General features: G+C 43.5%; 5 protein-coding genes and 3 long non-coding RNA genes across 15 annotated transcripts in view; 3 read left to right on the top strand and 5 right to left on the bottom strand.

The window, feature by feature from the left end:
* The window catches only part of LOC124081486 (butyrophilin-like protein 1), a 12,570-nt gene extending 2,123 nt beyond the window's left edge, over nt 1-10,447 (bottom strand). Inside the window, exons 1-10 of one of the 4 annotated variants that reach the window (XM_058573704.1) lie at nt 10,225-10,447; nt 10,080-10,142; nt 7,910-7,992; nt 5,843-5,930; nt 2,768-3,049; nt 2,460-2,660; nt 2,167-2,187; nt 2,052-2,078; nt 838-864; nt 1-461 (exon numbers count right to left, since the gene is read on the bottom strand). The exon at nt 1-461 is cut by the window's left edge and continues 2,123 nt beyond it. In XM_058573704.1, the coding sequence (XP_058429687.1) occupies nt 409-461; nt 838-864; nt 2,052-2,078; nt 2,167-2,187; nt 2,460-2,660; nt 2,768-3,049; nt 5,843-5,930; nt 7,910-7,992; nt 10,080-10,142; nt 10,225-10,276 (897 nt within the window). In that variant the 5' untranslated portion in view covers nt 10,277-10,447 and the 3' untranslated portion in view covers nt 1-408. Of the gene's footprint in view, nt 462-837; nt 865-2,051; nt 2,079-2,166; nt 2,188-2,459; nt 2,661-2,767; nt 3,050-5,842; nt 6,191-6,827; nt 7,000-7,372; nt 7,459-7,909; nt 7,993-10,079 lie in introns of those variants that run through there. The other 3 variants (XM_058573705.1, XM_058573702.1, XM_058573703.1) reach the window with 3 other exon arrangements.
* Nucleotides 10,448-23,885: 13,438 nt separating this feature from the next.
* Nucleotides 23,886-104,017, bottom strand: LOC124081457 (uncharacterized). The gene is made up of 6 exons (XR_009225252.1): nt 103,925-104,017; nt 55,969-56,105; nt 50,570-50,907; nt 49,601-50,160; nt 34,515-34,652; nt 23,886-24,342 (listed from the first exon to the last, which is right to left on the bottom strand). It is a non-coding gene; the product is annotated as an uncharacterized LOC124081457 (long non-coding RNA).
* Nucleotides 33,092-62,654, top strand: LOC124081456 (neurogenic locus notch homolog protein 4). Of its 3 annotated transcripts, XR_006848046.2 has the most exons (15): nt 33,092-33,199; nt 39,663-39,908; nt 40,688-40,769; nt 40,949-41,244; nt 41,860-42,207; nt 42,311-42,433; nt 42,544-42,780; nt 42,888-43,043; nt 43,455-43,649; nt 45,145-45,258; nt 46,083-46,196; nt 46,280-46,402; nt 47,310-47,469; nt 48,308-48,374; nt 48,827-50,145. XR_006848046.2 is itself a non-coding variant. In XM_058573695.1 (14 exons), the coding sequence occupies exons 2-14, from the start codon at nt 39,836-39,838 to the stop codon at nt 62,409-62,411; spliced, it is 2,271 nt and encodes a 756-aa protein (XP_058429678.1). In that variant the 5' UTR covers nt 33,092-33,199; nt 39,663-39,835; the 3' UTR covers nt 62,412-62,654. The 3 variants fall into 3 exon arrangements, 2 of the variants coding, with proteins under 2 accessions (XP_058429678.1, XP_046283595.1); XM_058573695.1 differs by lacking the exons at nt 48,308-48,374; nt 48,827-50,145 and adding an exon at nt 62,162-62,654; XM_046427639.2 differs by lacking the exon at nt 48,308-48,374.
* On the bottom strand, nt 75,043-83,637 carry LOC124081458 (uncharacterized). The gene is made up of 3 exons (XR_006848048.2): nt 83,206-83,637; nt 77,914-78,010; nt 75,043-76,060 (listed from the first exon to the last, which is right to left on the bottom strand). It is a non-coding gene; the product is annotated as an uncharacterized LOC124081458 (long non-coding RNA).
* A 14,704-nt stretch (nt 104,018-118,721) lies between the features above and the next one.
* Nucleotides 118,722-120,022, top strand: Ier3 (immediate early response 3). The gene is made up of 2 exons (XM_046427674.2): nt 118,722-118,983; nt 119,094-120,022. Exons 1-2 carry the CDS (start codon nt 118,771-118,773, stop codon nt 119,352-119,354), a joined length of 474 nt encoding a protein of 157 aa, XP_046283630.1. The 5' UTR covers nt 118,722-118,770; the 3' UTR covers nt 119,355-120,022.
* Nucleotides 119,661-120,415, bottom strand: LOC124081485 (uncharacterized). Its single transcript, XR_006848053.2, has 2 exons — nt 120,154-120,415; nt 119,661-119,991 (listed from the first exon to the last, which is right to left on the bottom strand). It is a non-coding gene; the product is annotated as an uncharacterized LOC124081485 (long non-coding RNA).
* A 56-nt stretch (nt 120,416-120,471) lies between these two features.
* Nucleotides 120,472-134,364, top strand: Flot1 (flotillin 1). Of its 3 annotated transcripts, XM_046427631.2 has the most exons (13): nt 120,473-120,637; nt 120,940-120,996; nt 121,271-121,346; nt 121,432-121,522; nt 121,807-121,950; nt 122,074-122,193; nt 122,281-122,376; nt 122,758-122,910; nt 131,921-132,102; nt 132,376-132,421; nt 132,548-132,685; nt 132,914-133,078; nt 134,077-134,364. In XM_046427631.2, exons 2-13 carry the CDS (start codon nt 120,954-120,956, stop codon nt 134,104-134,106), a joined length of 1,284 nt encoding a protein of 427 aa, XP_046283587.1. In that variant the 5' UTR covers nt 120,473-120,637; nt 120,940-120,953; the 3' UTR covers nt 134,107-134,364. The 3 variants fall into 3 exon arrangements, with proteins under 3 accessions (XP_058429689.1, XP_046283587.1, XP_046283588.1); XM_058573706.1 differs by lacking the exon at nt 121,807-121,950 and having other exon boundaries at nt 120,472-120,637; XM_046427632.2 differs by lacking the exon at nt 120,473-120,637 and having other exon boundaries at nt 120,924-120,996.
* A 1,620-nt stretch (nt 134,365-135,984) lies between these two features.
* Nucleotides 135,985-140,744, bottom strand: Tubb (tubulin beta class I). The gene is made up of 4 exons (XM_046427630.2): nt 140,508-140,744; nt 138,976-139,084; nt 138,282-138,392; nt 135,985-138,016 (listed from the first exon to the last, which is right to left on the bottom strand). The coding sequence occupies exons 1-4, from the start codon at nt 140,562-140,564 to the stop codon at nt 136,959-136,961; spliced, it is 1,335 nt and encodes a 444-aa protein (XP_046283586.1). The 5' UTR covers nt 140,565-140,744; the 3' UTR covers nt 135,985-136,958.
* Between the last annotated feature and the right edge of the window lie 1,013 nt (nt 140,745-141,757).

The following is a 141,757-nucleotide window of genomic DNA, read 5'->3' as shown; positions in this document are numbered from 1 at the left end:
CCCAAACGATAAAAATCCAGGGTAAAGGGAATAGAGAATCAAGGCCCCACATTAGGAAGATGTAAGTCCTAAGCTGTCAAATATGATTTCTGAAATTTCATGGAGACCAGCAATTCCTATCCACAGTTCCAACCTGCTCCATCCAGGCTCTGCCCACAACTGAACTCTCCAGTGTCACTGCACCAACAACAAATACCAGTCAAACACAATGTTTTCAGAGGGTGCATTTAACCCTAACCTGCAGGGGAGGATGAGCCTAGAACAGGTTCACTCCTCACACCACAACATGAAAAAACAAAATTAAAATTAAATAAGACATTAGGGAAATTACCAAAAATGAAGAATAATTTAGGGCTGAAGTTGTGGCTCAGAAGTAGAGTGCTCCCCTACCTGCGTGAGGCACTAGGTTCAATTCTCAGCACCACATAAAAATAAAATAAAGGTATTGAGTCCACCTACAACTAAAAAAAAAATTGTTTTAATGAAGAATGATTAAAAGACAGGAATGTGATATGAGTTCTGTGATCCAATCCAGGGAGAAGTCCCTGTGGTCTTCCAATGCAATTATCTTTTACAATTATCTTTTCTCCTTTTAGGAGAATTTTGCTTTCCTATTGTACTTGGCTTTGGTTAGATTGGACATGGGGCAGATTAATGTGTAAGGATTATAGGGAAAAAAAAAACAAGAGAAGTTAATAGTATTTACTGGGAAGGTGAAAAACAGATTAGACAAGAGAGCAGGAAACCTAATCCCATCCTGGGTAGAGGCCACTGACACAGAAGGGCAGAGGAGGATCCTGGAGGAGGGAAGGCCAAGGACACATCAGAGTCACTTACCTGCATACAGGGGGGCCTTCCTCCAGGCTGAAAGGGAACACACAGTGGTGAGACCACAGCTAAAACAAGCCTGCTCAGCATGAATGTACCTGCCCTGGCCTCCTCTCCATTCTAAAGATGGGACTACCCACAGGAGGAGAGAGCCAGAAAGTAGATGGGCTCTTGCAGTATCAGAGTCCACAGGGTATTGTGGGAAATCCCCTGGACCACAGATCAAGACGGCTGCTTTACAGGCCAACTACTACCACTGTCCCACTGCTTTCTCTCTGTCAGAAAACTGTCTGCCTCAAAACTCATAAAAATCCATATTCTATCTGTCTTTATTCAGTTTTGCCACTAAGGATCAAAATTACACTATGTGTGAAAATATTTGAGAGAATAAATATAATTCATTCCACAATTGTGAGGGGTATTATTATATCCAGGTTTTCTCAAGAAAAGATACATTTGAGGAAGGGGTGGGGATGTACATCATGGTAGAGGGATGGCCTAGCATGCACGAGGTTCCAGGTTCATGCCTCCGCACCACAAAATGAAAAAATAAAATTAAAAAAGACACTTGGGAAATTGCCAAAAATGAAGAATGATTTAAAGACAGGAATGAGTTCTTCAGTAAAACTGCCCAACTTTTCACATGTGAAATATTTCCAGAGAATAAGAACCACTTTTTAGGAAGTACTTGGTTCACTCCATCACTTTCCCACCTGTGGTGAGCAGCCTTCTTGGATTAGCACCTTCGGGAGCTGGAGAAAATATAATCCCTCACTGATGATTTGTTGGGAGATGAACAGAAGGCCATACTCCTAAACTTAATGACTCCATTTACTTATATAGATCATTTAATGATCTTAATATCTGCCTTTAATCTTCTAGGTGCAATCCAACTGCTAGATGCATTGAAGACTGATATATATATATATATATATATATATATATATATATATATATATATATATATATATGGCAATCCAGGGTTGAAATAAGATGCAGAATACATGACAGACCACAGGTCACCATCAAACTCAGGTTTCCACATGCTAGATAGGAAATAGTAGACCAGATCAAGGAAAGGCCAGGGACCAGTGTACTGGCATCCACTAGCTTCCCAGGGATAAGGCCCCACATGTCTGTGCCTAGACAGAAACAAGGAGAAGGGACACCATAACACAGGTTGGATAAGGAAACAAGGAATAAATGGAGGGAGAGTCACTTACCAGAGAGATAAGCAGCTTTCCTCTGATCTGAAAAACAACAAGAAATAGGGGAGCTAGGAACTAGAACATCTGCTACCAAGGAAACAGAAAATTCAGAAGGGAAAGCAGAACTTACTGAGATCTGCCTTGAGTTCATCTGAAAGAAAATGAAAAACAGTGTGAACGCCCATCCCCAAGAAAAGGAAAGACTGAGTGCCTGAAAAACCTAAGGAAAACATTTCTGTTCACTAGAATTTCTAACTACAAACCCACTCAACCCCACCAGTCTCTAGCTGTCCTCTCTGATCTCCTCAGTCACCTCCTCTGAGTCCAGGACCCTGGATCTCCCTAGAGAGCTGGACTCGGACTCTGGCCCCCGTCAGCTGTCCCACTCACCACCAGGTCTGCACTTGCCCTTTGTGGTCTTACCAATGGTCTTCAGCACCTCTTCCTTTGCCTGCTGTTCCTGCTTCTTAAGCCGCTGCTGATGCTCCTTTTCCTGCCTCACCTGCATCCTTCTGGAATGTGCTTTTCTGATAAAATAGCAAGCCCCCAAGAGTAGGAGCCCCAGCATGGTCAGGATCACAGCAAATGCTGGCTTCCAGGGAGAAGCCTGAGGGAAGAAGGGCTCTGTGGCCCAGGCAGACAGCAGGTCAGGGACACACCCAGGAGAGCCAGCTCACTCAGAGAGGCCAGCCCTCCCCACAGCTCTGCTGGGAGTGGGAAGCAGCACTGACCTGGGATGTAAATAGCCATGGCCTTCTCCTGGCCCAGGACAGGGTTGAGGACAGAGCAGGTCACATTCCCCACAGAACTGTCTCTCACCACCAGAGTGGCCTCCACACTAAACAGCTCCTCAGTGTCTTGGGAGTGGGTTTCAGAAAGCGCTGGGAACTTGTTTCCACTGAGGTCTCTCCACTGCACCTGGGGCTTTGGGAACCATCCTGAGGCTTTGCACACCAAGCGCACTCCATCCTCTTCTGGCCCTTCTATGTGCACTTGGGGGTCAGAGCCCATACCTGTGGGAAGGAAGCTGTGTAGCCCCAGGAGGCCACCTTGGGCTCTGAGACCCCAGAGTTGCCAAGACATTACATAACTTCAGGGGGAAGGTTTTCATGTTCAATTCTGGGAATTCTACGGAAAGACGGAATAAATGGAAGGAGCACAGGGACCCACACAGGGCAGTAGGCTCTTGTCCCCAGCTGTGATGCCCAAAGAAAAAAACAGGAAGAATTTTGTCCCAGGGCTCCCTCCTTGGATCTCAGTCTTCTCACCTCACACACTCTCCTGGGACATCACCCTCTCTGTGTATATCATGTCCAAAATCGTATTCAGTGACCACCTTGACTCCTGAATTATCTTACCCTCCACCCATGTCCCTATGAGTTATCTTTACCAGGTTTCCTCACATACACTTCAAACTCAAATTCAGAACTGAATTCATTAATTTGCACCACTTGTGATAAAATGATTATTAAAATAATCCAATACTTCACCCTTCTTTATAGTCAGTTCTAGAAATTCCACTTAATTTTTTACTGCCTTTACCTTCTGCCCCTGGGCCCAGTAATGGATTCAATTTGGCAATGAAAAATTAGCAAAAATGACTAATGAACCATGGTTTATTCCCTCTGCCATTTCCACAGGAGGACAATCCTGGTCTACCCAGTTGAGGATGGACTCATGTAACATTGCCTGGTCAACCTGCTACTGCTGCCCTAGGTCAGCCACATGACCACCTGAAACATCAGCACACCCAACCAAGGTGCACCTGGTGAACTTTTCTGCTAACTTAAGAACAAATAAAAATTACAAGTAAAAAGTTTAATTCTCCCTGTTAATAAAATAAGATTCTCTTCCTTTTTCTTATACCATTTGCTTTAGGAAATTGCAATTACAAATAGATACTTCCTTCTCTTTTGAAATTTTTATACATGATTTTGAAAACTAGTTAGGTTTTTTGCCAGCTTTGTGGCTCAGGAATGACTTTCTCAAGAACCTGGGAACCATTTCTTTGAAATGTAAACATCAGGGAAGATAGCAACCCTTTGCCCCCTTTTCTGTGGAAAGGTAGGAGCCTAACTTATGTGGGCATCTTGATCCAAGTTGTAAAACTGCTTCCTGTCATAAAGCTGGAGGAGTTCATTTTGCTTCCAGATAAAGCCTAATAGATTACACAGATGATCTCCCAAACTACCATGTAAATTTAGGATGAGTTATGTGGAACAATAGTTCTTTGAGCCCTCTTAATTGAGGATTAGTTATTCTTCGTTTTCAAAATAAGTATACAGGAGATTATATATGCTTCACTCTAAAAACAAAGATGAAATTCCTTTCAAGTTGTGTGATCCATTCACAGATCACCATAATATGTATCACAATCTGGTTTGTTGCTTATTCAGTAATAAAAGTGTTTTCTCCTAGCATGGAAGATTTTGTTTTTAATTCCATTTCTGAAACATGACCAAAGATGTATGAGTAAACCCAGGTGAGATTAGCCAAGTTCAGCCCCAATTAGTTGAACTCCCTTAGTGCCTGAATTAAATACATTTTTATTGCCAAATCACCTGAGATTGTGGCTGTTTGTTACACAGCATTATTACAGCAGTAGAACTGACACATAATTATCAATAGTCCTGCCATGAAACAACAATGGTTCAAATAAAACACTGGAAGTCTCTGAACACTTCTCTTCCCCTTCCAAACTTTGTGCCCACAAATCTGTTTAGTTGAATCTGGTTTCTAAACCTGTCTGACTCCTCCTCTCCCACCCCACTACCATGCCTCAGGTCAGGCAATCATTCTCTCCACATCACAAATGCACTCCAAGCCTCCTTCTTGCTCACCTCCCATTCATCCATTCAAACTGCCAACATGAGCATTCCCAGCTTGGCTCTGTTTAGGATTCCCCCTACTCTGCAACCAAACTCCATAACACAGCACAGAAAGCCTTTACTGATCCAGTAACTGTCTTCCTCTCTGAACACTTGTCCCCAAACTCCACCATCTGAGATCCTCAGAGCCCTTACACTCAACCCCAAGAACTATTTAGTCAAATGCAAGTAGCCACAATCACCATATTGTATGCCCTCTGCCATTTTACATTCCAGCCCATCAACATCCAGGGCTCTTGTGCCAGCCCAGGTGTCTACTCCTAATGACCTCATCCTGACACCTGACAGTGGTGTTAATACAGGACCATCTCTTTATTCCAGTATTGCCACTTCTTACCATCCTCTCTTCACTCCTCCTACCAACCATGATGGCCTCATTATACCCAGAATAATCAACCAAACTCCTACTTCAAAGGTTTCATAGCAGGTGCTCCCTCTGCATTAAACTCTGGCCCCACAGATATCCACCTGGCTAAATACCTACTTCCTTTGAGCCTTGTTTAGACTGTCAATAAGACTCTGCCCAATTCCCTATGTAACACTATGGATTGTCCTAAATTCCCAGCCCACATCCTGAGCCCCTTTCTTAAATCTACTTGGTCTTTTGTCTTAAGTACTTATCATCTTATGCCATCTTGTACTGAATTATTTCTTATAATTTTTCTTCCTTTGTCTCTAGAATGTAAACTCCTCATGGCTGGGATCTCTATTACACTGATATATCTCTGGTGCACAGGACAAGTCCCAAAATATTTTAGATGCTCCCTATACAGTGTTTGTATTGAATCAATTAATAAAAGATGAGCCACTTTTTTCTCCACTTCACCTATAAAATGTTAGGTTAAATTAGATGATCCTTGATATTCCCATCAAACCCAATATTCCCAAGGTCTCCAGAATAGACATCAAGTAACTAACCTGCCACCTTCACTTCCAAATCAGCCTCTTCATAGAAGCCTCCATGTCTGAAGAAGCAGGTGTACATTCCATTGTCAGAAACCCGGACCTGGCGGAGGTGCATGGCAGCATGCCCCTCAGTAAGGCAGCCCCTCACCAATGAAGTCCGCCCTCTGTACTCAGCCATCTGCTCCTCAGTCTGTTCCCAATGGTTCCAGTAGATGAACACTGTTTGTGAGAATGTGGTGCGGAACCACCCAAGTTCCATGTTCTCTGCATTCATGGCTGGAACTAGGGTGCAGGGAAGTATGACATCCTCACCCAGCACTGCCAAAATGGGGTGTCGAGGGCCAATGACCTGGAATTGCTCTGTGGGCACAGACATAGTGGGGAGAAAGCTAGAGAGACACAGACCAAAAAACGAGAACATACAACATCAGGTGGGAAGGCCAGGAAAGCCGGGGCAGGGGCCACATGAGATGACCCTAGAAGTCTGATGGATTTGGAAGAGGTCTTCTGATCATTATCATGTGGCCAGAAATAATGCCAAAGACACTCCCTCATTGTCTTCTGCTCCTGGTCCCAGGCCATCCCATGAAGAAATCTCTAATTCAGTGATTCTCAAACTTTCATGCACCAGAACCATAAGGCTGCCTTATAGAGCACACATCACTGGACTCCACTCCAGAGTGTCTCATCCACTAGATCTGGGGTGTGTGGGGGGGCAATGAATGTGCATTTGCAAGGAGTTCCAAGGGTGGTCTGAGGAGCACACATTGGGACCTGGGAACCCCAGGTCTAACAAACCCCTGTCTCAGGACAAACATGAAAACTGACAAAGAGCTCACATGCGGCCTGGGTCAGCACTCTTTGGTCATTCAGTCACACCCAGGAAATTCCCCTCTTCCTATTCTAAATTATTTACTTCAGTCTATATTTTTCTCCTCCACTGAGGGAGGAGAGAAATACATATGCACTTTAAAACACAGAGTCAAATGTTACTTACTGCTATGAAAATCCTGCTCTCATAATTCACGGAAACCCCCATCAATGCATGTTCAAGAAGCAGTTCAGGGCTGGGATGTGGCTCAAGCGGTAGCGCGCTCACCTGGCATGCGTGCGGCCCGGGTTCGATCCTCAGCACCACATACAAACAAAGATGTTGTGTCCGCCAAATACTAAAAAATAAATATTAAAAAATTCTCTATCTCTCTCACTCTCTCTTAAAAAAAAAAAAAAAAAAAAAGAAGCAGTTCACCTCACTCTCCACTCTTGGGACTCTTGGGCTTCTGAGGCTACCACATGACTCCTCTGCAGGACACGCTGCAATGGGCCTCCAAAGAGCTACTCTCAAATCCTGTACCTCTCCACTCTGGTCTCAGCCACCATTAAATCTCAACTGGAGAATGACTAGGATTCCTGACCTCAGTGATCCTTTTAACACGTGAGCTGATCCATGATGCTGCTCTGCTCAAAGCCTCCACATGGCTCCCCACTTCTCCCCAGGCCTGTCTAGTTTGACCCTCCTTCCCAAGACCCCTCTGAACTCACCTGCTGCTTCTCTCTCCATGGGCTCTAGTCCAGCAACACTGGCCTCTGAGCTTCCTCACACCTCAGCACACTGCCAGCTCTGTACAGGCTCCTCCCCCTGCAGGAACCCTCCTTCCAAATGGTCCTACAGCTCACTTCTCCTTCTCCAGGGTTATGTTCCCATCTACACACCACCTCACTGAACAGTGCTGCCTGCCCACACCTGCCTCCCATGCCCCGGACTGTCCACACCCTGCCCTGCTGCATTTCCCATAGTTTTCCAACACTCTTAGGCCTCTCTGCCTAGTTGCAGTTATTACTCACTCTCTCCTGCTAGAAGACAAACTGTATGACAGAATTTGTGTCTGATTCTTTCATAGAATAGCACCTACCAATCAACATTTCATTAATATTTCAGGAATAAAATGAATGAATGAAAGCTCGCAGCACCAAAAAAAAAGCCAAGAAAACAAAAAAAAAAATGAGGAAAATGTATTTTCAAATGTTTTTCTATCTTGATTTTTAAAACCACAAAGGAAAACAGATGGGGACACTCACCTGTGGACAGCTGGACAAGGAGAAGCAGGGAAGCGAGACAGCAGAGCAAGGAGCGACTGCAGTGCCCTTCCATATCTTTAGAGCTGGGGAGAGAGATGGGGATGAGGGCCGAGACCTGCAGGCAGGAGGCAGGTCCAGCCCAGAGCTCCAGCACCTCAGCATAGAGAGCAGGGCTCAGGGCTGGACAGCAGTCCCCTGCTGGAGCAAAGCATTTCCTATTGGTTCATCATACTAACAGGGTGGTGGGCCCCCCACTACCCTGACACTATCAAATAGCTGAGCCTGGGCTCCTTCCAGCTCTTGTGGGAAGACTGTGGTATCAGGAAACCATAGAATTACCTGGTAAGAAACTGTTCCTATTAGTACAAGCATGAGTGTTCACATGTGTACACACACACACACACACATACACACATACACACACACAGAGAGAGAGAGAGAGAGAGAGAGAGAGAGAGAGAGAGAGAGAGAAAGGGGTAGAAACTTAAATAAATGCAGGTATGGATGCATATAGGTGAGTCAGCCTACCACATGTTTCTAGCTTGGAAAAACAAGTAGTTCCAGAAAAAATGACACTCTAGTAGCCACAAGCATACGGAGCATTAATGTAGTTGTTTTTAAATATCCTTTTCCAATTAAAAAAATACTGGGATCTCTGAAAAACAGCCTGATGATAGGACTGAAGCAAGATAAACATAAATTACATTTGGAGCATATCATAGTAGCAGATTGGGAGAAAGTGCTCAGACATATAGTTAAGCAAATATATCACCAAAGGTGTGTGTGTGTGGGGGGGGGGGGGTTGAAAATCAAAGAAAAGGAAGAAAAAGAGAATGGGACCTAGTCACTAGGAAAGACTCACCAACCAGAAAGAGCTTCTAATAGCCAAGGCTTGAGCCATCAAATAAAAAAGCCATAATAAAAAGAATAAAATTACTAAGAAAATACTTTTTATATTTTATTTGGATTGTAGTTCCTCAAATAAAATCTGAGTTTGTATTATTATAAATAAATGGATAATTAAATTAATGGGAGCATTTTTTTCTTTACACAAGACTTCTAATAAGGAGAATGAAAACCCACCAGTTCAATATTTAGAAAAAAATTACTGCAGGAAAGATCAATGAAGAAATGCAAAAGGAGGAGCAACTTCAAAGAAAAACAGGATATTAAAAAAAAGAAAAGAAAGAAAGAAACCGTTCCTTCCTTTCCCACCCCAACCACAGCTTACTTGACCCAGAACACCAGGCTCTTTCTCTATATATACCTGGAGCTCTGTGGTGGAAGGCATTCCTCTATCTCTCTGTTATTCACATACCACTCATGACCCCCCAGAAAGGAGGGCCCAGACCCAGGGTTCCCATTATGAAAATCATGCAAACTCCTGCTTGCCTCTTCTCCTGCCCCATAATTATGCCCAGGTTTGGCCTGGGCAGTGTCAGAGACAGACATGCCCTCAAGGAGGCTGTGGTGCCCATCACAGGAGCCCAGAACCCTGTCCTGCTTTCTTAGATGTGGAGTTCCCCTAAACCTGAATCTCAGCCCAGTCCCTTCCGCTGCGGGCTCAGATATGGCGCTTCATTTAGAAGGTGCCAAGCACTTCCCCCACCAACAGGTTTGTCCTTGCCTTCTTTTTCTTTGAGAGGTTAGGGACCCTTCCTGAGAGGTTAGGGACCCTTCCTGGAGACAAAGCATAGAGATAATGAGCCCTGGTCAGAGAAAAGACCCCAAATCACCTACAATTTGGAAGGACCAGGGAGAAGACAGTCTGTGGTATTGGGAAGAACAAATTCTGGGAGCCGACTTCAAGGCTGCCCTCCAGGCTCAGCCACTCTCACCGTGACCTTCTTGGCCTCAGTTTCCTTGACTGTCTGATGGACATAGTCACAACATCTACCTCCCAAGTTTGTAATGAAAATTATGTGATTTATAGTCACTACATGTAATTAAAACAGGGCCTGGTCCAAGAAAATGTTAAAGAAATGTCATTATAGCAAATGAATAAAGGAACAACCCTCATTAAGCTTCTCCTGGGTCTTCCTAGAACAAGACTGTTCCACCTACTCCCCCACACTGCCTCTCACACCACCTCATCCTCTGCTCCTTCCTGCCACCAGCTTCTCCCTAGATTCCTCCTCTTAGGTCACAGGTGTCTTCAAAGCCAACTTACCTTCTTCTCTGTTCTCCCACCTATGAAAGGCTGTGACTTCCTGGAGCATCTCTAAACACAGAGCTGGAGAAATTTCAGAGTCAAAAGGACCCCAGAAGACCACAAATAATGCCCTCAGAATTTACACCTGCCCCAAGCTGCTCACATAACCCAGTCCTCTGCCTCTGAGTCCAATGCTGGGGCCACAAATTCCTCATCTCCTAGAGGCAGTTGGTTCCCAGGAAAGGGACAAAGCAGAGCCGGACATAAGTTGCAGTGATCTCTGCAGAGTCTCTGACACCGGGGTCCCCACTAAGCCCTCCCAGTCAGAGGAGCAACCACTCACTCACTCCTTTCCACCATCTAAAGCGAAAGCTTGCAAAAGGAGCCTGGGCAGAGTGTACCCTGCCCTCTGGACATTGCACCCTTTACCAGGAAGAAGGAAGCAGAGTAGAGCAGCAAAAAGAGAGTGCCCACCATTTTCCTGGAACACTGCAGAACAAGCTCAGAATGCCACCACCAATCCCTGCCCAAAGGTCAGACTCCCTAAAACCTAGAGATGTTAGGGACATGTTACAAAAAGAAGAAAACAAAATTATACTGAATCCCTATCAAGAATTGTGCTACATAAATTTTACTAATGCCATCTCATTATCACAACTGCAGAGATAAAGCCATGAGCCCCGCCATCTGGTAACATCAATCTAGTAACTTCCTAGATGAAGGAGAGCCTAGATGTGCCAGGAGACTGCCTCCCACCACCACATCTCCAGCCCAGCTCAGCCCCCTGCCCCAGGTAACTCAAGTGAGCAAGATCCTGAAAGAGACCTTGGACTCTCAGTTGCCTCAATTACATGACCAGAAAGCTTATCTCACCCAGACCTGAGCATTCTCCCTCCCAAAGTTGCCCTTTGCCCTTCCATTTGGGGAGGAAGGGATGGAAGTAGTGACAAAGAGCAGGTCAGGTCTCCTTAAAGAACACTGGCAGAATCCTTGAACAGCACTGGCAGGGGACACAGAACCTCAGCACTATCCTCTCCCAGCTCATCAGGATCACTGTTCAGCTGCTTCGACAAGAATCACCATTCACTGAACCACAAATAATTTTTCTTGTATAAACATAAATTATCCTACTATTAATGAGGTTAATATGTACTGTCTTTTATAACCAAAATGTAGTCTTATCTTTTACCTGTAGCAAGTACTTTCTAAATAGCTTCAGATAAATGCCTAAACCACAAACAACAGTTAATGTAAAATGTATGAAATGCATTGGAATTCTAAAAATGTGAGAGTTGATGTAAAGTACTTCACTCACCCAACCCCCCACCCCATTCTGTTCATACTGGGGATTGAACTCATGTTAGGAAAGCCCCCTGCCTCTGAACCATATCCCTAGCCCTTTAACCCCTTTTCTTAGAATACAGGACCATCTCTTTATCTTGACACTGCTAAGATGAGTTCACTAGGTTACCTTCTACTGTAGGAAAAGGTTTAAAGAACTGTTTTCTGGCTACTTATTTCTAGAAAAAAAAATGAAAAGGAAAAAGACACACAAGTTGGTGAATTTTGTTTCAGTTCCAAAATATCCCTCCAATCTCTATCCAGCATAAACCTGGCTGATGGGCTGCCCTGTGACCTGGCAGCCCACTGAGTAGAATCCCAGTGGTGTGGCTGTGCAAGCCCCTTCTTCTGAGTCTGCCCATCTGCCTCTCCGGTGGGGAGACCCCTCCCAGGTGAGGCTGTCACCTCCGAAACTGAATATCCAATTAGAAGTGGCTGAGAGACCTCCTTATTCCTCTCACTCTCTTAGTGGAGCCAGGCCTTGGCCCAGCCCCACGCTGAATTCACCAATGAGCCCTCCTGGCTGGGGCACCTGCCCCACCACTCTGCATGAGCAATCCACCCCCTTCCTCATCTGAGATTCCAGGGAGGTAAAGTATCCCTCCCACTCAAGCCCTGAGATAGAAAAGGATAAAGGAGTGAGGCCAGAGAAACAAAAATTGTACATTCCTATAGAAAATTTAATGAATTATATTAACTAATAAAAAATAAATAAATAAATAAAAATTTACAAGTAAAGACAGCAGATTGAGAGAAAGCTGGCATAAAAAGGAAGGAGCAGGGCTGTGGGTGTGGCTCAGTGGTAGAGCTCTTGCCCAGCACATGTGAGGCACTGGGTTCGATCCTCTGCACCATCCAAAAATAAATAAAATGCAGATATTGTTTCTATCTACAACTAAGAATTTTTTTAAAAAAGGACAAAAAGTGAAGCCAGGAAAGAGGGATAAGGCCTTCTTGGCATTCGGTCCCAACCTATAAGAAGATGAGACACCAGAATGGGCCCAGAGTATCTGAAACATGTTCCCCAGTTACTGCAATGTCAGATCAGTTGCAGAGAGCCAGCACAGGCACTGACCATATGTGTGACCCATCAGTGACCTGGGAAGAATTTACTGACCCTCCCAATCCCAGGTAGGTCAGGCCCATGTATGGTCAAAGGTGAACCAGGTGAGTCCCAGTGGAAGGGATTTCAAAACTGGGTCATGGGAAAAGGCCTAGAGTTCTCAAAGGTTGACCTCCGCCCCTCAGAGAAGTAGAGGGGGGCCTAGGGCAGGAGAGGCCCTGTCCAGCTCCAAGAGGCACATTCTAACAGTCCCTAGGATGCTGCACACCTTGTTCCTCTCCTGTCACAGAGAATCCTCCCCCCAGGCACAGCCAGGGCCTCTGCTCTCTAATAACCACCAAGAAATATTTAGGCACACCATTCACTGAGGGTCATTTTACCTGAACATTTTATACTTCATTCCCATGATGATTCCCATGAGGTGGTTCTCACTGTCCTCATTCTAGAGCTGAAGGATGGATCCTGTACAATATGTGTAAGCTATCCAAGGTCATAGGGTCACGTGGACAAACACTGACAGGGGCAGGTCTGCCCCAAGGCACAGTCTAAATCCAAAAGAGTTGGGGAAATCAGCACTTATGGTGCTCCAGGGACCTGGGGGGCAAAAGGGGAGGCAAAAACACATTAGAACTTCTATTATAAAAGCTTTAATCTTACTTCTCCTGATGTGATATTTGTTTTTATAAGCCAAATAACTCTTGTACATATTTGTTAGCTGCATGTTCAAAATTCATAACTTTAAAAGGAGGGCATGTCCGGAACTGTTTGGAAACTCCCTCTCAGAGAGGAAGGAACAACATGCACCCAGCCAGAGGGTGCTTCATGGATGCCAGATCATTCTTGGGCCAATGAAAAAGCCACACAGGCATCCTCAACCAGTTTCCTTGGCCTCTGCTGCCCCCTTGTGGCTAAAATGTGGCAGAGAGAAAGGGCAGTTCCCCCAAGAAAGAGAGAGAATATGAAGTCAGATAAGAAATCTTAAAAATGTTGGGGGCTGGGGATGTGACTTAGTGGTTAAGTTTCTGTGAGCTCAATTCCTGGTGCCAAAAAAAAAGGAAGAAAAATTTAAAGTCAACAGGATAGGGCTGGGGATACAGCTCAGTTGGTAAAGTGCTTGCCTTGCATGCACAAGGCCCTGGGTTCAATCCCCAGCACCACAAAAAAAAAAAAAAAAAAAAAGAAAGAAAGAAAAGAAAAGAAACAAACAAACAAACAAAGTCATCAGGCTAGAGGTGAAAAGACCTGAGCAGAATCCTACTTCTCACTGGATAGACCTGGGACATTCTGGCCTGCTGTAGGCCTCTGGTCCTACCTGTGAAATACAAGTAATCTGAGTGTCAATCCCTTATGGTTATTTTATATAGATAGATAGATAGATAGATAGATAGATAGATTACACGGCTTAATGCATGAAATTATTCACTTTTCTGAAGTACTAGCTCAGATTCAGATTCATTCCACAAGAGAACTGACTCACCACAGAGGGCAATACAGGGAACAAGGTCAACATTTCTGCCCCAAGTCTCCCCTCAAATTAGTCTACCCACATTACCCCACTCCCACTGCTCCCCTGAGAACAGGGAGGATGAAGATCTCCCCTCTTCCTGGATAGCCCCAAACACACAACTGCAAAAGGCCCCAGCCAGACCTGGTTCTGCCCTTTCCCCAAACCAAAAGCTTTTCCTCTTCTCCCCTCCCCTTTGGTCCTCACATTCCCCTACTGATAGGCTGTAGGACACAATCTCTACACAAACTTGTTCAGAGAGCATTTATTAACAGCCAGCTGCATGTATCTGGAACAACAACAGAAAGAAAAACAAAGTCCTTTGCCTTGAGCAGTTATGATCTAGTTAACTAACAGGACCCGTGGTAAAGTGGAGAAAATTACACAGCAACATAGATAAGAAATGCAGGCTCCCAGATACACCTAAGACAGGATACACCTAAGATAAGGTACACCTAAGGTAAGCCCAGGTCAGAGGAGCTGGAGAAGCACCCTCAGTTTTCTGGCTCTGACCCTGGGGAAATCGAATTCTCTGGGAATGGGAACAAAGCTGAAAATGTCACCAGGAAAACACCCTTTTGAACCCTGAGAAACAATCCTTTTTAATAACTAGTCCTCTCTTCCAAACCAAATTATACACCTAGCCAACCATGCTGACATCTGGGACCTCCTTGGCCACTACTGTGAAACTAGATACAGACTGGAACTGAACAAAATTGGTTTTAGGCCTAAAGGATGCCATGTAGACCTGTTATTCACCCCAGACTCATTTCCACTTCATTGTAATTATCTTGCTTGGTCTGGTCCCCTTATGACCCAGATTGAAATCAGCTCAAAAAGAAAGGATCAAACAAAAGCAGCCCAGATGGGACACGGTGCTTTGAACCTGTATAATCCCAGCTACTCAGGAAGTTGAGACAGGAGGATGGTGGGTTCAAGCCAGCATTGGCAAAATAAAGAAAATAAAATAAAAGGGCTGGAAGTGTAGCTCAGTGTTAGAGCACTTGCCTAGCATGCTGAAAACTCTAGGTATGATCCTCATTACGAAAGAAAGAAAGAAAGGTCCTTATCTCCAGAATGAACCTAACCCTCTCCCCAGAAGAAGTCATGAATCATCCTCCTTCTCCTTAAATCCCAACTTTCCCTCCATATTCTTAAAAGGACTCTCTCATCTTTTGTTTGGATGGGAAGCTCATCGGAGAGTTATCTCTAGGCTTCTCTTTATTCTCCAGCCAAAGAATAAACTTTCCTTCATTTATAATCAACTCTCAGATTTGTTATTGGTTTCATAACTCAGAGAGTGAGAAAGAACCCAGTGTGGGTCAGAAATTGGAAAAAAAGGCTGCTCAGCTCCTGCCCTCTCTGAGAGACCATCTTCCTCTCTACAGAGACACTGACTCTGAAAATTGGAATCAGAGGTTCAAAGGCTGAGTGTAAGGAGGGTAGAGAGGAGAACCCTGCTGAGGACTCTGCCCTGCAGTTTCTGCTGAGAAGAACGCTGTCCTCAGTGAGATGAGAGCTTCCCCACCTCACAGGAAATTCAGCCCTCACCCCTGTGGGCTGGGCGCCAGGGTGAGAGGAAAAAGAAAAATGGAGGGGGGCCAGTGGGAAGCGAGTGCCGCTGAGAAGTTCAGCTACACAATTGTAATGAAGGGGCTGTACACTGGCCAAGGGCCAGTGAAGGGGACAGCAAGGAGCCATTACCCTCATACACACACACCCCAGGCATGAAGGGGTGAGAAGCAGAGAAGCCCCGCAAAAAAGGAAGCCTGACACTGACAGCAGTATGGGTGAAATGCCCACCCCCTCTCCTTCCATGCAGGGCTCCCCCTAGAGCTTCCTATTGGACAAAACCAACAAGAAACTGCCCGCAAGGGGGCCCCAGAGTGATCTGTCCATCAAATGTGAATATGGAGTCAGTTTCCAGGGTCACAAAGCAGAGAGGGGAAGGATGGAGGATGGATGGGGGGAGGGAACAGACAGAGATTATGGAAAACATGAAGGACAAAGTCCAGGCCATGGGGCAACAGGTAGGGCGGTTAATAAGAGAATCCTCATCCTGATCCCTCTCCACCTCAGACACCTTCCCAGGTTACTGCCAGATAATGACCCTCCCTCCATAGAGAAGAAAACACCAATAACCAACTCACTGACAAGGAGAATCCAGGTGCACATGGAAGTGGAAGAGGTAAAACATCAGTCCAGGTGGCTCAGGGGTAGGACAGGATGAAGGGAAGAACTGGGTTCTGTCCACTGATCAGAGCCCTTGATGTTTGCAGACCCAAAGTCACGACCCAGCCCATCCTGACACTTCTGTTCCTCCCCTCTTCCTCCTGCCTCTGCTGCTGGCTGAACCTCCAAGAAACAGGGGCAGTTCCTTGGATGGAAGGGTAGTAGCCTCCCAACAGGAGCTACAACAGCCCTGAGGTGTGGATTCTAGACATACTCACCCCTGGGAGCCTCTACCATTCTCCAGGATTGCAGGAAGAATGGCTCCCTGTGTCCACTCAGTTTAGCTTTTGGTGTTTGTTTTAAACCACTTTGTTAGGGAGCAAATAACTTCTCCTGCTTTTCGACCAGCAAAAAGCTGCACATACTTCATGTATACAACTAGATGAGTTTGGAGACAAGTATATATCCCAGGAACCATCACCACAATCTATGTCATAAATTATCATTTTCAAATCTTTCCTATGATAAAAGAAAAATTCTAAGGTATTCTAAAGTTAATTACAAAGGTCAGAGCATGGTGAACTGTTCTGGTTTGGATACAAAGTGTCCACCAATGTTGAAGGCTTGGTCCCTAATGCAGCAATGTTCAGAGGGGCTTTTGGGGGGAGTGATTAAATCATAAGGGCTCTGACCTCATCAGTGGATTAATCCATTAATAGCTGAATGGACTACTGAGAGGTGGTGGAGTCTATAGGTGGTGGGACCTAGTTGAAGGAGTGGGTCCTTGGGGGGCATACTCTTGGGTACTACATCTTGTCCCCAGCCTCTTTCTCTCTCTATTTCTCTCTCGGCAGCTTCCTAGGTACCATGAGCTGACAGCTTTCCTGCCGTGACCTTCCACCAGGACATTCTGCCTTGCCCCAGTCCTGGAGCAATGGAAGCAGCCAAACATGGACTGAAATCTTTGGGGTTTTTTTTTGTTTTTGTTTTTGTTTTTAAGAGAGAGAGAGAGAGAGTTTTTTTTTTTTTAATATTTATTTTTTAGTTTTCGGCGGACACAACATCTTTGTTTGTATGTGGTGCTGAGGATCGAACCCAGGCCACACGCATGCCAGGCGAGCGCGCTACCGCTTGAGCCACATCCCCAGCCCCTGGACTGAAATCTTTGAAACTTTGAGCCCAAAATAAATCTTTCCTTCTCTAAGTTGTTTTTATCAGATATTTGTCACAGCAATAAAAAGCCAATACAAGGAAGGAAGGGGGGGAGTTAAAAGTTAAGCTAAGACTGAAACCAACAAAAGACTGTTCCACATTCCTAAATATATGTTAGAACTCACTTAAAACCCCTGGAGACTGACCATTAGGTGCCAACACCTCCTGCTTAAGTATAAGCCTCCCTTGGGGAATGAAAATGACTAAATGATATTGTTCTATTGTATGTATGTACAGATATGTAACAATGAATCCCACTATTATATACAATTATAATGCACCAATTAAAAAAAAAAGTTCAACCCTTCCTAAAAGCTATTAACCCCGACCAATCCAGAAGCAACAAATAACTTCTGCTTTGTCCTCCTGTTCCAAAACCTTCCCTTCACATTTTCCTTTTCTTTCACCTAAATGCAGTGTAGGTTCATTGTGAATAATTTATGCTTTCCTTCTCCAAATTTTCATTATAAAAATGTTCTTCACTCTCAGGTCCCGAGAACATGTTCCAAGTTCTTTCTAGCCTTGCTGCGGGGAATTGTAGAAATTGTCCCAGGACTTGTTTCTTTTCTTGCTAGCACCGATTGGGTTATTTGTTCATTTGTTTGTTTTATTTTGTTTTGTTTTGTAGTACTGGGAATTGAACCTAGGGGTACTCTACCACTGAGCTACACCCCTATCCCTACATCCCTTTAACTTTATTAATTTTTTATTTTGAGACAGTCTCACTACATTGCCCAGGCTGGCCTCAAACTTGTGAGGCCAGCCTGGGCAAGACTCTCAATTTGGAATTCCAGTTGTGTGCAACCACACCTGGCTCTTGCTAGCACTTACCAGTTCAATAAGCCTTTTTATTTCAATGAACTCTCAGTCTCAAGAGTTTAAGTTTAATGCCTTCAGCCCTTTGTTTAGTGTGTGTGTGTCAAGAACTGACTTTTGCCATAATGTGCCTCTTGGCAACTTTTAAGTGTACAATGCACTATTATTAACTATAGGCATTCTGTGAACAATAGAGGTAGATTTTCTTTTTAAAGAAATTCTATACAAAAAATAAAAGGTAAAAAATGCAACAAGGACTCCTGAAGAGTTTTCAGTGCACAGGGCTCTGAGCTCTCTGCCCTGCATCTGAAAGCCAGTGGCCTGGCTGTCCAGCACTATGGCTGTCTGGGATTGGCCTCAAGCCACTGGACTCAGTCCTCCTTTTCCAAATCTTTCACTGTGGTGAACTTAGGGCCTTCCCATGGCTCCAAATCATGCAGCCTTTCATTCTGCAGTTGCCCCCCTTCTCCCTGTGAACTTCCCACGCCACCCGCCTGCTAACAGAAGGTCAGGGCCTCACCCCTGTCTCCAGCTCTCCCCTTACCTGTCTGCCCTGACCTGCCCCCACCTGTGCATTCCCATGCATTGCTCCCGCCCCTCACTACTCTTACTGGTTAGGGGTTTTTTTTTTGCTGTCAGAAGAATCAGATTAAAGGCACAGACAACAAGAGCAAGACCCTTTATTGGGACTGGAACATAAGGGAGACACAGCACTGACCAAGTGAGTGTCAAGCTGGCTCCCAGGACAAAAAGAGAGAGCTAGTTTTATTCATGTGAAAAGGTGATGGGGTGGCCTCGAAATTAGAAATAATTGGCTTTAAGTAGATTTTTAAAGATGTTTTTCTTCTCCTGGGCCAGTGCTTTGACCTTGAGGAAGTGGTAGCCGTCTCCCATAGTGATGCTGAGTCCTGCATAAACATCTTTGCCCAGGATGAGGATGAGTTGCTGCTGCTGTTAAGAGAACTCACAGATGGGGAGTGGAAGGAAACACCAACCATGACAGTAACAAGCTACGGGTCCTGGAAATATGTCATTTCAGTGACTTCTCAGCAGTTTTATCCTACATGTTTTTTTTTTGTCCTTAGAGACCCATAACCCAGGCATCCTGGCTTTAATGGCACCCAGTTTCTGAGGCCAATGAGACTGAGAGGGAGCAAGTGAGGGGCCAGAGGAAAACAGAGCTAACGTGCCATGAGTTCAAGTTCCTCAAGTGCATTAATCCTTTTCAGGGGACAGGGGCTGACTGTCTCTTTCCCCCTAAAGCCTTTACTCTCTTAATGTTAAGGGGTGCTGTTTTTCATGGGGGGTTCCTGGATAGCTCACTGCCACCCACAGAAGCTAGCCTCTGTGGACAAGAAGCATCCTGTTTCCCTTTGACCAGCACTATCCCCACCCCTAGTGATCTTGCTCAGTTCTGCTCAGTCCTTCCTGCTCTGCTCACTGCCATTGGGTGTCAAATAGGGAACCCAAAGAGATCCCAAAAAAAACCTCTAGTACATAGCTAGTACACAAAAAGAAAGAATGGGGTGGGTGGGATGGATGAAACACAGAGGAAAGGGGATGGTATGTGAGGTAGCGCTCAAATGGCCCAGGGACAGCTGTGCTAAAAGTGACATCATCTTGACAACCTCTGCCCATTCCAAAGATGCCTTTGAGGAAGAAGGGGCGGGGTCTCTCTGACACCCCTACATCCTCTAAGGAAGGGTCAGTAGCCCAGACATAAGTGGTCTCTGTGGCAAAGGCTTATTCATCTAAAACAAAGAGCAACTGGCAAGCCTCCTGTCTCAGCCTCCTGAGCCACTGGGATTAGAGGCATGCACCACCGTGCCCAGCCCTTTTTACTTTTTGAAACAGGTTCTCATTAAGTTGCTAAGGCTGGCCTTGAATTGGTGAACATCCTGCCTCAGCCTCCTGAGTTGCTGGGATTACAGGCATGTACCACCGCACCCAGTTTGGACTTTATTTTTAAATTCAGTTTTGCCACCAACCCAGTAACTTACTTGGTTCTACATAAATGCACAGAAGATGGTGTTCTCAGCAAGCTCTCAACCATAGTCACCTGTTGGAGAATACAGTACAGGTATAGTGCACACCTGAAATCCCAGTGATCAGGAAGGCTTCTCAGTGGTAGACTGTCCCTGGGTTCAATCCCTAGGGAAGGAAGGAAGGGAGGGGAGGAGAGGAGAGGGGAAGAGAGGAAGGAGATGGTAGCTCAAGTGGTAGAGCACGTTCCTAGAATGTACCAGACCCTGGGATCGATCCCATTACTAAGGAAGAAATATTTTTTTAATTAAACAGAGGAAAAGAAAAAAGACATGCTGGCATAAGCTGGGGGACAACATCTGGGAAACATTTAGGAGAGGAAGAACTGTGGAAGGGCCAGAGATGAGAAGGAAGAAAGAATCTCAGGCCCTGCCATGGCCTGGGTAATTGTCCCCAAAAAGGTTCATATGTTAAAGGGTTTGTCCCCAGCATGGCAGTATTAGGAGGTAGGGCCTAGTGGGAGGTTCCCAGGTCACTACAGGCATATCTTTGGAAGGAGATTGTGAGACCTCAGATTCTTCCTATTTCTTTTTCGCTCCTAGCTGAGGAACTAAGTGATTTTCTTCTGCGTTATACTTCTGCCACAGGCCCAAACCAATGGAGTCAATCAATCATGAACTGAAACCCATGAAACAAACCCACGCTTCAAAACCATGCAGCAAAATAAAACTTCCCTCTGTATAAGTTTATTATCTCAGGTATTTTAGCACAGTAAAGAAAAGCTGAATAATATAGGCCCTGACAGGTGGGCTAGAGAGAACAGAGGACCTAGGGAGTAGGGGGCATTGCAGAAGAGACTCAGGCAAAGCCTAGAAGGGATGCATTACCATCTTGGCGATTTCTTATGTCCTACATCAGAAGAATCAGATAAAGACACAACTGCAAGGAGAATGAGACTCTTTATTGGGACTTCTGCTTGAAACAGAAGGGAGACACAGCACTGACCAAGAGAGTGTCAAGCTGGTTGCTTGAACAAACAAGAGAGCTAGTTTTTATTTCCATGTAAGGATTACAAAGGTGGGCTGGAGTCTAGAAATTTTAATTGGCTTTGGGTACATTTTCTAAGGTATTTTCTTTGTGGGTCCTGTGTGAGCACTTCAACCTTGAGGGAGGAGCAGTCTATTGGTCAGCCTAGTACCAAATATTCCATCTCCCATATTGATGTTGCATCCTGCATAAACATCTGTGCCCTGTGATAAGGATAAGCTACTACAGCTGTTAAGGGAAAAAATACTTGTGAAGTGGAAGAGAACACAAATCATGTAACAAGTTAAGAGTCCTGGGAATTTGCAGTTTCCATGACACCTCAACAGCTTTATCCAGAACTATTTATCCTTAGAGAGTCAGAGTGAGGGTATCCTGACTTTAATGATACACCTGGTTTCTGAGATCAATAAGACTGTTTGAGAGTGCAGCGAGTGACAAGATAGGGAAAGGCTCTTAATAAATAGCAAGCCCTGAGTTAAGATGGGACATCAAGGAAAAGTACACTCCATAATTTTAACAGCTAATAAGCTATGAATTGAGGTCTCTGGAGTACATTCCCCCTTTTCCGGTGGGGGTGGGGGACAGACTGACTGTCCTATTCTTTGCTCAGAGTTTTTATTCCCTTAATCTTAAGAGAACACTGCTTGGGGGTGTTCGGGGGAGGTCCCTGACTGTCTCAGATGGAGCCCTGTCCTGTCTGGGCCCCACGGCTTAAATCTAGATGTTCATGGTAGGATGAGGAGTCAGCTTGGGGATTATGATGAAGGCAGAGGTGACCAGATTAGCTGGCAAATGGAGTGTTACCTAGGTTTCCAGCCTAAGTAATAGGATAATGACTTTGCCGAGGGGAGGTAAGAAGAGGGAGGAGATGTTGGAGCAGGGAATCAGAGTTTAAATTTGGATGCATTTCTGGGAACACTCCGCTGGGGAGTTAAGGAAGCGAAACATATGGGTCTGAGGTCTAAGGAGAGGTCTGAGCTAAAGACCTACATTGTGTAGCTATAGCTTTTTCCCAGAGCTTCCAGAGGGGTGTTCACAAAACTTCCCTTCACACCCCATTTGTATCTGTCTGTCTTTCCCACCTTTATTAGGAACTTCTGAGGGAAGGGGCTTGGAGGCAAAATATCCTTCCTAGAAGACAGATTTTCCTTCTACCTAAAGCTGGGCCAAGTTCAGAGACCCCATGAGGAAGACAGGCCAGGGGAGGGAAGCCCTGGATCCATAACTGTGCCCAGCTAGAGACCTGGGGCCATGAGAGGTGCTCCCAAACTCATCACTAATACAGGCCAGGGGTTGGAGATCTGACCTCCTCTGGTGATAACCAAACACTGGGGGAGAATGGACTATGAGTAGATCACAGAAACCCAGTCAGGTGACCATTGAACATTGCACCATCTCAGACTGCCACCATGGCACACCATACCCTGATCCCACACCCAAACCATTCATCTCAGGATCCTCTAACCCCTCGGAATCTGCTCCATCAGCTACCCCTGGACATCAGCTCCTGGGCAGGTTCTGAAGCCCCAGACAACCACCTGCCGCCCCACCACAGTGTCACACCTTGTCCTTATTACCTCTCTACCTCCAATCCTCCCATCTTCTAGTCCTCCCAATCCCCATGCCCACAAAGCCCTTGAGTCCCAGCTGCACCTGCCTAAGGGCTTCTTCCTGATAAGGAGAAAACATTATGATTTCACCGAAAACACATCCAACAAGCCTCTATCTTCAGTAAGTATTTGGTAAAATTTGGCAAGAGAGGCAGAAAAACAGAGAAACTGTGCAGATTCACATGCCCTTTGGATCTCTGGGGCTTGGAGCTTGGGGACAATTACTAAAGGCCAAGAAGTTGTTTCACTAATTCTATTTATCTATCAATCAGAATGAATTTCTTATGCTTATAAAATTTTTATACATTTTGATTGTTTCCTTAATTCAAGACCCCCAGCCCATGATTGTTCTTCTCTTTAAAAAAAAAAAAGGCAGATAATTCATTTGTGAGGTTTTTAATTTTTTTCTATTTATGTGATTGTTTCTAAATTTAAAATGGAGGATTGTCATAATCGATGATCCTGTGTATCCAGTAAAAATTTTAAAGTCTATTTTCAGGATTAATTGCCAGTCTTCCTGGGAAAGAGATGGCCCAGAAAGCTCCCCAGCGCATGGTCTCCTGGGACAGTAGCTGACACCATTTTACAACCCCTAATAGAAAAACAGAGCTGGGCAATGGTCATCAACAACTGTCAACTAGAATTATACACTTCCTGATGAAAAAACACAACACAACACTACTTATGACATATCCTGTCATAAAATAGACCCTGAGTCATTTCAAGTCTTTAAAATCTAACAGAAAGAACAGGGGAGGCAGAGGAGCATGATAAATGATAATGGATGCAATTAGCAAAATTTAGAATGTGGAAAATCCTATAATACGACATTTCTTCAACAAATATATGTGGGGGGATTAAGAGAGACTTAAGCTCCAAGCTCTAATTTTCCGGGGGGAAATGGCCAGCATCTCATTGAGGGGGTTCTTCTGCCCAGAGGATTCCAAGCCACCCTAAATCTTAATATGTCAAGTAATTAACAAATAATAAAACACAAACACTCAGAAATATATTTACAAACAGCGAAGTCCCTGATAGATCTAGTCCACATGAGTTCTTGAAGTAGACAAAGAGAAAATGGCTCTGGTGGTTTATTTAAGGGGGTACATCAAAGGCAGGGATAAGTTTTCAAGGGTGAGTCTTGCTTCAGTGATGTCTTGCAGTCAGCAGGTTGATTGACATCTCGGCAAGTCACACTCATCTCAGGTGTTGTGTAGAATCTTAGGCAGAGCTTGAAGGGGAAGTTCACCTGCTTCAGGCAGTCAATGCCTATGGGGGTTGCTCAGGAAGGTCCCAGGGCCAGACTTATCTCCTCAGGAGGATACTAGCAACATAGTCCACACACAGCCCACAGATGGCTAATCACTAGGAAAACACCAAATTCCAAAAGAGGACATCCTATAAAGTGTTTGACCAGTACTCCTCTAAATTATCAAGGTCAGAAAAATCAAGGAAACTTTGTAAAACTGTCACAGGCAAGAAGAATCCAAAGACACTGGACAAATATACATAATGTGGTACCTTGGATGAATCCTGGAACAGATAAAGGACATTAGGTAAAGACTAAGACAATCCAAATAAAATATTGACTTTAATGATAATTATCAACATTGATTTATTAAGTATAGCAAATATACCAAATTCATGTGAGATGTTAGTAACAGGGGACACTGGACGCAGAGTACACAGAAACACTGTATTATCTTCTCATTTTTTTCTACAAATTGAAAACTATTCTAAAAAATAAAATATATTTAAAAGAAGAGAGACAGAGCTCAGTGACTCAAAAAGCTAAGGCAGGAGATCATAAGTTTGAGGCCAGCCCCAGCAACTTATGAGACCCTGTATCAAAATTTTTTAAAAAGTAAATATTTTAAAAAGGACTGGGGATGTAGCTCAGTGTTAAAGCGTCCCTGGATTCAATCCCTAGTACCAAAAGAAAAAAAGAACAGAGACTCAAGAGACATATCAGCTTAATACAATGTATGATTCTTTCTTTGATCCTGATTCAAACAAACAGTGGTGTATGTGTATATGTATGTCTATTAGACAATTTGGGAAATTTGAACTTTGCTTATTTTGAGATAAGAAGGAATTATTGCAAATTCTAGGAGCAATAATAATATTGTGGTTGTATTTATAAAGAGTTCTTACGTTGTTGTTGTTGTTGTTGTTGTTGTTGTTTTGTTTTGGGTACTGGGGATTGAACTCAGGGGCATATGACCACTGAGCCACATCCCAAGCCCTACTTCTAATTTAGAGACAGGGTCTCACTGAGTTGCTTAGCACCTCACTTTTTGCTGAGGCTGGCTTTGAACTCATCAGCCTCCTGTCTCAGTTTCATGAGCCACTGGGATTATAGACATATGCCACCACACCCCTCTGACTCCTTACCTTTTAGAGATACTGAAATACTAACATTAGAAATTATATGTCTAGGGGCTGGGCACTGTGGCGCAGGCCTGTAATCCCAGCAGCTCAGGAAGCTGAGGCAGGAGGATCAAAAAGGCAGTCTCAGCAATGGCGATGCAGTAAGCAACTCAGTGAGACCCTGTCTCTAAATAAAATACAAAATATGGCTGGGGATGTGGCTCAGTGGTCAAGTGCCCCTGAGTTCAATTCCCAATAGCAAAACCAGAAAAAAAAAAAGAAATGAAATATCTAGAATTTGTTCTAATAATCTAGGATGGAGTGTGAGAGTAGAGATGGAACCAGAGGGGGCTGGGGATGTGGCTCAAGCCTGGGTTCGATCCTCAGCACCACATACAAATAAAGATATTGTGTCTGCCGAAAACTAAAAAAAAAAAATTAAAATTCTCCCCCCCCTCTCTCCTTAAAAAAAAAAAAAGAGAGAGAGAGAGATGGAACCAGAGTATTCCTGAAATAATAATTTATTACATCTGGATGATGGGTATGTGAGAGTTCTTTGTTTAATTGTCTCAGCTTATGTGTATGTTTGAGTTTTCTGTGATAAAATTTTTAAAAGCCTCATATGCTCTCCTGCCATATATCTTTCCTCAACTCTCCATAACAAAATTCTTGAAGATATTTCAAAATATAAAATGTCTGTACACCTATCCTCTTACAGATTTATTGAGGCACAATTTATATCTCACAAAATTTAACCATTTTAAGTACACAATTCAATGAATTTAGTATATTCATAGTGTTGTGAAACTATCACCATAACCTAATTTTAGATTATATCACCTCCAAAAGAAACCTTACGTTGGAGCAGGGAGTATAGCTCAGTGATAGAACACTTATCTAAGATGCATGAGGCCCTGAATTCCATGTTCCATACCAAGCACTGAAAAAGAAGGAAAAACCTTGTGCTCATTTGCACTCATGCCCCATTCCAACCCCCATAGCTAGGCAATAGTTAATCTTTCTGTCTTTGTAGTTTTGTCTATTATGATCATTTAGTGTAAGTGGAATCATACAATATGTGATCTTTTTACTCAGAACTCTTTCACTTGGCATGTTTTTTAGGCACATTTACATATCAGTACCTCATTCCTTTTTATTGCTAGTTTCATTGTATGGATGTACCATATGCTGTTCACCAGTTCACCAACTGATGGATATTTGGGCTGTTTCCATTTTATGGATGTTGTAAATAATACTGCAATGAACATTATTATACATGTACCTATGTGGACATATACTTTCATTTTTCTTGGACAATATGGAATTTGTGGGCCTTGTGGGAAATCTACAACGAACATTTTAAGGATTTGCGAAGCTGGTTTTCAGTTCCAGGACAAGATGGGATAAATGCACTTCTGATTCTTCCTAATAAATGCAACCACAATCCTGAATTTTATATATAAAACAAATAAAAATAAAATTGAGATGAGAAAACAGACTGGCTAAGAATCTCAAGCTCCAAAGAATATGATGGTGAGGGGCTGGGGATGTGGCTCAAGTGGTAGCGCGCTCGCCTGGCATGCATGCGGCCCAGGTTCGATCCTCAGCACCACATACAAAAAGATGTTGTGTCCGCTGAAAACTAAAAAATAAATATTAAAAAATCTCTCTCAAAAAAAATTAAAAAAGAATATGATGGTGAGTTTTCTGAGTTTTGTTTTTACCTCACATATATGGAACTGGGTACTGGAAAAGCCAGCAACCAGGAAATTTCAACAGGCACAGGAAAAAAAAGAAAAAAAAAAAAACTTTAACCAAATAATCAAGAAACAGACATCCTGACAATATAGAAAACTTGTAGAAAATTGCTGTCTACCTGAGGTAAACACCATAGTGGTAGGGGAGATCTTCACCTCACCTTCCAGGAAGGCTGAATGGGAAGTTTAGACATGACAATTTAGATGTTGACCCTCACCCAGCTGAAGTACCCCTCCCCACTGCTGGCATGGCATCAGAGAAGACCAAGTGGAAAGCCAGGATTATCAGCCCTGCCTGATGGCACCAGACTTCTCTCCATCATGTTTCTAGGGACTAATTGGGAAGCTGAAATAAGGGACCTTACACTTTCTCAGTCAATGTATGTCAGCAGAAGCCTACCCCTCCTGACTGCAATGCATCAGAACTCTCTTTCCTACACTGGCACGATGTCAGAAGACACCTGCTAAAACAGTTTTAAGTAGATCCAGAGTCTCATAATATCCAAAATGTCCAGGACACAAGTGAAACTCATTTATCATACCAAGAATGAGAAAGATCTCAAATAAAATAGGAAACAACAATTGACCTAAAATTCAAGATGACCTAAAAGATGAAATTATCTGATACATCTAAAGCCGACAGGTACTTTGAGGAGAGAGGGGAGATTGAACTCAGGGTCACTTAACCACTGAGCCACATCCCCAGCCCGTTTTAAATTTTTTATTTTGAGACAGGGTCTCTCTACATTGCTGAGACTGTCTTTGAACTCATGATCCTCCTGCTCTAGCCTCCAGCTGCTGGGACTACAGGCATTCACATCCAGGCTCGGCACAGACTAGTATTTTAAAGCAAGTATTAAAAGTGCTTCTCCAAGAATTGTGGCATATGCCTGTAAACCCCGCTTCTCTTGAGGCTAAGGCAGGAAGATTGCAAGTTCAAGCCCAACCTGAGCAATTTAGCAAGATCCTATCTCAAAATAAAAAAGGGCTGAGGATGTAGCTCTATGGTGAAGTGTCCCTGGATTCAAGCCCCAGTACAAGAAAGGAAGGAAGGAAAGAGAGAAAAGAAAAATACTTCAATAAAGCCAGGTTAAGTGGCCCATGCCTATAATCCAGATACTCAGGAGGCTGAGGCAGGAGGATCATAAGTTCCAGGTAGCCTTCACAATTTAGAAGCCCTGTCTCAAAATAAAAACAAAAAGGGTTGCATCTGGATTTAGTAGTAGAATACTCCTGAGTTCAATCCCCAGTACCAGAAAGAAAAAATAAAATAAAATGCCTCAACAAGTACTTATAAACTCTCTTTAAATGAAAAACATAAATAATATTGGCAAGGCTGGGGATGTGGCTCAAGTGGTAGCGCGCTCGCCTGCCATGCGTGCGGCCCGGGTTCGATCCTCAGCACCACATACAAACAAAGATGTTGTGTCCGCCAATAACTAAAAAATAAAATAAAAAAAATAATAATAATAATATTGGCAAAGAAATAAGATATAAAGGATAACTAAATAGAAATTTTAGAACTTAAAAATTCAGTAATCAAAATTAAAAACTCAGCAGAATGGAAAGTATAAAGGAAAAATAAAGTGAACTTAAAGATGGAAGGTATACAGGGCTAGTGTTGTGGCTCAGTGGTAGAGCGTTTACCTGGCACCTGTGAATGTTCTATCCTCAGCACCACATAAAAATAAATAAATAAAATAAAACTATTTTTAAAATGGAAGATATAAATTAATCTGGACTGAAAGAGAGAAAATAGACTGAAAAAATGAACAGAGGTTCAGAGATTTGTTGGACTAACAAAAAAGTAAACATTCACATCATAAGAATCTCAGAAGGAACTGGACACAGTGGTTAGATACCTGTAATCTCAGCTATTCTGGAGTCTGAGGCAGGAGGGTTCAAAGTTGAAGCCAACTTAGACAACTTAGTAAAAACCCATCTCAAAACAATTTTTTTTAAAAAAAAGTCGGGGGCACGCTCAGTGGTAAAGTGCTTGCTTAGCATTTGCAAGGTGCAGGGTTCAACTCCTGGTACCGCAAAAAAAAAAAAAAAAAAAAAAAAAAATCACTGAAGGAGAAGAAAATAATGGAACTCTTGTTCCATTAAAATAAATAATGGCTGAAAAGCTCCAAGATTAGATAAAAGGTAAGAGTTGGGGATATAGCTCAGTGGCAGAATACCTTGTCTAGCACAAATGAGGCCCTGAGTTCAATCTCCCTTCTGAAAAACAAAACAAAACCAAATTAGGCAAAAGATATAAACCTATGGATTTAAGTGGTGGAGACCCTGACAAGCTAAATTTTATGTGTTTATTGGTCATTTGTATATCTTTTGGGGGAAATGCCTATTCAAATCTCATGCCTTTTTTGTTTGTTTGTTTTTTGTTTGTTTGTTTGTTTGTTTTTGAGACAGGGCCTTGCTAAGTTGCTGAGGCTGGCTTTGAATTTACAATCCTCCTGCCTCAGCCTCCAGAACCACTGGAAACAGGTTTTTGCCACTGCACCTAGCTTCTTGCCCATTTTTAAATGATCATTATTGAGTTATAAGAGTTCTTTTTATATTCTGGATAAAAGTCCCTTAGCCAATATATGATTTGCAAATATTTGTTTCCCATTTTGTTGTTTATCTTTTCATTTTCTTTATGGTGCCTTTCAGAGCATCAAAGTTTCCAATATTAAAAAAAATGTATTTTTAAAATTGTATTTATTTGTTTGCTTGTTTATTTATTTTTACTGGAGATTAAACCCAGGGACACTGAATTAGATCCCCAATTGTTTTTATTTTTTATTTTGAGACAGAGTCTCACTAAATTGCCCAAGGTGACCTCGAACTTGTGATCCTCCTGCCTTAGCCTCCAGAGCCACTGGGATTATAAGTGTATGCCACTGAGCCCAAAGTTTCTAAGTTCAATGAAACCCAATTATAAATATTCTATTTGATTGCTGTACATTTTCTATCATGTGCAAGAAATCATTTTCGTAATAACCCAAGATCATGAATATTTACTCTCAGACTTTCTTCTAATAGTTTTATAGTTTTAGCTCCTTCATTTAGGTTTATGGTCAACTTTGAGTTAATTTTTAGATATGGTATGAGGTTAGAGTCCAAATTTATTCTTTTGCATGTGGAGACACAACGGTTCCAGTACTATTTGTTGAAAAGACTTCACCACCTTGAGATACCTGGGTACCTTTTTAAAATTAATTAGTCATAAATCAATTCTGTTGCATTTATCTATGTGTCTAACCTACCAATATCATGCTGATTTCCATAGTCTTATAGTAACTTTCAAAATTGAGAAGTGCAAGTTTTCTGTTGTTCTTTTTAAAACTGTTTGGCTATTCTAGATCCTTAACATTTTCATATGAACTTTGTTATCAACTTGCCAATTTCTGAAAAAAAAAATTAAATCAGCTGGACTTTTGATAGGAAACACATTGAATCTTTAGATCAATTTGTTTAGTATTAATAATAGTAATAATAGTAAGTCCTCTTACCTAGGAAAATGGAATGCTCATTATTTCAGTATTTTAATTATTTTCAGCAATGTTGTATAGTATTCAGTGAATGAATCCTGCCATCTTCTATTAAATTTATTCCAGAGAAATTTATTCTTTTGATAATATTGGAATGGAATTGTTTTCTTAATTTCTTGGTTTTTACTGCTGTTTTTTGTACTGGACACTTTACCACTAAACTACATTCCCAGCCCTTTATATTTTTTATTTTGAGACAGAGTCTCACTAAGTTGATTAGGGTCTCACTAAATTACTGAGGCTGGCCTCAAACTTGCAATCCTGCCTCATCCTTTCGAGTCCCTTGGATTATAGGTATAAGCCACCATGACTGGCCTTAATTTCATTGTTAAATTGCTAGAACATGGAAATATACTTGGACTTTGAGTATTGATGTTGTATCCTGAGAACTTGCTAGACTTTTTCATTAGTACTAAGAGTATTTGGAGGGATTTGTTAGAATTTTCTGCATGTAATATCATGTCATGTGCAAAGAAATATAGTTTTACTTCTTCCATAGCCTTCCTTTTCATTTTCTCCATTCCAATCTGAATGCTTACACTGTCTGGTGTACACTCCCCTACAATATTAAAGAGATCTTTGTTCCCAAGTATAGGGGTAAAACATTTGGTCTTTCACCTTTAGGTATGTGATATTAATATTTTCATAAACACACTTTCCCAAGTTGAGTAAGTTCCCTTCTATTTGTAATTTTTCAGGTTTTTATCATGAACAGGTATTGGGTTTTATCAAATGCTTTTTCTGTACTTACTGAGATGATTATGTTATTTTTGTCCTTTATTCTAACAAATTTGGTATATTACTTGATTATTGGATGTTAATTACTAATTTGATATATTTACTTCTTTTTTATTAGTTGTTCATGATAATACAATGATCTTGACATATTATACATTTGAATCAAATGGGGTATAATTTCTCATTTTTCTAAGTGTACAGGTTGCAGAAACACATTGGTTATACAGCCACGTACATACATACAGCAATACTAGTGTCTATTTTATTCTGATGCCCTTCCTATCCCCCTTTCCCCTCCCCTCCCCTACAATATATTTACTTCTTATAGGTCTATTCAGATTTTCTTTTTTCCCCTTGAATCAATGTTAGCAACATGTGTTATTCTAGGAAATTGTCTATTACATCACTTCTAATATGTTAACAAATAATAGTTGATGATTTTCTCATGTTACATCAGTATTGATGTCCCCCCTTTCATTCCTGATTTTAGTAATTTATGTCTTCTCTTTTTATTCATCAAGCTAACTAAGGAATTATCAAAATTGTTAACCTTGACAAAAAGACAGCTTTGGGACTCATTAATTTTCTCTATTATTTTTTATTTTCTCTTTTATTTATTTTCACTTTAATACTTATTATTTCCTTCCCATGGCTTGCTTTGGGTTTACTATGTGTTCTTTTTCCAGTTGTGTGTGTGTGTGTGTGTGTGTAGGTATGTGTATATGTATATAAATATATATATAAAATACCTTTATTTTATTTATTTATTTTTATGTGGTGCTGAGGATCGAACACAGGGCTGCATATGTGCTAGACGAATGCTCTACCTCTGAGCTACAACCCTAGCCCTTTTTCTAGTTTCTTAAGGTAGAATTTTATATTATTATAATCTTTATTCTTTATTTTTTTTCTAACAGGTATTACCAACTATAAAAAGTTTCTATAAACAGTTTTATCTGTATCTTGAGAATTCTGGTGTGTTTTTTTTTCATTCAGCTCAAAATATTTTCTAATTTGCCTGTGATTGCTTCTTTGATTTGTTGGTTGTTTAGAAGTGTGTGTGTAATTTTTGCATATTAGAATTTTCCCAAATTTGCTTTCATTGTTTATTTCTAATTCTATTGTGATCAGAGTACATATTTTGCATGATTTCAATCCCTTTAAAATCATTGAGACTTGTTTTATGACTTAGCATATGGTCTAGCTTGGAGAATGTTCCATGTGCACCTAAAAAAAAATGTTATACTCTGCTCTTTTTTGGTAGAGTGTTTCAGAGTTCTCCATTAGAGAATTTAATTGATGTGTTGTCCAGTCCTTAGCTCTCAGCCCTCTTTGTAGACTGAAGATAACTGCCTCCCCAAAGTCACACTCTTTTCAGAGTCAAACCACCTCACAGCTGAATAATGTGTGGATGTAAAGGCCTGGCTACCTCATCCCAACTCCAGATTAAATCTCAATGTCTGCTTCCCAGAGACCCAACCTGCATATCCCTAATTCAGTCAAACCATGACAACCCCGGTTTCAAAACATATTTTGTATCAGACCTCTTCTCACCTTGCCACCATCATTTTTCATAGGTCACCATGTAGGGAATGGCTTGGGCTAGGGGTTGGGGGAAACATGGAAGCAAGGAAACCAGGTGGGATACTATTGCAATATATCCAGTAGGATTTGGTGGTGGTGTGGTGAGTAGCTGTCTGATTTAGAATTTATTTTGAAACTAAAGTGGACATCTCTTATTGACCTCCCAATTTAAAATAACCCCAAAGTCATTCTTTCTTACCCTTCTTTATATTACCTCATACTCCTTATAACTATCTAATACTATATTTTACATTTACTTGCTGTCTGTCGTTTTGTTCACTACTGAAAATTCAGAGCATAAAACAGTGCCTGGCATACAGCAAGTGCTCAACAAAGAATTTTTGGATGAATAAATGAGCCAATCACATGCAACAGTACTTCTTGAAAGTGGCATTGAATGTGGTAAGTAAAGGCATACAGGAATGTCTGGATGTGTGGTTTCTGGTGCAATCCCAAGTAGAAACTTATTTTCCAGTCATTCTCACATTATTTTTTAAATGACAAAAAATATAATTCCCACTAAGATAGATGGTGCTTCCAGGTAGAAAGAACATGGGTTTGGAAGTAAATACCCTCTGTCTGAAACTCAGTAGCTACATGACCTTGGGCAAGTGACTCAACTGCTTTGAGCCCCACATATCACTGTAAATGGAAGTAATAATATTCTGCTCCTGAAGGTTTTTAGGTTTTTATTTGCAGTATTAACGATTGAACCCAGGGTCTTGTGCTTCTGGGGGTATTTTAAATGCGATAGTACATGGTCAATTGAGGTTCCGCTTCACACAAGCCTAAAATAAGTAAATAAAACATAAAAATATCTCTGCCTTTGGGGAACTGCCAGTCATTAAATAAGAAAAATAAATGAAATATATAACATGCTAGTTAGATGGTTAAAAAAAAAAGTAGCAATAAAAAGAAGAACCAAAAGGGATGGGAAACATGGGAGAGAACTTCCAATTTGGGAATAGGATAGACAAGGAAGACCTCCAAGAAAAAGTGTCTTTTGTGGAGGAAGGAGTAATGCAGATAGGTGGGGGAGGAGAAGATCCAAGCAGCAAGAAGAGCAAATGTAAAAGCCCTGGGATGTGCATGAACCTGTTTAAAGAACAGTGAGGAGGCCAGTGTGGCACAATGAATAAGAGGAATAACTACAGTTAGCTCAGAAAAGTAAATGGGGCAAGGAGTGATAGGGTGGATGTGTAGGGCCTTGAAGGCCCTGAAAGGAAGTTAGCTTTACTCTGAGTAATTAAAGAATTTTGAGCAGAGAAGTTACATGATCTAACTCACATTTTAACAGATTCATTCTGGCTGCGGTGTAGATAAATGGCCAAAAAAAGCAAGGGCAGCAGTAGGGGGAAAGGAGATGCAAGAGATGAATCTGGATACATTTTGAAGGTAGAAACAATGGGATTTAAGACAGATTGGAAGCCAGATGCAATGGCACATGCCTTTAATTCCAGCAACTTGAAAGGCTGAGGCAGGAGGATCACGAGTTCAAAGCAAGCCTGGGTAACTTAGTGAGGTTCTAAGAAGCTTAGTGAGACTCGATTTCTCAATAAAAAGGGCTGGGGATATGGCTCAGTGGTTATGTGCCCCCTGCATTCAATCCCCAGTACCAAAAAAAAAAATCGCAAGAACCATTTCTATCAGTAGGAAGGAGAAGGTTTATAATGGAAAATCAGATCAATTTTGAGCAAATTGGGTTTAAAGTACTCACCAGACATTGGAAGTACAAGTCTGGAATTCCAGGGAGTGGTCTGATCTAGAAATAGTAATTTGAAGTTGTCAACACAAACATGGTCTTTGAAGAAACTATTTAAATCTGGTGGGGAACCATGAAACTGTATGAGATCACCTAGGGACAGAAAAAGAAAAGATCCAGGAATTGAGGCATGAACACTACCACGTAAGAAGTCTGGGAGACCCAGCAGCTCAGGAGGCTGAGGCAGGAGAATCACGATTTCAAAGCCAGCCTCAACAAAAGCAGGGCGCTAAGCAACTCTAAATAAAATACAAAATAAGGCTTGGGATGTGGCTCGGTGGTTGAGTGCCCTGAGTTCAATCTCTGGTACTGCCCCTGTAATGCCAGATTCATGGGACCCCAATAGACCTCCAGGAGCCGAATCCGATGCAATCACACAAGAGTCTCTATTGCAAGCCTGGACTCAACAACCGTTCCCGACACAGCGGTCCTGAGGAGTGAGTCCCGGTCCTTTGTTCAATGAGATTTTATAGGTTTTGGGGGATACTCTATGTGTCATAACATCATATAGAAAATCATTTCACACCGAGGGAAAGTCAAACAACAATTAACATTGATTAGCACATTCACTGGGGGGAACAAGTTGAGTAGGAGTGTTTGGTTAGTAAAAGAGGAGGATTCCTTTGAACTGATTGTTTTAAGCCATGAGGGGTGTTTGTGCTAAACTACATGGTTTCCCAACATGTTATCAACCACCATAAACTACTGGGGGGGTCATCTGGCATCCCAGGTATTTTCCCTGTCTCATGCTGATTGGTGGCTGCTAGAGGGTTGCTATGGGTCCTCACCTAGCCTGACTGAATCAGGGACACCTGGCTCTGCAGATCTCTCCTGTTATTTTCAGACAAACAACTCAGCAGGGTGGATATGTGCCTAGGAGCTCTCTGTGGGTTTTTCCAAGGACAAGGGTCACACCCCCTTCGTTGGACAGGCTTTGAGGTAGAAGCTGTTTTCAAAACTGGAGTCACATCAGTTTCTCACCCCCCCACACACACACCAAAAAAAGAAAAAGAAGAAGAAGTCAGGGAGAGGAGGCCAGAGTGGTGGTACATGTAAAATATTCAGGAGGCTAAAGCAGGAAGATCTTGATTTTGAGGCCAGCCTTGGCAACTTTGTGAAATCCTGTCTCAAAATAAAAATTTAAAAGGACTGGGGATATAGCTCAGTGGTAGAATGTCCCTGGGTTTGATCCTCAGTATGAAAGAAGGAGAGAGAGAGACAGAGGAAGGAAGGAAGAAGGGAGGAAAGAAGGAAAGATTGATTTATCAGCATGGGGTCAATTTTGCTTATTTTTATATCTATGGTGGGCTGTTGTCTTCTTTGTGTTTAGTCACATTATCAGGGCCTAGCTCAAAGACTGATCCTCTGAAGGTCAGAACCTGAAGTATGCATGATTGACAGGTTATCCCACTCAGGAAATATACACTGAAAGAGAAGTCAGTTGAGCAAAATGAACCTCTCTTTGAAGGGATATTATAAGGAAAGGGGTCATTTTCACCAGAGAGAACTTTGTGCCCCTGCCATGCTGTAGATCACTTTAATGACCATACCATCATGGTTAGCATCAACCTCTGGGAAGCCTTTATGAAGGAAAAGCAAGCTCTTAGGCAAGTCTCCATATTCTTTGGGGATGTAAGGTCCTAGAAGACAGTGAGTGTGTCTGAGACCCAGGAACAGCAGGTTCATACTGCCTGACCTCAAGCAGGATAAGCAAAGAATGAACCAAGCACCTTCCTGACACTATCCTTAAACAGTTTCTGCCTTACACCACTCCTGGTTCCCCTTCCACCTAACAATGTCTCTGTCTCCATTGCCAATTCTTCTTTTTCCCAAGCTCTAGCCGAGTGCCCCAGCCTCCTTCTCTAAAATGCTATGAGGTCAGCAACACAGCAGAAATGGCAAGTTCAGTTCTTTCCACCCAGGTTTTTTCTTTGTGGTTCCATGAGAAGCCTAATGTTTCTTCCTATTTTCCTTTTGCTACTCATCAACACCAAATCCCCCAATCAGAAAATCAAAGAGGGCAAAAGGAGGGGTTTTTCACACCAGGTTTCCCCTTCCCAGATCCCTATACCCTTGGCTCCTCAGCTGCTGCCTCAACTAAGGAGGTGATACAAAAATGGCTTTACCAATAACACAATGGGCCTAAAGCACAGACAGGAAACTCACAAAAGAAGAATCATGAATCATCATTACCTAGATGAAAATGTTAACCCTAACAACAAAATACTTCTTTTTTTTTTTTTTTTTTTTTTTGTACTAGGAATTGAATCCAGGGACACTCTATCACTGAGCTACATTCCAAACCCTTTTTATATTTTATTTGAGACAGAGTCTCACTAAGCTGCTCAGGCAGGGCTTGAACTTGGGATCCTCCTGCCTCAGCCCCTCAAGTAGCTGAGATTCTGGGCATGCACTATCATGCCCAGCAACAAGATATAAATTTAAAGCAATAATGATATGCCATTTTGCCTAATACCTAGGGTTGAAAAGAGTAAGGACATATATATAGACCTTGCTGACTGGAATATAAAGTCCTGCACTGATCTTTGGAGAATGATATTGGCCACACTTAAGGACCAAGAGTTTTGACCCAGGAAACAGACAACCACACAAATTATGTAGATTCAAGAATACTTACTGCAAAATAGTTTATATATTTTTAAAAATTGACACCCACCTAAATGTGTTACAATAGGAAATTGGTTTAAATGAATGAGGGGGTTCATCAAATAGTGGTATACTAGGCAACTATTAAGAATGATGGCGGGCTGGACATATTGCTCATTAGTAGTGCACATGCTCACCATGCCTGAGGCTCTGGGTTCAATACCAAGCATCAAAAAATGAAAAAATAATAAAATTCAGACTTACTCAAGCTATCTACAAAATAACTGACCTATATTCTTTTTTAAATTGATACATTATAGTTATATATAATAGAATTTTTGATGGCATATTTGTACATGCACATCACATAATTTGATCAATCTCATTTCCATTACTTTCCCTCTCTCTCCTCTCTTCCTTCCCATTGATCTGCTTGCTCTACTTTACTGATCAATCTTCCATCTATTATTAATTATTATTATTACATTATAATTATAAGTGGGATTCATTATAGCATATTCATAAATTAACATATAATAATTTGGTAGATTTCATTCCCTAGTACTTCCCCAGTCCCTCCCCCGACCCTTGATCCCTTTTCTCTACTCTGTTGGTCTCCTTTCTGACCTGTATTCTTTTAAATGTCAACATCATGAAAGGCAAAGTGAGTCTAAAGAAACATACCTACATTAAAGGAATGTAAAAAGACAAATACTAGCCGGGTGCGGTGGTCCCTCCTATAATGCCAATGGCTCGGGAAGATTGCGAATGGTTGAGTGCCCCTGAATTCAATCCCAGGTACCCAAAACAAAAAGACTTAAATACTAAATACAATATAATGAGTGATTCTACATTAGATCCTGGGCCTAGAAATAAAATTTTTATAAAGGGTGTTATTGGGCAATTAGCAAAATTTGAATATGGATTGCAGATTAGAACACTGTATTATATCAATCTAAGTTTCTTAAGGTCACTTCATCTTTTGCCCACCAGTATTAGTGATTGAACCCAGGTACACTCTATCACTGAGCTATATCTCAAGCTCTTTTTATTTTTTATTTTGAGACAGGGTCTTGCTAAGTTTCTGAGGCTGGCCTCCAACTTGAAATCCTCCTGCCTCAGTCTCCTGACTAGCTGGAATTATGGGCATATACGACCCAGCCTGGCTAAATTTCCTTATTTTGATAATTGTAGTGTATTATATAAAAAGATGTTCTTGTCCTTAAGAAATTCATGCTGATGGGTTTAGAGGTACTGGCCTTGTGTGTGACTTAACTCTCAAAGGATTCAAGAAAAAAATGCTACTAATGTGCATTTATAGAGAAATAATGATAAAGCATATGTGGTCAAATGATATCCATTGGTGAATCCAAGGGTAGGGTATCCAGGAATTCTTTTTAGTATTTTTGCTGCTTTTATATAAGCTTTAAATTATTTCAAATAAAAAGTTTAAAAAGAAAAAAAGAAAGGGAGGGAGGGAGGAAGAAAAGAAGGAAGGGAGGGAGGGAGGGAAGGAGGGAAGGAGAAAGGGCGAGGGAGAGACAAATGGCACCGATGATGTATATTCCTTGGCAAGAGAGGTGTTCAGAACACTCCAGAATGCAGCCCAGGTCAACACTGGGTGTGTGCGGCTGCCGAGACACCTCCACAACCCTGGACTCTTGCTCTCTGTGCTACTAGAGGAACTGAGCATGCAGTTGACCTCAAAGCTCTCCTGGGCTGACTTAAGAAGATGGAATGAGACTTCAAGGCAACAAATTTCCTTTTGTAGTTTTATTTACTCCAATTTTATATTATACATCCCAGAGATCTCCACAGTAGAGGGAAGCAGAGATGGAAGGAGTAAAAGCTACCCAAATTCAGTATTTGCTACAAATAATTCAGAATGAAAAAGTTAGAATTTTAAATTTAGAATAGATGATAGAATATACTAGAATTTAGGAAACACTATGTTCATTTATCATTGATGATGACAAATATGAAGGCCAAGATTTCCTCCTAAAACCAGCTGAGTATCTTGCCCATTCCCCAGAAGGAGGGGAAAAAAAGAGTCCCCACAAGGACCAAGGTGAGGTCCAGAGGTCCCTGGGTCTTTTCTGCAAGGTAAATGGTTTCAAATCATGACAAGTTGCAGGTCCTCTGAGAAGCATCTGTACTCATGAGGCAAGTTAAGCATCATCTCTTGGGAAGAGGAACAGGGAGATCCCTCACTACCCCACACCTCTGCTTCCAGATCCTTCCCCTCTGGAGGCTCAGGGGTAGCCACCTTGCAATTCTCTTCTCTAGAAAGGAGAAACCAGATTCACAAACAGAAGAACTGAGACTACCCCCCACCAGGGGCCTCAGAAACCAAGCCAGTTCTCCCCTCCTATCTTCACCTGCCATTCATTCATACCGTCCTACTTCTCCCACTTCCCCAGGGGTTGTCAGGGACAGAAGGCCCCTCCTTCATCCCCCTCAATGTTCCTCCAACCCCCCCACACCACCATTCACTAGGGTGTCCAGGACATTGTGTGACTCAGGAAACAGCTCAGACATTAGGCTTGCAGCAGGCTGAAGAGGACAAGGAAAGGGCAGTGTGAGCCAAGGAGGTGGCCCTGCCACAGTGAGGGCTCTGAAAGTCCCTGCCTGAAAAGGGAGAGGAGATCTGGGCTTGGGGATGCTCTGGAATGCAGCCCCCTTCCCTGCTGCTGCTTCTGCTGCTGCCGCCACCACCGTGTTTCCTAGTTGTCATGGCCAGAGGTGAGTTATGGGGTGTGAGAGGAGGGGGAGTCCATTTTCCCTTAAGAGGATGTCCAGTGGGGTGGGAGAAATAGAGCTGACCCCCAGGTTTTGAAGGGACACTAGATAGAAGAGATTTTCCCAAAAAATGCAGACAGCCTGTAGGGAGAGCCGACCGCCACAGAAGCTGCTCCAACCCAGGCTTTGGGCTGGGTGCCAGTAGGGACTGTTGGGGGGATGGGTGAGAGGGCGCCCATCCCCAGGGAAACCCAGTTAGCCCTGGAGCTAAGTTAAGTGTACTCTTATAACCACGTTGAGAAGGGCAGATCGACCACCTGCTAGGGGGGAAGATGAGAGGCGATCAGGAGGTGGAGATGTGGAAGGTCATGGGTCCACCATGTCCCTTTCCTGTCCAGCTGTCCCCACCCCCCGGAAGGCTTGATTCTGGGCCCTTCCTGGCCTTCCTGGAGGAAATCCCTTCAATGTCTCAGCCATTCACCTCCTGGGGCCCCCTTGCCCCCCTTCTGTTCCCTGTTGTCTTGCTTCCTAGGGATGGAGTCCAGGGCTGGACTTGGAAGGCTAGAGAGTAAACAGGAAAGGGGGGTGTTAGGGAGTAGTAACTGAGAGGCCTGGGATGGAAGGAACTGAGGCATGGGACCACACGTGGACTGGAACAGGGTATGATGGTAGTTTAGAGCATGCATGGGGGCTTGCTTTGAACAGGTCTCTTAGGAGCACCTGGAGGAGGAAGTGAGACACAAGCTCCATGGCTCCATCTCATTCTCCGTTTCCATCCATAGGGCTGCTGTGCGGAAGTTTTCCAGAACCCTGTGCCAATGGAGGCACCTGCCTGACCCTGCCTCAGGGGCAAGAGACCTGCCTGTGAGTGTACCTTGTGGGACTAGAAGACTAGAAAGAAATGGGGAGGGAGAGTGAGGGAAGAAAGGAGAATGAGGGGAAGTGAAGGAGATGAAGGGAAACAAATAAGGCAAGGGAGAAGGGTGGGAGAGAAGGGAAAGAGGGGCCAGTGATGTGAGTTTTCCTCTCTCCCTCCCACCCAGGTGTGCCCCTGGCTTCCTGGGCAAGACATGCAAGTTTCCTGACCCCTGCCAAGATGCTCAGCTCTGCCAGAATGGGGGCAGCTGCCAAACCCTGCTTCCCACCTCACCAGGCTCCTCTAGCTCCCCCTCTCCATTGCCCCCCAGCTTCTTCTGCAACTGCCCCACTGGCTTCACTGGTAAAAGGTGCCAGGTCCGCCTCCAAGACCCCTGTCTTCCCTCCTTCTGTTCCAAAAGGGGCCGCTGCCACATCCAGGCTTCAGGCCACCCACAGTGCACCTGCATGCCTGGATGGACAGGTAAGCTCTGGTGGGAGTGGAGTGGAGAGGACAGGCAACAGCAGTGGGCTAGGAAAGATGTGGGCTGGGAAAGATGGAACTGGACACCATCACCACTGTTGCATATGCTGTAAAGTGAGTTTCCTTGTCATTATCCAGGTCAGAGTTGCCAGGTCCAGATTAGGAAATCAGATCAGAGAGGCAAAGCAACTCATCCAAGAGCATACAACCAGTTTTGTGGCACAAAAAGATACCAATCTGAATCTCTTACCTGTAGAAGCTGGGTGCTTTTCACCTCCTCCAAGAAGGTCATCACTGTAGGGACCCCATCATTGCTACTTGGCCTTTTGGCTAAGATCAGGTGTTATAGGACCCCAGGTCCCAGTTTTCCCCGGGTAAGGCCAATTTGCAATATCCATTTTCAGTTTAGAAAATAAGGTTGCTCCAGATATAATCCTACCAAGGCATGGCAAAACTAAGGCAGGGGTGATGGAACAGGGTAAAGTGAGCACAGAAATAAAAGGAGGAAAATTCAAATATTCAATCCACAGGTTATCTGCAGGGAGATCAGAGTCATCTCAGATGGGCTGGAATTTGTGCAATGCTAGAAAGAGCTCCCTCTACCCTCTATTGCAGGTGAGCAGTGCCAGCTTCGGGACTTCTGCTCAGCCAACCCCTGCATCAATGGAGGCGTATGTCTGGCCACATACCCCCAGATCCAGTGCCGCTGCCCACCTGGCTTTGAGGGTCATGCCTGCCAACATGATGTCAATGAGTGCTTCCAGGACCCTGGACTCTGCCCTAAAGGCACCTCCTGCCATAATACCCTGGGCTCCTACCAATGTCTCTGCCCTGCAGGGCGGGAAGGTCCACACTGTGAGCTCCGAACAGGACCCTGCCCCCTGGCAGGCTGTTCAAATGGGGGCACCTGCCAGCTGGTGCCAGGGGGAGACACCACCTTTCACTTCTGCCTCTGCCCGCCAGGTGTGTCTTCATAGGTGCTTTTCTGTAGCCTCCTCCCCTTTCTGGGAAGGGAGGGTTGCCTCTTTTGGGTTCCTTCACCTGGCTAATCCCATGACTCTATCAGGCTTCACAGGCCTAGACTGCGAGGTGAATCCAGATGACTGTATTGAGCACCACTGTCAGAATGGGGGCATTTGCCAGGACGGACTGGGCACCTACACCTGCCTCTGCCCAGAGACTTGGACAGGTGAGTTGTTTAAGCCAAGTTAATGTCACCAGTGGCCAAGTCAGCCTGTGGCTTCCCTTCCTCACAGGACTCCCAGCTCTAGACCTTGTTCCTTTCCTACCTCCCTACAGGCTGGGATTGCTCTGAAGATGTGGATGAATGTGAGGTTCACGGTCCCCCTCACTGCAAAAATGGGGGTACCTGCCAGAACTTGCCTGGCAGCTTTCATTGTGTATGTGTGAGTGGCTGGGGAGGCACAGGCTGTGAAGAGAACCTGGATGACTGTGTTGCTGCTACCTGTGCTCCTGGATCCACCTGCATTGACCACATGGGCTTCTTTTCCTGCCTCTGCCCACCTGGGCGCACAGGTATGGGGACTGAGGGGTGAGGGAAGAGTGAGGTAAAGGTGGAGGCTGAGAAGAACTGGGGGTCTCTTGGGAGGTCAATCAACCTTGCCCCCATCTGGCCCCTCCAGGCCTCCTATGCCACCTGGAAGATATGTGTCTGAGCCAGCCATGCCATGGGGAAGCCCAGTGCAGCACCAACCCCCTGACGGGCTCCACACTCTGCCTGTGCCAACCTGGCTACTCAGGGCCCACCTGCCACCAAGACCTGGATGAGTGTCAGATGGGTGAGGCACCCCACAGCAGAGCCTCTCTGAGCCCAGACAGGCCTCCACACTGAACAGAGAAAAGGGGAAGTTGTTTCTTAAATTAAAAAAAGAAAGAAAGAAAGAAAGAAAGAAAGAAAGAAAGAAAGAAAGAAAGAAAGAAAGAAAGAAAGAAAGAAAGAAAGAAATATCTCTTTTTCTTTGGGTTGGTCCTGATGTGACATCTCTTCCCTACATGGCCCTCTCCCCAGTGCTTAGCCCTCCAGGCCTCATAGATTGTCCTCTTGGTCCTTCTCTATCCTAAAAATACAAGCCCTTTCCCCAGTTGGTCTTGCAGCCTCAAATGGGCCCTCACACCTCTCCTGACAGTTTGGCCTCTTTGCCCTTCCCATCCCTGGCCCCTGTGAACTCTCAGCTCTTCTCTCCTCCCAGCCCAGCAAGGTCCCAGTCCCTGTGAACATGGTGGTTCCTGCCTCAACACCCCTGGCTCCTTCAACTGCCTCTGTCCACCTGGCTACACAGGCTCCCGCTGTGAGGCTGATCATAATGAGTGCCTGTCCCAGCCCTGCCACCCAGGCAGCACCTGCCTGGACCTCCTTGCCACCTTCCACTGCCTCTGCCCACCAGGTATGGCTTAATGGGGACTTGGGTGGGGGAGAAACAACTAAGCTGAACCCACTGGGAATTGCCCCTAGAGAACAAGGATAGCATCAGTCCAACGGGCGTCACTTACTACAGGATGTTTCTCCTCTCCCTCCCCCCAAGTGAAAACGGAGACACCTATGGACCCTAGGAAAAGAGCTGCCACAGATAGTAGTGAGGTTGTACACTGCTCAACTCTGGAGGAGAGGGGCTGCCATTCCTTTCATGGTAATCAGAGACAGCACAACACATGGCCCACTGTACACTGTGGCCAAATAAGGGAGGATAGTTAATAAACTTTCCATGGTGAAGCCTCTGCTCATACTTACCTACAATGCTCTCCCTAATCACTCCAACTCTCCCATCCAGAGATAAAGAGTAAATCCTTAAAATTCCAAAAAGATCTGTGTGCTTGAATTTGATGCAGTAGGAAAGAAACACGGCAAGGGTGCAGGCACTTCCAGGCTAGTTTTACCAGGGAAAAGTCATTTGAAGAAAGAGAACTACAGAGCCAATACAGAGAGCTGGATGAAACCAGAAAAATAATAGCTGACTTTGTGCCAGTACTGTCTCTTACATGTATTATCTTATCTACTCTTTACACTAATCCTATGCAGTTGGCATTGTTACTATATCCATTTTATAAATGAAGAAACCAAGACATATAAAACGTTCAAGTGGTTTGTCCAAGGTCATGCAGTTAGTAAGTGGCAGAGCCAAGATTTAAACCCAGAGTTTCAACATTAACCACTACACTACACTACCATTCTAAGGTGAGCAATATCCAAGGTTTATGGCTCAGACCACACATAGATAAGTATACAAAAGTAAAGAAAACTGTCCAGTTTCTTTACTCTTATATACTTATCTATGTGTGGACAAGGTTGTAGACGTGAAGGAGGGTTGGAGGCACGCTCCCTAAGCAAGAAAAGGAAGGTAATGAGGTCCTTGTTCAAGATGAGACCATGGACATGAGGATGACCCCAAAGCAATGGGATAAATATGAGAGTAACACAGCTTCCCAAATGCCCTTCACATTCCCCCACATTGGGATTCCTGTTCACTTTAGCATGAAGACCTGCCATGAACAAGAGGAGTAAATCATGCTCCAGGCAGACACCCGCTTGCCTAATTTGTACATCAAAGACCTCCAGGTTAAGCAGCCTGCCTGGGTGGGCCCCACGCTGCCTTACCCGGAGATGGCCCCAAGAGGCACTTCTAGGATGCCCTCTTACAGCTCTCAACAGGAGCCCTCTTGCTTCCTGAGGCTTTCACACCTGAAGGAGGTAGCACTGCACACCACAGCAGAGCTCAGGGTTCATCTACCCAACCCATCGGCAGACAGCAGAGAGAGGGGAGGCCTGATGGGGACACACAGCAAGTTGCATGTGTGCTGGCTCTAGAACCCAGGTCTCCCAAGGAGAAGGGGGCAGGGCCAGCCTGGCAGAGCCCCACCCTCACCATGCTCCTCTGTTCTCAGGTTTAGAAGGGCTACTCTGTGAGGTGGAGACCAATGAGTGTGCCTCAGCTCCTTGCCTGAACCAAGCTGACTGTCACGACCTGCGCAATGGCTTCCTGTGTGTCTGCCAGCCTGGTGCGTGCAGATTCCAATCCAGCCATCCTCACCCTGCAGTGTTGGAACCACCAGAGTTCTGTCCTCTGGAAGTTCTCTCTAGCCTGGTCAAAGAGTTCCCCATTTCTCCAACTCCTCTGCTCCTCAAACTCTCTTCTGCTACATCCCAGATCTTTCCTTACTTACACACCCACCCTCATCTCTGACCTTCCAAATCACCCATATATCCCTCCTTTGCAGTCCTCCTGCATAGTCCTCTATGGACTCTGCATGTCAGGGGTCCCAGGCTGGTCTTGGCATTGCCTGCCCTGGACACAGGGAAAGCTGCCCCAGGTCTTTCTTTTCCAGCTTCCTGGAACATCCCTCTGGTACCCTGCTATGAAAATAATTACATTTATTGACTATTTACTCCAGGACAGGCACTTGACTTTGTGCTTTGGAGGCATTATGTCATTTAATCTTTTCAATGGCAACATAAGGTAGGCTCCTCTTTATTTATTTTTCCAGTGCTGGGGATCAAAGCCAGTATCTCATGCACTCACACATGCTAGGCAAGCACTGTGCCACTGAAGCTACACCCCCAGTCTAGGTTCCATTTTTTGCTCCTTTTACAGAGGAGGAAACTGGGAGCTTAGAAAGTTTAAGTAGCTTGCCCAAAGTCACACAGCTGGTAGGTGGCTGAGCTTCACGTTTTCTGCACCATCCTTCTGTTGATCCATGCCCAACTACCCAGGTGTCTTCTCTGGGAAGACCTACAGGTTCACCTTTCCTGGCAAGAAAGAGCTAAGCTGTGTCTTCCTCAATGACCTTGGCCTTCTCTCCCCATCTACTCCCTTCCCCACTAGGATTCACTGGCACCCAGTGTGAGGAAGACATCGATGAATGCAGAAGCTCTCCCTGTGCCAATGGTGGTCAGTGCCAGGACCAGCCTGGAGCCTTCCATTGCAAGTGTCTCCCAGGTAAACTGGGGCCCAAACACGGGAGGAAAGGGTGGCAGGGGGCAGAAGTCTCTGCAGTCCCTGATTCTCCTCCTCTGCCATAGGCTTTGAAGGGCCACAGTGTGAGACAGAGGTGGACGAGTGTCTGAGTAGCCCATGCCCCAGTGGAGCCAGCTGCCTTGATCTCCCAGGAGCCTTCTTTTGCCTGTGCCCCTCTGGCTTCACAGGTCAGCAGGGAAGTTGTTAGAGAATAATTGAGTCCATTTGGCATGGGACAGTAGTCATTGGTGGGTGTTTGAGAGTCAGGATGTGAAACAGATAAGAATGGCACCCCTTAAAGTAACTCAGGGCAAAACCTTCACAACTGTGGATGTTATTAAAGAGCCACATTTATCCCAACATGAATGGGTATAATTAGGGCTCAGGAGCAGAGATTGGGCTCAAAGGGGAGCCATTCACTTTTTTATATAGCAAGTCTTTATTAACACTGGGGATGTGACTCAGTGGTAAAGTACTGGCATGAATGAGTGCCTGGGTTCAATCCCCAGCACCATACAAATAAATAAATAAATGCTTACTATGCCAGTCATAGAAGCAAGTTTGAGTAAGAAGTTGCTATCCTCAAGTGGTTTTAAGTCTAATGCATAGACCAACAAGTCTCCTGTTGGTATGGCCCAATGGCCCTGAGAGAGGAGAACCCACTAACCCAGACTAAAGGTGAGAACTCTTCATGGAGTTCAGAGCAGAAAAGGGCCTGCATGGAGGAGATGATGGCTAGGCTGAATTTTGAGAAATGAGCAGGAGTTTGTCAAAATAGAATGCCAGATAATGTGTTTTAGTTGGAAATCACTGTGTTTATAAAAGCACAGGGGAAATAAAAGCACCTTTCATTTAAGGAACTGCATGAGATCCAGAGCTTAGAGTGCAACAGGGCAAAGATGAGAAACACAGCAGTTGTAGGAAGGTCATGTCACACCAGATCCCATATGACAGGAAGTTAGTATCCTGAAGGTAACGGGAAGTCATTGAAGGACAGGTCTATGGGGAGTGAGTTAGTCATACATAAGTAGCCTTTGGTCCCCTCAAGGGCATAAAAGGGTTTTGTTTTCTATCTGACTCATATCCCCACCCCAGGCCAGCTCTGTGAGGTTCCTGTGTGTGCCCCCAACCTGTTCCAGCCTGAAAAAAAATGCCAGGATCAGGAAAACAAGATCCACTGCCTCTGCCCCAGTGGAAGCCTTGGCTGTGCCCCTGCTGAGGACAACTGCACCTGCCACCATGGGCATTGCCAGAGGTAACATCTTCCAGGCCCTCCATTTGCCCCTTTTCTGGTCCTCCTTAGCTATGGTAGGAGAAAAAGCAAGTGAGGAACATGTCTGTGGGAAATGACCAACGGCGACTATGAAGGAGATGACCAAGTTCTTAGGGCAAGTCGATAAATGCATTTTATATATATATATATATATATATATATATATATATATATATATATATATTTATAATCTAGAATCCTGTGTCAAAGTAAAAAAAATGGGCTGGGGATGTGGCTCAATGGTTGAGAGTCCCTGGATTCAACCCCAAGTGTCAAACAAAACAAAATAACAATACCACCCCCCATACATTTTAGTACAGTTTTCTTAATCACAGTGTTTTTATAGCAAAATAGACACACATATATGGGTTCAATCCTCCATATAAATAACTAACAGTTAGCAAGCCTAGGGCTGAGGTTGTGGCTCAGTGGTAGAACGCTCTCCTAACACCGGTGAGGCATTAGGTTCCATCCTCAGCACCACATAAAAATAGAGGCATTGTATCCACCTACAACTAAAAAAATATATTAAAAAAAAAAGTAGACAAGCCTAAAATTTAGGCACAAAGGGATTCTTGTTAAATCCTGCATCAGAAAAATATAATTCAGCAAGTGATTCAGGAGAAATGATTATTTTGGGAAATACATATATATGTAAATCCTCCTCTTATGTAATACACCCCCAAAAAATCCAAATATTTTTTAATCTCTGAAAAAGAGAAAACGTTCTAAGTTGGCTAAAAGAAGAAAATGGGCCAACAAAACAAAGGAATAGACTGATAAATCTGACCACAAAAGTTTTAATTTTTATACCTAATAGAAAAAAATGAAAGACAAATAAACGAGGAAAATGTTGGCAGCACGGGCAGTGAATCCAGACTTTCCAGGTAAGACCTTGGACAAGTTACTTGACCTCCCCATGATCCTATTTCCTCCATACAATGAGACTGATTATTACCCTTGGCCTCAAAGTAGGTTAGGATTAACTGAATTGCTACATGCCGAGCTGGTAGAATAGTAACTAGCATATAGCAAGCACTCCAGAGCTTTATTTTATACATGTGAGGCGTGGACATTTCAATTCATAATAGAACATAACCAATTTACAATGATCATGAAAAATTCAATTTCATTCATAATAAAAAAAAATGGTTAAAAAGGCAAGTATTGCTTCCCTAACTATGGGGGTCATATTCCTAAAAACACTGTGATTAAGAAAACTGTACTAAAATGTATGGGGGGTGGTATTGTTATTTTGTTTTGTTTGACACTGGGGGTTGAATCCAGGGACTCTCAACCACTAAGCTTCATCCCCAGCCCTTTTTATTTTTTATTTTAGGACAGGCTCTCACTAAGTTGCTGAGGTTGGCCTCTAACTCAAGATTCTCCTGTCTTAGCCTCCAGAGTCACTGGAATTACAGGTGGTGCTACTGTGCCAGGCTCATATGTGTTTGATATTTTTAAAAGTTCTACTTTTTCATACTTTACTAAAATAAACTCATAAAGAGATTTTTTTAAAAAAATTTTTTAGTTGTAGTTGGACACAATACCTTTGCTTTATTTATTTATTTTTATGTGGTGCTGAGGATTGAACCCAAGGCCCTCGCATGTGCTAGGCGAGCGCTCTACCACTGAGCCACAACTCCAGCTCATAGAGATTATCAGTTTTACAGAACTTAGATTGGAAACTGTTACTGAGCAGTTCCCATCCATTAGTCTACCCTCACTGGGGAGAAGCTGTCCATTGGCCTCCCTGTCCTTTAGATGGTGCACACTATTAAGTGGGCCTACAAGAAAGGACTACGAGGGGCTGGGATTGTGGCTCAGCAGTAGAGCACTCACCTAGCACGGTCGAGGCCCTGGGCTCGATCCTCAGCACCACATAAAAATAAATAAATAAAGGTATTGTGTCCAACTACAACTAAAAAATAAAAAAATAAAAATAAAAAAGAAAGGACTATGTTGTTTGTTTGCAAAGGGATCTTCAAGTGAGCACTCAGTGTCTTTCCAGTCACTGGTGGTTGTAGATAATGGCAATTATGCAACAGAGAAAATATGACCCAGGCAGAATGTGCAGTATGTGCCATGGAAAATTGTCCTCAGAGACACTCACCCTGTCTGGAATGAGCCAGTAGTCCCAGGCCAAGGATTCAGATTTGCTAGACCTGTGTATGGGCCAGGTTTAGGCCAAGCTCATGCCTTTGCAAGGCTCCCGAGGTGGTTTCGATGTGCACCCACCTGTGGTGAAGTGAACCTGTGGATGGAGTCAGATCAGGGAAGGGAGAGACTTGGCTTCTACTCTTGCTCCTTCACTGCCTTGCAGTTTGATTACAGACTAAGGTTTCCATTTCCTAGGTTTCAGTTTCCTCCTTTTGCTATAAAGGGGAAGAGTCGGGCTAAAGTGGGATCCTAATTCTGTTGCTGAAAGCTAGGTCCTTTTTCCTGATGCCAATCCAATAACGAGGACATGGTTTTGAGAAAAAAGGAAAAAGTTTATTGCTTTGCTAGCAAAGGAGAAGAAACACAGGGGACTCCTGTCTCAAAGGCTGTGATTCTTCCCACTAGCAGGAACAGGGGGTTTTTATAGAGGTGATTCAGAGAAAATGAGGGAAGAGATCAGGCAGAAGAAAATCAGGGAAAAGAAGACCAGGGAGAAGGTCAGGGAAAAGAAGCCTGGGAAAAAGGAAAAAAAAAAAAACATGTAAGTTTCAAAACCACAAAGAATCTCATCAAAGCATCAAGTGAACCCCTGTTACAATTCTATGACAAAGCAACGCAATATGTAAGAAAGAACTCTAGCCTGGGAAGAGGCCCCTGGAACTGGTGTTCCTTCCACATTCTTCTTCCCCTTATAAAGAGGGGTCCTTCCTACTCTGAAATCTGTCTCCCATCTGTTCCTACCACCACCCACCATCGCTCCTCTCAACTCATCCCCCTTCACTGAGACACTTTCCACAGCCTCCCGATTATTCCTCACCCATACCAACTTGAGCTCCACCCTGCCAACTCACTGCCTCTGATGCACATCCTTCACTGACCCCGTCCCAAAATGACAGTATCCCAGGTGCCAGAAGATTCTCACCTCAATTCTGTCTCTGCCTTTTTACAAGGATGAATTTGTTCCACCTTACATGACAGTCATGTTAGTAGGTCCTCATGATCCTGGTAATCACTGGTGAGTAATTTACATTTTTGTAAAGTAGTTCCCATTAAGCTGCCTTCTTTTCCTTTTTCAGCAAATCTTCAATATTTTTTTCCTTTGTATAAGAAATAGACCTGGCTGTTATCATGAAGTTTTGCCATTTTGACTTATTCTTCATAATCAAAAGAATATTTTTAATGGAATTCTGCTGTCAGTGGGAGCACATCTATACCCACATATGTGGGCAATGGGTGCTCCCTAGGGTGATCATCCTGCTCCTAAAAAAAAAAAAAAAAAAAAAAAAAAAAAAAAAAAAACAATGAAATTAGGCCAGGTGTGATCATGCATACCTGTAATTACAGCGGCTCAGAGATTGAGGCAGGAGGATTGCGAGTTCAAAGCCAGCCTCAGCAAAACGTGAGGTGTTAAGCAACTCAGTGAGACCCTGTCTCTAAATAAAACATAGAATAGGGATGGGGATATGGTTCAGTGGTTGAGTGCCCCTTAGTTCAATTCCTGGTACAAAAAAAATAAATAAAAAATAAAAAAATAAAGAAAGCTCTGGAACTCTGCTTTATTTACTGTTTATTCCCATCTCCTATATGGTGCCTGGGCTATTTCTTGAATGAAATGAATCCATCATGAATGAAAGCAGAAAGAAATAATCCTTAGGGTCAAAACTATATAAAAGCATACAACAAGGACTAAATGTTTTCCCTTTCTCAGTCCCCTTCTTGCTATAACCCAAGTCTCACAAGCACCAAATCATATCATCTAATCTAATCTAAGATGCTTAATTCTACTCATCCTCAGACTCCAAGGGTCTGAGGATCAGCACTTCTCACAAGATGTGGTGCATATTTTAGCCCAGCCATATTATCAGTAAACCCTTGTCACCCTCTTCATCCACTCTGGGACTCAGTGGCTCAGTATTGAAAACTTCACAATAAAGGAAGGTACCTGTTAGAGGCAGGCAGACAAGCTCACTTTGCATCTTTCTCTTGGGGTAGCTTTTTATACACTTGCAGGGAAAGGTCATCTTCAGAATTTCAAGGATAGAAAATGATTTGTCTGTACTTTTATGGCCAGAGAACCATGGAAATGTCAACTAGCACTTAGAACAACAGAGGGAATGTGCTTCCTCGGGGGCATTTTCAGCATTCTTTGTCTGGGTTTCTTTTGTTTTTTGAGTGCCCACCTCTTTTTTCTTTTCTTTTCTTTTTTTTTTCCTTTTGTTCAGTTTTGCCATCTAGTGGCCAAAATAAACTAGTGCAATTATACCCTATTCAGTGGGCTGGAATAGGGTCTTTGTAACTAAAAAAAGTGAGCATGTGTCCTTCCCCCTCTTTATTTCACCCAGTTTCTATTAGAACATGTCACTCGATTCATAAGGAATACCAAGACCTTAACCTCAATGTGTCTGGATCCCTACAGGGGTCAAGGTAAAGAAGTTTAGTTTTGGTTCAAGAGAAGCTGGTTATGATAAAAGGGAAAAGAACAAGTGAGGGATGGGTCCCGTGCTCATGGCCAGTGGTGACTTCTTCCAGGTGGCAGGGGGAGAGCAGAATCCTTTGCAAGACTCTGGCTTCTCAGTAGGAAAGATGGCATTGACCAGAAAAGGGCAGAATGGTCATTGGTAAGAGGGAATAGGAGCCCAAAACCCAAAACAGAACATAAGAGAAACTTTAATTGCTCTAAATGTGTTCAAACTGGCTGGTCCGACTGAGTGACATCCCAGAGTACCAAAACCAAGATTAACCAAGAATATTACCAATCACAACCCACAGTCTTCAAGGAATCACAGAGAAGCAGAGAGGTGTTCGAAAGCTGGAGATAGTGAAGCTCTGACTTCCAAACATGGAAAACAGATCAATGTCAAAAATGACCGATCAATGACCTTGACAATGACTTTAGGGAAAAACCCTCAAATGAGATTCAATAAGGTGTTTTATGTATCCTGAGAACTAAATGTGACCACCAGGGGGCCCTGGCAGATAAGGAAAGGGTAGGTCACACCAGCTTGTTCTGTCTTCTTGTCAGAGTCACTAAAGGAGGAGGCAGTATAGTAGACCGAGGGGCTATCTTTTGCTAAAGTCTTTCATAACATCCAAAATTATATTCTTCTGGAGCAGATGGAGAAATGGAATAGGTTAGAAGACACTGGAATTGGTTAAATGACAGTATCCCAGGTGCCAGAAGATTCTCACCTCAATTCTGTCCTGTTCAATGTTTTTAGCACGTCTTGGGCATTATATAGAATGTATATATATGGGAGGAAAAATTTAAAGAAATAGAAAATCCACTGGATTCTAGAATCAGTACACAAAATGGTCCTCAACAGACCAAATAGATAGTAATATGATGAAGTGAGTCTTTCCTCTCTACTTCAGGCCCCATGCTCTTGTTTTATGAGTTTTGCCTGGGGTTTCTCCTCAGTTGTCACCTGTGCTACAACTTCTCCCAAATCCTACCCATGGTGGGCGAAGAGCATCTTTCCCCCCATAATATCAAAGATTCCTCCTTTTACCTCTCCAGTGATTGGTCCTCACCCAGTGCTGGAACTGAAGTGAGGCAGGTGTTCCTCACTCCTGGCCACCTCCCAAGGCCAGTGGAGACTCATCCCCATAAATACATCTTCAACCTAATCTCAGACAATGGGAAACAATTTCCTATTCTATGTCAATCACTCTTCCTGGACCCTAAAGTCCATCCTTCCCTTCCTCCCTAAGACATTACTCCATCATTAACTGCACTCTTTCCGGTATCTTCAAGCAGTCCTCTGTAATGGCCCTTCCTACTCTTTTTTTTTAATGACTCTCTTTCCCACACCCACTTCTGAATCAACTCTTTTTGGAAGGAAGGGTACTGAGGATTGAAGCCAGGGACACTTTACCACTGAGCCATATCCCCAGTCCTTTTTAAAAATTTGTTTTATTTTGAGCCTGTAAATTGCTTAGGACCTCATTAAGTTGCTGAGACTGGCCTTGAAATTGCAATCCTCCTGTCTTTGCTTCCCCTGGGATAATAGGCATGTGCCACTGCACCCAGCTGAATCAAACTCTTGAAAAGACTTGTTTCCACCATTCTCTGTCAGAGACTGGGTTCTGGAGGCAAACTGTGAGTTGGGGATACAAGATGCTGATTAGAAATCAACACCTTGGAAGTCATGACAAGGAAGAAGGACCAGGCAGAGGGAGAAGTTAAATCGAGCAGCAGGCCCAGCCATATCTTCCATTACTCTTAAGAGAACTTTGAGGAGTATCACCCATCAGAACAAACCCAAATGGGCCAAAAGAGCCAAGCACCTGGCCTTGCTTAGGCCCCACATGGGGCTGCCCGGGTAGAGTGTGTGAGGAGGGCCAGACACCTTTGCAGCAGAGGACCTGAAGGAGCTAGTGGCTGGAGGCTGTCTGCTGACTGCTATCTCCACAGCTGGGCAACATTCTCAATCCTTGAGAAGGATCTAAGCAGTGTATCTTCGTGACCGCCATGTTCTCCTTACTTCTCATTTCTCCCTGGCACCATTAAACTCCACCTTCTGTCTCTACTTTTATTCTTTGCCCCACTCCAAATCCAATGGGCACTTTGTGATTTTTATTGTACAGGAGAAACTGCATCCATCAGGACTTCTCTCTCTCTCTCTCTCTCTCTCTCTCTCTCTCTCTCTCTCTCTAATCTTGACTCCTATAGCTTCCTTTGTCTTCCTCTCCAACCTCTTCTTAACCTCCTCAGCCATGCCTTACTGGTTCCTTCAGGGGTCATGTCTTCCTCCACACCCTCTCAGGGTGATCTCACCACTGTCAATGTTTAATTCCCATTTATATGCAATGATTCTGAAACCTATTCTCCAGCCCACCCTCTTTCCTAATCTGAGTCTCATATCCAGTTAGCTGCTGGACATCTCCATGCTGAGGCCATTGGAAGAGTGAAGTTCTACTTCTTCTCACTGTGTTCTCACTCTGAAGAAAGCCAACTCTTTTCAAGTGTGAGAATTGAGGGATCCTCTTCATGAACCTATTCTGTTGAGCTTCTCTTGTAGACAGCAAACCTGGCCCACTCCCATTTGGGCTTGTGTTTGAAAACATTTTGAACAATATCAAGGACTCTGCATATGGAGACTTGCATCACTAATGTGTAAATAGCCGATGCTGGGTTCGAGCCTGAAAGAAGAGTCATCACCGGTTACACCCTCTACCTGCCTAATCAGGTATGAACCTCTGACTCAGCGAGTCCCCAGGAAATAGTTATTCAGAATTTCCTTATTATTATAGGTGATGAAAGGTGATAGTATTGCTTATATTTCTTCTGAAGAAAAGAGTTCTTTCAGCAAATGGGTTTTAGCCACACTTCCCAAGCCTATGCCTGTGTGGCAGAATAGGTATAAGAAAGGCATTTCTTTTTTTTTAATATTTATTTTTTTAGTTGTAGTTGAACACAATATTTTTATTTTATTTATTTTATGTGGTGCTAAGGATCAAACCCAGGACCTCGAACATGCTAGGCGAGCATTCCACCACTGAGCCACAACCCCAGTCTCAAGAAAGGAATTTCTCAAGGAGAATTACCTCCACTTTATTTAAAAGTATTGTGTGTTCCTTATACATTATTGTGTGTTTGAGATTATATATCTCTTTCACAAACACACACACACACACATACATATCTTCCTAAATTGGAATTCCAGCTGAATTCAGTGAATAATTAGTGAGCAAGTACAATGTGTCAAGGGCAGGGCTGAGTACAGGGTAGTCCCTGCTTTAAGGAATCTAAAGACTTGGGCAAGGACTGAGTCTTAATGCAAGCACATGCCAGTTTCCCAGTGGTCACAAAAACCATAGCAACTTGTGCTATGGTATGAGTTCCAGAGTAGGAAAATGTCACCATCAAAGTTGACTTCATAAAGCCTTCTGAGAAAGATCAGATTCCAAGGAGTGAGCACCAGATAGAAATAAGCAGCAAACATCCTGCAGTGGTATACTTCTATAATCCCAGCAACTGAGGAGGCTGAGGCAGGAGGATTTCAAATTCAAGTAATTTAGCAAGACCATATCTCAAGATTTTTTTAAATAAAAAAAAATTAATTAAGAAAAGAATTATGACACACAAGGAATCAAGAGGAAGGAATGACATTAGGCAAAAAACTACCAAAAGAATATCTTCAGAAAATGACAGAATAAACAAAGACCAATAATAGGGAAGTTTTCTCAGAGCCAAGGCCAAAGTCTGGAACTATGGAAATACCCTGGGAGGTTAGAAAGGGGCAAGGTCAAAGGAGAGATTACTAAAATAATATTGTTCTAAGGAAGTGAGTAGAAAAGGCCAAATGACTGTTCCCTTACCCTTTTGCAGACTCCAGCTCAGACCCAACTTCTTCTTGGACTTTCCTTTTCCATCATCATGGGCAGGATGAGCAGGATGGTGTTGATAGTTCCTTGACCCCACCTCCATCTAGCTCCCCAAGGAGGACAGTGTCCACCTGGAAAGAGATTGCTGGGCTGTTCATCTGACTCTTCTGGTTGGGCAGAATGCTGTCTCTAATGTTGCTCAACTGGGTTCCTCCCAGCTATCCTAGTTCTAAGTAACAACAATCCAGTCCAGGGGCACTCTACCATTCAACTATATCCCCAGCCCCTTTTTATTTTTTCTTTTGAGAAAAAATTCTGGCTGAATTCCCCCAGGCTGGTCTCAAACTTGGTATCTCCCTCCATGCCCTGCTTTGTCCTTTTTCTTAAATTAAGGATATAAAGATCAAGGACAAAGATATTCTGGGCCTGACATCCTCTCAAGGCAAGATGAGATGCAGAGCTTTCCAATTTGCTTTGGGAAGACCCTAAAAATAATGAGGAATCAGGTGCAGTGGTAGCACAAACCTGTAATCATAGCTTGGGTGAATGAGGCAGGAGGATTGAAAATTTAAGGCCAGCCTGGGCGATTTATCAAGATCCTGTTTTAAAATATTTTTTTTTAAAAGGGGTTAGGGATGTAGCTCAGGGAGAGAGTAACTACTCTAGCATGGGCAAGGCGCTGGGTTCAATCCCCAATACTGGAGAAGAGGAGGGGACTGAAGAGAAATAGGGATTCTGGTAATAGAACTGCTAATGGGTTTAGGGTTTTTTACACATTATGCAAAAAAAAATTCCCATTTTACAGAAAAGGAAACTGGAACTCAAAGATGCATTGTCCAATTCTCCTATGTGAGGAGAAGAGACCTGGGACTAACATGGGCATCTTTTGCATATATGTATGGATTTTGTGTCTGGGAAGCAATCTGGGGAAGCAGCTTGAAGACCGAGCGCAGATCAGACTCTGTTGACCCAGCTACATGGAGAAAAGTTGTGCTACTTAACCTTATAACCTTATATTTAGCTTCTGAGTAACAAAAACCCAATACAACAATGTAACCAAAAAGGCATTTAAATGTTTCATGTATCATGAAGACTAGGGTAGGCAGGCCAGGGCTGATAGAGCTGCTTAAAAGAGTCACCAAGTCCCAGCAGCTGAGGGGGCTGAGACAGGAGGATCACGAGTTCAAAGCCATCCTCAGCAACAGCCAGGCGCTGAGCAACTCAGCGAGACCCTGTCTCTAAATAAAATACAAAATAGGTCTGGGGATGTGCCTCAGTGATTAAATGCCCCTGAGTTCAATCCCCTGTACCCCTCCCAAAAAAAAGGAAGAGTCACCAAGGATCCAGGCTCTTGCTTGACATCTTCACAACTATATTCTACACCTTCAGGCCTCTCATTCCAGGCAAAAAGGAGGAGGGAAAACAAAACATGCGTTCCAGATGAATCTATTTCTTTGTTTTCTTTCTTTCTTTTTCTTCTATTTTTTTTTTTGGGGGGGGGTACTAGGGATTGAACTCAGGGGCACTCAACCACTGAGCCACAACCCCAGCCCAACTTTGTATTTTATTAGAGACAGGGTCTCACTGAGTTGCTTAGCGCATCGATGTTGCTCAGCCTGGCTTTGAACTTGCCATCCTCCTGTCTCAGCCTTCCCAGCTGCTGTCATTACAGACGTGCACCACCACACCACACCCGGCTTTTTTTCTTCTATTTCTTAACCAGGAAAGCAGTTGTCTCCCTGAAAGCTCTACCAAGCAGACTCATTAGCCAAATAGTCATGTGGCCACTTCCGGATGCAGGGGACTCTGGGAAATTATTTCTAAGTAGGCACAATGACACCACAGACAAAATTGAGATCCCGAGGGAGAAAAAGATGATGAGTCTGAGGCCATCAGTTATGTCTGGCAGAGTTTATCAAGATGTGCAGCCAAAAGAGAAGACACAGGAGCTGCTGAAACAGGACATTCAGAGGAATGAGGAGGCGATACTAGAGTAATCTAGTAAGCCACCTGCAGTGGCTTGCAGTGGCTTATCCTGTTTCTGTGGGCGTCAGCATGAGGCTGACAGGAGAGAATGGGTTGTTTCTCTTGGCTTGGACTCCAAACCTTCCCCCGGTTCCAAGTCTGGGTTCTTTCTGCTGCCCACCACTTTTGCAAACCATGTTCAGTAACCCTTGGACATCCCCTGGAGGGGCCTCTGGGGGCTCTGATGACTCTCCAGGCAGGTGTACAGAAGGCAGGGCTCAATTCCTTGGTCTTCTTTACCTAAAGGTATTTCCTTTCTAAAGTGTGTTTGTGTGTGTGTGTGTGTGTGTGTGTGTGTTGTGGTGTTAGGGATAGAATCAAGGCCTCCCACATGCTAGCAAGAGCTCTTCCACTGAGCTATCTCAACATCTCCCTCTTTTTCTTAGGAGCTTATTATTGTACAGCAGTATTAGGTTCCTAGCCAAATAGGAGGCACAGAAATATCCCATGTATTCCTGCCCCCACCACACGCATAGCCTTCCCCCACCAGAGTAATGTATTTGTTACAATTGATGGACCTACACTGACATCATTATTACCCAGAATCCATAGCTTACATTACGTTCACTCTGTTCTGCTCCAGCGCTGCCCCTGTTTCCTTCCTTCCTTCCTTCCTTCCTTCCTTCCTTTCATATCAGAGATTGAAATTAGGGGCACTTAACCACTGAGCCTCATCCCCAGCCCTTTTTATTTTTTATTTTGAGACAGGGTCTTGCTCAGTTGCTTAGGGCTTCTCTACATGGCTGAAGCTGGGATTACAGGCATGCACCACTACACCCACCTTAAATTTTATTTTGAGACATGGTCTCACTAAATTATCCAGGATCCCCTGGAATTTGTGACCCTCCTGCCACAGCCTTTCAGGATGCTGGGATTGAACCCAGAGGTGTGAACTATTCACATGGGGCTCCACAAATAGCTCTTCCCAATTTGGTGTCTGCATTAAAATAAAGCAAGAGAAATTAAAGGCAAACAAACAAAAAGGTGAGAGGGAGACATAAAAGAAGGACAAGGAAATCTAATTTTAATTTAAAGTTCTACATACTTTTTCAGGACTGTCACTCCCCAAGCCAGTCTCCCTCCCAGGTCTGCTGCTCCTGTAACTCTGGAAAATTTGTAAATCTTAGTGTTACTGTAAATTCACTCACTTACAACAATGATGTTCTTCATTGTTAATTAGGCCACCAGTCAATAGATGAAGCAAAGAGAAATGCAATATTTTAAGAAATCTGTAATTTAGGGGACTTTCCAGTGTTCTCCATTGATCAGATAATAAGGACCATGTTAACCTAAGAACCAACCTGATGTCATCTTTACATGTCTTCCCATACCTACCAAGTTTTCTTTAAAAGAGTCGGAATCCCCCCAAAATTCATCTTTCACTCTCAAGGTAGTTCATATTCTCCCTTGAATATATATTCCTTGCTTTCCTAAATAAATCTCTAAGCGTCCACTGTTGAAATTCGTTTCCATCAAGTATGTCAAGGACCCCCACAGGTCCTGAGGAATTCCTGGAGTAGGGGGAATGTGCATTCCCTCTTCCAGAAACATCTCTTCTATCACAAGAAAATGCTACTTTCTAAAATGAGGAAGCCAGAGGTCAGACATCTGCAGAGGCAATTTGTAAATGAGCAGTGAACTGGGATATTCCAGAAGGTTCCATAGGGGAGTTCAGGATCTATTCCAGGTGAGGTGGGTTCCATCCCTTGGCAGCAGGTCCAGGGAAACGGCATCCTAACAGAAGGGGTGGGTCTGAACTGAAGAATAGAAGGTGTCTGCTTTCAGCTTACTTTCATTCAGTAGTCTGAAATTGGATGGAAGAAAGAAAAAAGCAAAAGAGGAGTCTCAGTGGTGACTGGAAGGTCAGTGGCTCTCAGGACAAGTGGAGGAATTCACTACTGATCACTGTGCAGGACAGATAGCTGTGAGCAGTCTACTGAGAACCTTTGTGTGCATTAAAAAAAAAAACAAACATATCAGGTATTGTGGTAATCCCAGTGACTCAGGAAGCTAAAACAGGATGATAGCAAGTTTGAGGCCAGCCTCAGCACCCTAAGTAACTTAGCGAACCCTGTCTCAAAATTTTAGAAATCAATAAATTAATTAAAAAGGCTGAGCATGTCTTGGAATAAATAAATAATTTTTTTAAAAGGCTGAGCATGTGGCTCAGTGGTTAAGCACAACTGAGTTCAATTTCCATTACCCCCCCCCCCAAAAAAAAAATCCTCAGGGTGGATAGAGTAGGAAAGGCACTTCCTCTGGGCATAGGCAGCTCACAGGCGTACAAGTTTCGCAACAAAGTTTTGTGCAAGTTAGAAAGAGGGGCTCCTTCCTCTGGGCAGTATCCTTTGCTTTACATCCTAGTGTGAGACCAAGGGAGCCCAGCACAGCCCCATCCACTGCTTTTGCTGGAGTTCATGGGCAGGACACAAGATGCTCAACTTTGCTTGTGACCTGGGTTATCTGTTGGAGTGCATGACCAGCTAGGGACATAGCCTTGGAAAAAAGGAAGAAGAGGATGGAGATTCTTCCTTCTCTCTTTGGCCCTTGTTGTAATGTGGTGGACACAAGTTCCTGTGTACACACACACACACACACACGTGCACAAAATCAGGAGTATTTGGGATAGAACTTAAATTACATCTAAAAATAGGACAATTGTCAGGTTAGGGAGGTTCTTACTACTCACAATTCCTAAAATTAAATGTAATTATATCTTGGAAACCCAACAAATAGACAGCAAACATGAAATCAAATAATCAGAGTTTGGTAAAGTTTAAAGAAGCTCATGTTACTCCCATAAATAAACAGAGAAGAAAGCCAAGGGCCAATATAAAGAGCTCTGTATAATTCTAAAGCTGTAAGCCTTCTGGAGGTAGGGAAGAGCCAACTTGCAGAGATCCAATATCTATTCTTCCATTCCTTCTTCTAATTGAACCCTAATTTTATTTGAATTAGCAAAATTCTATGTTTAATTTGTGTGTGTGTGTGCCACTGCCTGGCAAGAAATGGGATTCTTGAGTCAGCCAGGTGATGCACACCTGTAATCCCAGCAACTAGGAAGACTGAGGAAGGAGGATAGAAAGTTTGAGGCCAGCCTCAGCAATTTAGCAAGACCCTAAGCAACTTAGCAAGACCCTGTCTCAAAATAAAAAATAAAAACAGCCGAGGATATGATTCAGTGGTTAAACGTTTCTGGGTTCAATCCCCAGTACAAAAAAAAAAAAAAAAAAAAGATAGAATCAGCCCCAAGAGTAGTGGTTTAGAAGGGTGGAGGGAGCCCAGAGTTGTAAAGTAGCCAGGATTCATTTTAATCAACTATGAGACATGCAGACACAAATAAGAAGATGACTGTCGGGAAGGAAGACATTTACGCAGTTTTCTAGAAACAGGAGGGGGCTGTAGGAGGAAGTACCTGGGTCAGTTAGAGGGCAGAGAATGAAGGGGAAATGTGAACCAGAACCCTTATTGCAGTTTCCACTGGCAGGAACTAGTGAGGCAGAGAGAGCAAGCAGCTTTAGGATTGGCTAGTTTGAATAATTTCAGCAGACTCGGAAACATAGGGCTGAGTCCCAGATTGGTCAATTTTCATATGACAGGTGAATTATTTACTTCTAGTAATTCCCTAGTCCTAGGATGCACAGTCAGTAAGGTCCCAAGGTTTCAAAGATTCATGATATAGATCTAGCAAACATGGTTAATTACTCTGGATTCTTGCCAAAAATATTGTGGTATACTAGAACATCTGTTCTCACCTATAGATTTATTTTAAATGCAGAAAAATTAAACTCCTAGTATTTTTATTTTTTTAATGCCATGTTTTTCATGTTTCTATTACTAATAGGTAGATGCTGTCTCCCCTGTTGATTCTTCCTCCGCATGGCCTAGTAACCATTTCTCAGCTCTCGCCCATATAAATTAATTATTGGTCATACGAAACAAAGTGCAAAGCAAGGATTTTCTTTTTTTCTTTCTTTCTTGGTGCTGAGAACTGAACTCAGGGCCTCCCACTTGCTGCTACTCAAGCACTCTACTACTGAGCTACATTCCCAGCCCAAGAAATTGATTCTTTTTTTTTTTTTTTTAATAGAGTGAGTGAAAATACTGCTTTTTAAGAGAGAGAGAGAGAGAGAGAGAGAGAATTTTAATATTTATTTTTTAGTTTTCGGCGGACACAACATCTTTGTTTGTACGTGGTGCTGAGGATCGAACCTGGGCCGCACACATGCCAGGCTAGCGCGCTACCGCTTGAGCCACATCCCCAGCCCAAGGAATTGATTCTTAAGAGAGTAACTACTATCACTGGAGCTCAGGTACATCACTGTTGCAAAAAAAAAAAAAAAAAACTGATTTTTCATATTTTTCTGAAGATTGAAGTTTTAGGATTGCAGTTTTGGGACTGGCTAGTTTGAATACGTTCAGAATTTTAGAACTGGTCCTGAAGTTATTTAACCTTACAGCAATGTATTAAAACTTCACATGAACAAAAGGTGGAACAAGGATATATGGAGAAATGGGCGGGGGTACAGGAGGAGAAATGGGTGAGAGACCCTAGGCGGTGTATAGCAAGGTTGTAAACTCCCCCACCTGCAGAAGCAAGGCAGGAACTGTAAATACGGTAACTGTGTGGGAGTAAGAAAAATCAAGCTCTTGCTGTCTCTTTTTATTACTAAATAAAATTTGTCTTCTACAGGGAAAAAAAAAAAAAAAAAGCTAAGCTAAATGATAAATGGTAATTAGGGAGGCCAGAGGTGTGGACTCCTGTGAGCCAGGGTGGGCAGCCACTGCCCTGCTCCACTGACAACCAATGGTGAATGAGGGCCCTGTGCTGCCAGTTAGTTGTTTTGTTTTGTTTTGTTTTGAAGCTGGAATTCTGAATTGTTATGTGAAATCTACAATTCCTAAAAGTTGAGATGGAAGACAATATTTTGTGGGTTGTTTTTACTGTTGTTGTTTTGTTTTGCAGTACTAGAGACTGAACCTAGGGACACTCCACTGTAACAAAGGTCCACTTTATGCTTTGAATATAGCCCTTGCTGCTCTGCCACCGCAACTTGTTTTTAAAATGGTCCTGTTTCTTTCTCCTCCTCTCTCCCTGATCTCTCCCCCTCCCAAATTTCAGGGGAAACAGGGTTATCTTTCTTCCCCATCCTAAATAGAGTTATCTGTTCTTGAGCACACACCCATCACAGGAATGAAGTAATTCAAACTTTGGGGATGGCACCAGAAGGTCTCAGAAATGACTCCCTCACAAATTAACAAGTGAATTACAACTCCAACAGAGAGCATGTGTAATGTAGCCTTGGAATCGCCTCTTTAAAAGCCCCCTGTTCTTCTTGATGGGCAGAATCACAGTCTCTGGAACAGGAACCCCTGTGTTTCTCCTTTGCCAACAAAGCAATTAAACTTATTTTTCTTTTTTCTCAAAATCGTGTCCTTATTATGGAATTGGCATCAGGAACAAGGACTGAGCTTTCAGTAATAATACCACTGAGCTATGTCCTCAGCCCTTTTTATTTTTATTTTGGAACAGGGTCTTACCCAGGTTACCCTGACTGGCCTTGAAATTGAGATCCTGGTGCCTCAGCCTCCCAAGTAGCTGGGATTATAGGTGTGCACCACAGCACCTAGCTAAAGATTTTATGTGTGTGCATACAAGTGAGTGTGTATATATATATATGTATATATATATATATATATATATATTTTTTTTTTTTTGATGCGGGTTGAATGGTAACCACAGATTGAGCCCAAGAGCACTTAAACCACTGGGCCACATCCCCAGCCCTTTTTTTGTATTTTATTTTGAGACATGGTCTTGCTGAGTTGCTTAGGGTCTTGACAAATTGCTGAGGCTGGCTTTGAACTCATAATCCTCCTGCCTCAGCCTCCAGAGCTGCTGGGATTACAGGCATGCACCGCCATGCCCAGCTAAAGAAAATATTTTGGATAAACATTCTCTAGCAAGTATGTTTCTGTTGACCAGATATTGAGGCAGCAGGCCATCTGCTTTCACCCTCTTCAGGGCTGAATAAATGGGATAAAAAGTTGTTGCAAAGAAAAGAAGAAAAGTAAGAACCTATCTGAAAATATGACAGAGGAGTAGATTGTAAACAAGAGAACAAGATGGTAGAGTAAAAAAGAAGAAAAAACAGATGGAAAGAAAAATGTTGATGAATGTAACTTAAAAAAAAGATTGGGAGGGAATGAACAAGAGAGGAAGATGGAGAAGAAGGTGAGAAAACGAGGAACTTTGAAGAAGTAGTAAGTAGTGGAACTGCTGTTGGTAGAGGGTGGGAATTTCATCATTCAACACAGTTGAAAATATGCAGGCACCATGAAGAGAGAACATGGCTCTTTATGGTGAAAGGGAAGCCCACAAATCTCTGTCTTTGAAAATCACTTTTACTTTTGACAGTCAAGTAACTCGGGCCCTTATTTTTCTACAGCTGCAGGAAGTCCAAGGTCCTGGCCCTGACCCAGGAAGTGCCACCATTTTCCTGGACAATATCACCTCTTTCTTCTCATTTCTCAGTACCTTTCTTCCCTGACAAGCTGACAGTGGGCTAGCAGGTTACCTCAGATTCAATGGGTAGGCCACTCAAGAAAGGGAATTAAAGTTTAGAGTAGGGGACAAGCAGTATTCCATATTAGAGAAGACTGTTGCTAAAATGATCTCTTCTCAGGGTGCCTCAGTCAGGATATATCCTTTGCTCAAGGAAAACTCCATTTCTCTTCATTGTGTTTGGAAATGGAGAACTGTCTGGTCAGACTCTGCCTTTATTTTATATACTTAAAGGACACATTGAAGAGTTTTCTCCCACAAAAAAAGCCCTGTCAGCTAGGCTTGGGAGGCTGAGGCAGGAGGATCACAAGTTTAAGGGCAGCTTCAGCAACTTAGTCTCAAAATTTTAAAAAACAGGGGCTGGGGTTGTAGCTCAGTGGTAGAGTGCTTGCCTAGCATGTGTGAAGCACTGCATTCAATCCTCAGCACCACATAAAAAAATAAATGAATAAAATAAAGATAAAAAAAATAAAAAACATTTTTAAGGGCTGGGGATGTGGCTCAAGCGATAGCGCGCTCGCCTGGCATGCGTGCAGCCTGGGTTCGATCCTCAGCACCACATATAAACAAAGATGTTGTGTCCGCCAAAAACTAAAAAAATAAATAAATATTAAAAAAAAAGAACATTTTTTTAAAAAAAGGGCTGTCTGGGGCTGGTGAAGCCAGATTTAAAGTTAGGTAGTCAGTGTAGTTAGGTAAATCGGGTCTAATATCAAGTCAGATCCAAAATGGAGGCCATGTTTAGAATGAATTCCAGGAAAAGTTGAACAACTCTTGGAATGTTAATGAAGTCTGGGAAAAGCCCAAGTCCAAAGCCCATCCCAAAGAAGTGTTAAAGAACAGCCCCCAGCAAACTTGAAGGTGCTGACTCAGAAGTCCTTCCTGACCAGATTACCTCTTTGGCCCACCTGTGTCCCACCCCTCGGGCCTTCCCACCTACATTCCATCACTGAAAGAACTATAAAAAGGGGAAACAACCGCACTTCCACGGATTCCATCTCTGGGCCTTCTTCCTCCAGGAGAAGTCTTTTCTGCTGTCCTTTAATAAACTTCTATTTTCCACTCTGACCTTGCCTCGGCGTGCTTCGGGGAAGCAAGGACTCAACACCAGTCAACAGCGGTAACACTGGGGTTGTGGCTCAGTGGTAGAGCGCTCACCTCACACATGAGAGACCCTGGGTTCGATCCTCAGCATTACATAAAAATAAATAAACAAAATAAAGATATTGTGTCAATGTATAACTAAAAAAAATTAAAAAGTGGGGGGCTGGGGATGTGGCTCAGAGATTAAGCACCCCTGAGTTCAATCCTTAGTAGCAAAAGGAAAAAAAAAAAAGTCCCTAGAAGACTGTGGAATTTAAAAGTCTATACTTGATGACAGAGAGGAGTTTTCTCCTCTCTGCCAGGCCACTGTCCCATGGCTGTTCATATTCTGAATGGCCCTCTAGTTCTCTTCAAGGCCTCCTATTTACCTTATTCACCTGTGGATTCTTAACAAAGCCCAACCTGAAGAGGTTGTCCTTTGCAATGAAAAACCAGCCTCTATCTCAGAGCAAAGCCTGTCCAAGGAAGGGACATGACCTTTGTCCTTGGAAAGACCCACAGAGCACTCCTAGGCACATTCCCACCCTCCTAAGTGGTTTATCTACAAATAACAGGAGAGATCTGCTGCACCAGGTGTCCCTGACTTAGTCAGGCTAGATGGAGACCCATAGTAACCCCCTAGCAGCCACCAATCAGCATGAGACAGGGAAACACCTGGGATGCCAGATGACCCTCCGAGTAGTTTATGGTGTTGGGAAACCATGTAGTTCAGCAGGAACACCCCTCTCTTGGCTTAAACCAATCAGTTCAAACGAATTCCCTTCTTATAGTAACCAATCACCCCTACCCAACTTGTTCCCGCCAGTGAATGTGCTAACCATGTTTTAGAGTTGTTATCTGATTTTCCCAAGGTGTGTGATGATTTGCTAAGAGATGCTGTGATGTATGTGGGGGTCCCTGCCTTCTCCAAAGAATGTATAAAACTGCTGCAAATCCTGGGGCTCGGGGGCTCTCAGCGTCACCAGTTGCTGTGTATGCGCGCGGAGGACTGAGCTAGCTCGCAATAAACACCTCTTTGCTGCTTACATCGATCTTGGTCTCTGGTGGTCTTTGGGGGTCCCGTTTTAGAGCATAACAGCAACCTGAAAGAGCTGAATATCTCCTTCATCTTAGCTGATTTGTAGAAAGCTGTCCAGTTTTTGTTCTTTTTGTTTTCCAAGTTGAAAGGAGGGTTGAGGATATATGAAAATACAAGGAAAATTACCATGGAGACAACCTTGAAAGAGCTTTTCTAAATGGATCAGGAGGTTCAAGGGAAGACTCATGCAGGATTCCAGCTGCTGCGTAGGAATGTGAACATTAGTTACCTTCTGATGACAGGCAGAAGGACAGATAATAATTACTTTGTGTCTGGGAGGCTCAAGATGCATATCAAGATCTGGGTGTGGTGACACACACTTATAATCCTAGTGACCTAGAAGGCTGAGGCAAGAGAATAATAAGTTCTAGGTCGGCCTCAGCAATTTAGCCAGACCCTATCTCAAAATTTAAAAAGAAAAATGGCTGGGGATGTAGGCTCAGTAGTACCACTGAGCTACAATCTAGATTCAATCTCTAGTACCCCCCCCCCAAAAAAAAGAGACTATTGGACTTTGTTTTATGGACATTTTCCTAACTTTATGCATTCTTTTCTTCCTCTTCTATTGGTCATGTAGCTTCTGTCTCACAGCATCTGTTCTCACCTTCAACAGAAGTTTCCCTACAAAAGTATTTTTACTGCCTTAACACTTTTGCTCAATGCAACCTCCCACTTTCCCTGCCTTCTTTGGAACAATGATTAAGAGCTATCTGAATCTGTGTTTCTCCTGAATCGCAACCCCTAACCCAAATAAAGTCTTTTATACATTTACAGTTTCTGAGTTTGGATTGAAGAGATGCTTGAATACCAAATGGAAATGTATGCACATACAGCAGCAGAAAGATTAGTTCAGGTCCTGGATTCACTAGATGAAATGTTCAGAGAACAAAACTTATCTGATAAGAGATAAGCAACAGAAAATGACCAGCCTGTGTCCCTTTATCAACAATCCAGATGCAAAAGAACTGAAACTACTTTTCTGGATACAATCTCTTTTCTGTGTTTTTAAAGAACAGTAATCCAGGCCTCTCCCAGCTACCTGCCCAGCAAGCTCTGGCCCTGTGGTTTTAACTACAAATCTGCTCTGTCTATGCCTCCTCTACTGCTGCCCTTTCATCTCCATTAACATTCCTTTTCCCTTCCTTTTTTTTGGGGGGGGAGGTGGGAGTACCAGGGATTGAATTTAGGGGCACTTCACTGAGCCACATCCCCAGCCTTAGTTTTATTTTTTAGGGACAGGGTCTCACTGAGTTGCTTAGCACCTCACTGTTGCTGAGGCTGGCTTTGATCTTGCAATCTTCCTGCCTCAGCCTCCTGAGCCACTGGGATTACATAGGTGTGCACCACCACACCCAGATCCCCTTCCTTTTTCATCTATTCAACCATCCAACAGATATTTGAAGAGGTCTCCTGTATACCAGGTCCCATGTAGGTAACTGAATAAAAGATGGGCGAGTTGGAGTCCCTCCAGGACCAAGGATCCTTACAGCCCTTACAGATCCTTACATAGTGACTATAGAGACAACCCCACTGCCCACATCAGAGCTGAGCAGATGTGGACAGTTAAGTAAAGTGAGGTTAAATCTTTAGATTGAAAGCTGAACAGAAATACAGGCCACTGTGAACATTTTATCATGGAGCATTCCAATTTAGGGCTTTTGAGCCAGGAATATGGTACCATAGAGACCTAAACTTACTACTTACTCAATGTGTGACCTTATGGCTGAGCCTCTGTTCTTTTCTGGAAATAAAAACCCTAGCTAACTAGTAGGTCAAGATTAGATGATTTACTCCATATAAAGCACTTATCACAGTGTTTGGCACCAGTTATAGAAAATAGCTTCTAAGCCCTCTAAGAAGGAAGCGGTGGTGCATGCCTGTAATCCTAGTGGCTTGAGAGGCTGAGGAAGGAGGATTGCAAGTTTGAAGTCAACCTCGGCAATTTAGAGAGGGAGGCCCTAAGCAACTTAGCTCATGCTGTCTCAAAACAAAATATAAAAAGTGCTGGGGATGTGATGTAGTTCAGTGGTTAAGCACCCCTGGGTTCCATCCCCAGTACTCAAAAAAAAAAAAGCCACTTAATGGGAGCTGGTGTTAATTACATGGATCTGCCCCAGGTGTTCTGAACATCGTGAGAGAAAAGTTCCGGTCTCTACCTCACTCCTCCCTTCCTTCCTCTGCCCAGTCCTCTCCCTCCACTGCTACCAGTCATCTCCAGTTAGAAACCTGGCACTTCCTACCTAGAAACCAAGAGCAGGAGATGGGTAGGTACAGGAAACATGGGTTGTCAACAAAAACTGAGCTCACTCAACACATGTGAGCACCTGTTCCCCTTTCAAGCAGCTCTTCTCCACCCCACCCTCACTCCTAAAGCAGAGCTGAGCTCCCCTGGGCATCTTTACAGGATCTGCTCTAGTTTAATCAGCTTTAGGATAGGTCTTCAGAGCATACTTCCTCAAGCCCAAAAGGTCAGAACTCCTTTGAACTGTTGGAAAAACACTATGCAGAAATCACAGAATCCAAAAAAGAAAAACAGTCAGTAAAACAGATCCAAATGCAGGGAGTTGAACAGATGTTGACTTTGATCCATGTCCAGTTTTGACCAAGCCAGGAAAAAAAAATAACATGTCCCGGAAAAGTCAAGTTGAAGGCAGAGAAAAAAAGCTAGCAATATCAAGCTTTTGAAGAAGAAAAGTTTTGATTCCTTTATCATTTTATACTATACAATATCAGGGGAAATGAGGTAAATTCTTCTATAACTTGGGAGTAGAAAAGACTTTCATAACTATGGATAAAAGTTCAGCTGCAGCTGAAGGGAAAGATGTAAAAACTTAAAAGCAAAAATTTGTGGAAGCTAGGGGTGATTTCTCAGCAGTAGAGCATTTGCTTAGCATATGTGTGGCCCTGAATTCCAACTCCGGAACTCCAGCACTGTTTTAAAAAAAAATAATGTAGGGAAAACATTACCCTAAGCAAAGTAAAAAGACAAATAGCAAACATCACAGGCAAATGTTTCCTTTTTAATAAAGAGCTTCTAAATCTAAAGGAAAACAACCAACTTAATTGAAAAATTGTGCAAGAGACACAAACAGTTCTCAGAAAAAAAAAAAAAAAGGAATGGGAAGGACTTTATAACATGTAAAAAGATTAGATGTCAACCTTGCCTTTTTTTTGGCACCAGGAACTTGAACCCAGGGGGGCTTAACCACTGAGCCTCATCCCCAGCCATTTTTATTTTTTATTTTGAGACAAGGTCAAAGTTGCTTAGGGCCTCGGTAAGTTGCTGAGGCTGGCTTTGAACTTGCAATCCTCCCTCAGCATCACTCCTGGTTCAACTTTGCTTCTAACAAGAAAAAAACAAATCAAAACCATACTAAACTGGGCTCAATGGTGCATGCCTGTAATCCTACCAGCTCAGAAGGCTGAGGCAGGAGGTGACAAGTTCAAAGCCAACCTCAGCAACTTAGCAAGTCCCAGAGAGACCCTATCCGAAAATGAAAATAAATTTAAAAAAGGGCTAGGAATGTGGCTCAGTAGTTAAGCACCTGAGGGTTCAATCTGTGGTACCACAAAAACAAAACAAAAACCTGCAAAATGTTAGACTCACGTTTTATCTATCAGATTGACAAAAATCCAAAAAATGTCAACACACTTAGTTGGCAAAGCTTCAAGGAAACAGGTACTCTAGTAAGTTGCAAAATGAAGCAACTCCTAGGAAGAGGAATTTGGTTGGCGATATTTAACAAAGTTACATATGTATTTCCTCTTCAAACTGGCAATACCACTTCTAGAAATCAGTACTAGAAAATCTTTGGCAAAAATGTGAAAAAGTGGGCTGGGAATGTGGCTTAGTGGTAGAGCACTTTCCTCGCATGTGCAAGGTCCTGGGTTCAATCCCAAGTACCACAAAAAAAAAAAAAAAGTGAAAAAGTATTTGCATAGACTATTTATTGCAGCCATTTAATAGCAAAAGACTAGAAACAATCCAAATATTTAACAATAAGGACTGGTTAAACTAAATATGAAGCACCACAGAGGGGCTGGGATGTGGCTCAAGCGGTAGCGCGCTCGCCTGGCATGCGTGTGGCCCGGGTTTGATCCTCAGCACCACATACAAACAAAGATGTTGTGTCCGCCGAAAACTAAAAAATAAATATTAAAAATTCTTTCTCTCCTGTCTCTCTCTCTCTCTCTTAAAAAAAAAAAAAAAAAAAAAAAAAAAGCACCACAGAGCATAAAAACAGAATCAAGAAAATCTCTATGGGGCCTGGGGTTGTGACTCAGTGGTAGAGTGCTCACCTGGCACATAGGAGGCACTGGGTTCAATCCTCAGCACCATAAAAAAATAAATTTAAAAAAAGATATTGTGTCCATGTGCAACTAAAAAATATTTTTTTAAAAAAAGAAAGAAAGAAAAGAAAATCTCTATACACTGCTATGGAGTGAAAGCCAGCATATATTATAAAGCAAAAAAAAAGAAAGATGCAATGCTGGGCATAATGTCACACGTCTATAATCCCAGGAATCTGAGACAGAAGGATCACAAGTTCAAGGCCAGCCTCAGAATTTAGTGAGATCCTGTCTCAACATTAAAAAATAAAAAAGGAAGGGGGCCATACTTCAGTGATAAAGCGCTCTTCAGTTCAATCTCCAGCATTAAAAAGAGAGAAAGAAAAAGAAAAAAAAGGGAAGTAAGGAAGGGCTGGGTATGGTGGCACATGCCCGTAGTCCCAGTTACTCAGAAGGCTATGACTGGAGAATTGCTTGAGCCTAGGAGTTCAAAACCAACCTGGAGCCGGCCTGATGGTGCACACCAGCAGATCAGGAGGCTGAGACAGGAGGATCATGAGTTCAAAGCAGTCTCAGCAATTTAGTGAGGCCCTAAGCAACTTATCCAGATCCTGTCTAAAAATAAAAAGGCAGAGGGGAGGGGACGTTGCTCAGAGCTAAGCACCTCTAGGTTCAATCCCTGGTACTAAAATAAAATAAAACACAAAAAAACCCAAACCTGGAAAACATGTTAGGATCCTATCTTTTTTTTTTTTTTTTCCAGTTGTAGTTGGATACAATACCTTTATTTATTTTTATGTGATGCTGAGGATCGAACCCAAGGCCTCCCATGTGTTGGCAAGTGCTCTACCGCTGAGCCACAACCCCAGCCCAGGATCTAAATAAAATAATTTTTTAAAAATATTTACTTTTTAGGTGTAGATGGACACAACACAATGCCTTTATTTTTATGTGGTGCTGAGGATCGAACCCGGGTCCCACTCATTCTAGGCGAGCGCTTTACTGCTGAGCCACAATCCCAGCCCCTAATTTTTTTTTTTTTTAAATATGCCCCCCTATGAGAAAGAGGAGAGAGATAGAGGCTATACCTTGTTTGGGAGATCTGATTTTGGAACTATGTAAATATTTTAGATAATTAGAAACAAAGTTAACTTTAAAAAGCATTTCCTAAAAATCAAAAGCAAGATGAAAAGAATCTAGACCTGGGAATGTAGCTTAGTGGTAGAGCACTTTCCTAGCATGTGCAAGGTCCTGGGTTCAATCCCAAGTACTGCCAAAAAAAAATTCTAGTATATTTCCATCCCACTAGAAAGTCCTAGAACTCAATGGTAGAGTTCTTGCCTACTGTACACTAGGTCCTTGGTTCAATATCCAGCACCAAAAAGGAAAAAGGAAAAACAAATCATCTACACAGCGATTATCTCAGAAGAAAAAAAAAAAAAAAAAACATTTCAAACAACTTTAAACTACAGCAATTTGACTGTAGTATATTCCTAGTCAGATAGACTCTAAAGACAAAGGGGAAGAAAACCTAAAAATATAGTTTCACTATCATATTGAGAGTGATAATACTGATGCTGGCATTAAAAATTTATGTGTAATTATTGAGGAATAAAGAAAATAAGGGTGTGTTTGGGAGCTGAACTATTTGGCTGGAAGCAAGAATAGATGTAAGATATATGAAGTTATGTAAAAATATACTGTCTCTTTCCTTTCTTTCTTTCTTTCTTTTTTTAATGGTACTAGGAATTGAGCTAAGGTCCTTGCACTTACTAGACAAGTGCTTTACCACTGAGCTACACCCTAAGTCTTTTTTAAGTTTTATTTTGAGACAGGATCTTGCTAAGTTACCCAGGCTAGCCTTGAACATGTATGTGTCTTCCTGCCTCAGCCTCCCAAGTAGCTAGAATTATAGGCTTGTATCACTGTGCTACAATCCTCTTTAAAAACAAATTATTTATATTTATTTATTTACTTACTCACTTTTGGTAACAGAGATTGAACCTAGAGGCACTTAAACACTGAACTACACCCCCAGTGTTTTCACTTTTTTATTTTGAGACAGGATCTAGTAAGTTGCTTAGGGCCTCCCTAAATTGCCGAGGCTGGCCTTGAATTTGCAATCCTCCTCCCTCAGCCTCCAGGTCACTGGGATTATAGACATGTGCCACCAGGCCCAACTGAGAGCTTCTTTTTGCATTGGAAATATTGGCATAAACAAAGGATGATACTATTCTTAAACATATATATTTGGGTTTTGTTTTTTGTTTTTGGTACCAGGAATTGAACTCAGGGCCACTCAACCACTGAGCCACATCCTCAGTGGTTTTATTTAGAAACAGGGTCTTGCTGAGACCAGCTTTGAACCCATGATTCTCCTATCTCAGCCTCCAAGCCTGCTGGGATTGCAGATGTGCGCCTCCATGCCTGGCTATGTGTTTGTATTTCCTTCCCACTAGAAAGTCCTAGGAAAAAAAAAAAAAAAAACGACTAGTCCAGTAGCAATGAGTACCCCTGGTGCTCCTCCTGCTTCAACCTCCTGAATAGCTGGGATTTCAGGCACACACACACCACACCAAGGCTCTACTTTGAAAATAGGTAAACCCTGTCCCCAGCTTAAGTCAGAAAACACAGAAATCAGCCATTATCTCCACCTATGCCTACCATAGTCTCAAATCACTTAGCTTTTCCTAGGTTCAATTGCTTCTTCTGTAAGAAGGAAAAATAATACCTTACCTACCCAAGACCAGGAGCCAGACTACTTGATCTCTTGAGGTCCCTTGCTGTTGTGAGCTCTTTTACTTTATTGGATATGATATGTAAAGAAGAATTTAAGAAACCTAATGACTCAAGAAAAGGCAGGAATGGGCAAGTGGAGAAATATCACTGGACACATGAAGCCAAGGAGATTATAGCTGGTAAATAGATAATAATTATAAAAATTAAATATTTATTGAGTTCTTACTCTCTTCCAGATTCTGGGCTAGGTCCTTTGTATGCATCATCCCGCATACCTTCAAGAATCTAAGGGGTAACAGCCCCCGACTTCCTTTTCTTCAGGGCAACCTCACTTCCTCTTCTTGGGTACATGTCTCTGACCTATTTCCTATTTCAAGTACTTGGCAGTTATATGTAATAACCAAAGTTTCATGCAATGTGTTGCAAAGATGCTGAGAGACAGTCTCAGTCTGATGTGGGAGTCAGAGGTCACTGGAAGACCAAGGAGTTCCTTAACTCAAAGAGCACATGTTCTTCCAGTTCACCTTTAGGCAGAGGCCTAGCTAAAGGAATTTGTCATCTTTGCAAAATACATTCAGAAGATGCCAAACTTCTCCAGTCATAGCTTTGTACTTGATATGACCCATGACCAGCCACTGCTCCCTTCCCAGTGTCTCCTCTGGCCATCTACTACCTTGGGTCTTTCTTTGCAGGAACTCCAGCAAGCAACACATGAACCATTTCTCTAAGCAAAGGCTTGTTCTACCTTGTAAGTTTTATAATAAACGCATAAGACTGAAAATCGGGTGAATTTGTTTAGGAGAAGTCACAATATTATTGGTGACTATAGAGCAATTATATTTTCTCCCTCATTTCCTAACAAGGATCATGCCTTCAAGATTCAATGACATGGGGCTGGGGATATAGCTCATTGGGTAGAGTGCTTGCCTCCATGTACAGGGCCCTGGGTTCAATCCCAGCACCCCCCCCCAAAAAAAAAAGATTCAATGACATAATGAAGCCAGGTGTGGTGGTGCACTCCTATAATCCCAGAGGCTAGGGGGTGGCTGAGGCAAGAGGATTGCAAGTTCAAAACCAGCCTCAGCAACATCAAGGTGCTAAGCAAATCAATGAGACCCTGTCTCTAAATAAAATACAAAAAAAAAAAAAAAGGCTGGGTATGTGGCTCAGTGGTTGTGTGCCCTGGAGTTCAATTGCCTATAACTACCCCCCCCCCAAAAAAAATAATGACATAATGACAGTGACAAAGTAGAGGAATTTACTTGGGAGGTAAAGAAGCAAACTATATGTGTTCTGTCTGTCACCAGTGAAGAAGCAACATTTGAACTGTTTTCATTAATTTGGCTAAAATACACACACACTAAAATACCCATATAATGCACAATGGACATTACTTCTGTAGCTACAACCAATCATATCTAGAATTATTCAGTGGATCAATGAAGCAATAATGGCGTGCATAGCTTTATTACTGGTTCTCATCTCCTTGCTATGGATATTCAGCAGAGTGCGTGTGGCATCTGCCAATTTGACCTTTCTGGTTTGATTAGATTGTCCGTGAAGCTCCCAGGATAAGTGGGAGCACCAGGTTTGCTGAGGCACAGGCAAGAATTGTGCTGCTTGGCTATGTGTGACTGGGGTGATGAGACCACCCAGATCCCCAGAGCAGCTGTGTGTTTCTTAATGGGTGGTTCCCTGGGCTGGAACCTACCAGATACAACTTTTTTTTTAAAGACTTTGTTTCTTTGTGAAACTGTCCAAAAAGAAAGTCACTGCTAACACATTTCGAATAGAAGTAATGGAATTAATGGAAGAATTCTGAGAAAGTGATAGGTTTTTAGGCATTTTTAAATTGGGGTAATTTAAAGACTGGCATTTTGATCTTGATGATAGCTCAATTTTATTAATTCACAATAAATGCAGGTATTTGGAGAGAGATTTAAGAAGTTGTTTCAGGAAGTGTTTGCAGCCGGACTGCGGCACCCAGCCAGCTCAAACATTTCTCACAGAACAAGATAGAAACTTAAGTGAAAGTAGGAACAGCCGTTAACTTGTGGTAAGAGAACGCAAACAGGAAGCAGCAGCCTCCCGGTATAAACACAATTGAGAAAACCCCAGAAGATTCTGAAGATTCATAAAGCTCTCCAGTGCTTTTTGTTAAAGGTCATACAAAGTTCTGCTCTTCCTCCTGCAAATATGGCCAAAGGAGCGTACACATCAACCACCCGTTCATTTCAGGATCCATCATCCAGAATGGGTTTCCGGGGCTGGAAGATTCTGAATTCCTGGAACAAGACTGTTTTGTTAGTAAGCAAGATGGGCATGAGGGAGCGGTAACCATGCCAAGCCCGGAGCCCCTAACCAAGAACAAAGGCTCCAGATTCATCTTCCTAGAGCTCATCCTCTTTATATACAGATATTATCTAATGCTATATACACACCCTCCCTTCACTTCCAACTTGATTCATCATTTGCCTCTTGCTTAATGATATCCAGGTTGATCATATTTATGTATTTTTTGTAAATATCAAAGTCCTCTTGATAATTGATAGTTGATAGTAAACTTGGTGTACATAAATAATTGTGGCTATCAAGTATTGACTATAATAATACTCCAAATAATTTATAGACATTGGATTTTATCTTCATAATACTGGAAATGGAATTCACAGAAAACAGAGACACAGGGAAAAGGAGGCAAATCACTAAAGCTTTCATAGCTAGTATGTGGTAGACTCATGGTTCAGACCCAAGTAGGAAGGAAACCTATGGCAGGGCTGGTTTTATTAGTACGTTACCTCTAATAATGTACATCACATTATATAACTCTCTCATCTATTATTAGTTAGATACAGCATCAGCACTTTTACAAAGGCTGATTACTTACTGAGCTTAAGGGAAAGAAAAACTACACACACACACACACACACACACAGACACACACACACCCTTTATTTGGGTAGATTCCCTGATCCTTTTAACAAAATGTCCTAGTGCCTGCTGCATGCCAGCTATTATTGGCTCTAGTAAACAAGACAGCCATGGTCCCTATTCTTTTGGAGCTTGTAATTCATACCTGCTAATTGCTTGGGTATGTCTTAACTGATATCTTCTTCACCAGGCATTCCTTGTCACCCCAGACTAAAGTAGATGCCACCTTGTACACCCTGTACTTCTTTTATTACACTCATTGCCCTTCAATTACTAGATGTCTTTCTTTCCACTGTTCTGTGATCTCCAGGGAAGCAAAATGGGGTGTCCTGTTCCCTGCTGCATCCAGTGTCTTCTATAGAACCTGGCAGCTGAGACACTTAGTAAACCTTGGTTGAATGAATGGATATGAACAAGCACCAAGTTGGTGCAGGATTGGGGCCCAGCCCGTATTATTTTATCTCAGGCTGATCACCTGTCTCTGTGCCACAGAGCACTGACTAACCTCTGCCTGCAGACAATTGCAGCCTTCGAATTCAAGGCTCCCTCCCACTGCACACACCTTTCTTTGTCTGCCTGCCCACCCTGCCCATGGGGTCTGCCTAGGCCAGCCTCCGCCTGGAGACCATACTGACAGGTGGGAGCCTGCCCTACAGAAGAGCCTAAGGAATCCCAAATGTCACATGAGTCTCACAGGTCTTGCTCTGGGCACACCCATCCAATTCAGGGGGCCCCTTGATCTCAATCAGAAGAGAGTCAACAACCCCTGGAACAAATGACAAAACCCCCACTCTATCTCTCATTGTATAGGGCTTGGTTACCTGGAGGCCAGTTTTCCCGTTCCAGGTAGGATAAGATCATACACCTGGAAATAATAAAGGTCTCTGAGATGGACTTTATGGCACCAGGCAGACATAGGGAAGTAAATATTTCACCAACTCCAGGGAGCCTGGAGCTCACCACTCTGGTCAGAATCAGGGCGTCTTTGGAAGGAGGCAGCCAGCCGGAGCAAGGAAGGGGTTTTACTGTAGCTGCCTGTGGGCTGAGAATGAGATTATCTGGATACCTGCTGCACAATGCTTCTCTTTGACTTTTCTTAGCCCTGGGCATTTGGGGAAAACCTATTCAATTATTCCAGGTCCCTGCAGTGTAGCTGTGCTTGCTCTTAAACTTAAAGTGACAAGGAGCTTGGTACAGTGGCACATACCTGTAATCCTAGCAGCTCAGGACGCTGAGGCAGGAGGATTGCAGGTTTACAGCCAACCTTAGGAACTTAGTGAAGCCCAAAGAAATTTTGCAAGACTCTATCTCAAAGTAAAAAGTCAAAAGGGAAGAGGAGGCAGTTAGGTGGTAAATCCCTCTGGGTTTAATCCCTGATCTTCCCCACCCCCGCACCCCACCCCCCAAAGGGACAGGGAAACCTCTTTGGACATGGCTTCCTCTCATGGAGATGCTCCCTTCCACAGCTCACCATGAAGGATTCTTTTATTATGGGAGGTCACTACTTCTTTGCAGCATCTAAAGCAGGATCTACAGCCTCTGACTCTAGTCTTCAGATGGAGATGACCCAAAGCAGAGTCAGAGTGAGATTTGGAACTTTATTCTCCTGGTGCTCAAAGTTTTCTGCTCTCCGCAGGCCCCTGTAGCCCCTGGTCATCTGGGAGCCCTGTCAGACACAGGGCACCACCAGGCAGGCAAAAAGATCCCAACTGTAGTTGGTGGGGAATATGGTCTACAAACTGCTTCCCACTACAGGACCCCAGGCTCAAGGTCTACCATCTTCCACAAAAGAGGAGGCACCCTCTCCCCATGTTACACAGCTCCACCCCCATGGGGCACATCTCTAGTTTCCTCATGAATTAGATCTCCCCTTTTATGCTCTAATTACAACCATAAACCCCTCCCCCAAGAAATCCCCATGAATAAAAACATTGGTATTTGGTTGATGTATAAATAACGAATGTTCTATAGCCTCTTCTCTCTCACACTTCCTCATTCCCTAGCAGATGTGTCCATACTTCCTTGGTTCCTTGGCCTGCAGCTGACAGGTTGTGACCAGTGGGGAAAGGCCCTGTCCTAAGGTTAATGCTCTTAGGGGTATTTATGACCTCAAGAGAAAAGTCCAGGATAGTGATATGCTGATAAATCAGCCCGTGGCGGAGGTGGGGGTCCCCAATTTATACCAATTACCAATTTTTATGGTATAAAATGATAGAAACAGCCCTTCCATGACAGATTTCCAACCACTAACAGTGGAATAAGCAGCTTCCAAATTCCTGAAGGTTTAACAGCCACTCTCACCAGCTGGCCGGAGCCAGCTCCAGAACACCCACTGGTTCAGACAAATCACAAGAGCTTCCCTAGGTTCCAAGATGTCTTGACAAAATGAGTAATAGATCCCTTGGAGGGAAGAAGGGAGGGGACCTCAGAGCTGTTTCTGCATGCTGGCTACTTTGGCTCAGGGTACTGGAAAGAGTATGGACTTGGAGGAGTCAGGAAAGCTCCAGGCTTAAATCACTGTGTGCATTTGGGCAAGTTTCGGCATCCAACTTGCAAGATAGGATTGATCATACCTACCTATAGGATTACTTTGAGGATAATATGAGCTACATAAATATACTCTGAGCAAGCTATCAATAAATACTCTTTCTTGCCCACTATGCTAGCAAATCCTGGTGACTTGGAGGCTGAGGCAGGAGGATCACAAGTTTGAGGCCAGCCTCAGCAATTTAGTGAGAATCTGTTTCAAAAAAAAAAAAAAAAGAAAAGAAAAAAAGGACTGGGGGTATAGCTGAGTGGTAGAGTGTTCAGCATTCTGGTTTAAATCCCTAGTACCATAAATAAATAAATATTCTTTTTTTTTTCCTCCTGCCTCTTCCTAATTTTCCTATAGTTAAAAGATTTTTCTAAAGATTCCAATGGGGGGAGCCCAAACTTACACTATTGAGGTGGGGGCAGGTAAATCAATCCAGTTTACCCCAGCTTCTGCTTAACTTTAGACCCCTCCCTTCAAATTTATCCCTGGTCCTGATTCCAAGAGGTGAATTCAACACATTTTTCTATAGCTGGGGTTTATGTCACCTGGCTTCATTTTCCTCCAAAATAGCAGCAATACCCAGAATCAGAAACTAAGGCCCCCAAAGGGAGCATATCAAGCCCATAGCAAGGACATCTGGCTTCACAAGGCTGCACTTCACACAGGGCAGAGCGCACCAAGCTTCCTGCATACCCCAAATGCCTCCCACAGCACACCAGCTCCTGTAAAAATTGTTACACAAACACTCATAAAGATTTACGGCACAATTGTACAGCAGGAGGCTTGGTCAGATATTTAGAACTTTCCAACTACTAAACCACCATAGAAGGAAGCGGAATCTTTGTGGCTGGGGTAGGAGAGGAGCCACAGGGAAGAGGGAAACAAACACCATATTTGAGAAGTTTGATTGTTCACAATGGAATAATTGTCATAACATAGAGAGCTGCAGCAAATGGAATTTGGAGGAAATCTGGTTTCTTGTGGCAAAGAACTTTTGGTAACTTAAGAAAGTTTAGGAAATTTAGAAGTACAAATTAGCAATTAATGAATTAAGGCATGATGGCGCATGCCCATAGTCCCAGCTACTTGGGAGGCTGAGGCAGGAGGATCACCAAGTTCAAGGCCATGTCTGGGCCACATAGCAAGACCCAGGCAGAAGAAAGGAAGGGAATGCAAAGATTTGGGTGTGAACCTTGTTTGGCCACTTTCCAGCTGACTGACGTATGTAACTTATTAATTTCTCTGAGTCTCGGTCACTCATATATTCATTCATTCAGCCTGTATTTATTGGGCATCTTGTATTTGTCCTGCACAGTGCTAAGTGAATCCCAAGGAGATAATGGTCAACAAAACCAGGCCTTTTCTGATATAACTTATTATTTATTCATCTGTTTAAAAAAAAAGCATATTAATGCTGGGACAGATGGATGTACACATGCAAAAAGGATATCAGACCCCCACATCACAACCCAGACAAAAATTGTCTCAAGCTGGGTGTGGTGGCACAGGACTGTAATCCTTGCTACTTGGGAGGCTGAGGCAGGAAGATTGCAAGCTTGAGCCAGCTTCAGCAATCTAGTGAGACCCTGTCCCAAAATTTAAAAGAAGGGCTGGGAATGTAATGCAGTACCCAGCACCTCCCCCACACACACACCAAAAGAAAAGGAAGGAAGGAAGGAAGGAAGGAAGGAAGGAAGGAAGGAAGGAAGGAAGGAAGGAAGAGTGTCCAGAATAAACAAATCTATAGAGATAAAAGTAGATTATGTTTGCTGTGCCTAGGGTGGGAGAGATCTGTGGAGAAATTGGAAGTGACTCTAATGGGTATGAGGTCTTTTGGGGCTGATGAATATGCTCTAGCATTGATTGTGGTGATGGCTGCACCACTCTGTGAATAAAATAAACACATTTCATAGAACATTTTAAAAGGTGAATTGTATAATATGCAAATTATATCTCTATAAAACTACTATTACAAATAAAGTCAGGTGGGCACAGTGATGCATGCCTATAATCCCAGTGGCTCAGGAGGCTGAGGCAGGAGGATCCAGAGTTCAAAGCCAGCCTCAAGGGGCTGGAGTTGTGGCTCAGTGGAACAGTGCTTGCCTCACATGGGTGAGGCACTGGGTTCTCAGCATCACATAAAAAAAAAAAAGTACAACAACTAAAAAAAAAAATTAAAAAGAAAAAGCCATCCTCAGCAAAAGTGAGGCTCTAAGCAACTCGGTGAGACACTGTCTCTAAATAAAATACAAAATAGGGCTGGGGATGTGACTCAGTGGTCAAGTGCCCCTGAGTTCAATCCCTGGTACCAAAAAAAAAAAAAAAGTCATAGCCAGGTGCAGTAGTGTATACCTGTAATCAACAGGGGAGGCTGAGGCAGGAGGATCTCAAGTTAGAGGCCAGCCCCAGAAACTATCTCAAAATTTAAAATAAAAGGACTGGGGTTGTAGCTCTGTGATAAAGCATCCCTAGGTTTAATCCCCAGTACCAAAATAAAGGCATAACTTGAATAGATACTTGTACACCTATGTTCATAGCAGCATTATTCACAATTGCCAAAAAGTAAAAGCAGTCTGTGCCCATTAATAGACGAATGGCAAAACAAAAGAGAAAGAACATGCAAGAGGTAGAGACAGAGAGAATGGACTATTATCCACTCTTAAAAGGAAAGAAAATTCTAACACTTGCTATGAAATTTGAAGACATTAGTTAGGTGAAATAAAAGTCAGTCACATAAGGAAAAAATAAAACTTCAAGGAGTCCACTTAAGAGAGGTACCTAGGGCAGTTAAATTCAAGGAGACAGAAAGTAGAATGGTGGTTCCCAGGAGCTGAGCCCCATGAGAAATGAGAAGATATTGCTTCCTGGGCACAGAGTTTCAGATAGGACAGAAGAAAACACTCAGGAGATGGATGTGGTGATGGTTGCATAACAATGTGGGAAAATTTCATGCCACTGAACTGCACACTTAAAAATGGTTAAAATGGTAAATCTTATATATACTTTACCACAGTTTTTTAAAAATAGAGATATAATGCCAGGTGCAGGGGCACACACCTATAATCCCAGCTACTCTGGAGGATGAGTAAGGAGGATTCCAAGTTCAATGTCGGCCACAGCAACTTAGCAAAACCCTATCTCTGAATAAAAAAATAAAAGGACTGAGGGTGTAGCTCAGTAATAGAGCACTCCTCAGTTCAATGTCCATCACCCCAAAAGGAGGCATACAGTACTTACCTCACAGAGTCATTGTGAGGATTGAAGGATATGAATATTGACAGAAGAAATGGCTCAGATGAGCCAGAGCTGTGGTGCAGAGGCTGAGGCAGAAGGATCACAAGTTCAAAGCCAGCCTCAGCAAAAGTGAGGCAAAGACCCTGTCTCTAAATAAAATACAATAAAGGGCTGGGGATGTGGCTCAGAAAAGAAAGAAAGAAAAGAAAAAGAAAGAAAGAAACAGCTCAGAAGAGTAACAGTATTTATGAACCAGGCCGGGAGAGGTGTGGGGAATGAGGGAGGGTGGGTGGGGGGAAAATTTAACTTTCTACTTTAATTCATTTATCTTTTTTTTTTTAAACTGGTATACTTTTGTAATTCAAAAAGGTAAATGCTAAAAAAAAAAAAAAAAGGTAAATGCTGCTTATATTCCTGTGTTACCACTTAGTTCAGGATTTAGAGCCCACAGAAAAGTGCACGAGGATTGGGATCATCATTCTATTCTTGGCCTATGTTTAACCTTCTGCATTTTATCTTTGTGTATCTTTTCCCAGATTTCCTTAGCTTTGCTTACCTTTGCTCTCATCCACCCTCTATTTACTTGAGTCTGTTAGTCACAAGATTTTCAACCTCCTAGTGTGATCATTGAATCCTCCTCTCTTGCCCTGAGAAAGACCCCAGACCCCATGGAGGGCTCCCTGCTCGCCCATCCCCAGGGTCCCCCGAACTTCTCTTTCCCATGTTTACCTGATTTCCTGTAGTAAAATCTTCCCCGAGATCTCATTTTTCAGTTCCTCTCTTGGCAACTTGAGAGACCTTCCCTCCAGGAGGTCAGAGATGGCTCAGAGCCCACCCAGCCGGAAGTCTGTTTCCTGGGCCAAAGAACACTGGCTGAAATCCAGACCACTGACGTCACCTGGTCCAGATGGCGGAAACCATTGCCCAACAATAGGAAATCGATGCCAACAACACATTTCTCTGTGGCTGTCTCTCTGGGCCCAAAAAAGCATTTTCCTAGACAGGAGGCAGCTGAGTAGTAGTGGAAAGAAGTGCCCTGGCCTTCAACCCCGAAAATGTGGAGTATGAGGCTGGCCTTAGCGTCAACTGACTAATACCACGAGGCCTGAGCACTGGACTTAGAGTCAGAAGACGCAAGTCTGAGTAGGAGTTCAGCCTCCTAACCTCTGACGTTTGGATTTTCTTCAGGCGATTTTTTTAAAACTATGAATAATATCGACCTCACAGGAACTATTGTTGCAAGGCTACTGTGAAATCGTCTATGTGAGAGATTTCATAAACTTGGAGCTGTTGCCAATGCAAAATTCCACGTCTGTGAGAGGCTTCCCCAAGAGGAGCAGATTCTGGGAGGCCTGATGAGAGTGTTTACAGGCTGATCCTGGAGCCAGGCTGTGTGAGGGTGGATCTGCCTATGGCTAGCTCTGCAGCTGGGAGGTATGGCTTAACCTCTCTGTGCCTGATTACCTCACAGTCAAAATGCAAATGATAAAAATACAGGTGCTGACCAGGCGTGGTGGTGCATACCTGTAATCCCAGCCCAGCGGCTCAGGAGGCTGAGGCAGGAGGATCACAAATTCAAAACCAGCCTCAATAAATTAGTGAGGCCTTAAGCAACTTAGTGAGACCCTGTCTCTAAATAAAAAGTATAAAAAGAGCTGGGGATGAGGCTTAGTGGCAAAGCACCCATGGGTTCAATCCCTGGTACCAAATAAATAAATAAATACAGGTGTTGTGAAAGGACAGTCTTTTCAATAAATGGTGCTGAGGAAATTGGGTAACCACATAGAGGAGAATGAAATTAGACCCTTATCTCTCACCAGTTTAAAAATAAACTCAAAATAAATTAAAGCCATGAAACTACTAGAAGAAAACATGAGAACTACTTCAGGACATTGAAATGAGAAAGTATTTTTCTTTTCTTTTCTTCTTTTGACCCAACACCAAAAGCACAGGAAACAAAAGTAAAAATAAGCAATGAAACTAGATCAAACTAAAACCCATCTATACAACAAAGGAAGCAATCATGGAGTGAAATTCAATGTACAGGATGAGAGAAAAATATCTGCAAACTATACATCTGACAAAGGTTAATATCCAGAATATATAAGGAACTCAACAACAAAAACCAAACAAACAAAAAATTAAATTGCAAAATGACTAACAGACCTAAATAGACATTTCTTTTAAAAAGATCCATGAATAGATAACAAGTACATGAAAAAATGCACAGCATCTCTAATCATCAGGGAAATGCACTCAAAACCACAAAGAAGCTGGGCACAGTAGTGCACACTTGTAATCCCAGCAGCTCTGGAGGCTGAGACAGGAAGATTGAGAGTTCAAAGCCAGCCTCAGCAAAAATGAGGCGCTAAGCAACTCAGTGAAACCCTATATCTAAATAATATTTATTTTTTTTTTTAGTTATCGGCAGACACAACATCTTTGTCTGTATGTGGTGCTGAGGATCGAACCCGGGCCGCACGCATGCCAGGCGAACGCACTACCGCTTGAGCCACATCCCCAGCCCCCTATATCTAAATAAAATACAAAATAGGGCTGGGGATGTGGCTTAGTGGTCCAGTGCCCCTAAGTTTAATCCCTGATACAAAAAAAAAAAAAAACCCAAGGAGATATCACCCCATTCTGATAATAACGGCTATTATCACACACACACACACACACACACACATACACACAATGAAGATAACAATTGCTGGCAAGGATGTGGACCAAAAGGAACATTTGCACCCTATTGGTGGATATGTAAATTAGTGGTTATTTTGGTCATCCAGGCTGGTCTTGAACTCATGGGCTCAAATGATCCTCTCATCTCAATCTTCAGAATAGCCAGGACTACAAGTATGAGCCACCATTTCAGACTACTGCAATTATTTTGGAAAACACTATGAAGCTTTCTCAAAAAAAAAAAAAAAAATTTTTTTTTTTTTAAAGCTACTACATAAACCCAGCATGGTGGCACACGCCTGTAATCCCAGCAGCTCTGGAGGCTGATACAGGAGGATTGCGAGTTCAAAAGCCAGCCTCAGCAAAAGTGAGGTGTTAAGCAACTCAGTGAGACCCTGTATCTAATTAAAATGCAAAATAGGGCTGGGGATGTGGCTCAGTGGTTGAGTACCCCTGAGTTCAATCCCAAGTACAAACATAAAGCTACTATATAATCCAGCAATCCCACTTCTGGGCATATAGCCAAAGAAATGAAATCATTTGTTGAAGCATCAGCATTCCAGTGTTTTTACAGCACTGTTGAAAAATAGCCAAGAAACAGAAACAACTGAAGTGTCCATCAACTGATGAATAGATAAAAAAAAAATGTAGTAAACATTCACCATGGAATACTATTCACCCATAAAAAGAATGAACTCCTGTCATTTGAGACATAAATAGAACTGGAGATAACTACATTAAGTTTATTAAGCCAAACTCAGAAAGACAAGTATCGTATCAAAATATTGTCAGGGCTAGAATTGTAGCTCAGTGATAGAGTGCTTGCCTAGCCTGGGTGAGGTACTAGGTTCAATCCTTAGCACCACTTTGAAAAATAAATAAATAAATGTAGGTCAAATTAAAAAATATATTGTATCATTTCACCTATATGTGGATTTTTTTTTTTTCAAACTGGGGATTGAACCCAGGGGTGCTTTGTCACTGAACTACATCCCCTAGCCCTTTTAATTTTTTTTTTTTTTTATAGTTTGGAGACAGGATCTCTATATTACTTAGGGCTTTGCTCAGTTGCAGAGGCTTGCTTTGAACTTGCAATCCTCCTGCCTCAACCTCCTGAGCCTCTGAGATCTCAAGTGTGTATCACCAGCCCACCTTATATATGAAATCTTAAAAAGTTGAAATTGAGATGGTAAATATAAGAGTCTGTGGAGACTAAATGGGAAGAGTGGGATGGGGTAAGTTTGATCAATGAGTACTAAGAAGATGTAGTGTGTTACTATATAGTAGTAGGTTGACTATAGTTAACAATAATGCATCATGTATTTCAGCGAGCTAAGAGTCGGGTGTGGTGACACATGCCTATAATCCCAGCTACTTGGGAGACTGAGACAGGAGGATCACAAGTCTGAGACCAGCCTCAGCAACTCAGCAAGGCCCTGTCTAAAAAAATAAAAAGGGCCAGGAATATAGCTCAGTGGTAAAGCACCCCTGACTTCAATCTCTATTACAAAAATAAATAAATAAATAAATGTCAAAAAAGAGCTAAAAGAAAAGATTTTTAATGTTTTCACAATAAAGAAAGAGAAAAGGAGAGAAAGAAAGAAAAATATCTAAGCCACAGATTGTGGGGAGGATGACATGCTCTAGATGGAGCCTATAAAACTATTCCACTCTCTCGGCGTTGACTAGGATGTTCTGAGGCTATCTTGTCCACCTGCATCTTCTAGGCTGCGCATTCAGCCCACTCCCAAGACACCTCATGCAAAGAGATGCAGTCCCAACCTACTATTTACCCAGAGAGCAGAGCAATTTAGCAGAAGCTAAATCTGTCACTTCCTTGTTTAACAGTCCAAATCTCCCCTAGCCTGTCCATGGAAAGACTAATGTCTAAACATGACATTTGCGTCTCTGCGATAGGCCCCTGGGTCTCTCTCCAGCCTTGTCTCCTGCTGTCCATTGCCTTTCATCAAGACAGCAGCAACCCAAACTGCAGCTCCTCATGCCCTCTACCTGGCTCCTGCCCTTCTGCCCTGCATGTTTTTCTCTTTCCATTTGTGAATCTTGCCCTTGGTACCTCCCAGCTATCCTCCAAGACTCAGATTCATGATGTCCAGAAAACCCTCTTTAACTCCTTGATGCAGGGCCTGGTTCCCCTTCTCTCTTTATTCCTTGTGGCTGTCCATCATTGGGCAGGCCAGCTGTGAGCAAAGACTGATAAATACACAACCAGGTGCTGAGAGTCAAGCTAGTTTGTAACCCTAACATAATAAAGATGTTTGCCTGGGGTTGGGATAAACAAATAGATACAGTTTCTGTTTGCCTTAGCTGTTTTTTTCTTAGAGTTAGGGTCTGGATGGAGGCATCCTCTGTACTTCTCTCTTCTTATATTTTGTCTCTCCTTCTTTATCACTTTGTTTCTCTTCCTGGCTTTGTCTATTTCTGTACCCTTTTTTGCTTTATATCCTTTCCCCTTCTCTTTTTTGTGAATGAGTGATTGCCTGATATCTCACTTCTCAAGCAGGACTCTAGATTGGGTAAGAATAATCCTGGGCTCATGACTCCTTAAAAGGGAGAGTTTGAAAGGAAGAAAAAAAACAAGCCTTATTATGCACCAAGAAGTTTCATGCAATTTATTTCATATAATCTTAGTAATAAATCTGTAATATGGTACATCATTAAAGGCTAGGTTATACTTCAGTAACAAATATTTCCCAGGTCCCAATGACTTTAAGCAACAAAGATCTATTTTATGTTCCTGCCATATGTACATGGTGGGTTCACTGAGGTTTTGCTCTGAGCTGTCACTGTTCTAACTCCAGGACCAGGGTGGAGAGTATCTGCTATCTAGATACAACTATTCAGTTACTACAGTAGAAGAAGGAAAGGATGTGGAAAAGCCCTCACTAGCATTTAAGACTTCCATATAGAGTCAGACAAAGTAATGCATACCTGTACTCCCAGCAGCTTTGGAGGCTGAGACAGAATTGCAAGTTCAAGGGCTGAGGATATAGCTCAGTTGGTAGAGTTCTTGCCTTGCATGCACAAAGCCCTGGGTTCAATCCCCAGTACCACAAAAAAGAAAAAAAAAATACCGGAATTGCAAGTTCAAGGCTATCCTCAGCAATTTAGCAAGGCCCTAAGCAACCTAATAAGACCCTGTCTCAAAAAACAAAAAGGACTGCATATGTAGCTCAGAGGTAAATTGTCCCTGGGTTAGATTCCCAGTAAAAAAAAAAAAAAAAAAGACTATTTACATAGAAGAACATATTTTAATTAGCCAAAATAAGTCACAGCTATGCTTAGGTTAATTGGTAAGATTTAAATAGAATGACATCCCCAACAACTTCCTTTTCTCTCAGCAGGAAGTAGTTTAGAGATATTGTTGCCCATTTTCCCATAGAAATGAAACGCAGAAATTGACAGTAGGGAAATGTAATACCTTGTACTTTGAATATAGCCCTTGCTGCTCTGCCACTGAGACTTTTTTTTTTTTTTCAGTTTTTGGTGGACACAACATCTTTATTTTATTTTATGTGGTGCTGAGGATTGAACCCAGTGCCCCACACATGCCAGGAGAGCGCGTTACCGCTTGAGCCACATCTCCAGCCCCGAGACTTAATTTTTAAAGGACCTGTTTCTTTCTCTTCCTCTTCCCAAACCTACCTTTTCCCTAATGTCCTCCCCTCCCTAATCTCAGGGGAAGAGGATTACTTTTCTTCCTCTAGACAGACAGAATTATCTGTTCTTGAGCACACACCCACCACAGGAATGAAGTAATTCAGACTTGGGGGTGGCACTGGAAGATCTCAGAAATGACTCTCCCAAATTAACAAGTAAATTACAACTCCAGAGAGAGATTGTCACCTTTGAACCACCTCTTTAAAACCCCCCAGTTCCTGTTGATGGGCAGAATGACAGCCTCTGGAACAGGAGTTCCCTGTGCTTCTCCTTTGCTAGCAAAGCAACAAACCTTTTTCCTTTTTCTTATAATTATGTCCTCATTTTAGATTGGCATTAGGAGCAAAGACTGAGCTTTCAGTAACATTACCACTGAGTCACATCCCCAAACTTTTTTTTTTTTTTTTAATTTTGAGACAGGGTCTTGCTAAGTTACTTAGGGCCTCACTGAGTAGCTGAGGCTGGCTTTAAACTTGCAATCTTCCTGCCTCAGCCTCCTGAGCTGCTAATTATTATTATTTTGAGTGTTTTTGTTGTTGTTGTTGTTGTTGTTCTGGGAATTGAACCCAGGGCCTTGTGCATGCTAGGCAAGTATTCAACCACTGAGCAACATTCCCAGCCCTGAAACGGGTTTTACTATGTTGCCAAGGCTGGCCTCAAATTCCTGGGCTCAAGTGATCCTCCCACCTCAGCCTTCTGAATAGCTGACACAAAAAGTGCATGCCACCAACCTGGCTCATGGTGGATATTATTGTTCTAAGATGAGGTGTCAGAGGGCCAAGAAGCTCATGTTCTTTGTTAACAAACATGCAGTAAATGTCAGAGAAAGACACTAACCCAAAGTCCTTCCCACTTCTCTGGATTTTTAGGGTATCTAGGCCTTTGCTGCCATTTTCTACTCACTTTTTGGAGTCTGCTGTGAGTCTTGCCTTGCTAGCCTTTGTTTACCAGCATCTTTAAGGGGCATCAGAATGTCTCTCCAAGAGAATGGAAGGCTTCCAATTTCCAAGACAAAAACAGGTCATAAAATTAGAACACTTGTCATTAAAGACTTTCTAGGAAAAACCAATCTATGGTAATATTGCTGAAAGCTTGGTCCCCATTCCGATGCCAATCCAATAATGAGGACATGGTTTTAAGAAAAATGAAAAAGAAGGTTTATTGCTTTGCTAGCAAAGGAGAAACACAGGGGACTCCTGTCCTAAAGGCTATGATTCTTCCCATCAGCAGGAATGGGAGGCTTTTTGTGTGTGGTGGTGGTGGTGGTGGGAATACAAGGAATTGAACTCAGTGGCATTCGATCACTGAACCACATCCCCAGCCCTATTTTGTATTTTATTTAGAGACAGAGTCTCACTGAGTTGCTTAGCACCTCGCCATTGCTGAGGCTGGCTTTGAACTCCTCCCTCAGCTTCCCAAGACACTGGGATTACAGACGTGTCATCATGCCCCACTACAAGAGGCTTTTAAAGAAGTGATTCAGAGGGGCTGGGGATGCTCAAGCGGTAGCGTACTCGCCTGGCATGCGTGCGGCCCGGGTTTGATCCTCAGCACCACATACAAATGAAGATGTTGTGTCCGCCGAGAGCCAAAAAATAAATATTAAAAAAATTCTCTCTCTCTCTCTCTCTCCCTCACTCTCAAAAAAAAAAAAAAAGAAGAAGTGATTCAGAGAAAATGAGATTAGGGAGGAGAGACCAAGAAGGAGAAGATTAGGGAAAAGAGCAGGGAGGAGAAAGGGAAAAGAAGGTTAGGGAAAAGAAATCTTGTAAGTTTCAAAGCAATAAGGAATATAGTCAAAGCATTAAGTTACATACTTTGCTGTGCAGCTGTTATATATCAATAAAAATAAATAATAAAAAGGAAACTTCATCAAAATAAAAATATTCACCATGCAAAAGATCCTCTTAAGACACACACCTGTAACCTCAGCTGCTTGGGAGGCTGAAGTGAGAGGATCATTTGAGTCCATGAGTTCAAGAGCAGCCTGAGCATCATAGTGAGACTCTAGCTCACAGAAGGGAAAGGAGGAGGAGGAGGAAGAGGAAGAAAAGGAGGAAGAAGAGGAGGAGAAAGAAGGAAACAAATTATTGATATATACAAAACTTGAAGGTTACACACTAAGATTCCATTTATGTGAAATTTTGAAAGACAAAACTAGAGCGAGAGAGAATTGATTAAGGGATTCACAGGGAGTAGGAAGAAGGATATGACTACAAAGGAAATTTTCAGGGAGAGTAGATTGGTTCTGGGTTTTGTTGTTGTTTTTGTGTGTGTGGTGCTGGGGACTGAACCCAGGGCCTTGTGCATTCGAGGCAAGCACCCTACCAACTGAGCTATATCCCCAGCCCTGGTTCTGTAACTTGATTGTGGGTGTGATTACATGAATCTTCACATGAGTTGTATTCATGGAATTGTACATTAAATAAAGTTCACTTTACTATATGTTACTTTTTAAATATAATTTTTATTTTTTATCTATTTATTAATTTATTACCAGGGATTGAACCCAGCAGTGGTGCTTAACTACTGAACCACATCCCAGCCCTTTTTTGTTTTTTGTTTAGAGACAGGGTCACTAAGTTGCTTAAGGGCCTCTCTAAATAAATAAAATTTTAAATTAAAATAATATATTTAGTCCAATACAGTGGCACACACCTGTAATCCCAGTGTCTCGGGAGCCTGAGGCAAGAAGATCATGAGTTCAAAGCCAGCCTCAGAAACAGTGAGGTGTTTAGCAACTCAGTGAGACCCCGTCTCTAAATACAAAATAGGGCTGGGGATGTGGCTCAGTGGTCCAGTGCCCCTGAGTTTAATCCTTGGTACCAAATAAATAAATAATATATTTAGCTAGGTAAGGTGGCACACCCTTGCAGTCCCATGTACTTAGGAGGCTGAGGCAAGAGGATTGTAAATTCAAAGCTAGCCTTGGCAATTTAGAGAGATCTTGTCTTAAAATAAGAAATAAAAAGGGCCCGGGGTATGACAGAGTGACCTAGGTTCAATCCCCAGTACCACAAACAAAGGAACAACCAAAATCCTTCCAGCCCTTCAAACAGCTGAGACCAGTTCCTCAAAGGAATCTCAAAGGAACTGGCTGCCCTGAAAAGATACCCCTGGCACCCACCCTGCACCACACAGGGCCTGGGGATTGTCCTCAGCCCTCTATGACTAACACTCCCCTGTTTTCCTGGGCCAGGGGATCCAGACATGCTTCCCCTAGACTCTAGGTAGGAGAGTCAAGGAATTCAGTCTGTTTTGCTTACCCTTAGACTCCCAGTTCCTGGTACATAGGCATCAAATGGCTGCTCCTTGACCAAATGAAGGAACTTTTTAGCAACAGGCCTGTTCATCTGGGTACGCTACACACTCTACTCTGTGTTAAGCCTCCTCTCCAGCTGCCCCCAGGATATGAGGACACACCACAGCTGGAAGGCATCCCTGCCCCTCACTGTCATGGGCCAGGCATGGGTCACAAGCTCACCCCTCCTGGAAAGCAGTCTCCAGCTATCCTGTTGCTTAAAGAATTTAGCAATCTGATGTGTTTATTGTTGCTGTCATTTTAATTCTTATTGTACAAATAACATCTGTTCAATGGTTGAAAAAAAAAAAAGAACTCAAAGAGTCTAAAAATAAAATTTTTAAAAAAAGCAGGCCCAGCCCTACTTTCCATGGGCCATATTATTCCTAGTTCCTTCTCTATCTAGAAATATAAATGTGTACATAAGGGCTGGGGATGTGGCTTAAGCGGTAGCGCGCTCGCCTGGCATGCGTGCGGCCCGGGTTCGATGCTCAGCACCACATACAAAGATGTTGTGTCCACCGAAAACTAAAAAATAAATATTTAAAAAAAAATGTGTACATAAGCACATATGCCCGTATCTCTTATCAGTATAACTGCTCCACAGCCCTTGAACTACAAATAATGTCCTGTTTCACTCATCCATTCTGGCTTCAGCTCTGACCATCACTGGAACTCCAGTGTCTGACAGTTTTTAGCTAATCTCCTTGGTCATACAAGATGCCCAGGCATACGCAGTGCTGAAGAAACAACAATCTGGTAACTGCCTGCTCTCTGCCCAGGCCTGTGGGAGTCCCTTGATCTCAGGCCACTCTGGAAGTTTCTGATAACCAAAGCAAGGGATCAGCAAAATCAGGAGAGAAATAGACAAAAAAAAATTTTTTTTAAACTCTGCAAATAATTTAAAATTTGAGGAGGAGGAGGAAGAGAATGAGGAGGAGAAGGGGGAGGCAGGGGAGAAGAAAAAGAGGAAGAGGAGGAGGAGGAGGAGGAGGAAACCACCAAAGTAGTCATGCTTCTAGGAGAAGTCACAAGTCTGTAGCCTGTCCCTAACTGCTTTGGTCATGTAGTTGTGGGGGTTTTGCTTTTGTTTTTTATATTACTCTGGGCATTGACTGGACATCATATTTTTAGTGCTTCTCTATAGTCTTGATCTGGCTGGGGTTGGGGGAGCCTTGGCTGAGGCTCTCAAAGTGCCTGGTGAGCCTCCAGCCCAGTTCTCACACCCCCTGGCAGCCAGTCATCTGCAGGGCTGCTTTGGAGCAGGCTCAGGTCTCTTTATACCCTGAAGAAACTACACCCTGCCTCTTTTTTCTGAGTCCTCAGAGGTCCAGGAGTCAACAAAGAGGTGAACTCCTGTCCCGTGTTTTTCCCTCAGAGACTATCCAGAACCTTCCAAAAACAAGTCTTACTTAGGGTGAGTTGCCTTAGAGCCCCACCCAGAGTGATTCTCCTTCCTTCTTCTAAAACGTACAAATCTCTAATCCTTCAGGGATTAGGAAACACAACTTCAAGAAAACAAAGTCCTGCCTAGTCAGAAGAGGGAAAGAACACTTTTATCTCTCCTTAATTCTCAGTAGATTGTGGTTAACATTAAATTAATAATAAATTGCCCTTTATAAAAACCTATTCCCTTCCCCCCGCCCTAGATACTGGGGATTGAACCCGGGGATGCTTCACCACTGAGCGTATTTAATTTTGGAATAATTGTTATGACACAGGGAGTGCTAGCAAATGAAACTTGGAGAAAATATGTCTTCTTGTAACAAAGAGCTTTTGGTAACTTAAGAAAGTTTCAGAAATTTAGAAGTACAAAAATTCTTTAATTCTGGGCGTGGTGGCACATGTCTGTAATCCCAGCAGCTGGGGAGGCTGAGGCAGGAGGATTAGGAGTTCAAAGCCAGTCTCAGCAACTTAGTGAGGCACTAAGCAACTCAGTGAGAATCTGTCTCTAAATAAAACACAAAATAGGGCTGGGGATTTGGCTAAGTGGTTGAGTGGCCCTGAGTTCAATTCCCAGTACCAAAAAACAAACAAACAAGAAAAAAACCCACCAAACTCTTTAATTAGCAATGAATGAAGCAAGGCATGATGGCACACGCCCATAGTCCCAGCTACTTGGGAGGCTGAGGCAAGCAGATTACCAAATTCAAGGCCAGGTCTGGGCAACATAGCAAGACCCCAGCAGAAGGGAGGAAGGGAGTGCAAGAATTTGGGTGTGAATCTTGTCTGGCCACTATAAGGTCCTTGCCTAATATTTGAACAGCCATTTTAAGTGACAGCCACCATTTTAAGGAAAAAGGTTTCACTTTCCTACCCAAGGGCCTTTCTGAGAATGGCTCACCACTCCCTCATACCAACCCAATACTTAACTGCCCTCATTAGGACTTGCCTGGCTCTGATTCTTGAGCCTGTCCTATTAAAAAAAAAAAATCCCAGAACCCAAGCCTGTTTTGCCTCTCTCTTCTATATGCCTTTTTTTTTTTGTCAGGTCTGACAAATAACTCTCGTGTGTATCTCTGCCTGGTCTCCGTCTTTCATTTCTTGCTTACCTGTCTCTCGTTCCTCTCTTTTTCTTCAGCCATTTTCCAGCTGACCAACCTATGCAATTTATTAACCTCTGAGTCTTGGTCGCTCATATATTCATTCATTCAACCTATATTTATGGAGCATCTTTTATTTGTTCTTCATGGAGCTAAGTGAATCCCAAGGAGACAATGGTCAACAAAAACAGGCCTTTTCTTATATAATTTAAAATTTATTCATCTGTAAAAAAGCATATTAATGTTGAGACAAATAGATGTACACGTGCAAAAGAAGAATATCAGACCCTCACCTTGCAACAGAATTGTCTCTAGCCAGTTGTGGTGGCACAGGCCTATAATCTTTGCTACTCAGGTGGCTGAGGCAGGAGGATCTCAAGTTCTAGGACAGCCTGGGTGAACTTAGTGAGAATAAAGTAAAGTAGAAAAGGGCTGGGGATGAAGCTCAGTGGTAGAGCACATGCCTAGCATGCACAGGACCCTGGGTTCAATTCCCAGCACTGAAAAAACAAATAAATAAAATAGTCTAAGTAAGGACGAATACCAAGGTCTGTCAATTCAGATTCTCCTGCATTCCTCCCTCACTGGCAGAAGGACGTCTGCAATAGGTTTGTATCATGTACTATCAAAATGAATTCAGAGAATTTAAGATTGGAGTTGCTAGAGGCTGCCCTGGGGAAAAGAAATTCCAGTTTGTTTGGACTGCCTTGGGGAGAAAAAGGAGCAGATGAAAGGAGAGTAGAAAAATGTGGAAGGAGGAAGCAGCAAACACTCTCTGGGAACCAAAGAAGGTGAGCCTGTGTGTCTGTGCAAACCACACAGTCACGCCATGATGCACCTCTTCCTTTAATCTCTGCTTTCGGAGGCCTGCTTTTGAGGTCTAAAGAACCCCCAACATCATTCTTGTCACTTAGAAAAGAACAAAGGTTCCCAGTGGCCCAGAAGGCTGAGGCAAGAGGATCCTAAGTTCAAAGCCAGTCTCAGCAACTTAGCAAGGCCATAAGCAATTTAGCAAAACCCTGTCTCAAAATAAAAAAAAAGTTTGTAGCTCGGTGATTAAGTGCCCCTGGGTTCAATCTTTGGTACAAAAAGAGAAAAGAAGGAAGGGAGGGAGGGAGGGAGGAAGGGAGGGAGGGAGGGAGGGAGGGAGGGAGAGAGAGAGAGAGAGAGAGAGAGAGAGAGAGAGAGAGAGAAGAACTAGAGCTATGGGGTGAGATCCAGGAACTGCAGATAAATACCAAAAAATATTCATCATATTAGAGATTGTTACTTTAGCTGTGATGCCTGTTGGGTATGTTTTTATGGGAAGATCAGTTAATAATCATTTGTGAAATTTTCTTGGATGAAGAAGCTCATGCTGTTTGGGGATTTAAAGAAGGAAACATAGAGTATCTTTCTGAACAATTTCAACTCAAATTAGACAACAAATACATGTACTATCTGAGAAACTATTTGAGGACAACTCAGATCAAAAGAAACTTACTGAGAATGTACCAATACAAGCTAATATTTACTGATCACTTACTATGTGCCCAGCACTGAACCAGCCCTGCAGTTACTGCAACCAACTAGAGATGCTGCCTGCCCTGTGGAGCTCAGGACAGAGAAGAAACACACAGAATGCAGTCATGACTCTTAACAAACAGGGGTTATAGGAACATATAAGAGGACATAAGAATAAAGAGCACTGGACTTAACACAGGATGGGGTATCAGGGAAGACTGTCCTTAGAAACTGATATTTAAACTGACACTCAAAAGTGACAACCCAAACACAAAGATGTTTGAATGGGGAAGGTGTTGGTGGGGGTCAGAGGAGAGAGCTGAATTTATTGCCTTAAAAGGCAAAGGGAATTCAAGAAATGAATTCGAGGACTGGAGGATAGCTCAGAGGTAGAATACTTGCCTCACATATACAAGGCCCAGGTTTCTTCCCCAGATCCAAAAAAAGAAAAAAGAAAAGAAGGCTTAGGCATTCCATGGTGGGGAGAGGGAATGTGGGGATTGCAGGTTTAAAGGGGATAATCAGAGAAGACCTCAATGAGAAGTTATTCAGTTGAGCAATAACTTAAAGAAAGTGGGAATCTGGAGGGTCAACATTCAATACAGACAGAATGGCCAGCCCAAACGTCATGAGGTGGGAATGTGCCTGAAAGGAGAGCATGAGTGAGAGGGATATGGGAGGAAATGAGATCTGAGAGCTAATGGAGGAGGAGGAAAGATAGCTGGCTTTTTCCAGTTACTTCAGATAATTTAGTATTCACTCCAAGTTGAAAACAAGAGCATTTTGGCTGTGGGTTTGTTTGTTTGTTTTTTTTTTTTTAATTTATTTTTGTTTGTTTGTTTTGTTTTTAACAATGTCACATTGGTTGCTACAAACAGGCAGTAGAGGAGCAAGGGTAGAAGCAAGTGGACCAGGATTGTTGTTAGGAAAGTAGGAATCCTGATGAAAAGTGGCAGTGGCTTAGACCAAGGTGGCAGCATTAGAGATGGTAAGGAGTGGTCAAAGTTTAGATATTTTGAAGGTAAAGCAAGTAAGATTTCCTGATAGACTGGATGCAAAGAAAATGGGGCATTGAGGTAGACCCCAAAGCCTGAACAGTTGAAAGAATTCAGTTGCCTTAATAAGATAAGTAGATCATCTTTAGGGGGAAATACTAGGACTTTATTTATTTATTTATTTATTTATTTATTTTTAATATTTATTTTTTAGTTTTCAGCAGACACAACATCTTTGTTTGTATGTGGTGCTGAGGATCGAACCCAGGCTGCATGCATGCCAGGTGAGCGCGCTACCGCTTGAGCCACATCCCTAGCCCGGACTTTATTTATTTATTTATTTATTTACTATATTTTTTAGTTGTAGGTGAACACAATACCTTTATTTTATTTTTATGTGGTGTTGCGGATAAAACCTAGTTCTTCACATGTGCCAGGCAAGCGCTCTACCACTGAATCACAGCCCCAGCCCCTAAGAGTTTATTTTTAATATGTTAGTTGGAGATGTCTGTGGAATGTCAGAGTGAGCAAACAGTTGGATACTTCTTTGGAGAAGCCCTAGGAAAGAGGCTTGGGGTACAGAATTTTCAGCATATATATGGTATTTAAAGCAATGATACAGACAGAATGAAACCACCAAAGGGAAAATAAATTGCCCAAGGATAAGAGAGCCCTTAGGTGCTCTTTAAGTTGTTAGGGAGAGAAGCCAGGTGCAATGGTGAATGCCCTTAATCCCAGCAACTCAGGAGACTACAGCATGAGAATCATAACTTCAAGGCCAGCCTGGGCAACTTAGTGAGACTGTGTCTCAAAATGAAAAATAAAAAGGACTGGGGATATAACTCAGTGGTAAAGCACTCCTGGGATCCATCTCGAGGACCTGAGTAAATAAATAAAGTACTAAGTACAGGCCCATGGTTATTCCAGGAAGGCATCTTGGTACAATATGTTTGGGTCTTCCATACAGATGGCTAGAGTGGACGCTAGGGCCATTAGAATAAACAAGAAGATGCAAGGCACAGTGACACTACATATGGTCCCAGCACTCAGGAGGCTGAGGTAAGACAATCACTTGAGCCCAAGGGTTCAAAATCAGCCTGGGTGACATAGTGAGGCTGGGTCTCACATACAGAAACAAAAGAACAAACAAGGCCAGTCATAGACATTACATCAAGTCAATTGGCTAAGATAGACATTAGAGATGAGGACCAAAATGATGGTTAAGGGTTGGGGTTGTGGCTCAGTGGTAGAGTGCTCGCCTAGCATGCATGAGGCACTGGTCTCGATCCCCAGCATCACATAAAAAACAAATAAATTAAAAAATAAACAAAATAAAGGTATTAAAAAATGACTCCGTGTTTTTAAAAAATAATGGTTAATTCCTACATGTGGCAAATACTACAAGGAAAAGAACTGGTATTATGAGTGTATAACAGAAGACCTAACTTGAGGGGCATAGGAAAGTTTTTCAAAGAGTGACCTTTATGACAATGACGATGAATGGATTACTCATACAATGAGGGAGGGACAAGTGAAGGAGTGAGGGTGAGAGAGACTTTCATGTAGAAGGAACAAGATGCATGCATGAAGGCCTGGACCAGGGCACCCTGTGCAGACAGAAAGAAGTCCCCCAGAAAGGCAACGGAAGTTCTATTTGGATTGTGGAATTATGGGCATTCTCATTTTGTGTATGCTTTGCACTTAGCAAAGTTTCCCCAACAAACATGCACGGTGGGGGGAACAAAATAGTTAGTTTAAACAAAATAATAAAGGATATGGGAAGAAAGGGTGTCCTGGAGGAGAGGGTGCATTCCCGAGGGATTGATGACTCCAGCCATGAGTAATTCCTCGGGGGGTGGGGAGGTGGGACAAGAGGCACATTGGTGGGGCAGGAACAACAGCAAGGGTGACTCACACATGATACAGTTGAGGCTGGCCTACCAAGATCCATGAAGCTGAGGCCGGGAGGCAAAGGTGATATGAGAAGCCATAGTGAGCTACTTTCAGAGGGACTATTCAGGGACAGACATATTTTAGCAGAAGGTAGGATGGGGAGAAACCAGAATAAAAAATATCTAAAAAGACTCTGCAAGGGGGCTGGGGATGTGGCTCAAGCGGTAGCGCGCTCGCCTGGCATGCGTGCGGCCTGGGGTTCGATCCTCAGCACCACATACAAACAAAGATGTTGTGTCCGCCCAAAACTAAAAAATAAATATTAAAAAAAAAAAAAAAAAAAAAAAAAAAGACTCTGCAGGGCTGGTGTGGGACAACAGGGGAGGAGGGTAGACTTGGAACAGGCAGTAGCCCTCCTTATTACTTTGCAGGCATCAAAGGGTTAGAAAGCCCCATGTTTCCTCCCCTTACAACAGAAATGGAAATTGTGGTTTGAGAGTCCCTTCCTGATCTGCAATCTCCAAAATAAACTGTTAGCTTAGGGATGTTTCTAAAACAGATAAAGTCAAAAGATTGGTAGTGGTGGAGAGGAGTGCAGGGGAGTAGGCCCAGGCAGGATTCGGAAATTTGAGGCCTATGCAAGTGTTAAGGTCTGTACCACCCACTCCTGATGGTGATTAGCTCCCTCCCACCCACTCCAACTGCTGTCCTTTGTCAGGATATCCCCCTGATCCTAATGAAGCATTTCTAGGATTGGGATTTGCCTTGAAGAGGGGGTGGGGGTGGAAATTGGCTCCTCTCTCCACTCTGAGCTGAACCTACAGGAAGAATCTGGGCCACTTCTCTCTCGGTTTTCCCCTTTCCCTGCGCAGATTGGGGTCTGATTGCTTTACCTGAACTCTCCTGGGAAGTTCCCACTCAATGCCCATTCCCCCCTAAGAGCTTCCTGCTCACCACCTGGATAGTAAAATGAGGAGCAACTTTCTCCTGGCCTTCTACCATCCCAGAGAATGAATTCCACATAAAGATCTGTGTCTTAGCCCTTACCTGCTCCCATGAAAAAGATGAAGTTAGATGCAGTGGTGCAGGCCTATAATCTCAGCAACTTGACATGGGAGGCTGAGGCAGGAGAATCACAAGTTCAAGGATAACCTTAGCAACTTAAGGAGACCCTGTCTCATGATAAAAAATAAAAAAAGGATAGGGACAAAGCTCAGTGGTTGAACACCCCTGAGTTCAATCCCTGGTATCAAAATAAATAAATAAATAAAATATTAAAAAATTAATTATGTAAGATCTTCACATTAAATCTCCATGTGTATCAATGCAGGACCAGTCAGTAAGCAGCACAGGACCTCTGGACATAGCCCTGTGGTTGGCCCTGTGCTGCTCTGAGGATGGAGGAAGCCAGGCTATTGAAGAAACAACACAGCCCCTAGGAATTTTATCTGCTGTTTGGAGAAAGCAAGTTCTTAATAAAAGCACCATCAAACTAGAGACCTGAGTTCATGTCACAGCTGAACTCTTGCTAATTGAGTTATTTGAGGCAGACAATTTATCCCTCTAAGCCTTAGTTTCTTTAACCCTGAAATGGTAATGATAGCTACTTCAAGATCAAATGATGCACTGTATGTGAAAAAAATAGATAATAGATCAAAGGAGTTTTTTCCTTCCACAGTTATCTACAGTAGTCCTCCCTGTCCATGGTTTTGATTTTTGGGGGGGATTTCAATTATTCCCCAAAACATTAAATGGAAAATTCCAGAAGTAAACAATTTACATTTTAAATTGTGTGCTGTTCTGAGCAGCATGATGAAATCTCGTGCTGTCCTGCTCTATCACGCCCAGGATGTGAATCATCACTTTGTCCAGGGTATCCATGCTATATACACTACCCATCCAACATCATCATGGCCCCATGATCCAGGATCCTCAATAGCAGATGATCCTCCTTCTGACACACCGTCAGAAGGTCAGTAGTAGCCTAATTTTATGTCACAATGCTGTGTCATTCACTCAACTCATCTCATCACACAGGCAACATATCATCTCAAATCATCACAAGATGGATGAGTACAGTACAGTAAGACATTTTGAAAGACCACATTCATATAATTTTTATTACAATGTATTATTATAATTGTTGTATTTCATCATAGTTATTATTGTTTATCTCTTACTGTGCCTAATTTATATGTTGAACTTCATCATAGCTATGTAGAGGAGAAAACAGCATAGATAGAGTTTGGCACTATCCCCAGTTTTATTCATTTTCTGGGGGTCATGGAATGCATCCTCTTCCAGTACGTGAGGACTACTGTATTTTTCAAAGATTGATCCATATATTCATGATCTACTTGTCATATGACTAACATTCCAGGCTAAGGCCATGTACTCTCCCTCTGGGAGAACAAGGGCTGTGACTATTCTGGCCAATGGGGTATGAGAGAAGTTACACAAATCATAAAAAGGTGAGGTCATAAAAAGAATACAAGGGACTGGGGTATAGCTCTGTGGAAGAGCACTTGCCTAGCATGCACAAGGCCCTGAGTTCCATCTCCAGCACCTTAAGAGTAGGTTTGTGGGGAGAAAAATACAGTTCATGCCTCATCTCTCAGCAACCCAGCTACCATGCAAGAGAAACTCAAACTAGATTACAGAGAAGAGAACTGAGGTCCTCAAGCCAGTAGGCAGCACCCTCTGCCAGACATGGGAGTGAAGGAGCTTGTAGATGATTCCAATCGCCCAGCTTTTAGATTTCTAGCTTCAGCCCCAGACACCATGAAGCAGACACAAGCCATTCCCACTCTTCTGTCCAAACACCTCACCCACAGGATTGGTGACTATAACAAAGGATTGTCTTATGCCACTAAATCTTGGGAGATTTGTTGGGTATCATTAGGCAACCAGAACATAGGGTAACTTTAGGTCAAGACGGGATGAGTAGCATGTAAATTGCAACAGAAAGTGCCCTAGAGGAGTTAAGAGTTAGTCAGAGCAGAATGGCATGAAATGTGAAAAGCATTGCTAGCCCTCACCATTGACATTCTACCCTATTCTGCTGTGAAAATTATTCCTTCAGAGGCCACCAATGTCCCCTAAATTGACAAAAAACAAACACCTCAACCTTTTCTTCATACATTGCCCTTCAACATCTTCCCTGGACTTTCAGTCCTAATGCGACGTCAATTCCCACACTAGCATGATTTTCTACCAGTCACTTTTTTGCATTTTTCATTTATTAGGTGGAAGGATCCACCTACCTTTCCATCAGGGTGTGACCAACTTACTTTCCAAAGGGTTGTTCCCCTCTTGTCTATCCATGGCCTTCCAATAACTCATTTTTTGTGGCTTACATTCTCACCTTTGTGCTAAAGTGCCTCCCCCAATATCCACATATCCAATACTTTCATATGGACTCCTATCTTGTATTGCCAATTTCTCACTAATCACCAACAATATCCTTATTTCTTTTCCACCTCAAATTAATTTTAACTAAAATGGATCCATTGTACTGGATGCTGTCGGGACCAAGATCCTTTTACCCAGCTGGTGCACTCATCCCCTGGTTGCTGGAAATGTCACACAATAACCACACATAGCTGCTCCCTCTCCTAGAACATCGCTGAGAGACAAATGGAAGCCAGGCCATCCTCTCTTGCATACAGGCTGAACAGACCTTAACTAATGACTACCTGACAGGGCTGCAAAACACCAGCCCTGCCTCCAGGTGTAGCTGACTTGGAAGGAGCATAGTTTGTAGCCCTGAGCTTCCCCACTAGCTCATACTGAAGCTAACCCACATGGTTGCTTAGATTTTTCTCCTTTCCTATTCTATTCTATTCCCCTCAGTCTTTTTCTCCTGAGAGCCTCCCCCACTAAATCCCTTGAACAAAACCCCTGTCCCAAGTTCTGCTTCTAATAACCCAGTCTAAAACCCCAATCAGCTAGTTTTACTCATTTACCCTACTGTGGGGAGCCCTTGTCCCAAGGCCCCAGCTTGAAGCTCCCTATGAGTTCAACCATCAATCCTAATCCATTTCCTAGCAAATCCCTTTCTTTTATTTCATGCTTCTCACTCCCATTGCCCCCATAGTGGCCTCCCACTTGGACTGTGAAATCAATCTCCTTTCCCACCCCGCTGCGGCTTCCTGTTTTTCCTCACTTGTCCAATACATGCTCCAAGTCAATTTCAGATTAAAATTGCTTAAATACCTTTGATCTTATAGCTCCCCTACTGAAGAGTTCAGTGCCTCTGGTGTCTCACAGCATGAGACAAAAATTCTTTTGTCTGCTTTCCTGGACCTGAGGCTTTCACCCTGTTTATTTAACCTCATTTATCAGTATTTCTAATTTTCTATTCCAGTCAGCTCCTTCAGATATAAACAATGCTTATTCCCACTACACCAACACCAGTTTCCCCTTTCTCCTACATGTTCCTAAATCCTGCCCATTTGGGGGAGGGGCTGCCAGCTTTCTTAGCATTCTCTCAGGATCCACCCTCCCCTTCTTCCCACTTGCATGCAGGGTATATGGCTGCCTGCAGTACCCATCATATCTCCAAGCCTCCCTTGCAGCTAGACATGGCTGAGGAATTCACTCTAACTCGTTTCAAGTGAGTGAAAGCATTATGGGTTACTTCTGTCGGTGGCCATAAGAGGAAGAGGCCTGTGTTTCTTCTCCCTTCTCTTTGCTACTGGCTGAAATGTGGAGCTTGAGCCTCCATCTTAGATCATGAAGCAACCGCTAGTCTTTGAGGCTGCTGAGGCAGCCAGGTAGAGCTAATGTCCAAGCCCTGAACTCCCTGCCTTGATCTGAACTTTGTTTCTTCCAGAGAGAAATTAACTTACAGCTAGGAAGCCAATGTTCCATTTGTTTGTCAGTCACAGCTGAACCTATTTCCAAACTGGCACACGGTCCTTCACAGTTCTGCTCACATCTTGTGAAGAAAGGAAAGGAAAGAATGCCAAACAGGGGTCAGTAAATGTTTAACAACTGCCTGGGGGTGGGGGAGTGGAAGAGACCTGATTTGCATAATTCCAATTTCTTTGGTGTAAATACTCCCATCAAGGTCAACTACAACCTGTCAACATCATATCAGTGGGTTCACAGAATGATCTGTTCTCATGAGCTGATGTGAGCTAGCTCCAAAAATCCACTGAGTATGAATAGAAGGGCTGAGAATGGGGCTGACATTTAATGAACCTTGCTGTTGCCAAGCTTGATAATAGACATTTTGCATACATTATCTCCTTTAGTCCTTATGTTCAACAGTCAGGGGCAGGTAAAGCAAAACTTCCTCAACACAATTCATTCTTTTTGGGGAAAATTCCAGTACAGATGGATTTATTTATTTATTTTTCAATATTAGGTTTTAGTTGTAGTTAGACACAATATTTTTATGTGGTGCTGAGGACCGAACCCAGCGCCCAGCACATGCCAGGAGAGCTCTCTGCCACTGAGCCACAATCACAGCCCCAGGATTTATTTTTACATACCTCTTTTTTTTTTTTTTTTTTGACAGCATTGGAAGATTCATTAGTTACTCCTATTATGGATATTAGACAAAGAAGAGAAAAGAGGTTAAGAGGAGAAAATGGGAATGTGGTAGCTTTCTGGAATTTAATCATCTTTTATCTATACTCTCCTCTTTTGATCACAGTTGTTGGGTTCTCTGTGCAGTACCAAAGAACTGTCAGCTTATCCTACTCCCTATCTAAACTAAGCTAATCAGACTCCTCTGTTGGGGCTTTGAATGATAAACAGGAATGAAAAGGATAGAAAAAAAAGTGAATGAGTGCCCATTCATTTCAGCAAGCCACCAAGGCAAGACTGTTGATTCTCACTACCAATCCTCTGGAACTACCCTGGCTCCTATTGTTTCCTGAGGCTGGTATTCTAGTCTTCTTTTGATTATAGAAACCATCCAATATCCTCCCAATATTCAGCTTTTCAGTTTAAGTGAGCCACAATGTGTTTCTGTAACTTGAAGCCAAAGAAATTCAAATATTAAAGAAAACTAAAAGCTTTAGAAAAATTAAAGGAAGTTGAAGTAAAGTGCATAGAACTTTAGAAGAACATTGCTAAATCGCTACTGGCAAGAAAGTGGCTGTAATTATGTAAGGAGAATTTAGGCAAGCCTGGTCAGAGTGCAAGGTTGGACTTTTCATGTGTTCTTTTTTTTTATTTATTTTTTAGTATTTGGCGGACACAACATCTTTGTCTGTATGTGGTGCTGAGGATCGAACCCGGGCCGCACGCATGCCAGGCGAGCGCGCTACTGCTTGAGCCACATCCCCAGCCCTTTTCATGTGTTCTATACCGGAGAAATTATGGGCAGAACTAATATTATATAACCCCGAGTGCTAGGTAAAATATTTGAAATACACCACAGGATGCTCACCACAGCATTATTAAATCAAAACATTTTACATTTAGAGTATCCAACTTAAAATTCTAGAGTCACTGTAAAATGTGCAGGAGTTTTTTTGTTTGTTATGTTTTGTTCATTTGGGTATTTGGGTGGAAAACTGGAGAAAACATAGACCAAGTACTCTTAGTCAGCTTTTTTTTTAATTTTATTATTATTATTATTATTATTTTTTGGTAATACTGGGATTGAACCCAGGGGTATGTAGTACCACTACATTACATCCTTACTTCTTTTTATTTTTTATTTTGAGTCAGAGTCTCACTAAATTGCTTAGGCTGGTCTCCAAATTGTAACCTTCTACCTCAGCCTCCCAAATTTCTGGGATTACAGGTATGCACCACTGTGCCTGGCTTTTGGTCAGCATTTTATCTTCTAGGAAATAAAAGGAATCCAGGTGCAGTGGTGCCCAGCTGTAGTCCCAGTGACTCAGGAGTCTGAGGCAGGAGAATCTTGAATTTCAGATCAGCCTGGGCAAAATAGCAAGACCCTGTCTCAGACATATGCGCACACATATGCATGCACACATGCACCAAATGTTATGCCCGAATTCGGGACCCCCAAAAGACCACCAGAGACCCAAGATCGATGTAAGCAGCAAAGGGGTGTTTATTTCGAGCTAGCTTGGTCCTCCGTGCACACACAGTAACTGGTGACGCTGAGAGGCCCCTAGCCCAGGGTTTGCAGCAGTTATATACATTCTTTGGAGAAGGCAGGGACCCCCACATACATCATAGCATCTCTTAGCAAATCATCACACACCGCGGGAAAATCAAATAACAACTCTAAAACATGATTAGCACATTCACTGGCAGGAACAAGTTGGGTAGGGGTGATTGGTTACTACAAGAGGGGGATTCATTTGAACTGATTGGTTTAAGCCAAGAGGGGTGTTCATGCTGAACTACAAGATTTCCCAACATGTTATCAACCACCATAAACTGCTGGGAGGGTCATTGGCATCCCAGGTATTTCCCTGTCTCATGCTGATTGCTGGCTGCTAGGGGGTTGCTATGGGTCCCACCTAGCCTGACTGAGTCAGGGACACCTGGTGCAGAAGATCTCTCCTGTTATTTGTAGATAAACCACTTAGCAGGGTGGGAATGTGCCTAGGAGTGCTCTGTGGGTCTTTCCAAGGACAAAGGTCATGTCCCTTCCTTGGACGGGCTTTGCTCTGAGGTAGAGGCTGGTTTTTCACATTAAAAACTACAAGCAATGGAGTATATGGTTTCTAGTAAACCAAGAGTTGTATCAAGTTTGCATGACTATCTGACATTCCTGCTGGTTCTATACTTCAATCCAAACTTTCCCCCAACCCCCATTTTGCAGTGATCTCACCCTGCTCTGAATTCCCAGAATGTGTGCCCTCTGTCTCAGCATTCCATTCATTGACATTCATCATGGTCATCTGTGAGGTCTTCATAGAAGGAAAAGTTCTTATTAAGCTCTAATGTAACAAACAAATATCAGCTATTATGTTATTAGATATACACACAGCTACAGATAGTTATATGTAGCTACATAGTTATTACACATCTGTCCCTTATTTTTCTTTAACTAGGTTATAAATTCTTCAAAGCTCATATGTTATACATCTCTCTGCCTTCCACAGCTCCTAGTTGGAAAACGTTTGAAAGTCAGCCTACTAATGCTTTTTGCTCTTGTTTTTGGTATCAGGGAGTGAACTCAGGGCCTTGAACATGCTAGGTACTTTACCACTAGCTAATCACTCTACCACTGAGCTACACCCTTATCCTTTTAAAAAAATATATATATATTTTGAGACACGGTCTCCCTAAGTTGCCCAGGCTGGCCTCAAATCAGGATCCTCCTGCCTTGGCCTCCTGTGTAGCTTGGATTACAGGCGTGTTTCACCACACCTGGCTCCTACTGATGTTTTGAGTGTGGAGACTAGCCTCCACTGTTTAATAAGTCTATGACCTTTGGCCTCTTATTCTCACCACTCTTCTGTGTCCTTACAGTGCTGCCTGAGAATGGATGACATCATGGGTACAAAGCGCGGTAGAATAGTTAGTTCTGTGTTGCCAATGACAGGGAATTTAGTCGCCTTAGTTCCCCCTTCAACCTCCTGACTTCCTTTTCCTAGAAGTGTAGATGTGAACAGAAAGATCTTTCCTTTTCTCAATAAAATATTTCTCAGGAAGTGGTTTCTGGAGTCCTGAATTGGCAGTACGAGAAAAAAATCTAATGAGAGGGGATTGATCTTACCTCTTTCTTTCTTTTCTTTTTTTTTTTTTTTTAGTACTAGGGAACAAACCAAGGACACCAAGGACTTTGTGCATGCTAGGACTGTACACCCCTCAACCCTTTTTATTTATCTATTTATTTTATATTTTGAGACAGAGTCTCACTAAGTTGCCTAGGCTGGCCTTGGACTTACAATTCTGCTCAGTCTTCTAAGTAACTGGGATTATAGCCATGTACCACCACATCTAGCAAATGATCTTAACTTATTGTTTATTTATTTTGTAGTACTGGAGATTGAACTCAGAGGCGCTCTACCACTGAGCTACATTCTCAGCCCTATTCAAAATATATTTATTTTTTATGTAGAGACAGGGTCTCTTTAAGTTGCTGGGGCTGGCCTAGAACTTGCTATTCTCATTCTCCCAAATCACTGGTTTATAGGCATACACTATTGCTCTTGGCTGATCTTAATGTTCTCAAAAGTCCACAGCCTATGAAACCCATCAGCCTACACTGTTTTCTCAACGAAGCACTTTTCATTCTCTCACCCCACCCATCATCTAGCCTAGTACTATCCAACAGATCTTTCTGTAAGTATGGGAATGTTCTATATCTGCCCTTTCCAGTATGGTAACCACCAGCCATAGATGGTTATGGTGTTCTTGAACTGTGGCTAATACATAATAAAGAAAATGAATTTTAAACATAATTTAATTTTCATTAATTTGAATTTAAATAGTCATATGCTACTGTTAGACAAGATAGAGCTAAATTAAGAGAATCTAGGCCTCTTTATTTATTCATTCATCATTTGACTAAAATCCATTAAGTACATAGTATATGCCAGGCACGGTGCATAAGTGCATAAGTGCATTTAATGATTAGTCTTCTTATCAGAAAGAACTCAATTCATTTGAGGAAAGAAACAATCTTTTTTTTTTTTTTTTTGGTAAAAGGGATCAAACTCAGGGGCACTCAACCATTGAGCCACATCCCCAGCCCTATTTTGTATTTTATTTAGAGACAGTGTCTCACTGAGATGCTTAGCACCTCTCTGTGTTGAGACTGGCTTTGAACTTGAGATCCTCCTGCCTCAGTTTCCTGAGCCACTGGGATTGCAGGCATTCACCACCACACCTGGCTAGAAATGATCTTTTGAGATGACCTCAAGGTCTTAAAGTGTCTTCTGGTTACATTCACTACTCAGGAGAAGATGTTTGGGGGAGAGCCTTAGGTCTGGTCACCCTAGACATAACCTTACCACCCAGATCTCACCTGCTAAATTAAGATCTCTGCCATGTTATGGGCATTGGCCTCTTCCCAAGGGCTGGCAAGAGGTAAGAATGTTTCACAGGGCTGCCCCACAAGGTCAGTCTATCCTGGGAGTGTGTACACAGCCCTTTCAGAGTTTGAACATAAAACAAAAGCAGGGACACAAACGTCAAAGCAGATGTAAAATCCCAAAGTCACAAAGAGCAAGGGCAGTGAACTGGATAATGTGAATAAGGAGGCTTGTAAAGAGGCAGGAAAATAGATGGTGACAGCTTTCTCTCTGGAGCCAGAATTCTTGAATGCCAAACACAACTGTGCCACTTGCCCTACTTTGCAGAGCCTCTATGTGGTCACCTCACCTGAAAAATAGGCATGAGCTTGACCTTCCTCTCAGAGGCTTACCAGGAAAACTAAATAAATTAAAATGTGGGCTGGAGATGTGGCCCAGTGGTAGAGTGCTTGCCTGGTTTGTGTGAGGCTCTGGGTTTGATCCCTAGCACTACTACAAAAAAAAAAAAAGTGAATGAAGGTGAACTAGCTCCAGTGGCCATACTCTGACCAATGCACATGTTGATTGACTTTGGAATGAGGGAAAACTGGGTTCAAATTGAACTCCCATTAGTGCATGGTTATGGAATTTTGAGAAAGTGAGTTGCCTAATTTGTGGCATCCGTGAAAAAGGGGTATGGGGAATAATGGAGGGTTATGAAGGTTTCGTGAGTTGATTCATGGATAGCACTTGGAACAGTGTGGTCAAGACACTGCACATGCTTGGAAGCTTGGGCTGGTGTTATTTCATACTACACCATAGAGCCAGGCAGCAAAAACAGAGCCAGGAGAGTGGCTGGCAGGCTGACTCTGAGCCCAGGTTAATCTTGGGTCAAGAGAGACTGTGCCCTTGAGGCTACTGCTGCTTTTTGAAGCTGCTGTGGTCTCTGGAGAATATGCCAGTCTAGGCTGTTGGCTGCTGAGATGGCTGCATCCCAGCCTACCTCTGTCCCCTAAAGTAACTAGAGTGAGAAGTTATTCCCTGACAAAATGTTTTGACCTTACAAAGTTAAAATAAGACTTTACAAGAGGGACATTTCCATGCAGCCTCCTTAAAACAGTCCTATCAGAGTATAAAAGCAGCATGGTGATTTCTTCTCAAGTTAAAAACATACTCAGTTATACTACTTCTGGATATTTAAGAGATATGAGAATACACGTCCACAAAGACTTGTAAATGAGTGTTTATACCAATTTTATTCATAGTAGCTCAAAATAAGCCAGTTGCAGTGGCCACATGCCTGTAATCTCAGTGACTCAGGAGGCGGGGGCAGGAGGATCACAACTTCAAAGCCAGCCTCTGCAATCTAGCAAGGCCAGAAGCAACTCAGTGAAAGCCTGTCTCTAAATAAAATATAAAAAGGGCTGGGGATGTGGCTCAGTGGTTAAAGGCCCCTAATGCCCCTAAGCTCTCAGTACCAAAAAAACAAACCAAAAAAAACCCCTCAAAACAAGAAAAAAAAATCATAAATGCCTATCAATAGAGGATGAATAAACCAAATGTAGTCTATTTACACAATGGGATATTATTCACAAATCAAAAGAATTACTGAGTCATGCAATAACATGGATGACTTGCAAATATATTGTACTGAGCAAAAGAATCTAGACACAGAGTGCCTACTATGGTTCCATTGAGATGACATCTTAGAATAGGCAAAACTACAAGATGGAAATCAGATAAGTGGTTGCCAGAGGCTGGGAGTAAGTGTGTTCAAGGGGGAACTGATTACAAAGGGGCATGAGGAACTCTCTAAGGTGCTGGAAATGTGGCATTTAAATAATATATGCATTTATCAAAACTCATCCAAATAGGGGCCAACCATGGTAGCACATGCCTATAATCCCAGCTACTCAGAAGGTTGAGGATAGAAGATCACAAGTTCCAGGCCAACCTAGACAACTTAGGGAGATGCTGTCTCAAAATAAAAAATCCAAAGAACTGGGGGTATAGTTCAGTGATAATAAGCACCCTGGTTTTAATCTCCATTCCAGGGACGGAGGGAAACCTCATCCAACTAGGGGCTGAGGGTATAGCTCAGTGGTAGAATGCTTGCCCTAGCATGTATACAGCCCTGAGTTTGATCCCCAGCACATACACACACACACACCAAAAAAAAAACTTAATTAAATCATATTCCTGAAAAGGACACATTTTACTGCACTTAAATTATGTTTCAATATGTCTGACTTTAAAAATATGCAATATCGGGGCTGGGGATGTGGCTCAAGCGGTAGCGCGCTCGCCTGGCATGCGTGCGGCCCGGGTTCGATCCTCAGCACCACATACAACCAAAGATGTTGTGTCCGCCGAAAACTAAAATAAATAAATAAACATTAAAAAATTCTTTAAAAAAAAAAAAAAAAAAAAAAAAAAATATGCAATATCACCAACCATGATGACCAAATTATAAAAAGGTTAGAATCAGAGAGAGGATGAGCTCAATCCACAGGGATGAAGTCAGAATATCTTGATTATTCATTTGCTGATTTTGTTTTTCTTAATGCTGACATTTGTCTTCCCCAGTACTGGAAATTGAAACCTGTGCCTTGCACATAATGGGCAAACTGCTACTGAGCTATACTCACAGCCCCTAAAATGGTGATAATTTAAGAATCTTCATAGGCCTTGTCAAAAGATTCTCAGCATTAAAGGAACTATGTCATAACCATACATGCATCCCCAGGCAATCAGAAAGATAAAACTACACAAATTACTATAATACAGTGTGTTTGATACATCAAGAGATTCATGTACAATGTAGATGGACTAATTTAGAGAGTTTAGCATGCGTGAATCTAGGCATGGTGGCACATACCTGTAATTCCAGCAGCTTAGGAGGCTGAGATAAAAGGATCACAAATTCCAGTCCAGCCTTGGCAACTTAGTGAGACCCTTCTCAAAATATAGAAATGAAAAAGAGCTAGGGATATAGCTCAGTAGTAGAGCACCTCTGGGTTCAACCTCTACTATGGGGGGGGGGGGTTGATGTGTGTGAGAGGGGCACAGATGGGGAGACAATGGGATTGTAGAGAGAGAAAGCCTGTGAAGTTACCTAGATTTAGGTTGAGAGACCAGCATACATGCCACCAGAGAGCTTGGAGTCACTTAAATGACTAAAGCAGCCATTGACATGGTCAATTCTGTGTTTTAACAAGAAAGTTCTGAGGGTAGAAAAGGTGGAGTACAGGGATTAGAGTTAGTTAGGTTCTTTGTGGCCCATGACTGTTATAATTTCTGCTAAAATAAATTGTGCCTTTCTAGTAATGAACTGCTCTGAATTCCGAAAGTATTGGGTAAGTTAGTCCCAACTGGGATGCAGCAGCCAGAAGGTAGTAACTGAGCTGCCCAGTAATTAGGGACTCCCTGTTTCTTTCCTGAACTGTGGAATCCTAGCAATCAAGCAAGCCCTTCATTCAACCTTCTAGGGTTAGCAGCGCTTATTTTGGAAATAAGATGGTCATGGTCCAGGAAAAGAGCTCAAAAGAGCCAAGAGCACAAGTCATTCTCAATCTCCCCTTGTGAACAATCAGTCTTCTGTGCTGGGTGGGATTTCCAACTCAGGGAAATAACTGACCAATTGTCTGGGAAGAGAAAGTGTCATAAAAGGGCTAGAGCTGACTAGGAGCCAAGGTGACAGCAGCCTAAGGCCCAGACACTCTAGGGAATCCATGAGGTGGTGGAGAGAAAAGCTGAGGGAAAGCAGAGCTACTACTGTCTGCCCAACCCAGCTTCCTCTTTTATGAGCTCATGGTCAAAGCCGGGAGGATGCCAGCAATTGAGTGAGCTTGTTTTTCCCTAACTTGGTTCTGAGTCACACATGGCATCTACCCTTCCCAGAAAACCACCGCAGGGCTCACCCTTGGCAGCAGATCAAACCCCAGTCTAACATGCGATCCCCACTGACCAGGGACAGGGAGCTGTAAGCGGGCCACCCCCAGCACCCTTCTCTGTTCCAGAGGCCTCTCTGGGGGGAAAAAAAAATCCCAATCTTAAAAGAAAAGGGTCTATGGCAGCAGCTTCTTTGAAAGGAGGAAGGAGGCATGTTTAACTTTCAGGTACAGATGAGAGATGCTGCTGAATCATGAGGTTTCAGAGGAGGAAGAGCCACCAGAGAGCCTTTGGTCTAAGCCCTTCACTTTATAGATCAAGTCAACAGTAAATACAGGGTGTCTGAAAAGGCAGAACAAAAGGGAAATACTTTGTTTTACCCCACCCATAGTCATATGTCTTTTTAAAATTTTTCTTTTTCTTTCTTTTCTTTTTATTTATTTATTTTTGGGGGAGTACTGTGCTGAGGATGGAACTCAGGGCCTTGAGCACAGTAGGTAGCACTCTACCACCGGGTCAATTTTTTTATTTTGAGACAGGGTCTTGCTAAATTGCCTGGTATGATTATGTTTTTTGACTTGAATTTCAGTCATCCTCTCCAATGCCAACACTGGAGTCAAGTACAAAGAGCTACAAGCTGCCTTCCCTTTGATGAGCTCTAACTAAAGAGTCCTGTGTTTCAGATGGGCTGTATTGATCTAGGCACTGGAAATGGCACCAAACAAGATGGATAAAGTTCTGCTCTCGTAGAATTATAATCTGAGAAGGAAACAAGCCAGAGGAAGGAGCCACAACCTTAGGTCCTGGAAGCTAGTGTATGAAGCTGGTGCTGGCAGGAGAGCAGGGATGCTGCGTCCTTCCCCCAGCTCCCTGTTCTCTATGGCCTCCCTGTGCAGCTAGGCTGCATTGGGCTGTAAGGGCTGAGCTACATCCCAGTGCAGGTGGCAGTGTTACTTCTATGACCTTGCCTTGATGCTTCAGGCACTCTTGACTTGCCTTTGCGTCAGGGGAAGCTGCCAGGGCCTGGTCTTGACCTGGTCTTTAGCTCCTGGGAGCTAAACAAATGTCTTTAGGGGTCATTTATTAACTTGCTGCCTAAAACTCAACACCCCACCCTATCTCCATGCCTCTGGCCAGGATTGTTCTAGCTAAACTGCGTACAAAGAGGGTGACAGGGGAAGGGTGTCTAAAATCATCTGCATTGGATGAACAAGAACTATGAACGCAGAAGTCTGTGCTCCTCTGGAATAAACAAAGAACCACAAAGCCTGCCTAAGATGAAAAGGGAGGGAAGGGGAGATGCAAAGATAAATGGCCTCTCCTGGTGATCTTAGCACTGGGAGGCTGTTTTCTCATCCTGGTCTCCTGTTCCAGGGCTAGCCCACTGTGCTTGCCCCTGCTCTGAAGCAGCCCCTTTACACTGAAGGGTACCACAAGGAAAGTCCCTACTACTGCCTGGGATCAGAACACTTATGTTCTTAATCTTTGCAATCACCTAAAGGTCAATTTGCCCAGGTGTTAATTGAGGAAACAGGCTTTTACAGAAGCAACTGGTTCAATATCAAATAGTTAATAAGTAACAGCTGGATTTCCTCCAACATCACTAGATTATAATGTTCTTTTTGTTACCCCTTGTTTCCATTCAACCTCAAACCTATCTCAAGTTAACAAGTAGTTATTATCTACTAAGTATCAGATATAGCTAGGAGCTTTCAAATTGTCATTTCCTGTCTCCAACTCCTGGGTTCCATTCCTGCTTCCCTTTCTCAGAAGCTCCCACTTTCAAATATCTGTCTCCCTTTCACTGTCCAGTCTGCTTCCACCCTTTCTCAGCACCTTGCTGGCCTCCATTCTGGACCTAAGGTCAGCAATGCACTCCTAGGGCTTCGTCACCAGCAGTTGTTCCTGATTCAGTGGCAGATCAGCCAGGTCATATGCTGATGCTACCACAAAGATCTATTGAAAAAGGGCAGATGTGGCTCTAGAGACTCTGGAAATTATATTCGAGTGTGTTTGTGGTGGTGGGGGAGGATAACAGCAAAAAGTAAACAAAGACAGGCCAGGGATGTAGCTCACTGATAGAGCACTTACTTAGCATGCATGTGCCCTTGGGTTCAGTTCCCAGTATTCTCCCCCCAAAAGTAAACAAATACAAACATAATTCCTCAATTGCTATGAAGAAAACAAACAACAGGCTACGAATTTGGGAGGGTGGGGGGTCAAGACACCAATCAAAGGAAGGAAATGAAGAAACATGATGATCTTTGGAATATGGAAAGAGACAGGAGGAGAGTTAAAAATGCCAGAGACTAAAGGCCTGTTTCTCTAGGATATGGACATTGGGAACAGATCCAATACATGGTCTTAGCAACTGGCACTTCCTGAACTTATCTCATCTCCCCACTCTCACCCCCACACTCCCTCTTTAGCTTAGTGATTCATTGTCAACCTTTCCCTAATTTCCTGGGTGTCAGGGAGGAGCAGGAGCAGAGCCCTGGGTAGCTAGAATGGGAATGAGATCAGGTGAGAAAAACTGATGAACAGTCTGGGTTCTCTGGGTCTTCTCTTTGTCTCACTCTGGTTCTGCCACAAAAAAAGAAGTCTCTTTGTGGCAAGAGGACAGTGAGAATAACTAGGCCCGACTGGAGGCCCAGATTCCAGATGTAGGAGGTGGTGGTGAAACAAGATCCTGACATCCCTTTCATTTCCCCTCCCTGCCTAATACCCTGCAGAAATTTTCCATTATAAACAAGTTATGCATTCCTGACTCTGGGTGCCTCCCCCTGTCCCCCACCAAAGTTTTCTTCCATCATCACTCTTTCCCCCCTCCACCCTAACTTATGTCTGTGCATGAGGGTCTGTCTACCCCCCGTGTCATGTATGTTAGTCACCGGGTTGTGTGTGTGACCTTGGAACAAGGATCCAGGCAGGTGTGCAGGTGCACTGTGCTCAGGTATAAATGTAAGGGTGGTGGCAGGTGTGAAAGGCAGATGTGGGAAAAAGATATCCTTGCAGAGGAGGTGTGTTTTATGCCTGCCAGGAAGAGGTATGTCATACGGAAGGGGACTTTTATTGTTTGGACAAGAAGAGTAGGTGTAAAATGCAGCACATATAGTGTCAGGAGGCAACTGAATATACAGTAACAGTATATCTATTTAGGGACTTATTTGCCTTCCTACATATGTCTTTGGTGAAAAATGCCCTTTGGTATTTCCTGCTTGGTGTATGTGTCAAGAGTTATCCCAGCTTTTCTTAAGACCCTGTACATTCGTTTGGGGGATTTGGAGGAGTGTATCCATGTTACAAAAGCTAAGAGGGGCTGGGAGTGATGGGGCAGGCCTATAATCCCAGCAACAGGGGAGGCTGAGGCAGAAGGGCCACAAGCTTGAGGTCAGCCTTAGTGATTTAGTGAGGCCCTGTCTCAAAAATAAAAAATAAAAAAGGACTGGGATTGTAGCTCAGTGGTAGAATAAAAAAAAAAAAATCCTGGAGGGATCTAGTGTGTGAACGCTATGTGCACATTTATAGCTCTGCATCTTCATCTTTAATTTAGCAAGAATATTGAGCAACTATTGCCTGGAGGCACCATGCTGGTTCTATGGAGGACACAAAGACATGTGTAGCCCAGATTCTAATGGAAGAGGTCATATGTGTATCACCTTCTTCACCATGCTGAATAGGATGGTGTAAAGTCCAAGAGTCAGCTCTGGTCTTTTCATCCTCTTGCTGTCATCAAGCCCCTTAGGTTCCCTTCCTCTAAAGATAACCGTGTCATTACCAAATTCTGGTAATCTCATGCTAGGAATATCTCTTATAATCACATTTTCAGGCCCATGTTACCTTTGATCTGAGCCCTTGCAGTAGCCTCCTGTCACCTGCCCCAGTCTCTCATCCTCTAGGCAATATTGTTCATCACAGTCAGTTTCCAGTTTGAACCACGAGCTTCATGGTGGAAAGTCAAACCCATGCCCCTGGCCTGCCAGCTAAGATTTCCCCACCCTGCCAAACTTCTTTCCAGCCGTTTTTATTTCCCACTACTCCTTTACAGGAAACTTACTCTGAGATTATTTTTATTGTGATTCCCCAAACACATCCTGTACTTTTCCAGCTCAAGGTCTTTCTGATTCCATTCTCTTTTTCATAGTCATCCTTTACATCTGAATTTGTCATATCCCACACACTGTTTAAAGTCATCTCAAATGGCACTCTTCCATGAAGTCTCCCCTGATTGATCACTCAAATATGAAAACTCGCTCTTTGGGGTTCCCTTTAACAGTTATTTTTTCTCAGGAGAGTTCTAGTGGTCATGGTCCTCTCCCCATGTCAGAGGGTAGGGCCCTTGGGGCCAAACTGGCAGCTTTATTGGACTTGCTTCATTTAGCAGCACAGACATAGAAACTGACTTCAGAATTCTCAACAGTACTTTTTCTTTTTTGTTTTTTTTTTTTTTTTTTTAATTTTTTATTGTGGGTTGTTCAAAACATTACAAATTTCTTGACATATCATATTCCACACTTTGATTCTAGTGGGTTATGAACTCCCACCTTCACCCCATACACAGATTGCAGATTCACATCAGTTACACATCCATTGATTTACAAATTGCCATACTAGTGTCTGTTGTGCTCCGCTGCCTTTCCCCTCATCCACCCTCCCCCCTCCCCTTGTTTTGTTTTTGATATGGGGGTCTTGACTGTGTTACTCAGGCTGGCCCCGAACTCCAGGGCCAAGTGGTCCTTCCTCCTGCCTCAGCCTCCTGAATAGCAAGGACTACAGATACGTGCCACCACACTCTGCTTTAGTGGTAGTTTTAACAGAGCTCCTGCCACAGGTGAATACTCAAAAAATGTTAAATTCCATGTTCACGAGTGGTCTCTAAGGCAGTATGGAAATGTGTCCATAGTGTGTTGACTAATTATCACTACTACAACATTTGAATAATGTCTCACAATTCAAGAAGTTCTTCACATAAATTTTGTTATTCGACCCATACTACTGGGGGGAAATATGGGCGGTTACTAACCTCTTGCCTTTGTATTTTGTGGTTCTCTGTACCAGCCTATGTGTGAATATTTCTGTACACACCTAAGAGTAATTTTGTTGTTTCTGTGCAGTCTTTACTTTGTGTTGTGTCACGTGCATATAGCATGGGAATGTGTAATGTACTTGTGTGTTTTCATGTGTGCTAAGAATGGGCAGGGCTATGTCTGTTTGTGCTTTCTTCTGTTTGTATGTGTTTTCTTATTTTTTTAAAAAATTGTCTTTTTGGGGGTTGACACCAGGAGCACTTTAACACAGCTACAACCCCAAACCCTTATTTATTTATTTACATACTTATTTAGAGGCAGGGTCTTGCTAAGTTGCTTAGGGCTCTACTAAGTTGCCCAAGCAAGCGTGGAACTTGTGGTCCTTCTCACAGGGATTATACAGGCATGTACCGTTATGCCCTAGGGAGCCAGGAGTGTGTGCTATCCACATGCCCTTGGTGTGTGAATGTGTGTTCTAACTGCGGTTCCTTGACCTTGAAGGGTCAGTATTGTTGCATAATGGCCATATCTCCTTTTCTAAGACCCCCAGCCTCCCCACGATGGTGGCTGAATCATCTTCTAAACCGTAGTGGGCCATGCTCCAGCTGCCACAATGCCCCAACATGTGTCTGCCCCCTGGGATTTCACCCACCAGCATTCACGACTCGCACGCACAGCGTGCACTCGGGCACCTAGAGATGCACAGTCCAAGTCTCCACCCACTCCCTTTGCTTAATTGTTGGAATTTCCAGCCCGGCTCCAGCCAAATGCTCCCCTGCTGCGAGAGGAGGAGTTACAAGAACCCGCCCAATTCTCTGTGTACTTAAACAGCTCTGCCTGGCGGTAGGTCAGCTCTTAGCTAAACTCTCCTCAGCACTGATGTGTCACTCTCGAAGCTCGCTCCCCACCATGACCGGCCTGAGGGCCCCGTCGTCCCCCGCCCCCTCCACCGGCCCGGGACTCCGGCGGGGCTCCGGCCCTGAGATCTTCACCTTCGATCCTCTCCCGGAGAGGACGGTAGCCTCGGCCACACGCCTTGGCGCCTCTCGGGGGCACCGTAAGCGCAGCCGCAGGGTCCTTTATCCTCGAGTGGTGAGTGTCTCGAAATTGGGGAGGCCGGGGGACACGCCGCCCTGGTGCCCTGGGGAACTACTGGACTCCGAGACCTTGACTGATCTGTCCACTTTTTTGTCTCTCCTAAGGTCCGGCGTCAATTGCCAACCGAGGAACCTAACCTTGCCAAAAGGTTCCTCTTTATTCTTCTCGCCATCATCTTCTGCCAGATCCTAATGGCTGAAGAGGGTGTGTCGGCACCCCTGACGCAGGAGGACGTCCCCAGCTCCGCGTCCCCTGTGCCCATCCCTGCTCCCCCAGTCCTCGAGCACCTGAATCTGACTTCGGACCCCTCGGACTACTATCTGGACGTAAGCACCTTTCTCCAGCAACACCCAGCTGCCTTCTAACAAAGAACCTGAAAAACCCAAGAAACACCAGGCGTATCTGGTGCCCGAGAGTGTATCCCAAACTGGGACTTTCAAGGCAACTAGAACTCAGAACACTACAGCCAAGACCAGGCCGACCGATGATTGGGGCGAGACCGGAGACAGACCCGTCCAGGCTAAGCCCAGTGGGGAAGGAGAGCGGCGTTAATTTATTTGTCACTACGCCTAATTAATATTTATATGTATTTATGTATGTCCTCCTAGGTGATGGAGGGATGTATGTAATATTTATTTTAACTTATGCAAGGGTGCGAGATATGCTTCCCCTGCTGTAAATGCAGATCTTTTGGTATTTATTGAGCCTTGTGAGATTGGTGGAGGGAGGGCTCCTAGAACTGAGGCAGAGTGGGAAAAGGTAGTGGAAGGGACGGGTGGGATGACGCCCGAACTGGGAATCGGGCATGGCGGTGGGTCGTAGGTTTAGAGGATGATACTCCGTTCTCCAGCACCTCAACTCTACCGGTCTATGTCTGAGATTTAGGCAGACCGTTGGGAATAAAGTCTCAGGCCTTCAATCTCGAAGTTTCCCCTTACGGACAGCGGGGTTGGACGTCTATGGGCTGTCAGGAGGCGGCAGCCGGAGGTCGCCCAGTATGTTCTGTGAACAAAATAAACTTGATTTACTGAAAGCAGTCCTCCGAGTGTATCTTTGTCCGCGGCGAGTCCCCATTACCCATCTTCACGCCCCAATGACTGGCGGGAGGAACTGTGGCCACATCGCCAGTCTGTACCTCTCCCCGGGCCACGAAACCCATTTTACCCGGAGTCACGGGACGGATCCGGCCTCCGAATGCAGTCGTATGTGGCTCATCCTGCGGTTTTACCAGTTAGTCCGCGGCAAACCCGAGATGTGGCAACCTTTCTTACTTAGGAAAGCCTGCGGCCCGCGCCGCGGGGCGGATCGTGGAGGGCCTAGGCGGGGCCCTGGGCTCTGGCAGATGACCGGGCAGCGGCCAGTGAGCCCCACCCGGGGCTCGACTGGCAGCCCGGGGGAGCTGGCGGGCTGCAGACCCAAGCGGGGCCTGCCGGGAAAGGGGCGGAACAATCGCGCGGGGCCGAGGGGTTGGTCCGCGGCGGGGGCGGGGTCGCGTCTGCCGCAGCAACAGGGCGCGGCCGGTTTGGGGGCGCGCGTGTGGGCCCAGCTTCCAGTAAGGCGGGACCGCCGCGTTCCTGCTGGTCTCCCAGCTCTGCACGCCCCTGCCCTTCCGGAGACCCCAGCCCCGCCGCCTCCCGCTTCCGGGAAGGTGAGTGGGGGAGGCGAGATGAAGCCTGGGGCTGCAGAGGATGTGCCTGGTGGGGAAAGGTCTGGGGCCCTCAGGCGCGGGAGGGCTTCATCTGATAAAGGGGAAAGGGCGTGCACGCGTAGGAAAGGGTCCTTGGGAATCTTAGGAATTTCACAGAGAAGAGACTTACCGGACCTCTGAGCACCGAAGGAATTGAGCGGTAGCGGGTGCAGACTGGGTGGGTCTGTCGGAAGGGAAAGGGTTCCCTCCCTTGGCCGCCACAGCGCTCCTTTCCCATCTGCAAAAGCTTCTTCTTCCTCCAGCTCCGGTTTGAACCATGTTTTTCACTTGTGGCCCAAATGAGGCGATGGTGGTCTCGGGTAAGTATTCTCTTTCCCACAAGTGAACCCCAAACCCCTATAAGTCTGGTCTCTGCCCCTTCCTCCCCCTACCAGCTCCCGACCCCAGACCCCAAGCTTCTGCCCTCTCATGACCTCCAGCTACCTGCTTGAGTTAGGAACTCCCAACTCCAAGGCCCAGGCTGCCTTCCCCAAAAGCTCCCATATCCTCTCCCGTGGGCTGTTCCTACCCTCAAGTTCTTCATTCTAACACATCCTAGTTGTATCGTGGCTGCATAATGCCTTCACCTTGCAGGTTTCTGCCGAAGCCCCCCAGTCATGGTGGCTGGAGGAAGAGTCTTTGTACTGCCTTGCATTCAGCAAATTCAGAGGTAAGTAGGAAGAGAACCAAGGAAGGGGAACCTCAGTTTTCACTCTACTCTTTGTCTTACTGTCGACCCCTTCTTTTTCCCATAGGATTTCTCTCAACACACTGACCCTCAATGTCAAGAGTGAAAAGGTTTATACTCGCCATGGGGTCCCCATCTCAGTCACGGGCATTGCCCAGGTGAGGCTTTCAAAGCCTTTCCCCACCAAAGTCCACTTCCCAGTCTCTCTGTCCCACACATTAAGAATTTTCTGACCATGGCCTTCTCAATATCTGCCTCAAAAAAAAAAAAATGTCTCTGCTATTGTCCTACTACAGCCACCCCAAGGCACTTGGCTCCTCCTCCTCTTTCTCCCTGAGATAGAAGAAACTGCACTTAGAGGCTTCCCCTTCCCTCCCTACTTCTTCCTTGGCTTCATGATACCTAATGACACCCCGCCCCCCCATCCCTACTCTGGCTGCAGGTGAAAATACAGGGGCAGAACAAGGAAATGTTGGCGGCTGCCTGCCAGATGTTCCTGGGGAAGACAGAGGCTGAGATTGCTCACATTGCCCTGGAGACGCTGGAGGGTCACCAGAGGGCTATAATGGCCCACATGACTGTGGAGGTGGGCTTGGGGACAAGGAAACATCCAGTAGAGATGCCATACTGAATGGAGCCTAAGGACTCAGCTAATCTGTGAGACATGGTGGATCTGAGAGCTTAAATTCCTACCATTCTTTTGTCTTAGGAGATCTATAAGGACAGACAGAAATTCTCAGAGCAAGTTTTCAAAGTAGCCTCCTCAGACCTGGTCAACATGGGCATCAGCGTTGTTAGCTACACTCTGAAGGACATTCACGATGACCAGGTGAAACTAGGCAGCTATTCCTTCCCTACTTCCTTGCTCCCATCTCAAAACCTCGTGACAACTCTGGTTTCTGCACCTCTCCCATAGGACTATTTGCACTCTTTGGGGAAGGCTCGAACAGCACAAGTCCAAAAAGATGCCCGAATTGGGGAAGCAGAAGCCAAGAGAGATGCTGGGATCCGGGTGAGAGAGATGGGAGTTGCTCTGTCACCATAGGCTTATAGGACACACAGTGAAAAATGGGTAGAAGGGGCAGAGCTAATGAGACTATAGTACTGGGTTGGCAGGAAGCTAGGTGTGGCTGTGTATTCATGCCGGTAACCCCACCTATGCTGGGAGACTGAGGCAAGAGGATCAAAAAAAAAAAAAAGTTGGGGGTTGTAAACCAGTGGCAGAGGACTTGCCTAGCATGCATGGCCCTGTTTGAGAATTGTAAGAAGTGAGTTAGCAGGGGAAAAAACGAGGCCTGGGATAAAGGCAGTGAAGCCTGGTGAGGGGCAGGCTCTCATCCATGGCCTTCCTCATTCTGCCCTGACTTTTCCTACCTGATCTGTGTTTGGACAGGAGGCTAAAGCCAAGCAAGAAAAGGTTTCTGCTCAGTACCTGAGTGAGATCGAGATGGCCAAGGCACAGAGGGACTATGAACTGAAGAAGGCTGCATATGACATTGAGGTCAATACTCGCCGAGCACAAGCTGACCTGGCCTATCAGCTTCAGGTGAGAGCTGCCACACTAAGCAGATGGCCAAGCTGCTTATTGCCCCCTCCTACTTCCTCCTGTGCTCTCCATTCCAGCACACCACTATTTATCATTCTAACTTTGATCTTATTCTGGATCTCCTTTTCTGATCTACCTCCCCCCACGTGAAGAGAGACTCAAAATACTCAAACTTGAGCTGAAAAGCAAAGGAAAGGCATGAAAGGATGTGAGCCAGATAAAAGATGCAGCCCATGCACCACTTGCCAGGCTGTACACTGTGGCATGGGTCTGCATCCACAGAGAGGAAGTCACCTTTTTCTGATTTGTACAAGAGCACACAATAGGCTAATAGCAGCCCTGATGATCAAGACAGAGTATGAGGAAGGAAAACATGGACATAGACATTGAATCCTGAAAAATGATCTATGGGCATCCCTTAATATTGCAAGGAGGTATAACTGATTCCTGTTATTCATGGATCCCATATCTGAAAATTTGCCTATTCACTAAAATTTGTTAGTAACCCCAAAATCAGTACTTGCAGCACTTTCATGGTCATTGGCCTATATTGAGCAGAGTAGTGCAAAATCCTAGTTGCCTGATGCATAGCTTGCAGACAAGGTCAAACAAGAAGATGCTCTGCCTTCTTGTTTCAGCTTTCACACCATAAACAGAGTCATTTTCATGGCATATTTACTGCCACACTTTTTGCATTTTTTTGTGCTTTTTGTTGGTGATCTTGCTTTTCAAATGGCCCCTGGGGCTGGGAATGTTGCTCAGTGTTGATTGCTTGCCTAATATGCATTAATCTCTAGATTCTTCAGCATCACAAAAATAAATAAATAATAAAATCATAGGCCAGGCATGGTGGTACATGCTTGTAATCCCAGTGGGTTGGGAAGCTGAGGAAGGAAGATCGAAAGGATGAGGTCAGCCTCACCAATTTAGTGAGGCCCTAAGCAACTTAATGAGACTCTGTCTCAAAATAAAAAAGTTGTGGGTATGGCTTAGTGATTAAGTGCCCCTGGGTTCAATGCTGGTACCCCAAACATAGTGCTGAATTGCTATCTGGAATCTCTTAACACGAGAGGCTCTGATGTGCCTTATAGGAAAAATATATGTTACATAAGCTTTGTTCAGGCATGAATTGACATACTGTTAGACATGAAGTCTGTGTTACTGAACCAACTAAATAATATATAAAGTGTCTTTAAACAGAAACACATAAAACAAGCTTATGTATTGATTGGTTGATAAAAATGTTATGATTAGCCAGGCACAGTGGCACACACCTATAATCCCAGCAATTTAGGAGACTAAGGCAGGAAGACTGCAAATTCAGGACCAGCCTGGGCAACTTAGTAAGACCCTAAGCAGTTTAGTAAGATTCTGTTACAAAGTAAAAAACAAAAAATGACCCTTGGTTCAGTCCCTATTACCAAAAAAATAAGTTTTGATCAGAGGCTCACAGGAATCTGACCCATATTTCTCCTAGGAACAAAATAAGTATTAGCTAATTCAGTGTTCATGGCTATTTTACAAAACCAAACTAGGGTAAGTAATAAGAGTCAACGTTACCTTTGAGACTTTATCTGAAGGATAGCTACATTGTGAATTTTGTTTTTGCCAAGACTTGGTACTAGCTGAAAGTAAGTTGAGGTACAAAACATCTTTAATTATGATGTAGAATTTCAGCATGGTTTGACAGATTATTGGCAGTACCATACTGCTTTATTACTCAAAGTACAGTCCATCTAGAAGCAGCAGGAACACTGAGAAGGTTAGTGGAAATATAAAATCTCAGGCTCCAGTCTAGACTGACTAAATCAGAATCGGTATTTTTAACAAAATCCCAAGGTGATTTGCATGTACATTGGAGTTTGAAAAATATCACATAATAAAAACACTAGCTTACGGTGAGACTGTGGATATGATTCTTTTTTTTTTTTTTTTTTTCTTCCTGGATTGAACCCAGGGGTGCTCTTTCAATGAGCTACATTCCCAGCCCTTTTTTCCACCTCCTGGGTTTCTGAGATTATAGGTGTATACCACCAGGCCTGGCTGGTAAGATTTTTGTATTAGTCTCCTTTCTGTTACTATAAGAAAATATTTGAGATAATAAACTATGAAGAGAAAAGATTTATTTTAGCTCACAGTTTTGGAGGTTTCAGTCCATGATTGGGCTTGTAGCAAGGTACCATCGTGGAGGGAGTGTGTTGTGGAGCAAAACCATTCACCTCATGGCCATGACATAATGGCCCACAAGGCCCCAACTCCTAAAGGTTTACCACCTCTCAGAAGTATCACCCTGGGACCAAGCCTTTAGCACTTAGGCCTTTGGAGGACACTTATCCAAACCATTACAGTTCCTAACCTTTTAAAAAGGCTTTCCTTGTCTATAAATCCAGGCATGCTGGATGGGCTCCGTTTAACTCTTATCAGTTTCTTATGTGCCAGACACTGTGCTAGGTACTCACAAAGTAAATATTCATTTAGCAAACAACCTATTTAGTGTCTATATGTGACAGATTTCTATATAGGGGAAGGGGAATACTGGGGATTTAATCCAGAGGCGCTTTACCACTGAGCTACATCCCCAGTCTTTTATATTTTTTGTTTTGAGAAAGGGTCTCACTGAGTTGCCCAGGATCTTGCCAAATTGCTGAAGCAGGCCTCAAACTTGTGATCCTCCTGCCTCAGCCTCCTGAATCACTGGGATTACAGGCATGTACCACTGTGCCCAGGATAGAGATTATTTTGAAAATGAGGATGAATGTATGAATAAGACAGAAAAGATTCTCATTCTCAGGAAGCTTGGGTTATAACAGAGGAAACTACTAATAAACAAATACATGACCTTCTCAGGCTATAATTATTTGGGTCCCCCTCCCCATTTCTTTTTGCAGTGCTAGGAATCAAACCCAGGATCTTATGCATGCTAAGTTCTACCACAAAGCTACATCCCCAGTCCTTATAGTTATCTTACCTAAGTGCTGTGAAGGAAATAAACAGGGTAATGTGAAAACTGTAGGGAAGACTATATCAAGTTAGGGGTGGACAGAGAAAGTGTCTATGAGGAGGTGATATTTGAGATAAAACCTGAAAATAAGAAAGAGGTATCTAAGCGAGGAGTTTTAGGTCTAGAACATTCTAGGTTAGTTCTGATTAAATAGATATGTGACGGCTCAGCGGCACATGCCTATAACCCCGATACTCAGAAATCTGAGGCAGGAGGATCCAGAGTTCAAGGCCAGCCTGAGCAATTTAGCAAGATCCTGACTCAAGAAATAAAAAAGATTGGGGATATGGCTCAGTGAGAGAGCGCCCCTGTGTTCAAGCCCAGTACTGCAAAAAATAGTCTTGTAGCCATACACAATGGCACATGCCTGTAATCCCAGCTACCTGGAAGACTGAGGCAGGAAGGTAGCAAGTTTGAGGTCAGCCATGGCAACTTAAAGAGACCCTCTCTCAAAATAAAAAGGAACTTGGAATGTAGCTCAGTGATAGAGTGCTTTTCTAGCATGGATGAAGCCCTGGGTTTACTTATATATAGTACTACCAAAACAAAACCAATCGTGTCCTAATGACTAGGTAAAGGGACCAATAAGTACAAAGACCCTGAGCTTGAGCTTGGTATGTCTGAGGAACAGAAGATACCTGATCTGATGTGGTTGATATTCTGAGTGTGAGAAGAAGAAGCAGGCAGGACCCGAAACAGACATAGGATTTGGATTGAGACAGAAGATAATTCAAAGCACAATGGAAAAAGCTATTAGAGAACATTACTCAGGGAGACGCTATGGTCTAGTTCACTTTGCAGCGGGTGGGGGTGTGGTGTTTGTGTGTGTTTGTTTTGCTAATCTACATCCCCAGCTGTTTACGTTTATATTTTTTAAGGATCAGTCCTATTGCCTTGCAGAGAATGAATTATCGAAAGAAAAAGACAAGGTGGGTTGGCATGCTTGTAGTGCCAGCTACTTGGGAGGCTGAGGCAAAAGGATCACTTTGAGGGCAGCCTGAGCAACAGAGCAAGATCCCATCTTTAAAAAGAAAGAGGGAGGCTGGGGCTGGAGCTCAGCAGTAGAGTGCTCGCCTGGCACGTGCTGGGTTTGATCCTCACCTCCACATAAAAATAAATAAATAAAATAAAGATATTGTGTCCAACTACAACTAAAAAATGTTGAGAGAGAGAGGGGGAGAGGGAGGGAGAGGGAGAGGAAGCAGGAGATGAATTGGAATCTTTTTCAAAGATGGTGGTGAATGCCTATGATCCCAGCCACTAGGGAGTCTGAAGCAGAGGATCACAATTTTGAGGCCAGCCTCAGCAACTTAATTAGAACCCTGTCTCAAAATTAAAAATGAAAAGGTTGGGCTGGGGCTGTAGCTCAGTGACAGAGTGCTTGCCTAGCATGTCTGAGGCACTGGGTTCCATCCGTAGCACTGCATAAAAAACTAAACAAACAAAGACATGCTGTCTATCTACAATTATAAAAATTTTCTTTTTTTTTTTTTTAAATGAAAAGGCTGGGGCTGGGGTTGTGGCCCAGTGGTAGAGTTCTCACCTAGCATGCAGGAGACACTGGGTTTGATCCTCAGCACCACATAAAAATAAAATAAAGATATTGTGTCCACCTAAAACTAAAAAATAAATTTAAAAAAAATGAAAAGGGATGTAGGTCAGTGGTAAAGGACTCTCTGGGTTCATTCGTCAGTACCAAAAAAAAAAAAAAAAGATGAGTTGAGCAAATGCAGCTAAATTATACTTTCTAAAAATTTCACCAAAACAGAGTGATTTGTTTTTTTTTTTTGTTTTTTTTTAAAGGTATAGATGAGGGCTGGGATTGTAGCTCAGTGATAGAGCGCTTGCCTTGCATACATGAGGCCCTGGGTTCAATCCTCAGCACCACATAAAAATAAATAAATAAAATAAAGATATTGTGCCCAACTACAACTAAAAAATAAAATATTAAGAAAAAAAAAAAGGTATAGATGGAGAAAATAGGAACAGACACCACAGCATTGTTTTGAAAGCTGGAGATCAGTGGTAGTTTACCAAGCTGGTCTGAGACTGCTGAGCTTGACATCTACAGGGAGGAAGACAATGAAGGATCTAAGGCTCAGGAGCTAGCAGCACCAGGTGCCCTTGGAGCTATAATAAATGCTGGTGAAATAGGAGGAATAGGAGAAAAGTAACTTAGGACTAGTGCCCTTTGCTGGCCTCCTACTCTAGGTAATGGCTTCTTCCCTGCCCCAGCAGCATTTATTGTTAGAAGAAAGTAAAGCAAGGGGATGTGATGAAGGCTGTCCTGGCACAGGTGAGGGCTAGACTACTTTACCAATAAGAGGGGCATGAGGGACTAGGGTTGTGGCTCAGCGGTAGAGCACTCACCTCACACATGCAAGGCCCTGGGTTCCATCCTCAGCACCACATATAAATAAATAAAGTTTAAAAAAATAAGAGGGGCATGAAATGATGGTTAACCTTTTGAATGCTAAGTGCTGGCAGCCAGCCCCTTCAACCCCATACAACTCCCAAAGCTCCATCTTCCAAAAAAGAGATGGGAACACTGCTCTGGGAAACATGACCAATTCAAGAAGAAAGACTTCAAGGTCCTGAATTGGAGACTTCTCTAGTACATGGTCTGCTCAGATCACCCCAAAGGGGAAAAAGAAAAAAAAAAAAAGTCAAAGTCAACAAGGCTCACCCATGCACTCAGAGCCTCTTTTCAGTGTTTAGACACTCTTTACCCAGAAGAGACAACTAGGAATTACCTGATCAATGAGGATGTCCTCCATTGTGGAAGACAAAAGAGCAAAAATTATTTGAAGGATGTGTAATATCCAGAGAGAAGAAGGTTTGAAAGAATAGCTGCTTAATGGCAGAGCATGTGCTTATTAGCATGTGTGAGGCTTGGGTTCAATTCTCAGCACCAAAACAAAGACAAAAACAAAATGTCTTCTGTGAGATAAGAGGAGAGCCCAGGGTCAGGAAATCAGGACATAGAACAGAAAACAAACAAAAAAGAGCACATAGAAACTAATAAGGTGGCAAAAATTAAAAAAAAAAAAAAAACAGAAGAAAATTCTAGTAAACTTCCCAAAGGAAAGAAACAGTTGGAACTATTAGTAAGGATAAAAATATTACAGACCAGTCCAGGAGCTTCAGCAGAACAAAGAAAATAGGAAATCACCAATGGATTAATTCAGAAATGTATATTTGCACTGAAGGGCAGAACTCCTTTTATTTAGGCAGATTTGGTAAGAAATGGTCCACCCAGCCAGTGTGGTGGCCCATACCTGTAATCCCAGCAGCTCAGGAGGCTGAGATAGGAGGATCCTGAGTTCAAAGCCAGCTTCAGCAATAGAAAGGCACTTAGGTACTCTGTGAGTCCCTGTCTCTAAATAAAATACAAAATAGGGCTGGGGTGTGGCTCAGTGGTTGAGTGCCCCTGAGTTCAATCCCTGGTACCAAAAAAAAAAAAAAAAGAAAGAAAAAGAAGTTGTCCACCAAATGTCTGACACAATGAATGAAACATATGTATATCAAAATAATCAATATGAAAGAACACTTATGTCAGAGAGAGGGAGAGAGCTAAAAGCTTCCAGAGAAAAAGAACAGATCTCAAACAAAGGGCTAGGCAGCAAAAAACAAAAAACCCAGCACAGTAGCCCACATTTAGAATTCCAGGGACTTGGGAGACTAATGCAAGATCGAAAATTTAAGACCAGCTTCGTCAATTTAGTGAAACCCTCAGCAACTTATCAAGACCCTGTCTCAGAATAAATAAAAAGAGAGATATAGCTCAGTGGCAGAGCACCCCTGGGTTCAATCCCCAGTGACAAAAATAATAAAACCTTACAGTAACAAAAATGACTTAAATTTTCTTAAGATGGAAGACAGTGGAGCAGTGCCTTCAAAATTCTGATGGAAAATTTGTTCCAACATAGAAACTGTTCTCAGCTTAATTGTTCAAATAGAAGGGTAAAATAAAATACTCAGAGAAGTAAGATCTGTAAATAAAATTTTTGTCTTCATATTCTGAAGGAGCTACTGGAGGTTCAGTTGCACCAAAATGTGGGCAGAAATAAGGAAAGGTTTTGGGGGGGGAGTTGGTGACAGGATACAGGGACTCCAGTATAGGAGACAGGTGATCCTGCACACTGGTGTAGAGGGCAACCAGTCCAGTTTGGAATAGTTTTGAAAATTAAGGGTCAAAGACAATACCAGACACCGTATCCAGAATTAAGAGCTGGGTCCAAAAGAAAGCAAATGAGTTGGGCACGGTGGTGCAGGCCTGTAATCCCAGTGGCTCAGGAGGCTGAGGCAGGAAGATCCCGAGTACAAAGCCAGCCTCAGCAACTTATCAAGGTACTTAGCAACTCAGTGAGACCTGTCTCTAAATAAAATATACAAAAGGGTTGGGGAGCTGGGGATGTGGCTCAGTGGTTGAGCACCTTTGGGTTCACTCCTCAATACCAAAAAAAAAAAAGAAGAAGAAGACTAAGAAAGCAAATGAACCATCACTAGTACTGATGAGACCTATAGGTCTGATGGTTTGTGGCTGAGCTTGAGTAATAGAACTATGGAGAAGGGTATTCTTTTCCTGGTACTTCTCTTCATCAACATCTTGGCAAGAGCCTTTTGATCCCTGTGCACTACAGGAATAAGAAAAATCTGCTTAAATAAGAGGAATTCTGTATATACACACACAGTCTTCTGGGTATGGTGGCACATACTTGTAATCCTAGCTGCTTTGGGAGGCCAAGGCAGGAGGATTGCAAGTTTGAAGCCAGCCTCAGCAACTTAGACCCTGTCTCAAAATAATTCCCACCCCCAGTACTGAGGATTGAATCCAGGGTCTTGCATTTGCTAAGTGTTTGACCACTGATCTACACCCCAAGCACCAAATTTAAAAAAAAAAAAAAAAATAGAATGGGCTGGGATATAGCTCAGTGGTAGAGAATTTGTTTAGCATGCACAAGACCCTGGGTTCAAGCCTCATTATGGAGATGGGAGGGCTGGTCACAGTGGTTGCTTCCTAGGTAGTTTGGGGAAAGAGATGAGAGGAAGCATTACTTCATATCATCTACTTTTTTCTTTTGAACTTGTGCCGTATGTTAAAAATAAAAATGAAAACCATTTTTATCCAAGATATCCACCGACTTGGCAAAAAAAAAAAAAAAGTCAGCAGTCTGTTGCATTAGTTGGGGCTGGAGTTGATGGTGGCCCACACAAAATTAAGGCAGCAAAGATGGAGAGAGGCAAGGCTGGGGTTGTAGCTCAGTGGTAGAGTTCTTGCTTAGCATGTGTGAGGCACTGGGTTCAATTCTCAGCACTGCATTTAAATAAAATAAAGGGTCATGGACAACTAAAAAAAGTATGGAAAAAAAAAAGATGGAGAGAGGTGAATGGATTTGAATGAAAATGTGAAGGTAGAAGATCACCAAGTGCTCAGCATCCTCAAGGTATTTGTACTGTAGAAGGAGACAGTGGTGCAACAGATTAATATGTAAGCTTCTCTGAGGGACACTTAACCCCCTGCTTGAGGGAGAAGAGGGAGCAGGTCCTGGCCCCACCTAGCTCTGAAGCTAAATCTTCAGATCCCTTTTTTTTTTTTTTTTCTTTTAGTACTGGGAATTGAACTCAGGGATGCACTACCACAGAGCCACATCCACAGCCCTTTATTTTTTTATTTTGAGACGGCATCTCACTAAGTTGCTGAGGCTAGGCTGGAACTTGTAATCCTCCTGCTTCAGCCTCCTAAGTGCTGGGTTTACAGTCATGCGATCTCTAATTGGCTAGATCCCTCATCTTTTTTCCTGGATCTGAAGAAGAGCATGAGGCTGCCCCAGGGCCCTGCCTTGGATCAGTATGGGAAGAGACTCCACTGAGCAATGCTGAGCAGACTGGGAACCGATTTCATGGACCTAATCCTATTTTGATACTTCATCCTGGTGCCCTGGTCTCTGGTTCCTCCCGGATACATGGCTTTTTAGCTCTGACTTTGAGGGGCCCCCTTATACCCAGGTGGCCAAGACTAAGCAGCAGATCGAGGAGCAGCGGGTGCAGGTGCAGGTGGTGGAGCGGGCCCAGCAGGTGGCGGTGCAGGAGCAAGAGATCGCACGCCGAGAGAAGGAGCTGGAGGCCCGCGTGAGAAAGCCGGCGGAGGCTGAGCGCTACAAGCTGGAGCGGCTCGCCGAGGCGGAGAAGTAAATGCTCCCTCATTGGTTCCTTTTTTTTTTTTTAAGTTGTAGATGGACACAATATTGTTATTTATTTATTTTTTAATATGGTGCTGAGGATTGAACCCCGTGCCTCACACAGTCCCAGCCCTCCTTGGTTCCCTTTTGACTCTTCTGCCAAGCTTACCTGCCGAGGGAGAGCTGAAGCCTTCCCCACCCGGACTCCTAAGGAGCTTGGTTTGGGGTGGGGGGTGTCTCACCCCTCCTCCGCTCCTCCCTCCACTTCCTTTCTGTCCCTAGGTCCCAGCTGATTATGCAGGCAGAGGCAGAAGCCGAATCTGTTCGGGTGAGTTAGGATGTGGCTCCTTGCTGGCTTATGGATGAGTGGTTTGTGGGTTCCTGCATGGCCTTGGGTTTCTTGTTCTTAATTAGTCCCATTAATTCCATTACAAGTATTCTGTACCTTGGTCAGATGCGCGGGGAAGCCGAAGCCTTTGCCATAGGGGCCCGAGCCCGTGCAGAGGCTGAGCAGATGGCCAAGAAGGCAGAAGCGTTCCAGCTGTACCAGGAGGCTGCCCAGCTGGACATGCTGCTAGAGAAACTGCCCCAGGTCTGGGGGTAGTATGGGCTCTGGGAGAGAATTCACAAGCAGGGATTGAGGGGTGAGGTGAAATGAGGAGGTTGGGGAGAACCAAGCTAGGGGCCATTAAATTAGGAGTGGGAATTAAAAGCCAGAGAGCAAAGTGAGAAAGCATGAAATAGAATAAGGGTCTTTAAGTTGTTTGATGAGAGATGAGGCCAGATCATGGGCACTCACAAGGCTTGTCTTACCCACCAGGTGGCAGAGGAAATCAGTGGTCCCTTGACCTCAGCCAATAAGATTACACTGGTGTCCAGTGGAAGTGGGACCATGGGGGCAGCCAAAGTGACTGGGGAGGTACTGGACATCCTAAGCCGCCTGCCAGAGAGTGTGGAGAGACTCACGGGTGTCAGCATCTCCCAGGTGAGGGTCTCTGGGGTGAAGAATTTCTGAGTTTCTGTGTCATGTGATAGAGTAGGCCTAGTATTTCACCAGCACCCAGGACACCTGGGAATCCAGATATTAACTGCTTTCTGTGTGTCAGACACACTGATACGCTTCTACCTAGATGGGTTTTTTTTGTTTGTTTGTTTTGTTTTAAACTACTTTTAGGGTATGTAGTATTTTTACAAAGTGAAGAACACTACTTCTGACATGTAAAGTAACAGCCCACTCATAGCTGGTGAAGCTGGGCCTGTGTTATTGTTTCATTAATACAGGGAAGTAGTTGCAGCCTGTTGATAATGAATTAATTCCAAGCCATAATTATCACTGTTTTCCTTGGTGCCTCAGTTTACTCATCCATGGATTATGGAAGAGGTCAGATAACAGGCCCTGGAACACTGTTTTTGTGTGAATTCTGGCCCAATGCCTGCTAGCTTAATCCCTCTGATTCTGTATCCTTACCTTAAAAACGAGTTAATAATAGAAACTACCCTGTTGAATTGTTAAGAAGGAGCTGGATGGATAGCTGCATGGTAAGCGAGCCCAGCACTCACAAGACCCTGGAGCCTACACCACCCCCACTCCACTCCCCCCGCCAAAAAAAAAAAAAAAAAAAAAAAACTTTGAACTGTTCAAGAAATACTTTCAGTGATCAGAACCATGCCTGGCACATAGTAAGCATTGTTTGTTAAATAAAAAGTATGTGTACAGATGAAAGCATTGGATCATACCAGTGACTTTCAAGCTGGGTTCCTTGGAGCCTTCATGAGGTCTACAGTACAAGATAAAGGGCCAAGGGTAGTTCTACCCTCTTCAGTGACATTTTATACATGGGTCTGAATGACTTTGCTTGGCAGTGCACTACAGAAAGATTCTTGGACTTACGTGTCCTCCCTACAGCCCATTTATCTGAGTGGGGGCCTGGGAGATCAGGGTACCTGGTTTGCAAGTGCCATCAATTCTTGTCTTTTTGCCAGGTGAACCACAAACCTTTGCGAACAGCCTGAACCCTCAGCCCCTGCCTGTACCCAGCCTCCAAGTTGCCTGAATGGTTCTGATGCATGCATCCCAGCTGATCTTTTGACAGTGGGGTTCCCTACATCTTGCCAATAGCCTGTGCCTTGCCTTGAAGGGGGTTGCTCCCCTTCCCAAATTCAGTCTGCCATGACTCTCAGTACCCCAGAGGTCCCCTGCCAGCCTTTGATGATCCCACTCCACCCCATCCCAACTTATTTAACTTCCTTAAATAAAATTGTCTGAGCCTATTGTCTAGAACTTGTTCCTGACAAAGACTGAGGAATGGTCTTGGAGGTTCTTATCAAATAAATGCTTAGTTAAATATGAACGATTAATAGAACCAGTTCAAAATGGATGCTAGAATGTAGCTTGCTCCCTTGCATTTAATAGCTTTCCAGACTGGAAGAAAACAAAGTTGTTTGTATACTATTAAGAGTTGTAGTTAATTTCTTCCCCAACATGTTGGTTGTAGCCAGAAAAGCACACTAAGGATCTGGGCATGGTGAGTGCACACCTGTAATTCTAGCAGCTTTGGAGGCTGAGACAGGATCACAAATTCAATGTCAGCCTCAGTAATTTAGCAAGGCTGTAAGCAACTGAGACCCTGTCTAAAATTTAAAAGGAGCTCAGGGGTAAATTGCTCCTGGTACCAAAATCCCCAGTACCAAAAGGGGTGGGGGAGGACTGGGAATGAAGTTCAGTGGTAAAGTGATCCTAGGTTCAATCATTGTAATAATTGCTTTAGGGACAGGGGTTTTCGCTCAATAGGTAGAGTGCTTGCCTGCCATACACAAGGCCCTGGTTTCAATCCCTAGTACCATACACACACAAAAAAATTGCTTTACTTCTTAAATCTACTTCTTAGAATTACTGAAATTATGGCTGAGGAAAATAAAACAGCCCTTGCTGTGTCTCCAAAGGGGATTAGTTTCAGGATCACCCCCTGCCCTAATACCAAAATTCATGGATGCTAAATTCCTTATACAAAAATGCAATATTTGCATGTAACACACATATCCTCATGCATACTTTAAATCTTGATTACTAGTAATATCTAATGCTATGTGAATGGGTCTGGGGAATGTGGCTCAAGTGGTAACGCACTCGCCTAGCATGCGTGAGGCACTGGGTTTGATTCTCAGTACCACATAAAAATATTGTGTCCACCTAAAACTAAAAATTTTTTTAAAAAGTGAATGTTATGTAAAGAGCTCATCTTGGGGCTGGGGGCTTGGCTCAAGAGGTAGAGCACTCACCTAGCATGCATGAGGCACTGGGTTCCATCCCCAGCACCACATAAAAATAAAGGTATTGTGTCCACCTATAACTACAAATATACATATTTTTTCCCTTTAAAGAGTTGATCTATATTGCTTAGGGGAAAGACAAGAAAAAGTCTTATATTTGATATTTTCAATCTGAGGTTGTTGAATCTGGGCTAAAGAGCTGCTAGGATAGCTTCTTTTAGTTGTGGGTGGACAGTGTATTTCATTTTTATGTAGTGCTGGGGATTTAATCCAGTGCCTCACACATGCTAGGCAAACACTATCACTGAGCCACCACCCCAGCCCCTATAGGGTAGATTTTTAAGACTAGTTTATATATTCAGAAGCATTATTAGATGGCAGTCTCCCTTAGGTGTATTCCTTGCTTTATCCCCAGGGGCCTTAAGACAGGCCATTTTTCCCTTGAATATGTATCTGCTTTCATAAGTAAACCTCTAATGCTTTGGGTCTGGGGTGGGGAGAGGACAGGAAACAAAGGCAATTAAATGTGATATTCTCATCAGTTTAAGGAGAGCAGAATGTAACTAACTTTGGACTCCATTCCTCCACTGGCAATCTTCCCTAAATGAGCACACATCTGGCAACTTTCTTTTTTCCAATTCCCATTTATTTTTGGCTCTTGGGGCAATGTCATCTTTTCAATATGAAAAAAAGCAGCAAGTTCAACACAAATTAGAAATCTGAAGTGTAGGATAGGACAAAATCAACAGTAGGAAGGAAAAAGCAATAGCAAAAGAAATGAGATGTTCTTTAAAAAAGGGTTTTGTTGCCCCTCCTCTGGAAGAGTACTATCACATTTAGGTGGTAGTACATAACTTTCCACATATCAGACATATTACTCTTTGGAGGGGGGTAAAAAGGTGGGGGTCGGGGAGGACAATTCTGGAAGCTTAGGGACCAAGGCTGGCCTTCTCCTTTTTGAAATGCACTGAGAGAGGTAAAGCAGAAAGAGGAAGGATTCACACCTCTCAGAGTGGGGCAGATTCCTCTAAAGGAAGAGCACAACATGGACAGCTGAGAGGGAAGCTGCAAATGGAAATAATACTGTTAACACCTCTCCTGAAGCTGAGAGATGGAGCATGGAAGTGCCTAAATGACTGTAAAAGCATAGATTCCCCTCTTTAAAAAACTGTCCTAAAATGAAAAATCCCATCCCCATCACAAGTGATTTCTACCTGCTGCTACCTTCTACCTCGTACTATTTTGCCTTAGGATGGTGGCCACTAAAAGCACCTGGCTAGTTCTAAATGGGATCTGGACAAGAACCAGCTTCTTGGGAGAATCATTTTGGAAACAGAAGATATTAAATGGACAGATGTGAAAAGTAGGTACCAGAAAGAAATGCAGGGTAATCCAGAATGGAAGAAATTTAAGTTTGCCAGAGTGGAAAGAGGAGACATTCAAGAAACAAATATTTATTGAGCGCCTAATATGGGTCAGGCACTGTTCTGCATGCCTCCCAAAAGGAAAAAGAAAAGGCAGTTAACACAAATTCTGAAGAAAGGGGCAGCGGAAGGCTGGGGAACTGAGAAGCCTGAGGTGATGGGGGAGCCGCCTTAGGCCTCCTCTTCAGCCTCCTCACCGAAATCCTCTTCCTCTTCTGCGGTGGCATCCTGGTACTGCTGGTACTCGGAGACAAGGTCATTCATGTTGCTCTCAGCCTCGGTGAACTCCATCTCGTCCATACCTTCACCTGTGTACCAGTGGAGGAAGGCCTTTCGGCGGAACATGGCAGTGAACTGCTCTGAGATGCGCTTGAAGAGCTCCTGGATGGCTGTGCTGTTGCCAATGAAGGTAACTGCCATCTTGAGGCCACGAGGTGGGATGTCACAGACAGCTGTCTTGACATTGTTGGGGATCCATTCCACGAAGTAGCTGCTATTCTTGTTCTGCACATTCAGCATCTGCTCATCTACCTCCTTCATGGACATCCGTCCACGGAAGACTGCAGCCACGGTGAGGTACCGACCATGGCGGGGGTCACAGGCAGCCATCATATTCTTCGCATCAAAGACCTGCTGGGTGAGTTCAGGCACAGTGAGGGCCCGATACTGCTGGCTTCCACGGCTGGTAAGAGGGGCAAAGCCAGGCATGAAGAAGTGGAGACGTGGGAAGGGCACCATGTTGACTGCCAACTTGCGGAGGTCAGCATTGAGCTGGCCAGGGAAGCGGAGGCAGGTAGTGACACCGCTCATGGTGGCTGAGACGAGGTGGTTCAGGTCTCCGTAGGTTGGTGTGGTCAGCTTGAGGGTACGGAAGCAGATGTCATAAAGGGCCTCGTTGTCAATGCAGTAGGTCTCATCAGTGTTCTCTACCAACTGATGGACGGAGAGGGTGGCATTGTAGGGCTCAACCACAGTATCAGACACTTTGGGTGAGGGTACTACACTGAAGGTGTTCATGATTCGGTCAGGATACTCTTCCCGGATCTTGCTAATGAGCAGGGTGCCCATTCCGGAGCCTGTGCCCCCTCCCAGTGAGTGGGTCAGCTGGAAGCCCTGCAGGCAGTCACAGCTCTCTGCCTCCTTCCGCACCACATCCAGGACTGAGTCAACCAGCTCAGCCCCTTCTGTATAGTGACCCTTGGCCCAGTTGTTACCTGCCCCAGACTGACCTGTAATGGGTTAAAGAGAAAGCTTAATTAATTATTTAAGGTTTGGAATGTACATGTTTCTACCTTTCAACTTTTAGGAAAATTCCCTTAGAGGTAGCTCCTTTCTCTTTCACCTGTGATATATTTTCATAATATCCCAAATAGTCATTTGCCTCCACCCTCCATTTCAGATTTCCTGTAACTCTCCAGTGCAATAATCATCTAACTTTTGCTATTTCTTGCACCTAAATAAAAGAATATCACTAATAACATCTGCATAACTCACCAAAAACAAAGTTGTCTGGTCTGAAGATCTGGCCAAAAGGACCTGAGCGAACAGAGTCCATAGTCCCGGGTTCTAGATCCACCAGGATAGCACGAGGAACATATTTGCCACCTAGAGAGAATCAGGTAGATGTTTGAGAGCTGGCAGTGGGGAAGGTTAAGCAATTGCTGTTAGGAAACAGCCTCATATTTAAATTTGTCATGCCAAGCCCAGCCACCAGGTGGCAGCAGAGCTAGTCTTTGGCCCCTTTATGGTGGGTGTCTAAAGAGGAAAATGATGGATTCATCCAAAGGGGACAATGGGCCCCCAAGAAAGGAAACAGCGGAAACACTGGCTCATGTCTGTAATCCCAGCTGCTTGGGAGACGGAGCCTACGCTGCTCTCACTAGTTAGAGAGCAGCTTAGGACAACTTAGGTAAGACAGTGTCTCAAAATACAATTAAAAAATAGCTGGGCGTGGTGGCACACGCCTTTAAACTCAGAGGCTTGGGAGGCGAGAAAGGAGGATTTCAAATTTAAAGCCAGCCTCAGCAATTTAGCGAGATCTTACCTCAAAAATAAAACATTAAGCGCCCCTGGGTCCAATCCCTGGTACCATAAATTTATTAAACTAATGTAAAAAGAACGAATAGAAAGAGATCCTGTAGAAGTGTTAAAGAAACAAAACCCGACTTTCCTGGGCTCCTGCCCTCACCTGTGGCTTCATTGTAATACACGGAGATGCGGTCCAGCTGCAGGTCACTGTCCCCATGGTAGGTACCAGTGGGATCGATGCCGTGTTCATCACTGATCACCTCCCAGAACTGCCAAGGAAAAGCAATGAGCCCTAAGTAGTGCAAAACCCACGCAAATATGCCTCTTCACGGGATCTACATTCCAGATGGGTTAGTGGTAAGCCCTGTTCTAAGGCTTGGCATTCCGTTATCTGCCTGCCACACCTTTGCCCTAGACACTTGCACATTCAGGAAAGTGGTAGCTTTCGTTGCTCGGGATGTTAAGATGATATGCTGCTGGAAGGCCTGGCGTTCGCTAACGTGGGAGTGAACGCATGGAAGGGCTATCCGTTCCCCTTGTAGGAACCGCCCCTGCATGCCGTACTAAAAGGGCCGTGTCTGAGCCACTTAGGGCTTTTGCAGTCGACCACCCCCTCCCTCCACGTGATGGCAGCGCAAGCGCACTTAAAGAATCCGACAAAAGGAGATGTAGCGCGCGGGCGGGGCTCAAGGCAAATTCCGCGCGCTTAGGGGCGGGACTGCGCTCCAGCTAGCGCGTCCCCGCCGGCGGGCAGGGCTGCATTGTCCCCGTGCTCCAGGGGCGCCTGGGCCCCGCCCCCCACAGGACCCCGCCCTTCGGCTACAACGTAGCAGCCGCACTTCCTCCTGCCCCTCCCCCGCTACACTGTAACCGCGCGCAAAAAAAAAAAAAAAAGAAAGAAAAAGAAAAAAAAAATCCCCTAAGGCCTCGGAATTTTATTCTCTGGCCAGTTTTTTTCCCTCCCCCCCCCAACTTGCTTTATTCTTTCTCCAATATTTGGTACAGAGGGAATTACTTAATAGAAGCACCCCTTCCACCTTCTCTAAGAATGTGTTGACGCCCTAAAAGGTCTTAGAGGCAATGAAAGTTAAAGGAAGCCCCTATATATATTATTCTCCATCCACATAAAAAGACGGGAACGCCCCTCGGGTATCGCAGAAACACCGAGGTCTCCGATCCTTTGTGAAGGTTGCGCGTAGTGTAGCCCACCCTGGTGCAGTGTTCCCCACCTTTGCACTGGGACTTTCGGCAGCTGCCCGCCCAGCCTCAACCCTTCCCCCGCCAGTTTTGCTCTACAAATCCCCGCCAAGCGGGGGGAGGCGGGATCCACATGGGGAAAACCTCGCCTCGCTTTGTCTCGGACCGTTTCCGCATCACTCCTCCCTGGTCCTTGGACCGTTAGAAAAATCTCCTTTAAGAAAACCCTTACAGATCCTGGGTCTTCCAGGCCCCCAAACCTGAAAGGTCCTTTTAGTAGCACTCCCCCAAAAATGTGCCTGCCAAAATAAATTGCCCATCTTTTCAAAATCAAATGCTACTACTACAAATGTATCCTTACAAGTAAAAAACTTTTGGAAGGCAAAGCTTGGTTAAGGATGGAGAGTGCAAATGATCCCATAACCATCCTTCGTAAATTAATCGGGATTTTTCTTCTAAGAAATATAATTAAAAGGAGAGGCTTAAAATTCTTACCTTGGCACCGATCTGGTTGCCACACTGACCGGCCTGGATGTGCACGATTTCCCTCATGGCTAGAATTTATTTTAATTTATTTTTGCTCGCCTCAATGTATGCTCGGGACAAGGAAATATGTAATTCGTTTTCTGTGCTGGTCGCGAGCTGAAAGAAGGAACGTGCCCGGGAGGATGGAGCAGCGAGATCCGAACGCGACGGCAGGAAGATTCTGAGAGGCAGAAGAGCAGGGAGGGCGAAGGAGGGAAGGCGGGCAAGGCGGGGCGCGCGTGCGCCAGGGATGGGAGGCGGGAGAACGGCACCCGCTGGGCGGCGGGGAGACAAAGCCTTCTCCAGCCTGCCGCTGATTAGTCGATGCTGATCATGTACCAAACGGCCATTGGTTTCTACGCCAGTGCACTAGCGCAGTTCTCTCTGGGAGTCGTAGTCCTCTATTGTTGTCCACGCTGCAAAATGAAGTTACGAATGGGTGGGTACTTGGTATTTTGCTTTTTGTGGTTTTCTTATTTTTTTAATGAAAAATGACCTTGCACAAGATTCTTTCTATGTCAGAGGTTTTTGTGGGGTTTTTTTGTTTGTGAAAAAATGAAATCGTTCTTGGTATGTGGGAGTCTGGGGTTCCAGGAGCTAGGAGGTGGGGTAGGCACGCCCTGAAAGCTGCCCACTGCGGTAGCTCTCGGGGAGACAGGACTGCTTAGCTCAGCGAAAACTGGAAGAACTGTGGTACCCTCTTATGCTACATACATCTAGTCCTTTGGTGACCTTAGGCATAAACTTCAGTAAAAACCCCGTTCCCCCAGACACCTCACAGGAATAAGGAAGGGATTATCCTCCTCTTTCTTTGGGACTTTTGAGTAAGAAGGCAAAGCTTGGTTAAGGATGGAGAGTGCAAATGATCCCATAACCATCCTTCGTAATTAATCTTAAAAAAGAAAAAAAATTGTAGCAAGTGCTTTTCAGAATAGAGAGGTTGTCTGGAAGGAATGTTGAAAGAATAAATTGAATAGTTTAGTGAAGCTGAGATCTGGGATTTGTGGAGCTAGAAATCTCTCTTGGTCCATGAGGGGATCAGGGCCTTAAGGTAGAGTTTGAGGACACCTTGGTCATCTTGTCAAAAGGGAACTATGGGGTGAGGTTGCTGATAGAATTTCAGTGTCTTCCCAGCCTGCCTTTATTAGACTCTGAGATGAAGTCAGTAATTTTTCAGTTTTCTAATTTCAGTGACTAGGTGTGGCTATTGCAAAGCCTCA

This window comes from Marmota monax, unplaced genomic scaffold (assembly GCF_021218885.2).
Source record: "Marmota monax isolate L192 unplaced genomic scaffold, Marmota_monax_Labrador192_F-V1.1 WCK01_AAM20220418_F8-fsc00426, whole genome shotgun sequence".
Lineage (NCBI taxonomy): Eukaryota > Metazoa > Chordata > Mammalia > Rodentia > Sciuridae > Marmota > Marmota monax.
This window is presented reverse-complemented; position numbering and strand designations above follow the sequence as displayed.

Excerpts from the sequence above, each read along its gene's own strand:
- LOC124081456 (XM_058573695.1), top strand. The coding sequence starts at position 39,836 with ATGCAGCCCCCTTCCCTGCTGCTGCTTCTGCTGCTGCCGCCACCACCG. Across the intron at positions 41,245-41,859 it reads CTGCATGCCTGGATGGACAG|GTGAGCAGTGCCAGCTTCGG; the intron begins GTAAGCTCTGGT and ends CCTCTATTGCAG. Across the intron at positions 42,781-42,887 it reads CTGCCCACCTGGGCGCACAG|GCCTCCTATGCCACCTGGAA; the intron begins GTATGGGGACTG and ends TGGCCCCTCCAG.
- Ier3 (XM_046427674.2), top strand. The coding sequence starts at position 118,771 with ATGTGTCACTCTCGAAGCTCGCTCCCCACCATGACCGGCCTGAGGGCC. Across the intron at positions 118,984-119,093 it reads GGGTCCTTTATCCTCGAGTG|GTCCGGCGTCAATTGCCAAC; the intron begins GTGAGTGTCTCG and ends GTCTCTCCTAAG.
- Flot1 (XM_046427631.2), top strand. The coding sequence starts at position 120,954 with ATGTTTTTCACTTGTGGCCCAAATGAGGCGATGGTGGTCTCGG. Across the intron at positions 120,997-121,270 it reads TGAGGCGATGGTGGTCTCGG|GTTTCTGCCGAAGCCCCCCA; the intron begins GTAAGTATTCTC and ends TTCACCTTGCAG. Across the intron at positions 122,911-131,920 it reads ACCTGGCCTATCAGCTTCAG|GTGGCCAAGACTAAGCAGCA; the intron begins GTGAGAGCTGCC and ends CCTTATACCCAG.
- Tubb (XM_046427630.2), bottom strand. The coding sequence starts at position 140,564 with ATGAGGGAAATCGTGCACATCCAGGCCGGTCAGTGTGGCAACCAGATC. Across the intron at positions 139,085-140,507 it reads GCAACCAGATCGGTGCCAAG|TTCTGGGAGGTGATCAGTGA; the intron begins GTAAGAATTTTA and ends TTTCCTTGGCAG. Across the intron at positions 138,393-138,975 it reads GTATTACAATGAAGCCACAG|GTGGCAAATATGTTCCTCGT; the intron begins GTGAGGGCAGGA and ends GATTCTCTCTAG.